The sequence below is a fragment of the Clupea harengus genome, chromosome 3 (genome assembly GCF_900700415.2).
Source record: "Clupea harengus chromosome 3, Ch_v2.0.2, whole genome shotgun sequence".
NCBI classification, from domain to species: domain Eukaryota; kingdom Metazoa; phylum Chordata; class Actinopteri; order Clupeiformes; family Clupeidae; genus Clupea; species Clupea harengus.
In genome coordinates this window covers 22,469,809-22,607,308 of record NC_045154.1, presented here as the reverse complement: position 1 = coordinate 22,607,308, position 137,500 = coordinate 22,469,809, and the positions used below count along the sequence as shown (strand labels likewise).

General features: G+C 44.2%; 3 protein-coding genes and 1 pseudogene across 21 annotated transcripts in view; all 4 read left to right on the top strand.

The window, feature by feature from the left end:
- Window positions 1-23,596, top strand: part of nrcamb (neuronal cell adhesion molecule b) — a 68,484-nt gene extending 44,888 nt beyond the window's left edge. For 2 of the 17 annotated variants that reach the window (XM_031564977.2, XM_031564978.2), the window contains 30 exons: window positions 770-787; window positions 1,288-1,393; window positions 1,868-2,064; window positions 2,206-2,244; window positions 2,562-2,684; window positions 2,979-3,149; window positions 3,821-3,877; window positions 4,880-4,991; window positions 5,345-5,529; window positions 6,073-6,204; window positions 6,642-6,785; window positions 7,156-7,267; window positions 8,022-8,188; window positions 8,430-8,577; window positions 8,986-9,110; window positions 9,603-9,614; window positions 10,353-10,454; window positions 10,582-10,779; window positions 10,953-11,023; window positions 11,195-11,420; window positions 11,621-11,736; window positions 12,009-12,213; window positions 12,602-12,724; window positions 13,341-13,517; window positions 15,068-15,142; window positions 15,708-15,830; window positions 16,407-16,562; window positions 17,253-17,384; window positions 17,652-17,730; window positions 20,671-23,596. In XM_031564977.2, coding sequence (XP_031420837.1) covers window positions 770-787; window positions 1,288-1,393; window positions 1,868-2,064; window positions 2,206-2,244; window positions 2,562-2,684; window positions 2,979-3,149; window positions 3,821-3,877; window positions 4,880-4,991; window positions 5,345-5,529; window positions 6,073-6,204; window positions 6,642-6,785; window positions 7,156-7,267; window positions 8,022-8,188; window positions 8,430-8,577; window positions 8,986-9,110; window positions 9,603-9,614; window positions 10,353-10,454; window positions 10,582-10,779; window positions 10,953-11,023; window positions 11,195-11,420; window positions 11,621-11,736; window positions 12,009-12,213; window positions 12,602-12,724; window positions 13,341-13,517; window positions 15,068-15,142; window positions 15,708-15,830; window positions 16,407-16,562; window positions 17,253-17,384; window positions 17,652-17,730; window positions 20,671-20,905 — 3,866 coding nt within the window. In that variant the 3' untranslated portion in view covers window positions 20,906-23,596. The remainder of the gene's footprint in view (window positions 1-769; window positions 788-1,287; window positions 1,394-1,867; window positions 2,065-2,205; window positions 2,245-2,561; window positions 2,685-2,978; window positions 3,150-3,820; window positions 3,878-4,879; window positions 4,992-5,344; window positions 5,530-6,072; window positions 6,205-6,641; window positions 6,786-7,155; window positions 7,268-8,021; window positions 8,189-8,429; window positions 8,578-8,985; window positions 9,111-9,602; window positions 9,615-10,352; window positions 10,455-10,581; window positions 10,780-10,952; window positions 11,024-11,194; window positions 11,421-11,620; window positions 11,737-12,008; window positions 12,214-12,601; window positions 12,725-13,340; window positions 13,518-15,067; window positions 15,143-15,707; window positions 15,831-16,406; window positions 16,563-17,252; window positions 17,385-17,651; window positions 17,731-20,670) is intronic. The other 15 variants (XM_031564985.2, XM_031564981.2, XM_031564982.2 and 12 more) reach the window with 15 other exon arrangements.
- A 4,110-nt stretch (window positions 23,597-27,706) lies between these two features.
- cntn1a (contactin 1a) lies at window positions 27,707-86,097 on the top strand. Of its 2 annotated transcripts, none has more exons than XM_012842437.3 (24): window positions 27,707-27,812; window positions 55,090-55,221; window positions 56,584-56,622; window positions 61,180-61,306; window positions 62,759-62,940; window positions 63,421-63,516; window positions 64,048-64,254; window positions 66,319-66,418; window positions 66,823-67,004; window positions 68,310-68,434; window positions 69,014-69,131; window positions 69,927-70,077; window positions 70,788-70,915; window positions 71,880-72,049; window positions 73,600-73,723; window positions 77,013-77,174; window positions 77,590-77,739; window positions 78,238-78,308; window positions 79,056-79,290; window positions 80,751-80,854; window positions 80,955-81,141; window positions 81,428-81,546; window positions 81,796-81,964; window positions 83,132-86,097. In XM_012842437.3, exons 2-24 carry the CDS (start codon window positions 55,167-55,169, stop codon window positions 83,206-83,208), a joined length of 3,078 nt encoding a protein of 1,025 aa, XP_012697891.1. In that variant the 5' UTR covers window positions 27,707-27,812; window positions 55,090-55,166; the 3' UTR covers window positions 83,209-86,097. The 2 variants fall into 2 exon arrangements, with proteins under 2 accessions (XP_012697891.1, XP_031420836.1); XM_031564976.2 differs by lacking the exon at window positions 27,707-27,812 and adding an exon at window positions 45,993-46,234.
- Window positions 86,098-88,690: 2,593 nt separating this feature from the next.
- Window positions 88,691-137,500, top strand: part of LOC105913405 (PDZ domain-containing RING finger protein 4-like) — a 98,878-nt gene continuing 50,068 nt past the window's right edge. Inside the window, exons 1-3 of one of the 2 annotated variants that reach the window (XM_031564973.1) lie at window positions 88,691-89,333; window positions 89,545-89,631; window positions 89,923-90,021. In XM_031564973.1, coding sequence (XP_031420833.1) covers window positions 88,992-89,333; window positions 89,545-89,631; window positions 89,923-90,021 — 528 coding nt within the window. In that variant the 5' untranslated portion in view covers window positions 88,691-88,991. Of the gene's footprint in view, window positions 89,334-89,454; window positions 89,632-89,922; window positions 90,022-137,500 lie in introns of those variants that run through there. The other variant, XM_031564974.1, reaches the window with a different exon arrangement.
- LOC116220070 lies at window positions 130,545-130,663 on the top strand (annotated as a pseudogene).

The following is a 137,500-nucleotide window of genomic DNA, read 5'->3' as shown; positions in this document are numbered from 1 at the left end:
GTCAGTGTGTTTTTTCTCACTGGGCTCAAAGGCGGGAGGTCTTCAAAGGCTTTAACGCCGTCATTGGCATCACGTGAAAGAGAACAAGAAGCAGGCTGACTTGTTGTCAAATAGACACAGCGGTGTTCATCCTCCGACTGTAAATGCCATTTCAGAGTATATACCAGATATCTGAAGGCTGGGTCTGATGCCCGTCCCAATGTCATCCAGTTAGTGTTAGTTATCCAGCATAGTGGCACACTGAATGGTGCATTACGCAGACTTTGATGTAAACAGAAACGCTGTCCTGTCATGCATCAAGGGCAGTCTTTACAGTAGCTCACTTCACAGCACAAAAACCTCCCTCTTCCCAGCAGCCTACACATAAGAAATGTCGTCCAGGTACAAAACTAGATGTAGGGAAGTTAGTCTTAAGAAGTCATATTAGATATTATCATATTATTAGTACTGGGGATGTCCCCCCCAGATTCATAGTGACCCCGATCCGTCCCCACCACTCTCCCTACGTAAGGCGACAATCATCAGTTAATAACTCTGCACAGCTGATTAGGCGATGTTAGCGTCCCCCCCCAGTTCAAAAATCCCATCTGCACCGCTGAACCTACCCATACTCAACTCAATGTTAGTGTAAAGAATGTATTTGTATATGTTCAGACTTCTCCTGCCTTTCTCCCCATGATGGGGGATAGTTGTGGAGTTTAGGCACCGTCACTAACATGTGGTTTCCTTTATCGTGTGTATTTATATGCTGATTCTTTGGGGATTAAAGCCAAAGTTCTGGAAGGATGTAAGTCTCACCAATGCCTGCTTTGACTGTGTTTTGCCGATTGTTTGCCGTTTGAGTTTGGTTCCCTACTGTACGTTTGTTTGTTTGTTGATTTATTTATTTGTTTGCTGTTAGGTTGCTGTTGTTTGGATTTGCATGCATCTTCTCCGCTTTTGTTTAGAGTATGTTTGTTTGTTTGTCCTCATTCCTCTCGAACCAGTAAAAAAAAAAAGAAACTATGTATAAATAAGTCAATATAATTTGCTCCATTTATACGAGAGAGACCCAACGAAGTGTAACTGCGATGCATTGCACTTTTGTGTTGCTCTCTTTTTTCTTAAACTCCTGCTGAGTGAGCACAGTTTGTCATCGTCCTGCTTAAGTAGAGTTCCGAGTGCATGTGCAGAATGCTGTGCTCTGGTGTGCTGTGTTTCATAGAGTTAAGTACATCACAATCCTAAACATTGCATTCCCGTTTGAAAACAGATGACTAAAACATTTTTGCTCCGTTGACTATCCAGTACCACAACCGCCCACCATAACCCTGGAGTCACCGAAAGACTACATCGTGGACCCACGGGAGCACATCGTCATCCGCTGCGAAGCCAAAGCAAAACCCCCTCCTAGGTAGGTGATGAGAGATGACTGGGTGACAGCAGAAGCAGTGTTTGGGGAGCTCTGAGCTTAATTGGGTTTGAATTCTCTGGGAAGTCGATGCTTTGTGTAATTAGAGCACAATCATAACGAGAGCATATCGATCAGAGATGGATGAGGTCTCAGTGCAGAATACATCAGGATCTCGGTTTCCTCCGAGCATTATTTGCTTATTTGTTTTCACTGCCGATGTTGTCTCATCAAGCTCATTTAGAGGTTACACAAATAGTCATGCTGTGATATTGCACTAATTCATGATTTGTGGTTTTGTGCTGATGGAGGGAAGCTTTCAGCCCATTTGGACTGGATCGGTCCACAGAAAAATATGGTTTCCTGAACACAGCATCTCTTTATGACTCGAATACTTGATGAAGTGTAGATACTCTACATTTGTGGTTATTGATTAATTCATTTGTGGTCGCATCGCACTGCTGCTTTCACCTGCAGCTTCTCGTGGACAAGGAACGGAACGCATTTTGACATCGACAAGGACCCCAAAGTCAACATGAGGCCCAACTCGGGAACGCTGGTCGTCGACATCAGCGGCAAAGACAAAGCCGAGGCATACGAGGGCGTGTATCAGTGCACGGCCCGTAACGAACATGGGACCGCAGTTTCCAACAACATAGTCATACGCCAGCCCAGTAAGCCACCATGCAGCAGCTCCACTACACTGCCCGACAAGCACGTCTAATTTCATTTTACGCAACTCATTCAGATTGTACACCCCTGGTTGCATTATAACCTCTTAATCTTGTCTTCTCTTCATTTCTTTAAAAAACAAGTAGACTATTTATCCTCCATTAAAGCCTACTTCCTGGAAGGTAAAAGCATCATGTAGTGGAAAAGCATGTTAAACTTTCCCTGATCACTATCCACAATTTTACCTTTTTTACCAGCAGTATGAATGGGCATTAATATTTGCTTTGTTAAGCGGGTTTCGAAATGTCCAACCAAATCCAATTAAATAGCCTTTCCACCCACCAACCCATGCCTCTCTCCATTTCAGTAGGTTCCGTCCTCTGCCTACACCCATACAATTAGTTTATTTCCCTTTGCAATCCTCCTAGACGATAGTGGTAGCTGGTAGACAGTATGTATATTTCCGGTCTCACATATTAACTCTGCACTCCTCCTACAGGGTCCCCCTTGTGGTCAAAAGAGGATAATCCACCAATCATAGTGCAGGAAGGCGCATCCCTAGTGCTCAAGTGCAGACCGCCTGCTGGACTGCCCCCACCCATTGTGTTCTGGATGGATCACAGTGAGTCTTACTTGCACTACAAAAGACATTCAAACAAGCTCATCCACTGGTTACTACTTGAAGTGCAGCAGAAGATATGTTTAACAATTCTGACAGCTGGTTATTGTAGCTTCATGCTGGGCTATCATAGTGTATTAATACACCTCAATATATATACAGAGTTAGGTAATTTGTATTGATACAGTGCAACTCTCCCTTCTCTTATCCTCCCTCCCTCTTCCTCCCTCTCTCTCTCTCTCTCTCTCTCTCTCTCTCTCTCTCTCTCTCTTTCTCTCTCTCTCTAATCCTCCCCAGACTTCCTGAGGCTGCCCCTGAATCGGCGTGTGTCTCAAGGCCTGAACGGCGACCTGTACTTTTCCAACGCGGTGGTGTCGGATTCGCGCACTGACTACATCTGCTACGCCCGCTTCACCCACACGCAGACCATCCAGCAGAAGCAGCCCATCACCGTGCGGGTGGTCAACAGTATGTCCAACCCCTCATGCCCCCTCTCTCCCTAATGCATGCCACAGACTGACCGGTTGAGTGGAGCGCAGATGTTTTCCTCATTGATGATCCCAAAGGGGTCATTGTCACAGGTGTCAGGGAGGGGAGATAAGGGAAAACAAAACCATCTTCATCTACAGAAGCAGAGCCAGCACCCCTGATGAGAAGAAGAGTCAGTCAAATGCGCTAGGGTTCTTTGAAGACCCAGTCTAATGTTGTCATGTTTGTGGATGAGTTAGTGTGGAATATCCAGTGTTATGTTCTATTGTCTGTGGAAGATCCAGTCTAATGTTCTAGTGACTGTGGAAGACCTAGTCTTGCTCCAGTGATTGTGGAATATCCAGTGTTCTGTTCTGTTGTCTGTGCTTGATCCAGTCTAATGTTCTAGTGACTGTGGAAGAGCTAGTCTATTGTTCAAGTGACTGTGGAAGAGCTAGTCTTACGTTCTTTCTGCTTTTCAAAATGTCAACATTTGATCCAGGTGACATCTCTAGGCATGGCTTTTGATCATCTCCATTTTTTCCTGACAACTGATTTATCAAATCATCTTGCTTTGCCATGTTGATTTTGTCATATGATCAGTCATATTTACTTTTCAGTTATGTTCTGCCTTTCACGCTTGACTTTTATGGTATTTTGTTGTGTTACAGTGGATGCATTCAATGAGACATGGCCAGTTTTTTTGAATGAAACTGATTTTTTTGGTGGTGAGTGATGGCGCCCCCTAGTGATTACCCCCTGTTAGAATAACCGACGTAGAAGTCAACCAACTAACCCAAACCTCAGACCTCTCCCACCTTCTCTTTCACTTCAAGTGACTACTAAAGAGACATTTGATCCTTCCTGCCTTTTCCCTCTGCTAAAAAACCTCCAAGTGATGCCTTAACATACCCCAAACTAAAAACTGCCGTAGCATGATGGCATGACCCTTGGTCTCCTTCTTACATAGATACCAGAAACCCTTTCTTGAAAACCTGCATTGAACTTGTACTTGAATGTAGGTTTAAAAATAACTCTAGAAGTACATAGTGATGATATCAGTAGCTCACAAAAGAAATCCAGTAATGTGAATGGATCACCCAAGGCCCATTGTGTCTTATGGATATCTAGGAGGCATTACATGTCTACATGCAAATGCAAATAGTTACCCTGTAATGCACAAAAGCTTAGAGCTTTTAAATTATGATAGGCACAGACTTATGCCAACCTTGGTAGTTGGAGGACATAGATATTTTTAGGTTATGTTCTGTTGTCCCCGTTTTTAGGTTGAGGAGCCAAATAGTGGCCTAAATACTGTGGTTTAATCCCCCCCCCCCCCACACACACACACTACCTGCAGTCACCTCAGTCCATCCCCTTGTTCTATAAAAATCCACATGAAATCTGTTCATTTCTCATTGTTTGTATCATCCCATGGTCCCTCTTCTGTTCTCTCCTCATCATATCATCCTCATATTTCATCATTTGACACATTATTATTGATGTTACCCAGGAAGCACTTTGGCAAGCACAAGACCATATATCTCCTTTTTCCTTCCGTAATTCCTCTTGGGGTCTTCTTGTTCCCTCCTGTGAAGCCTGTGTTTTTAACTCCCTGGTTCTGTCTATTGGGACTAAGCTGACAGGTCTCTTGTAAAGGGGTGAGCTTTTGAGAGACCCCAGCCGAGTCAGTCGAGTCTAACTTGTCCTCCTGTCTTCTCCTGCCCCAGACGGTGCGACTGAGGATCGCCGGCCGTCCTTCCAGGTGCCGTCGGGCCCCACCAGCTCCAAGATGGTCCTGCGGGGCGAGGTGCTGGATATGGAGTGCATCGCTGAAGGCCTGTGAGTGCATTCAGAGCCATAAGCCAGAAGTGCCCATTACCTCTCTGTGCTAGACTGCCTCAATGCCATTAGCTAAACAACTCCCTGCGCTCTTTCTTTTTGCATGACTTTGCTCTCCCTTTCTCTCAATTTCTCTCATTCTCTCTCCATCTTTTGATCTCTATTGCTTTCTTTATCTCTCTATCACATTTTCTCTGTTTGTATCTCTTGTGTATGTCTTTTTCCCCTTTTATCGCTCCCTATCTGGGTTGTATTAAGTTGAGGATATAGGCATATTTGATTTGATTGGTTTTTGATGGGTTCTTAATGAATAAAGGTTTTTGAAAGTCAAGTCTCTCTTTCTCCTTGGACAGGCCCACTCCTGACATCACCTGGGCCAAGGTGAGCGGGGAGTTGCCCACCAAACGGTTCACCTATCACAACTTCCGCAAGAATCTGCGCATCACCGGCGTGACGGAAGCGGACGCCGGCCAGTACCGCTGCACCGCCAAGAACACGCTGGGCTCCATCCACCACGTCATCACCGTCACCGTTAAAGGTCTGTGCTGCTGACGGAGGAGCACAGGTGTCCTTCCGAATGCCTGCCAGTTCCACTCCCCTCCCCCGCTGCGCCACCTGCGCTGTGTTCCCTGCACTCACACCACTTATCGACTGCTTCCAAACAGAGCCATAATGTCCGGTGCACTGTCCAACACAGCTTTATTGATGGAAACAATAAACACCTCTCTCGCTGTCTGTTTTTCTTTTGCTCTTTCTCTCTCCCTTTGTCTTTCACTCTTTTTTATCTCTCCCTACACCTTGCTCTCTGTCTTTCTTTCTTTCCTTCTTTCTTTCTTTCTCCTTCTTTCTACCCTTCTCTCTCTACCTCTCTATCTCTTTCTTCTTTATCTCTCCCTATACCTTGCTCTCTGTCTGTCTGTTGATCTCAATAACTCTCTCTAACTGTCTCTCCCTCACTCTTTACCGTTCTCTCCTTCTTTCTTTTATTTCCTTCTTGCTTTCTTTCTCTCCTTCTTTCTACCCTCCTTTCTCAACCTCTCTATCTCTTTCTCTTCACCCCCCCTCTCTCTCCTATAAACAGCTGCTCCCTACTGGATCATGGCTCCTCAGAACCTGGTGCTGGCACCCAGAGAGAGGGGCCAGCTGATCTGCCGCGCCAGTGGCAACCCCAAGCCCACCATCGGCTGGTTCGTCAACGGCGTGCCCATCCACAGTGAGTGCCAGGAGAGCCGTCCCCCCCCCCCCCCCCGTTTGCCCTTCACTGCCCCCCAAGTGAGCTCTGGGATGACACATTAGCGGGGCTTTCAGCTCGGAGGAGGGAGATGGGGGGATGGAGAGAGAGAACTCATTAAGTGCTGAAGGGATGTGCTCGCCTTCCATCAGGCGTCACTGCACTTAGGAGGGGTGCTACCTGACTTCAAGCCAGTTTGTAAAAGCAAACCTTTTAACTCTTGTCATTAGCTTGTGTTGTGCTCATTGTGTTCCTGGAATCCTTTTCTGGGAGTCAGCACAGCGATGCTCTCATAGTGGAAGTCTCATCCGAAGGCCATGCAGTGATGCTTTTTCCAAGTGTTTTCCTTAGTGTCCTCTGGGAGTTCTGCGAGATGGAACATCCGTTACTGAGCTATACGTGCTTCTTCTGCCCCACAGATGTGCCGGACGACCCCGGCAGGGTAGTTGAGGGTGACACCATAATGTTTGAGGATGTGATGACTGGATCCAGTGCTGTGTACCAGTGCAATGCCTCAAACGAGTACGGCTATCTGCTAGCCAATGCCTTTGTCAATGTGCTGTGTAAGTAAAGACTTGCCAACCGACACGACCTTTAACATTAACACTTCAGTCACTTTATTCTACTCACTTTCTGTTACTTATGCCATCCGAGTCATGTGTATCTATTTATTTTGCAATGTACCTCAGAGGGAGTACTTTTACTTGCTCTTATTTTTTTTAGTTATTGTATTTTTGTGTTGTGATATGTTGTCCCTCGTGGCACCAACAGGAGCAGCGCTCCAAATTTAGTTTCAACTTTCAATTCAATTCAATTCAATTCAATTCATTTCAATTCAATTCAATTCAATTCAATTCAATTCAATTCAACCACACCTGCCAGCTCTTAATGGAGTAGCTCCTGATGTAATCGTTTTGTTCTGTTGTGCCTCAGCCGAGCCGCCCAGAATGCTGACCCCGCGCGACAAAGTCTATCAGGTCATCATGAATAAACCTGCCACTCTGGACTGCTCTTCCTTTGGCTCCCCCATACCCAAAATCACGTGGTGAGCTTGTGTTTGTGTGTGTCTCTTTGTATGTATGTGTGTGTGTATTTGAGTGACTGTGCGTGTGTGTGTGTGTGTCTCTTTGTATGTATATGTGTGTATTTGAGTGACTGTGTGTGTGTGTCTCTTTGTATGTATGTGTGTGTATTTGAGTGGCTGTGTGTGTGTGTGTGTGTTTGTGTGTGTCTTTGTATGTATGTGTGTGTATTTGAGTGACTGTGTGTGTGTGTGTGTGTGTGTTAGTTAGAGAGAATCAATGCGCTGTCTTTTTGTAGCTGTCTTCACTCTAATAGTCTGCAAACTGCTCCCTCATCATGGGCCTAAATCAGATGTCTTAACATAACACACTGAGCTTTCCTTAATGAAGTGCAGATTTAAGCCAAAACGTTGCACCATGTTGAGCTGTCCCTAAGAAAAGACTCTTAATTTGGGTTTAATTGCTTTCCTCTCAGCTCTCCTCTCCTCAAACAGCCCCCCCCCCCCTACTACAGTAATAAACAACCAGACCTAGCCTGGGTGATTGGCAGTTTTATTAGCATTAAGTGCTGCCCAGTTAGGCTTTAGACATCCACAGCATACCTGGCTCCTGCTGAGAGGTTTTTGGCTACCGGTCTAATTATTTAGCTGCAAATGAGGGCATTACTGGGAGGTGCAGCCCACCAGTGTTTTTTAGTGATGGTTGTTAGAGGAGGATTAGTCTTTCATGCTGTCCTCTCCTCTCCTCTCCTCTCCTCTCCTCTTCTCATTCCCACAGGTTTAAGGACAGCCATCCCACTACTCTGGAGGGTGACCCCTACGTGTTCTATGACAATGGCACACTGGTGATCCCAGTGGCTCAGGCCATGAACAGTGGAAAGTACACCTGTGTGGCGTTGAACATGCTGGGCAAATCAGACAATCAGGTCTACCTGGAGGTCAAAGGTGAGAAGAACCACCTTCTCCTTCTAGTTCTATTCACTTGTTGGTTGGTTTCACGGTTGATACACACACACACACACACACAAACGCATACTCGCCCACACATGCACACACATGCAGACACACCGTGTTCAGTCAGTCAATGAGTCAGTAATGATGTTATAAATCTAATACATAAATAAAACATATAAATAAAATTCCATACAGCTTCTGACCTCTCCTGAATGAATGTGTTCTCTGGCAGAGCCTACCCGTATTCTGAAGCAACCGGAGTATCAGAAGGTGCAGAGGAACCGGGACGTGGTGTTTGAGTGCAAGGTGAAACACGACCCCTCCCTCAACCCCACCATGATCTGGCTGAAGGATAATGGAGAGCTGCCCGACGACGAGAGGTAAGGCCAGGGCTTCCTCCACTGCTGATATACGCTGATATACCTCTCTGCCCTTATCCTCCTTTTCCCTAAGTCTATTAGACATTAAGATACAATTCATCTTTATCTCCATTGTCACGTGACCCTGAAAGTAGACAGCAATTCAGGTACAGTTACAGTCTAAAGCAATCAGTTGTTATCTCAGGATCATCGTCAACAGATTATGTTCTTTTAAGACAATATGAAAAGAAATTCTGGCTTGTTCTCCACTAGTCCTCTGTATCTTAGGGTGGTACATCGAGGGCATGTGGTTATAACGGTAACGCAAATAAGAATGAAAATAAATATGTATAAACAAACAAATGTGAATCCATAGTTGTAACAGTCGAGTAGCGAAACACTCTGATGGGTGCCCTGTTTTGCTGTCAGGTTTATTGTCGACTCTGACAGTCTGACCATCACCGAGGTGACAGAGAGTGATGCAGGGACTTACACCTGTATCATGAACACCACCCTGGACCAGGACTCGGCAAGCGCTAACCTCATGGTTGTCGGTATGTCTCTCCAGCCAATTATCTGTCTTTCTGTCTGTCTGTCTGTCTGTCTGTCTGTCTGTCTGTCTGTCTGTCTGTATGCCTCTCCAGCCAGTTATCTGTCTGTCTGTCTGTCTGTCTGTCTGTCTGTCTGTCTGTCTGTCTGTCTGTATATCTGTCTGTCTGTCTGTCTGTCTGTCTGTCTGTCTGTATCAGTCAACCACATGACTCAGCCTTAAGCTATAGTCAAGTCCCTCTGTGGTGTGTTTTGACTCAGCTGCAGTGTGCTCTGTTTCTCTCAGCTGCAGTGGTGTCTTAACTCGTGTTGAATGTGTGCTCTCTGTGCCGGAGAGCGGCTCAAGGCTCACTTTATGAAGAGTTTAAATGATCACAATGATTCAACTCTGTTCTTTCAGAGAGGAAAGCCCAGCTGTGCTATTGCAGTACTGTCACACGTTGCTAAGTCTATTTGCTAATCAACTCTCTTTCTTCTCCTTCTGGCTTCTCCAACAGAGGTTGTCAATGGTAAAATAAAAAAAGTGATGCATTGATATTCATCAACGTGCTTTGCCCTGTGCATTTGTCTTTTTATTTCAGTTATCAAGCATGCTCTGCCTTGACTGTAATGTCATTCGCATGAGAGAGAGAGAGTCTGCACCCTAATGAAAGAGGCTGATATAATTGTATGAGTTGTTATATTGTACATTTTTTGTATGTTTATTTTCAGTTGAAGCCCTTTGAGGAGTAGCTATTTTTTACACAGCAGTGTATTAGAATGGCTGTATTGCTTTGAGTTGTTAGTGCATATTTTATTGAACAGCAGGGGCTTTTCAAGTGCGACTTTCTCATTAAATTAATTTATTTGACATGCATGTTGCTGGCTCAAAGTGAAGGAATGGCTGAGTGTACATGTGAATGTCTTAATGGCTACATATATTTTTCTTTTTAGCCAATTCAGTTCATTTCATTATTGTGTGTGCAAATACGGTCTGAAGAGCTTGCTTCTGGTGCTTGATTTGTGCATGTCAGCCAGTGATCATGCCTGTAAAGAACAATTTTGCAGAAATACTCAGAATCTCAGTGTGCAAAGTATGCTCTGCCGTCTGTAACTTGATGTGATGGTTGATTTTGGCACATTGCACTGCATGACCATTGGAAGTGAACCACTCATCAGTGTTGCCGTGTTAGTGGTGGAGATGTTTTGTGTTTGGGTTTCCATTGCTCATACCTGACTCGTTACCTGCTGATACCTGATCATTTCAGAGCAACCCGACCCACCCATTGACCTGGAACTGACTGACCAGAAGCCGAGGAGTGTGCAGCTCACCTGGACCCCAGGGAATGACCACAACAGTCCCATTAAGAGTGAGCGTGCCAACAGCAGAGGCCTTTCATTTTGCATTTGCAAGTAAATATATGTGTTATATACATATGAACCACATTCATTCTAACTGCTCTCTCTCTCTCTCTCTCTCTCTCTTTTCCTTCCCAGGTTTCCTTATTCAGTATGAGGATTCGCTCCATGACCGTGGTAACTGGCACAACATGACAGAGGTCCCTGGCACAAAGATCACAGCCCACCTCAAGCTGTCTCCCTTTGTCCACTACACATTTAGGGTGCTGGCTCTAAATGAGGTCGGCTATAGCCATCCTAGTCTGCCCTCCCAACAGTACAGAACCAAGGCAGCAGGTAAGGCACATATAAAACACCAGTCAGATGACCTTCCCCATCAAACTAGTGTATTTTCATAAATGGAGCATTTACAACATAAAAGAGAGAAATGTACCAGTCATGATCATGGCTCTGACAGGATGTGTTTTAGAAACCTGTAGAGATGAACACGGTTTCCTGGTTTATTTTAGTACCGGATGAAAACCCCATTGGAGTTCAAGGCATTGGAACTCAACCTGACAACTTGGTTATATACTGGAAGGTATGTAAGGCAACAATTCAGTTTTTAACACTTTGTTTTAACACCTCAGTCCACAAATACTATAGTTTGTGCTGTAGTATGTAAGTATGCACTGTTTTTAAGAGTATTTTAAGTGCAGGGGCTTCACAAAGGCCAATTGACATTTACTGAATTCAACCATCCCTTCCTTAGCCCTTGACAGGCCTGCAGTCCAATGGCCCCGGTCTTCAGTATATAGTCTTCTGGAAGCAGAGGGGCGTGGACGAAAATTGGAAATCTGTGAAAATAGCCAACGTCTCCAACTTTACAGTTGGGGGGACACCAACCTTCGCGCCGTATGACGTGAAAGTGCGGTCTGTGAATGAACACGGTGTTGGGCCCGAGCCCTCAGCTGTCATCGGTTACTCCGGGGAGGACTGTGAGTGATGTGTTTGTTTCATCCAGACATCTGACAAATTATGCATTATATTAAGATTTCTACCATAAGAAATGAACAGGTTGGACCGTCATTGTTACTGAAACCATTAAAAAGAGAAACAGGCTAGGTTAAAAACTCAACTTTTTGTGTGACCCCTGACAATGATGGTGGTAGTGACCTTGACAATGACCTCTCCACAGTGCCAATGGCAGCCCCTGACAACGTCCAGGTCCATGTGATTAACAGCACCTTGGCAAATGTCCACTGGGAGCCTGTGTTCTACCAATCAGTCCGGGGACACCTCAAAGGCTACAAGGTAACACTCACCAACTAGTGAGCAGAGTAGAGACAATGACCTATTCCACAAACGTACTGGGATGTTTGCATCCATAATGACAAATGTATGTAAAAATTTAAAAAAATTATATTCTGTCGAGTCGTTCATGACTTTGGTAAAGGAAATGTATACGGTTGAGCAGTTGTTAAGTCGGTGTTGTGCTGTGTTGCAGGTGTACTACCAACGGAAGGGGAGTCAGTTAATGTGTACAGTTGAGTTGAGTGTTAAGTCGGTGTTGTGCTGTGTTGCAGGTGTACTACTCACGGCAGGGGAGTCTGCACCATCACAATCCACACCACGCAGAGCAGCAGGTCATCACCTTCAACGGCAACAGGACGCACGGCAAGCTGCCAGGCCTGCACCCTTTCAGCCGCTACACCCTCAACGTCAGGGTGTTCAACGGCCGAGGGGAGGGGCCTGCCTGCAGCAACGTGGAGTTTGAGACTCCAGAGGGAGGTAGGCCTTCAGCTGAAAACAGAGCAGCATGCTGCAGTGAAGAAGAACCACTGTGTCGTTTGTTTGCACACTCTTATTGTCGTACGTTTTCGTAATACTTTATTGGTACATGTGCGATTCTCCAATGATAGTCAGAAAGCTGACTCATCAGTTCATATTCACAGAATTTTAGCAGACAATTAAACAGTCAGCTAAGCATAAATCTCATCGATGTGCTGTATCAACTGACAGCTGTGATGTGAGTATTGTATTGCAGACTGTAACTCGACTTTAACTCAATGTAATGATTATTTGTGTTCATGGTGTGTAGACACAATAGCAGTGTGTTGACTGGTAACTATGGCCAATCAAATTGAAATCAGATTTGCTGTTTTCATCTGCCTCTCAGTGCCAGGGAAACCATCGTTCCTGAACGTTGTGAACCTGAGCCTGGACTCCCTCACCTTGGAGTGGGGCCCTCCTCATGACCGCAATGGACGTTTGACCGGTTACACTCTGAAATACCAGCCAGGTGAGAGACCTGTGGCCTATCGTCAGATTATGATCCTCACAATAGGATTAAAATCAGGGATGAGGATTTGACAAAGATTAATGAAAGTCATGGGATTGTCAGTGATGGGTGAACACTTGGTCAAGGTGCTGATGTTTTAACCTTTCAGCGGGTGGTTGTAGTTGAAATGAGTTGTTACTTCGCTGTTTGGTGAGATTATTTGTTAGAATTGGTCTGTGTTGTACATTCTAATACAGCATTGCCCGTGTATAATCTCATATATATGTATATATTTGTCATGAAACATATTTGTCCTGTCTGTGTGTAAACAGTAGATATCTTTGTAGTGACTGTTAAACATCACATCTGGCTTGTGAGATCTCTGAACGATCTTTAGTTGCAGTATATTTACTGTATGTTTTACTAGATGATAATAGTCTTGTTGGGACAATTGAGCAATTTTGAAGGAGCACTTTGCCCTTTTCTTTGTATCTCACCAAAATGTCCCATGCGTTACTGCTTCCACATAGTCTGCACACAGAAGGTCATTTTAAACTGCCAGGTCACTCATATAGGTAACTTGTTATCAAACTCACCCCGACCCCCTCTCCTTACCAATCACGTTCCACCCCTCCAGTCAATAACAGCAATGATCTGGGCCCATTGGAAGAGCTCACGGTGGCAGCCAATGAGACAAGGGTCACACTGCTCAACCTCAAGTACAGCACACGCTACAAGTTTTATTTCAATGCCAAAACTCTAAAGGGATCTGGCCCCACCATTACTGAGGAGGCCTCCACAGTCATCGATGAAGGTAAGTCTAGTATGCTTAATAGTTAATAGTAGTCACTGTTACAATGTTTGAGGTATTTTCACCTATCAATGTAACACGCTGGTTTCTTCTACAATAACTGCGATCACTGTAGTATCCCTATATGTGATTGAGCCTGATTGAGCCTGTCATCCCCCCCCACACACACACACCCCGTGAGGAGTTCTAGAGCCCTTTTGGAATCCCTTTATGACAGAAATTCCCAACCTTTTTTCAGTCCCCACTTATAAGGCAGAAATGAAGATTTTTTCAATTTCCTGTTTCAGGTGCTTGGTATAGTAAGATATGTTAAGCTGTCTGGTGTCACTTTGGTACCACAGAAATGCCATTGATCACTTAAATGTAAAAGCATGTATGGTAGTCTCAAGTCAGCCTTTACGCGGGTGTCATGTTGTACATGTTGCCCAGGGCTCTTAGATATAATGCTGTGTATAAAACACTGCCTGTCTGTATGGTGTTATCAGGACGATATCTGATCAGTGGACATGTTCATAGTGTAGTGGTTCTTCTTGCTACTGTGCCACGGTGGGCCTTCTTCAGATTCTCCCAGGCACTGGCCAAATTAATGATTAGCCCCATACATGAATGTGTACATCAAGTTATCAAGATGTGTACGGTAATAATGAGCTATGTCTACGAAACACACTGTAGAGGCCATGTCTTTTTTGTTAATCACATTCTATTAATTATTTATGTAATATGCCCCGCCATGGTAATACATCTATTCAGGTTTCATAGACAAACGCAAAATGATTTTGACAGCTGTTAGTTTATGCCACCAAACATGGGACTAATTACTCTTGAGTGAAGGGGCCCAGTAGATTTGACTGTTTGAACACGTATCCTTTTCCATTACAAAGTCATGCAGCAGTCGTATTAGGACTGAATTGATTTTATGCACCTCGCTCCACATTTGACACCTTTCTCTACCTGTGCCTCTGCGCTCACACTGTCCAGTCCTATTGACAATCCCTCTCCATGTCCCTCTCCGTCCCTCTGACAGTTGCCCTGAGACAGCCTACAGTAATTGTGGGCGAAGGTAACAGAGAACAATCATATAAGACTGCATGCTGTTCACCTGGCTTTATGCAGCTCCAAAGACTAGTCCCCTCCGTATTGGAGGTTAAGTTCTTTATTGGAAAGGTTTATTAGTCTAAAGAAAAGGTAGCTCAGGTGCATGTATGCGTGTAATTGTCGCTACACAGCTTAAAACTATCGCTTTAAAACCAATTCCCAGAATGCAGTTTTCAAAGGCAAGGCCAGGTGGAATGACCTCTCAGCTTTGCTTTTCTTGCATTTTCCTGAGCACAACCTCATAATGCAATCTCTCTCTTTCCCGTACAATGCTGCCTCTCCTCTCTTTCTGTCTGTCTCCTTGAAGGCCTTTATCCACCCTCTCCCACTCCTGCCTCCCATTCACCGTGCGGCTGGCTTGGCATGCCAAAGACCTTTCCTCCAGGGTCTAGTAGGCTGGAGCTCTTGCTGTGTCTGTCCTGTGTGGTGTCTCTTATGCTTCTCCGTGTTTTTTCCAGGGCACCCAGAACCCCCACCACACCCACACCCACTCTCCCCAACCTCACAGTCTGACCGACACCCCCTCCACAAGGGTACTGCTGCTTTAGAAACCTATCTCACCTCACCTGGCCTCTCTGGGGCCTTTTAACCATGTCTTACCATCCTCTCTTACCTAGTTTGTAGAACTTACTGTAGAGAATGACACAAGGAATCATGACTGGCTATATTTGATGTTGAGTTTATATGATCAACTTTATGCTAATGAAGACATGGTCTCTCTGGTACTGACAAATGATACATGACATCACTTCGACTGTACATTTAAAGGATATACTGCATATATATATATCCTACCTACTGGTATGTTCGGTTTGATCAGTCATATGTTTAAGTAAATGTATAATATTTTCAAGTCATTGATATGGTTTAGTGTCTTTTAACAATATCCAGTATTTTGCAGGCGTGTGTCATATTAATTCATTGCACCCTTAAATCAATGCATTGCACTGTTACTAGGTGAATATGGGTCAGAGGTGTAGCGAATAGACATTTGGCCCTCTGTATTTAGGTACTAATAAGCACAGGGCTCTTGCATTGTCATGTGAGTTTGTGACTGAGCTCTGAGCCTCACTGTTGTCCTCTTTCCTGTGTGCTCAGCGCATCCAATTGTTCCAGCTTTCGAGAACGCTAGCTTTGCCCTGAGAGAGGACGGAGTGCTTGTCAGTTGGGAGTACTTGGGACCTGAAAACAAAGTTTATGTCGAATATATTGTAGAAAACAGTAAGATGTACTTCTGTTGTTTTACAATAAACGTAATATATATAGGTGCCAAGAGACCCTCTGCCAGTATTTGGATTTCAATTTGAAGTACTGCCGATTACTTGGCTTGTATTTCCCTAGTCCTAATAAGGTCCTTGTTATGTAATATTATTTGGACCATTTGGATTCTGCCTATAAGATATCTTTATGGTCTCTGACACCTATATTTGAGAGATAGTATGTTATTAAGTTGCATGTTTTAGTCAAGTTGAATCAAGCATTGAAGTTGATGCCATTTAATCCATTAAACATATTTTTAGGATACCATTGATTCATAATTTAATGGACTGTATCATACTAATTTAAGTTCCATTTTTACCTCATTTTATGTAGTCTAGTCAAATCCCAGTAGGTGAAATTTAGTTGATTTTTTTATAGCATCATATTTAATGATAGCATTAAGCCTTACCATTTTAGATCAGGAGCTTCATAGAATACAGTTAGTTTTGCATGAAACTGGCCTATAATCCATTTAGACTTCATAAGATATCCACCACATCTGGTGTCCTTTGCGATGAACTTCCATTTACCCCTCAGGTAATGAAGAGTGGAAAAAGGAGAAGGTAAATAACTCGCAGTCCCATACGCTAAAGAGGCTAAAGGAGGGCCTGGCGTACAAAGTTCGCGTGGTTGCTAAAGACCACTCTGATCAAATGGTCCACAGTTCGGAGGAGCTTTTCGTAACCGTTCCAGGTGAGGCTGGCGCTCAGCCCAGGCCCTGCGGCCTTGAGAAAAAAACGTCCATTTGTGAATAGTAGCATTAGCATTAGCCTTGCCTGAGTTGTACCTGGCTGTATGTCTGTGTGAGTGAGCGTGTCACTGTTTCCCGCATGGGATTTCACCCTGTCTGGTCAGGACATTTGTGTGGAGACCTGTTGGATGTTTGGTAGTGTCCTAGACCTATGTGTTGCATGATATTTTGATGCCTGCATTGAACAGTTTGATGGCTAGGTAGTAATGCACCGTGGTCAGTCCAACTCATTCCCGTAGAGGAGAACAAAGGTTTTCTTTTTGTCCTACTCCTCATTGCTTTTGTTTGTTTGTGTTTAAGGCTGAATGAGTGTTTGGAAATGTATATAGAATACATGGATGTTGTTGGTTGACAATATATGTACCTCTACTGATTCATTATTTCATGTTTTCCAAAGTGTCATGAATAGATAGGCTACCATTGTCTTGAACAATAGCACCATTATTGTATACATCAAGAATCTACTCTACTGCTATAAAAAGTAATAGTAATAGTAATATTAATAGTAACATTCAATTAATCTTATTACCTGTGATGTAGTATTGTCTAATGCCACAGATGCACTTTAAAGACATGCATTGTACTCAGAGGACTTTGACCTGGCACTAACAGTCTCCCCTTCCCCTCCATAGCCATGACCAGTAGGCAGGTGGACATTGCTACACAGGGCTGGTTCATCGGCCTCATGTGTGCCATTGCCCTCCTCATCCTCGTCCTCCTCATTGTCTGCTTCATCAAGAGAAACAAGGGAGGCAAATACCCAGGTAGGTGACTAATCATCTGTGTTTAGAGTGCCTGAGGGACTTTCCATGTTTTTTTTGGTAGCTGTGTCTAATTCATTAGACTTCCTAAAGGTTCTTGTAGGCTAGGCTATAGGACTTTTTATGTCAAGCATTTTGCTGCATGCTGAACTGTGGTTGTCATTTGGTTCCTCCTTGGCAGTGGCTAATTCATTGATTATGGGAATTTCTGGGTCCGTTTTTTGTTGCCTCATATTGAATTGTGGTTCTCCTTTGGTTCTCGTTTGCCAGTAAAAGAGAAAGAAGATGCACACGCTGACCCAGAAATCCAGCCCATGAAAGATGAGGACTGTACTTTCGGAGAGTACAGGTGAGAGATCTGACTGTTGCCATGGAGCCTACGGGTGCCATTTTGTCCACACACACACACCCCTCCCATATCTCCCCCTTGTCCCCCTCTACCACCAAACTCCCAACTCCCCAGCAGGACTGGAAGGTATGTAGAGCAAACCAACATCATGATCAAGACACAGGACATCATCTGGAGGAAGATCTCCAAGAACAACTGGTGTTCAAGCACAAATGTATTTTTTAATTTTTAATTTTTCTTAATCTGGTGTATAGTTGGGTTGTCATGTATGTGTAATGAATTACATGCTTTGAAATGTATAGCTGTATTTGCTCCATCGTTAGGACATTCATTCTAGATTCAGGATAATGTTTTTCAGGTATTTTGACAGATTTACATAAGAATTAACACACCTTTATAAGGCTGATGAGTTACAGAACTATTATGAGTAACTAAGTTGTACTGTATCATCCATCAGAGCATCAGCTTTGCAAATTTATAAATGCATTATGGCATATTATGTATACAGTGAGAATTCTCCCACATTTATGATATGAAAAGCAACGTTGCTGTGATGCTTGCTATTAATTAAGGCCTGGTTTCTCAGTCGCACGTAAGTAAGACAATATAATTGAGCACTTTATTTTGTAAAGCGTTTTTGAATATTCTTTTTTACTTGCCATTTTTTATTTGAATGATGATTGCATTTTTTTAAGTTGTTTTGTATTTTTATTACTTATATTTTTATTGCTACATAGATTTAATCTATTGACTGTCCTTACAATTCCATGCTGTGGCATATAGAAATATATATATATATAATGTTCTGTACTATGCATGGCTAACATACGTGATATATTACTTGGTATAGGTACGTAAATGTCTGAAATCTGACAACAAAATGTATATGTGACCATGTATGAAAATAATAGTAAACTCACAGGAAGGGTCACTATCAAGTGGCAGTACAGGATTTTAGTGTGTCAACTAATGAGTCTTGGGATAAGGCTCTATATATTATATACACTATGTTGCTTTTGCAATGCAATTTTCATGAAAAAATCTCCATTCACTGTGTAATCTCAAAAAGGTAGGGCAATCCACAGTGTCCTAAGTAAAGACTTAAATGAGCTAATCTGCATCAGCCAGTAGCTAGTTTGTTTAGCTTCATGTAGGGATGTAGGTGGTACAATGATAACAAGTACATATTTTATATTTACAAGGGTTTAAAGGGATTATTTATGGATGATTTGTGACCTTGTCTTTGTGCTGGTTTTCCCTTGAGGAAAATATTGACGCATCACCTCAACAAGTCAAGTGGATGCTAGCTTTGCTGATTTTAATTAATTGGGTTAATATTTCAATGACGATGCTGAGAGGTCTAATATAATCAAAGACATACACAATTACATTAGTGTGAAATGGGGTTCATAGATAAGACTGCTCCTTTGACACACGCTATGGCATGCTTCACTCTCTCTCTTTCTCTCTCTCTTTCACTCACTCACTCTCTCCCTCTCTCATTCTCTCTCTCTCTCTCACCAACTCTCTTTCTTTCTCTCTCTCTCTCTCTCTCTGTCTCTCTCCTTGCCCTCTGCGAAATCCTTGTTTACGGGCCAATGCATTTGTTTCTGTTGAGGTGAGATTAGCTGTTCTGCTCAAATGATTGGATGACAGATACATTTCATCAACTCTGTGCCTCCTAGTCGCCCGCCCCCCCCAGCCATATCCAGCCACAGTCAGCTGAGACTCCAGAACAAGAGATTTTTTGTTTGTTTTTTTACCCCTCCCTTACCCATTTTATTTGTTACCCTTCCTTTCTGCGTGTACAGGGAATGTAGGGAACCCCCCCGAAGGTAAGGAGGGCAATGCAGGACCGGCATGTGTAGGAAGATTTTATGTAGATTGTTGTTGGATGCCACTGGGAGAAAACATTTCTGTGTGTTTGCCATCTTTGGAGTGCACTTTACATAAGCTTCCCATCATGAAACGAGTCACACACTTGAGATGATACCTACTCTGGCTGTTAAAAGGGCTCTGTCAGCACCAGTGACAAATGATATCTCCGCGCTTTCACCGTCTGCTCTTAAATCTTTGCATTCCAACTGTGTTTCGCTGCTGAGATGCTGATATCATTTGCTCAGGTCTAGCAGTGTCATGAATGGCCCTTTGATTTACATACAAGTGTCCTGAACGCTTTATGATGGAAGTGAAATATCAGTATTGAACTCATTGTAGTTATCTGTCACATATTTTTGTTTTGATTTTGACAAACTGCTTTTTGTTACACTTTTTGTATCTGTTTCATTTCTTTGGTTTTGTGTGTTCTGTTTGAGCTCTTTAATCAATGCTTTATGGCACAGATGTTTTTAATCATTGCTTTAGTGATACATGGCATTTGACCGTGACTTTATGCTCTGGTCAATGCAATGTAATAAGGAGAGCACTAACTCTGATAATCATGCATTTTTGGATGTATGTATTTTACATGTAGCCAGACTTAAAAAAAAATCAGAGTGATAATGTGGCAGGAAAATTCATTAGTTATCATAGTTATTAAGATACCAAAACACCCTCAAGCAGTTTTTCGAGTAATTGATTTGGAGCATCAAAATGTGTAGTGTGTATGTGTCGTCTTTAGGCAACACTTGGTATCATCATCTAATTGCATGAAACGCTCATTTTGCCCATGTTTGTGCCTAAAACAAAAGTGAATATACTTCTTATGTTCACTTATATGTTGTCAAACAGCACATCTTTAAATTGAGAGAAACAAGGTGAACGATAAAGACCTTTATTCTGAGTTCGGTCCTATCATGCAACATTCACATTCTTCTCAGCTCTAGCACTTATGCATGCTCTCTGCATCAATGCTCCAGCTGAACAACAAGAGCCTGAACTAAACTCCATGTGACATGTCTTCATTCCACCTGTAACCACCTGCATGTTATTTTCTCCTAGTGACAATGATGACCATAAACCATTAAAAGGGAGCCGCACCCCGTCCAATGGCACGGTAAAGAGAGACGACAGTGACGACAGTTTAGTTGACTACGGGGATGGCGGCGACGGACAGTTCAACGAGGACGGCTCGTTTATTGGGCAGTATAGCGGAAAGAAGGAACGGGACACAGCCGAGTGCATTGAGAGCTCTGAAGCACCGTCCCCTGTTAATGCCATGAATTCTTTTGTGTAACGCGAACCCGAAACGGGGAAGCGTGCCACAACAAATGTTCCGACAAGCTGACTGATCGCGCTGTGGACAGACCCTCTATTGCGTGCACATTCTAATAGACACTCAAGCAGATGGAGGACAGTCAAAGAGACAAGAACATTTGCAAGGACACAGGCGAGGGGTGGGGGTGGGGGTGGGGGGTTGGTGCAGAAAGGAAGGAGGAGAGAGATGGATGTATTGTAGGTTATTAAATGGACAAGCAGACCACAGGCTTTCGAGAGTCTTACATATTGTATAATTAACTTTAATTTTGTTCAGTTTTCAGCTAGTGTTGGCTAACATCTGACCATCTTCTGCTCATCATTTCCACTGAATGTTAGTGGCATTAGCACAATTCAAACATGCAAAATTAAACAGACCAGTGACCTTAAGTGGTTGTTTTGCAGGCCTACTTACAGTGCATCCTCTACAACATGGAATGCCTTCAGGTTCTACATAGATATTACTGTATATGAAAGGCAGAGGTTTAGTAATGTACATTATTGTGAGAAAACTGAAGTTATTATCTCGTCTTTTTTTGTGAGATGGCAGATGTTTATATACAGGTGCCACAAATAGGTATATTATTGGACACTGGGGGTGTAGGAAAGAGTGTACATTTAAGTGCAGTGAACCCTGATAAAAAGACTGAAGAGACCCTTGGGTTAAAAAAAGCCTAATTTTCACCTCCACCTTGGTTATATTTCACTCCTGAGAAGTTCACATTGCTGCTGCACGTTCAGCCAAGGAGGCACTAACCCTTGCATGACCCCACTCTCAGAGCCCCATCTTCATGACCTTGACCTGCATGTGACCTTATGTGGTTCCCATGGCAACAAGAGTGGCCCACAGCAGACAGATGAGGGGGATTGTGGAAGGACCAGTCTCAGTCTGTCGTGACGGTATCCCTTCAGTGTGAGGGACCCAAGGAGTGCAGTGTGGCCTTCAGCATATAGTGCCTTTGTAGAGAGCTCTGCTTCTAGATTCCTTTCCAATAAGCTTCAGCTGCTGGGCTCAGTACCAGTTTCTCATGGACATAGCTTTGGCATTGTATGGTTGATACAGGCTGGCTGTGACTGCATATTCTAATCTGTAATACTAAAGAAATTTAGGTGACGATAAGGTGCCTCTATTGAATACTATGACTATTGGCACATGCATTTTTAATGGTTCTGTCCACCCTTTTTGGTGTCTAAATATCTGGTTTGTGTGTGTGTGTGTGTGTGTGCGCGCGTGTGTGGGGGTGTGTGAATAAGTGTGTAGGTGAGAGCAAGTAAGACAAATGCGGTGAAGGAGAGATATGTCTGTGTTTACATTTGGTTTCATACAATACTTTTTTCAAATGTAGAATTCCTTGTCCATTTCTTACATCAACATCAACGACCTTGCTTGGGGAATGGAATTGACTTTTGTGATTTGGTTTTTCATAACTTGCATCAAGTTTTAAGTTTGAGTTCGGCTGTATGCATTTTATATGTAGATATGTTATTGTTTTGTAAATATTTGGACTTGTTTGGGCTTAAGAAACAGACAGGAAAGCCTAACAAGGCACCAATGAAAGATGCAGATGGTATGACCTGTTGATGGTGTTGTGTTCAATATTATCTTCTTTTTTTCTGAGCATCGTGTATTGCAATACGCATAGTGGGTGGTTTCTCAACACCCTTTCAAAGTGGTTTCCAAGATTTCTCAGCTATGACAGTATTTCTTTTTTTCATACAGCTCCTCTATATGTATGTATGCTAAAATAATAAAATTCTGGTAATTTGCCACAGTCATGTGCGGTATGGGGCTTGGGTTAATAGTTGTACAGGCTCCAAAGCAGACTGCTTCATGGAAACAGGTCTCATGGCAGAGGAACTGTGGATATGTCGGGAGTGAACTTGTTTCCTTTTTCCCAGGGTGAATTGCAAGCATGTAATTGGTGTTAAAGGTGAATGCCAGTGATTTTCTTTTTATTTGACATTTTATTTGCTCATTCAGAAGTAAATAAATACACTAAGAGCATTTCAGAATAAACGGGGCCATTCTAGAGGAGGCCAAGTGTGTAAATGATGGCAGTAGAGTAACAAATGGGTTTATACTCTCTAAACATCACTACAAGCACCATTACATGAGGCTTTTGCAGGAAATGGAACTGCTGATGTGCTAACTATTTCAACAAGTGACAAATGGGACTGAAGCACCTTTTATTTGTTGTTATTGTGTCCCTGCTCTGTAAAGGTAGTCTTTACAGAAAAGCAAGCAATACCAGCGGAAAAACCCGTAGCCTCTAGAATGGTCCAATTTATTCTGAATATTTTTTCTGAAACCTTCTCAAAACATCTGTGTATTTCTTGCTGAGCAACAAATCGTGTAACTTTGACCTATATCAGGCATTTTCCTTTTATGAGTCCCTTTGCAAGGCCGCAGCCCTGACTACCACCATGTTCCACAAAGTGCCAGTGAGGCTTACTGCCATAGCGTTTCTTCCTGGATGCCCTGTGGATTGCTTAATGTGTATTGGATTTTGTATTCACACTGATGACACCATGTTATTTTCTGGAGTTTACTAACAGTTTTATTTTATGTGTTCTTTTTATTTAAGTTCCTCCATATGAGAGTTTGAGAATGAAATTTGAGAAATTCTAAATACTGTATAATATTGAATGAATAAATATAATTATCTGTAAACTCTACTGTATGTGTTGTTTATGTCAAACTTTTACTTCACAATATAGTCAAAGGAATGTATGACCAGATAAAGTGGATGTTTCGACCCTTACAATGACTAAATTATAGGTTTAGTTAACATCACCACAACAGCCCTCAATACTCCAACTCACAAGTAAAACCATGGGTATTACATCGATTTTACACGTCTCATGATTCATGTCTTCCTGGCCTGCAGTAGAAAATCCATCCCATAATATAGCTGCTGTTTGCATTGTGCTGGCTGGCCTTCTCATTGCGGCTGGTGTTGTGTATGACAGTCCAGCACAGTGCTGTGTGTGTCATATGTGTGTTGCCTTCTGCAGTGCTGTGTGTTGGACTGATGAGTGGGAGGTGACCAGCTCTGCCTGCTGCTAGTGGTTATTTTTGTAGGTAAGGGACTCAGGGAGGGTGGGGGGGCGGCGGGGGGGCTGAACGTCACCCAAGGCCAATGCATAGCACGGAGATCCGTCTCCTCACCTCGCCTCTGCATGGTGACTAAAGGTAGGACATATGACGCCGGGTGACACACTTATGACCACAATATGCTAATTATCTCCACACAGCCGCTCTGTGCTGGATGGCAGCACTTTTATTAGGAAATGAACTCATCCGAAATGAAGAGAGATTACAGCTAAGCTCCCACCCATCTCTGTGTCACGTTCATCTCCACCGTGGTTTTGATATTTTCTGTAATTGAGAGAGGGAGACAGCGCCCCGCCATCTGGTCCATGACTGCAGAGCATTTGTGTCAGGAAGCGGAGACGTCTGGTGGGTGTCTCTTGGACTCACTTATCTGCCTGGCACAGGAACTTTGCCTTCTGTTCTCTCTGATTTAGGCATATTTTATAGTGGCAGCCTGTTGTTGTTTTTTTCTGTCACTGTTGCTCGGTCCTTTTTTAGTTACCCTGAATATACAAAATCTCAAGAGGGCAGTACAGGTTTGGCAATGACACAGAATGAATTCAAATCCTATCATTTGATCTGGATGATAAACTAATTTAGTAGTATTCTAAATTATGATTTTTTTAAAGAGCCTTTAGTGCCACCTAGTGACCAGGAAATAAAAGCAAAATCTATGTGAAAATGCTGACAATCAGGATTATGGGATTTGTCCTTTCAGATCTGCTTTGGGGAAAAAAAAGAAGATTAGCATACTAGAGTGTTGATGCTCAATAACAATCAATTCATCTTTTCCATGGCTTCACTATGCAAACACCCTGCTCAAAACATTACTGATACAGACATGCTCATAAATATGAATCCTGATTATTTGGGTGCATAATTCTTATAATTTTAGGTGCTTACAAATATGAGGGATGAATATATTTGTGGAAAGCTATTATATAGACATTAAATCATATGAGATATAATTTGCACATGGAATGCCTGTGGCATTTCTATGTCAATATTTTAATAGTCTTTTACACATAATTACTCCAAGACAAATATTTGGCCAACATGCTGATTATATCTTAGATATATTTGCCCCTTACTTCTGCAAGAATGGCTTCTCCTCACATCTCGATTCTGTGTCTTAGCAACATCAAATCAGAGGTCACCTCCCAGCTTTTACGTGAGCCAATCAGAATGCCCATAGAGACGCTGAACGCTTTGATGGCCCCATATGCTCTTGTTGTTGTTTTTTCCCCCAGCTCTCTCTCTCTGTTCAGTTTCATCTGAGGTTTCTTTTGGGCATGAAAATAGCCGAATCCCATTACCCGTGTGTTGATTGGTGATCATCGCCACCGTGCCAGCATCTGCCCTTTAGTCCTCCCCCCCACCCCACTCCACCCCACCCCCCCTTTCCAAAATACATCCCACCCCCCGTGGCTCCCATCATCCCCCTGCCCCCTCTCCTCATCTCTGGGGAGGCTCCCTGGTGCCGTGGCTCGTCTGCCCTGACGCTCATTTGCCATTTATACCCCAAGCTCTGAGGCTCCACCTGATTTACTGTCAGGTTAATGGCAAACGCTGGCTTCTCGCCTGCCAGAGGATGACCCATGACACGGTGTCTGTCTGTGTGAATTTTCACACATTAAAAGCTCTCATTGAAGCCTGACAGTTAATGCAATGATGTAGCAGTTGGTTTAAATGATTCTATCTGAAGACATTATGATTCATTTTATAGATTAGTAATATGTTTTGAAAAAGGTGATACATAGCATGATGTGTTATGAATGGTTTGTGTATATATATGATTTGAGCTATCTTCTGAGGTACCTTTGCTAGTTAAGGTCTAAGCAACCTTTTTGAAAAGCAGATGCATTTTTTTTCTGTCAGTATGCAAATCTGGAGTTTTGGGGGAACCTGAGAGATGGCTACCGTAATTGTTTATGATTGCAGCGTGGCGCATCCATATGGCAGACAAATGGCACACGCACACACGCACAGCCACATCTGCCCAAAGAGACGTGGAAATGTCTAAATTTGGAATGTGTGCCAGTCTGTCAACAAAACCTGTGCCCTCTCAGGGTTCAATCAGGGCTGTGAAACCCAAGTGCAAGATGAGTGTGAAAGAAAACACCGCACATTGCATCTTTTTTTCCACTGTCTCTCTCCGGGACAGACAGCTTGCTAGACGTGGTAGACATATTTGACTCAAATTGAAATATCTCCCGCCAGAGATTGGGCTTGCTGGGGTCCTTCTCACCAGCAGCCTCTGCTGATGATGTGCTCTGGTTGGTGGATGATAGATAAAGTGAGAGTGCTTTGTTCTATTGATCTGACACTAATACCACCCTTTCAAATCCCAGCCATCTTCTACTCCTTCTCTTCTCCCACCACCACCCCCAACTCCTTAGATGACAGCCTTGGGATTAAGAGCCCCTACGTGGTGCGGGGTGGGTTTTTGGGGTAGGGGGTTGGTGGAGAGAGGAGAGCCCCCCCCCCCCAGCATCACCCCCACCAAGACCAGTGGGGCCAGCCACAGATCCCAAACCCTCCTCTCGACCCCCTCCTCTTCATCCCCTTCCCCCTTCTTCGCTTCATACACGGCCACCGCACATGACCATAACAACAATAATAAAGATACTCCATGGCCAGTGCTGTGTTCATAGCTCTGCATTCACACCATGATGATGATGATGAGGGAACATTTCATCCACTTAACACTTACTGTAATCGGTGGTTTCTGCATTTCCCGAGGTTTTGTGGTTTGACGTGCAAATTCTGGATTGTCCCATTTTTTTCATGTCTCTAAATGATTTGCCAAATTAAAATCATTGCATGCAATTTTGTCTTGTTACGTATAGTTTTCGGTAGTTGTGTGGGTTGCCACATTTAGGAAAGGAACATTCGTAGCATTCTCAAAATGGATAAATAGGAGAATTAAGTCTGGCCGAGTCAACGTGTGAATAAGTTCAAGCCAAAACACATAAAATTACTCACATTCCATGAGTCGTCTTGGGACAGCAGGGAAAGAGCTGGTCATTATGTCAGGGACAGGGAACACCTAAGATCCTGTATAGGGTGCAAAATGTTTATTTTCCATTTGAAATATAACCTCATCAAGCATGGTAGAATATGGAACTACTGTAGTAGCCTATATGACTTGTAAAATGGGGTTTTACATAAATAGGTATACATACATACTTTACATAGTAGGTTTACATGGGGTTTTGTGGGGAGGTTAGGTGGTCTGTATTATTGTGAAGCTATAGGTTTTAATTATTTGTGACCTATGATTTGTTTGTGTGTCTGCACATCCTGATATGTAATGCTGTGACAGTCTGCTTGACAAAAGGCATGTCACCAAGGCCACATTTCCTTAGGGCATGAGAGAACCCATGTATCTTATCCTCTGTCAGTGTGAGCCTTGAGCAAAGAAATTTGCTCGCAGTCATATGTTTACAGAACCGCCCGAACACGTAACGTTACACTGGACTGTGTGTCGCAATGTGTATTGCCATGCGTCTAACATATTCTGATCTAGGGCTTCGCTGGAAACCACAGCGACCACCACAACATACAATCTGTGAAATTTAACAAACATGTACTGCTGGATGGCAGCTCCTTCGCCCAATAGAAGCTACATTAGCGCCCCCTAAAGCATCCGTCATCGTCCGTCATCCAATCGACGAGTGCTTGACATCAACGGCGCTATCCATCCCTTCCTCAAGCTTATTACTTCGGCTATGCGTTGCTGACCCAGGTGTGTGTCGTGAAGGTTATACGGACGGACTGTCCGGTCTTGCAGGTAAAATAACTATCCTAGTACTTATATCTTTACTTGTAAATGCATTCGTTGAAGGCATTCTGCATCTTGCACCATCAGTGCTGGTTGGCGAGACTGAGATGTTGCCACTCATGTGGGCTACCGCAATGCAGACCAGCATATTATTTTGCTAAACGGCATAGGTGTAAAATTGTCTTGCGGGTTTCTTTCCATTCAGTTCACTTACATGGTAAAATATTTGGCGTAGAAGTAGGGTGCCATAGCTGATTCCGACGTGATCTGCTTTCGGCTGTAAGTTATTGACTGTCCACAATTTCGCCAAGCACTACACCCGTTCAGACTGAATATTCGCGTTACTTTCACCTGTAAGCTTCAAGATGTTACTGTGATTTGACAGATTTGATGTTTAGTGGTGTGTTCAACTGAGCTTGTCTTAGAAGACATTTAGCATTAATTTACTTTGAATGTACAACCTACAATTTATTTTGATAATCTAAATAGCTTCCCTATAACCATAATGTTGCCTGGGTATGATCATTCACTGGGTTGGAAACGCTCCTAAATGTTTACACGGACATGCGACTGGATTAGGAAAAGCTTATTCCGAAGTTGAAATATTGTGATCTATGACAGTCTAGATGCTGTTGCTGTCCAGGTACTATGGGCGCGCCCTGGGATATCGCTGTTACATTTTCATCTCGTAAACTGATAGTTGCCGGATGAAACGATGAGCTACAAATCAGCCACCGCTTGTTGCTACTTGTGGTAACTGCAACCTCACGAAATTAATGTAGTGATGGTAAAGTACTGAAATGCTGTTTTACAGAAGAACACCCATAAGTGCTCTGTATGATAAAGAGTGGGCGTGCTAATGGCTTTATTCAATACAAACACTGGCTCTAATAAGACACTGTCCATACCTGCATAGGTTTATCAGTGCACAGTGTTCGCCTCACATCGCTGAGGGAAAACCTCCAATGTCATGCCACATATCAGTTCATGCCTGTGCTTAGGGGTTTGGACGTTTCCCTGTCATGCCATATTGCTTAGACAGCACCTTGAAAATCCATCACTAGCAGGCAATACTGCTTGACCGCATGATAAATCAAGAATCAGCTCATGGAACTTCAGCATTTTTCAGTTAATGACAATTTTTGTTTATTTTTTAGTTTGTAGTCGTAGATTGAAACACGGTTATGTGCTATGACCCACAATTTACCCATCATTTGCATAACCTTAAAGGGGTTGTAGGTGGGCTATTGAATTTCTGGTCACAAATCCTGAGGTCACTCTTTGGCAGAATATTCATTGAATGTTGCCATTGTTGTAGCAGTTCTCTGGAGGGAGCTTAAAGCCCCTCGCCTTGCCTTCCATCTCGTCTGCGCCCTCCACTGCCCCGAGGGTTATCCGAATGGTAAAGACATTTCGGAGAGAGGAGAAATCTCCTCTTCCTCAGCCCCCCTGCTGGGTCCAAGCTTATGTCTGGGCCACTCAGTGTGAGCTGAGGGTCTTACTGTACAGGAGGCGATGGGCTGCCAGTGCCTGCATTAGGGTCAGACCAGGCAGGCAGGCAGGCAGGCAGACAGGCAGGCAGGCTCTGCGAGGAGCACTTTATGTAACACTGTCCTTGCAGACATGACTGTGCCGTAAGTGTGCTGGGTGGATGTATGGGGCCATTGTGCACACCAAATCTGCAGTCGAATCTCAGCCACTGGGGCTTTTGTGTGACGGCACAGCGTCTGTCGATTGCAGTTCTGTGGGTCTGAGGGCTTATTCTTCACTGGATGCTCAGGCCCTGATCTAGTAAGGGGTCTGTATGTGCAATAACACGCACAAATTTGAGATCACCTGCGAAACCAAACAAAAAGAAAAGCCCTAAGCTCATTTTATAATGGGAAGATTATCTTTTTCTGAAGAACAAAGATAACACACCTTTTGAACTATGCTGTTATGATATATGGATTGGATTTGTTTTCAGTCTCACCTGCTAACCTTTCAGATCTCAAGGGCCGACAGATATGGCAAGGTTCGGCGGTAACGTGGCGCTCTTGATATGACATGAAAACAGTTGCATAATAAGATCATCATTATGTTTTTAATCCAACATGCCATCGTTTTCAACCGGTGTCCTGCAGAATAAACACCGTAATTGCCTGTAAAGGTCCATGCCTCGGAAATGTCACAGGCAATTGTTTATGTTACCAGAGGAGTAAATCAAAGTGCACTACGGAGTATTCTGTTTTGCTGTAAGTCAGTGAGACTAGACCGCATCCATTCAGAAGTTTTTATCTCTGGTGAGCGCTCATTCTTTAACAGCTGGAAAACTCATAATGGCTCTGGTGTGAGCCAAAGCCCAATGTATCCAGCATAAACAGAAAGAAAAAAACACATACTTCTCATGCTTCAGCTTATAATTTATTCCATACTGTTTTGGGATCATCACGTTAACAGTATAGCTATGTACTATGTATAGCTATGTATAGTTGTCTATAGCGATGTATAGCTAACACCTAATAGCTATGTACATCTTCAATGTGAGAAACTGCATGAGGGGTATGAAAACAAGAAAGTTCACCTTTTGGCTTTCTGCCATTTGAGTTGAAGGTAATTCCACTGCCTTTGCAGTGATAAGTCCTGTCCCAGGGCTCTCTCTTGAGCTGCAAGCTTCAAGGCCAAATGACAGAGCATCCACTGGATGGAAGAAGATAGCCTGATTGCCTTTTGATAGTGAAGACTCTTACCTTTGATTGACAGCTCTGCCATTTGACAGCCGCGGGGGGTTGATTGTTCGGTGTGCAGCAATGGTAATCACACAGGAAGGAATGCATGGTTTAGAAAGCATCTCTTTTGAGTGGTAATTTATTGCAGATTCATGCACGGCTTGTCAAAAGTCGTATACAAGCACAGCAATTACAGTTGCACTCTTCAGTTGTGAACTTGTGACAGAGGGGAATGACTGAGCAGGAATCAGGGGTTGTCAAAAACGAGAGGAAGTGTTTATTTAAATCTTTGCAGCTTGATGTGTTGGAAATTCATTGTTTTTAAAATCTCGTTGGCTTCAATGTCACATAGGAATCTATGGCGTATCTATGAAATGTACTGAATAAAATGCATTGATGTTAATTAGCTGTAGTCAATGCTTACTGTAGACTTGCAGAACATTGCAGCTGAACTTGGGGAACCTAGTCCCATCACATTAGGCATGTACGGTAAGATGGAACCAGGAACCCTTGGTCCTGTGGTACAGATCACTTGGCTAGACTGATGGAATCAGGAACCCTTGGTCCTGTGGTACAGATCACTTGGCTAGACTGATGGAATCAGGAACCCTTGGTCAGGTGGTACAGATCACTTGGCTAGACTGATAGAACCCAGTACCCTAGGTCCAATGGTACAGAACACTTGGCTAGACTGATGGAATCAGGAACCCTTGGTCCTGTGGTACAGAACACTTGGCTAGACTGATGGAATTGGGTTGCTGATCTCTCTTTCCCTTAGCCCTTGCAGCATGAGATCCAAAGTACTCACACAATCCGTTTCCAATGTTCTGTTTTTTTTTCATTATCTTAATAGGGGATTATCACACACGCTCTCTCAAGTTAATCAACAGGGTGAGGCATCTTGGTTTCTTGAATACATCTGCATGTGCATGGGGATTACTGTGCTGCCCCAGCCCCTATGGGCTCAGTAGATTGCTCAGCAGTTTCTCTCTCTGCGATCAATAGTTTCACTAATGGAAGGGCTGTGAAAGAAATGACTTCCCCACTCTACAGAATCCTCCTGTGTCCGTGTCCTTGTGTTGTAAAAAAGGGGCCATGGTGTGTGTGTGTGTGTGTGTGTTAGTATGTGTGTATAGTGTGTTTGTCTCTGTGTGTGTGTGTGTGTTAGTATGTGTGTACAGTATGTTTGTCTGTGTGTGTTGGTGTGTGTGTGTCTATAGGTGTGCATGTGTGTATATGTGAGCATCTGTCTGTCTGCATCCCCATTAGTAAAGTGTGTGTTAGTGTGTGATCCCCTCTCCCTCTGCCTCAGGCCCAGTGTTATCATCCCTATCCAGTCGGCTCAAACATCTCTTTCATTCACGCCTTTCATTCCAATTCCACCTGGCCTCTGTGAGCACCTGTGTCGAATGGCTTAGATCGACTGTGTGACTCGCTCAGCCTTCCAAATACCTGACACACAAAGGACAAAAATGTGCTGCTGGTCTACCATAGTTTTCAGTGATGTGTGACCTGCTGAGTTGAGCAGTTCAGTCAGCAGAAATATGATGGAGATGTCATTTTGACTGACACCCCTCCATTGATTGGTTTCCCTTTCTCCCTTTTATTTCTATTCTCAGTTTATGTTTTCTAACTTGTCATTGATTGTATATCTCTTGCCAGACTTTTGTCAAAATGCTACAGATCGAAGTGTACAATCATTTTGTGATGTACAGTATGTGTCAAAACGATATATACTATCATCCTTTTTACTGAGCTATATGATTTAACGTCTATACGCCTGTACAAAAAAAATCTTGAATGTTTTAATAACAATGTAAAAGATGGCTATTTAAGTTAAGGTGATGCTTACTTAAAACAGAAGCCCAGTAAATAATGAAACTGGTTATAAAACCTAATTGAGTTGTAATTCAGGAAGCTTGACTATTATGGCCCCTGAAATTCTCTTGGATTCATATCTAGGTGATCATCATTACTGATAAAGGTCTTTGTGTTTTTGCTAAACAACATGTCCTTCCAAGTTGCCGTTCTGCCAGAAAGATGTTACTTGTCAAGATTGTACTACAGACAATACCCCATTAAGATAATGCACATTAGAACAAGGACATTTAGGATACCGGGCCATATCTGGCATCACCTCATTAAACTTTAAAGCTTATTGTAGGATTAGGGGGGATAGCTGTTACTCATGAAGTTTATAGGAAATGAAATGAAGGCTATCCAACTGTTTTCATCATACACGGTTTACACCGTACAGCGGCTGGTGAACTGTTAATATAAAAATGTTTTGTAAACTTTAAGCGGGGGATGTTTACTACTTACTTACTGTAATTTTAGCTAACTTATATTGAGCTGTTTCATATCAATAAATGCATGAGCCTGAACTCATGTATTTTACATGATGAGTGTTGTGAACCAAGACGTTCAGATGTTTGAGATGTTTATTTTAAAATGCTGCATACATGGTCTGATAGACTGATATGAAAGTTATGTTAATGTGCCTAAGGAACGCTTTGATGTTGTCACACAGTATAACTTAAACAGTTGTTTGAGATAGCATGTTCATTTCCCAGTAGTCCATTACAGCGTGTACAGTATAGTAGTCTTCCATATTAATGAATTGGCTGCTGTCCTGCTGCTGCCAAATTGTACAGTCATACACAAAATGAGCTTTGGGGATGATAGCCTGTTAGAACCAGTAAAGTCTAAAGTTTATTTGGTGATGCAAACCCACCTGTATCCCACCATTATCACACACCCATTTGGTCAAGAAAAACACATTTTGGCAGAATTTTTTTGTTTCAAAAATGAATTCTCTCTGAGTCAGGTGCTGTGTCAACTCAACCCACTTAATCATCTTGTTTTTACCCCTGACGTCTATGCCTATTGCAGCATTTCTATTCAGCCTCTTCACCTTTTTTCCATTTTAATTTTTGGACACAGAAAACCACTTTGTTTCACCGGGACACATTAAATGCGCCATGATTGTTTCTGAAAAGAAATGTCTCTGAGCTTTCGTATGTTTTCATGGCTTTCAAGCCCTCATGTCTAATGATGTAAAAGCGGAGGAACAGAGCCAAGCTCATCCAATTAAAGGAGAATACACACTTGTCTCAGAGCCAGTGCTCAAGCGTCCATGGTTTCCCTCCCTGTTTCCATAGCACCGGTAGTGCATCAGGAAGACGCAGGGACGACTGAGTCAAAGCAAAACCACATCCGCCAACACCCAGACCCCCGTCCCTTTCCCTCTTTCTCCACAGCAAGGGTCATTTTGTTGTTGTGTTTCGACTTCCACTCGATTAAACGACCATTTTTAAAATGGACGTGATGAAGCATGCTGTGCAGTTTACCACTTGTTCTAAATTGCTATGGGTAAGTGATGGTTGGGGGTTAGTTTTAGTGGATATGACCCTTGAATGCAGGATGCATATGCATGGCTGGCAACTCACTGTTAGTGGGTGCACCGGAGGCACAGACCACAGTGATGTGGTCGTGGGGAAAAGGTGCTCTAGAGCGAACTGAAAGAGTGGATGTGGGTGCTTCTTGTTGGAAAAGCTCTCCTGTACAGTTAGGCTTTCCCGCTCTCCGACGTGGCTAAGTTGTTTTGGGGATCGATGGAGTCGCTTTCAATGGTTCTACTGATGAGCGAAGTGCATTTAAGCTAGAAAATCCCATTACTGCTGAAAGGGATTGGAAACATTGCGCTAACACAGCTCTCCAGGATATATGGTCTATTCCCACGTGATACCTGCCACTCAATACCCAGTGCTCGCTGAAAACAACAAACAAATAACAATTCCTTTGGAGGTGGCGGGTATAAAGCTTTGTTTTGATGCGGGTTGTGGATGACATTGTTATGTAACTCTGTCTTTGCCTTGACACTGGCAGACTGTCTTGAACCTCAAGGTGTAATCTGTTTGCCTCCTCTTGAGTCAATGCTAATAAAGCAAGAAGACATATTTCTCGCAAGTCAAACATAACACTCAATCACCGAGCGTGCTCAGGGGCCAACTGGGGCATTGTTTATTTGTGCCGTTTCTAACGGCGACATTGATGATTGCGCTCCACGCTTCTATTGATTGAGCTTTTATTTAGGGGCGAGAGCACTTCTGAAACGTGCCCTCATAGCTCTCCAGCCCTTGGCTGTGCATAAAGGCACCAAGACACAAACTAGGCAGAATAATCAGCGGGGGTGAAGCAGAAAAAATGCATTGGGGTCGGGGTGACAAAGCAACAAAGCAAGGACCGTAAACAAAAGCTGTCCTTTTGCGTCACCAGGCAAGGCCATAATGGTGTGTGTGTGTGTGTGTGTGTGTGTGTGTGTGTGTGTGTGTGTGTGTGTGTGTGTGTGTGGTGGGGGTGGGGGGCGCTGAGTGGGTGTATGTGTGTGTGGCTTGTACGTGCAGGTGCATGCTTGTGTTTGAGAAAGTGCTCTACGACATTGTGGTCCTCATCTGGCGTGTCACTGTGTTCCTGCCATTGGCTGGAGTTCCTGACAGAGTACCCCTCTGAGCACACATTAGCATTCTGTGGTGGCATGGCCAACAAACAGGTCGCTTTGCCGTTTCACGCTAACCAGGCCTCCGCAGTATGGCCTCAAAGGGCCCGACGCGCTCGCCCTTACTGCATACACGATGAGGGGGGATGAAAGAAGCTAAAGAAACCTTGTGTATGGAAAACCTTGGTGTACAGCTCAAAGAACCACAGCGCAAACTAGCTCTGTTAGTTCTCCTGCTGCCAACCAGGTCGGAATACCAACCAACGTTTCGGACGAACTGCTAAAAATGTGGAGAGGCTGTAGCTGTCTACATCTGGATGAGGAGAGACAGTAACGCAGGATCGTGACATGAGTGAACGAGACAAATAATGTTCAAGTGAAGCTCTGTTCACTCAGGCTTATTGTGGGTGTCACATCACGCCATAATGGTCTAACTACTGCACTGTGATGTCTTACCCACTCCAGCCTCCCATCAAGATGCTCGTTATTTACAGCTCAGGGTCACACTGTGTTAAAAATGCGCCTGCCTCAGAGAGGAACTAGCACAAACATCGTACTGTCTCCCGGTGGAATGATGAGAGCTTCGTTCCTCTACGTTGTGTAAACAACCTTGCTCCAAATTAATTGTGTGTTTATTCAGCATGCCTACAGCCTACAAGCCTATTGCACTAATGTCATTATGTCAACTTTGTATAATTTATCATGATCTTGAATACCATGCTGATTGACCTCAGTTACAGTTATGTTTTCTTATCCTGGTGTCTGTTCATGTATCTCACCAACTAGTGTTACATTCCCCAAGTCATGATCTTTAAAGAGTTTTTTATGATGTAAAATGCCAGAGAAGTTGAGGCGTGTCTTTATCAAAGCCACAAAAATACTTACAGCTCCCCGAAATCAAAGCCTGATATCCTACAACGCTAAACCCCCCTCCAGAGCCCAAATGGGAACCAGGCGGTACATATTGATGAATATATTCTCTTCGTGTCTTCCTCTTTGAAAGTGAGATGGCACGGCTTTTTTTTGGGTGCCACCCAGACTTAGTGCCGGCAGAAGCGGGGTGGCAGAGAGGGAGGAGAGGCCTATTTCACGCTTTGGGTTATTTATGAGGAGCAGTGTGTGATGGCTGGAAGTGTAGGGGTTGGCGGGAGGTAATGGAGACAGCAGGAGCCGAACACAGAGCGGGTTATCTGCTGCACGCAGCCACGGCCGTGGAGCACTGGGGGATATGTGTGTGGGTCACAGTGGATGGAGAAGTGTATGTCATGCAGGGCAGTAGGACAGACAGACCGAACACTGAAAATGAGAAAGAGGGAGAGAGAGAGAGAGAGAGAGAGAGAGAGAGAGAGAGCTCAAGTGAGAAAGAGCTCAAGTGAGAGAGATTTGCCACAAGGACAGACAGACTGAACACTGAAAATGAGAAAGAGGGAGAGAGAGAGGGAGAGAGAGAGAGAGAGAGAGCGAGAGAGAGCTCAAGTGAGAAAGATTTGTCACAACAAGATGGAACAATAAGAAGTTCTATCTCCAGTTGAACTTCTCTGGAAGTCTCCTGCTGCCTCTCCATGTCTCTTGGTCCTGGCTTTTGGAACTGTTAAGAGTTCAGTGCCAGTATTATTGCGAAACTATTACGAGAAATGTTTTACATCATTCCAGATGTAAAGGAGGGCTCTGCATTGATAGCTTGCACCTGGGCTCTAAACACAGGTTCCAACAGTTAATTGCCAAGACACAATGAGAGAGACATAAACTAAGACAAAGTCAAAACAAAATCAACTTCTTATTTCCCTCACAGCGCCATTAGACTCCACCACCACTACCGATCATTGATGAAGGACATGAAGAAGTAGGGAAATGTGTCTCTGGGGCAACTTCTGTCTGATGATACTAATTCAGATTACCACATCACAGCATGCCGCACAAGAGATTAACCGACGCAAGAACCTGCTTCCCTGACACTCATCCAGATGTCTGGTTTTTTTTTCTCCCCTGCTCAAAGTACACTCTTTGCAAAGACAGCTAACCTACTTTCAATCTGTTCTGGCTGCCATTGTGATTTAAAGAGAACTGTCATGTGTGTGATGAACTAGTGTGGGTTGAGCTTGGATACTTTTACTCCTGGTTTGTGCTATATAAAATATGTCACAATGTGGGCATCTTCCTACAGTGGCATCTGTTTATATTCGTCAGCATTTGGCAATTAAAGCCTAATAGTTATTCACAGCCATACATTAGAGATAGGGTTTCTCAACCTTTTGCCTACTGAAACCCAACTTTTTGTATTCCAGTCATCCACGACCCTCTAAGGGGGAGGGGGGGGGGGGAGATAAATAACTGAAATAACTCTTTAGACCTAGCGTCTGTGTGTCTGTGTGACACTTGAGACTTTTGCCTTTTTTTATTTGACGTTGCAGTCACTGTCGAACATCCGGACTGGCAAAGATAGGTGGTGCTGAATGGCGGGAGAAGCTTTGTTGCATGATATGCAAGTTCTAGGTATTCTTTTTGACTTGAATCAAGAAGGAGCTAAGGTCTGTCTTGCGAAAAGCAAGCTGCAAGGCTGCCATCAGATGCAAGTTCTGCTAGCTGTGTTCGCAAATGAATGGGGGAGTACAACATCCACATCACTTGGGTCTACTGAAAAAGGAATCCATGTGTTCACAGCTCTTTGGTCGTTGAGAGAATTTCTGTATTAATCTGGTCAGGTGGTTTCGGACTGTTCTCTGTTTGTCTGCGCTGATGTGAGGGAATTCCTGCAGAACATCAGTGAGGTTAGGTAGGGTGACCATATTTGAGTTTGTGAAAAAGAGGATACTTTGTCGCGGGGGAGGGGCGTGGTAGTGTATAGCATACAAATGACCCTGCCCCTTCCCCCCGCAACGAAGTTTTGGCATCTTTTTCACATTCAGATGACCCTGCCCTCTCCCCCGCAACGAAATTTTGACATCTTTTCCACATGCAGGTGTCATGTGCTGTTGTAAACAATGCAACTAGTGGAAGCGGCAAGGTGCTCAGTGTTGCCAGATTGGAAATGGCGAAGTATAGTACCAAATGCTCAAAATTATCGTCTTTGGAGAATAATTATCGTGCATCTGGCAACACTGAGAGGGCGGTCGACCAATGACAGTTTTCTCTACAGTCAGAGCTCTTGCAAGAAGGTGGAACGTAAGGGAGATACCCTTTCCAAAACTTGTAAGGGCGTGAAAACTAGTTTGTGAAGGACCCAGGGAAACACAAATATCCGGCGAGGCAAAATCCCGGACGATTTTGGAATCCCTGCCGGACGCATTTTTTAGGTCTCGAAAAGAGGACATGTCTGGGTAAAAGAGGACGTCTGGTCACCCTAGGTTAGGAAACATGTCAAAAATGTTTTCCTGCACTCTCCTCTCCCACAAATGCTTCAGTTGTGTCAGCCATCAAGACAACATAGCTGTTTCTCCGCTGAAAGGACAAGTTTAGCTGCTCAAAGACACATGTGTGCCAGTTTCCAAAGCAATTCAGCCTCCTCATAGAGCTTTGCCAAGGAAGACCTTTCTCCTCCAGAAATGTGTGCAGCTGCTCACGCATTTTGAAAAGATGATGAAGATCTTTTCCTTGTGACAGCCACCTTATTTCACTATGATATAACAGCTGACGGTGGTCTGATTCCAGCTGGTCACACACACTTGGGAGTGAGAATCGAGAGCCCTGTTCTTCACTAGATTAATTGTTTTGACAGCGATGTCCATCACCTCATTTAAGAGCGCTGACATTTCTTTGGCTGCAAGGCTTTGGCTGCGGTGTAAAAAGCAATGAACCCATGTCCCCTCAGGTACTCCATCCAAAATCTTCCTCACAACCCCACCATGTTTACTAGTCATTGAGGCAGTGCCATCCGTGCAAATGCCTACGCAATTCTTCCAATCCAGCCCATTCTGTGTGCCATTGAGGCAACAGAAACAGTCATCTGCTGTCGTCCATGTTGGGAGCTCATTGCACATCAGTAGATCCTCATGTGTTGCATCTTCCCAGTTGTATTGTACAAATAGAAGCACTAACGCCTTAGGAATGTCTGTTGATTCATCTAATTGAATGGCAAACGAGGGGCTTAATCACACTCGATCCAAAAGTTGCTTTTCAATATCCACGCTCATGTCTATAATCTATCTAGACAAAATGTCTTTGGAAAGTGGGATTTCTTATATTTTGCTAGCAGCACTTCCCCCTTGTACCTAATGGCACACTCTTCACCTGCTTTGTAAATGACACAATACTACTTTGCCGTCTTTTACGTAGATCTTGTTTCTGTACAAAGTAATCCACGAGTTTACCCACACAAGTTGGATGTTTAGTGTGTAAGTGACATTCAAGTTTAGATGGCTTCATAAACTTCGCTAAGACCTTACCACACTCAACATACTGTGGTTCTTCGTCTGATGTAGTATTTATTAAATACATTTAATACAGTCTGGGTTGTACTTGCGTTATTTACAATGTTCTGCCTTTCGCAGAGGAAGGAGTTTTACATTCTGCTTTTTAAAAATCTTTTTAAAAACGGATGCATTTTCTCAAACTAACAGGCTGTGGCTATGAACAATAGGATAGGCCTGGCATAGCGTCAGGGCTAGCGTGCTAGTGTGCTGTCAGGGCTAGCGTGCTAGTGTGCAGTCAGGGCTAGTGTGCTAGTGTGCAGTCAGGGCTAGCGTGCTAGTGTGCAGTCAGGTCTAGTGTGCTAGTGTGCAGTCAGGGCTAGCGTGCTAGTGTGCAGTCCGGGTTTAGTGTGCTGGTGTGCAACATTACGCAAAGAGAGCAGGGCCTTGTCCAATAACAGCTGTTGTGGCAACGATTTATTATTTTGATAGGACAGCTAAAAATGGCATTAGAATGTTGCTGCAATAATTATTCGACACATGACGTTCAAAAATACGATTCGACAATAAAGGTCATGTCATGCATTAACCATGGGCCATAATGAAGAAATCAGTGTTTTGAATTTTCCTGTTAATTATTCATTGACTGATATTAAGGGAGGATTTATAGAAGCCTTTGAGAAGATTTTGAGAGGAGCAGTTATTAGTTTGAATTTCTGATGTGCGTGCTTTTGTGGCCTGCCAGAAAGCCTTGTGTGAAATTCAAAATATGAATCAGTACCGTGTTATGATAGAACAGACAAGAAAGACAAAATTAAGGATATTCAAACATTCAAACAACATTTTCATCAGTCTTTTTAATACAATTATCTCATTCCTTAATTAGGGGTTTATTTAGCATTTTGGTGTCATGAGGGAGTATCATGAAGCAAGGGAATCATCCAAAAAGGATATAATGTAATTAATTGTTAAAAATGTCAGCGAGGGGTCTTGGTGTGTGTAAACAACTCAGCAGGGCACTGCCGGTCAGGCTGGCTTCGGGGATGCCCAGAAGAGTCTGTATCACTGGCAGCATATGGTCCAGCTGCACACAGCCTTGTTCCATCGCCGTCTGAACCTCGGATGTGAACAGTGGCTGACACCCCCCTCCATTTGTTTGGGCATTTGGTTTGCTTTTGTCCATTTATTTATTTTGTTGTCCTTGTTGTCTCCCGCGATAAACCAATATCCTTGTATCGCATCCAATGCGAAGAGAAATGTGTTTTTTTTTTCAGATGTTATTTCCCTTTCCTACTGCTTACAATGCAGCTGACCTCAGCTATCAAGGACGCATACGTCTCTGTGAGAACGAGCCCCTGGCCATTGTGACCAAGTGCTGTGCTAATGGCCGCTATACCGAGACCAAATTGAATTATTCTCAACACTTCAGCGATTCCCGTCCATGCGTTCACTCTGCTCTTTTCTTACCCTAACCCCCACCCTTAAATTCCCAGCGTCTCTTTGGATGGCCTGCGTCCATGTTACTCTATCCTCCCAGCAGCAGGATGGCACCGGGAGGACTGGTAGCTCATCTGCTGGGCCTCCTGGGACCACCTGGCAGACAGCGGACCTTCAACGGCAGAGGCTGCGGTGTCATTACCCCTAACAGACAGATTCCCATGTAAGACGGGAGGGAGGGACACATCCCCAGTGTTTGAGTAACCAGAGTGTCTTTTGTCAGATGTGTGGTGAATGCTGCTCGCGTCCCTTTATGAGAGGTTTTCATGTTATGTCATGTTATGAATTTACAGATGGTCCTGTTCAGACAGAGGAGGCTCCTCATACATTCAGCCACATTAGTTAACATAATTAATTGACTGATTGGATGCGGTGTAGTTTGCTAGCTGTGTTGGAGACAGCCTAGAGGGTCTATGCGCGCTGATAATTATCAATGTACTGATGGCCATAACTCAGCTGAGCGACAAAGCCTGCTTTGTGTTAGTATTCGAGAGGACAGTGCCTGTCGCAGTGTGGCATAGCACTCTATTATGAAGCCCCCATTATTCCGCTCCTTGCTTTTCCTGGTCCATTTTATTGTTCCATTCGTCATGATCGTTGGAGTGCTCCACGAGAACACCCACTTCATAGAGCAGGGAGATAGAGAAGGTGTCTGCTGCTGCCCAGCACGCGGTGCACTCTCTGGCCCAGTGCAAGAAACAAAGGCCCCTTCAGGAGGGCTCTGGGGTCCACTGTTAAGAGACTAAGAGATGGACGCAGGTCTGCTGAAGTGGTACTGATATGTGGCAGGCCGTTTAAAAGATCCTGTGTATCTGTAGCTGAAAGCAACAGCAGTAAAATAAATATCTTACTGGATATGTTTCACCTTGTAATCTGGTAGTATACTGGACCTGTTTCACCTGTAATTTGGTAGTATACTGGATCTGTTTCACCTGCAATCTGGTAGTATACTGGATATGTTTCACCTTGTAATCTGGTAGTATATTGTATATGTTTCACTTTGTAATCTGGTAGTATACTGGATATATTTCACCTTGTAATCTGGTAGTATTCTGGATATGTTTCACCTGTAATCTGCAGCTAATACAGGAAGCCTTGAGGAGGCTGGCTTCATATTCAGATCTTTGCTTGACCTTCTTCAGGAAATAGAAAGGCGCCCACAGCCATAAATTATGAGGATGCTGATATTTGTTTGGGACTCATCCATATCCTTATAATGTGGCCGTCCTGAATATGTTCCTTTGCTATGTGGGCCACTATGACTCACCATAGAAACAGAAGACCTGGGTTCAGTGCTTGACCTTGTTTGCTAATGAAGTGTCAGACCTATTTTTTCCACTTGAGAAAAGGCTTGATTTTGAGCGCCTAGCAGGCCTTTAAACACGAGTTTATTAATTCCCTTTCCTGCCCATTTCTCAGTTTTCTGTGTCTGTGTATGCATTTAGTGTGTGTGTGTGTCTCTGTGTGTGTCTCTGTGTGTGTGTGTGTGTGTGTGTGTGTGTGTGTGTGTGTGTGTGTGTGTGTGTGTGTGTGTGTGTGTGTGTGTGTGCTACTATACGTGAGTGTTTCAACACACTCTGTTGATACAGATGAAAAAAATGAGTCATCCGTTGTCACAGCATGCTTGTTATACCATCAGCAACCCCATCATTATTTTTCTCTTTGGAGTGACATGATCCTGTGGAAACATGAAACTTGGTGGTTCACAGCCCCCAGACATCCAACACATCCACTATATGAGGTCTTAACCTCACGCTGTTTTTAATATGCTGTTCTTCTTTGGACTGCACTGTGTAGTGCAGCACATACTGAATACGATGTGTTTTGTCCACGAAGCATGAAAATTGCCCTATATAAGGATTCCTTACTCTCTGTGCTCCTGAAGACTCTGAAGTGAACCATAATAAGTGTAGAGTGGGAGTTGTTTGCCTCCATGCAAGTGTAGGCTATCGTTAATTAAGAAAGTGCTTTGGTTGGAATCTCATCTGGAGCCGCCGTCAATGTTTTCAACATTTTTGAAATACTTGGGAGGCATTATTCCTGTTGTCTGTACCAGATTTGGCTTCTTTTTGGCTTCTTCCCCCAAAAAAATGTTGAGTTAATTGAGCTTCCGACATATTTCTGAAACTATTATGGGACCATTTAGCAACATGGCTAACTGTCATTTTCTCAGAAGTTTCTCTCGTCGAGATGTAACTTGGAACTGTCCTCGGGCTATTTCCAAACACATTATACAGTATGGTTAACATGATTTGACTGGCAAACACATTTCTGTAGAAATTCTGTAACAGACCTCTATTCCTGGAGGTTCCGTCGCCAAAGTAGAACATCTGAGTTTGGCACACATCAGTCAGTCTAATTCAAACGGTGACCCAAATCTGCGTTACTCGGTCAAAGGGGAAATAAGCAGTGAGGCAGTGAAAAGGCTGGAGCACATGGCCAAAACCTGCTCTAATAGATTGATGTAAGGAAATGTAGGGCATGTCAGAGATGCCCTGATGTGACACTCAGAAGTAATGGGGCTGCCTTTTCCAGGTTTGTGCTGAAGTACACAGAGGATGAGTCATCCGGGCATGTGATCTTTTTGTTAACGTGAAATGCAGCAGCCGGTGCACATTCAATCACACCCATTGACAGCCGCATGAAAAGTGCCCATATGCACAACCCTGCCCGTTTCCATGTTAAGAGACACACACACACATGCACACACACATTCACTTCATTGAGTCGTCTTACTTGCTGGCTCGCTGGTTCTACTCACTTGTGTACTCATTTGCTTACTCACTCACTCTCTTATTGATTCACTCCTTTCCTTTCCTTCCTTTCCTTCCTTTCCTTCCTTCCTTCCTTCCTCTTCCTTCCTCTTCCTTCCTTCTCCTCCCCCCCTTTGGAGTGTTATGTCTCAATGCATGAACAGCCATGTCTGCTTGTCACATAAGGGATGGATTTACGAGCAGAACATTCTGTGTTGCTCTGAACCAATTACCCCCCCTACCGTGATTGCTCCTGTAACGGCGTAATCAATGGGCAGGGGACTGGCTCAGCCGGCCAGCCAGCCAGCCAGCACACACACACACACACACGCACACACACACACACACACACACACACACACACACATGCACACGTGCGTGCACAGGAAGGGGGCGGATATCTCCGCTGCATTAATTATGCACGTGAGGCTGGTCACAGTGCGTGAAAGCATGCTGTAGCAGCATCCAGGACGCTGTTGCCAGGGCGCTGACAGTCTTCGCTTAGGGTAGACGATGCTCATGTCTGGCCGTTAGAGGCACCTCTCCCTGGAGCTTACGAGCAGCTGAGGGTGGCGGACGGCAGACAACAGAGTGGCCAGCGAAGAGCAGCCGTTTCCTGAGCACTCCACCTTGGTACGTCTTGGTCGCTCGTTGAGGTCAGAGCGGGAAGCTCCTGTGATTTGATGGTGCCGGCGAGTGAGGGGTTGGCTGGGGTGGATGCTGCTGTGGTCCCCTGATGGGGGGTGGGGGTGGTGGTGCTGAGGTTGGGGGGGCTGATGGTTGGTCCTACAGACGGGAGCGGTATCTGCTATGTTGCGTCCGAGAGGTTGGGCGGACGGACGGACGGCTGTCCGACTATTCAGTGCATGCGTTGAAGGGGACTGGAAATGAGGAGAGATGAGCTGCACATCCCCCCTCTCGCTCTCTCTCTCTTTCCTTCCGTCTCCCGATCCCTCCGTCCTCTTCGCTCCTCTCCCCATAGCGGATGCAGTGCAGCCCAAGGCTCTCTCCCGCCTGCAAAATCGACGGCTCGCTCAGCTGCAAGGGAGGGAGCTGCCCACAGCACTGTCCACACGGCTGGCCAGACGATCTGTCTGTGGATGTTTGGTGGGCAGGCTGTGTTGTTGCAGTCTGGGTATGTTTTAGGCCACGTGTGGATGTGGCTTGTATGTTTCTGTCTGTTTAGGATGGTGTGTTTTTTCAGGTTAGTCACATCCTTTGCATATCTCTGTGCTCTCACCCACAGTCTAATCGTGCACTAATATGTATGTCACTGCAATGTAGGGCTTCGGTGCATATGTCTGTCGACATGTGGTACAAACCCAAAGAAATCACTGCTCAAAACATGCTTTAAAAAAAAGAAGACACACACACACAAAAAAAAATACTTTTTTATGTGTCATGGAAGCAGAGACAAACACACATGAGGAGGATTTTAAATGTCAGACGTGGTAAACATTTTCCCACCTCGGGTACGGAAAGGCCATGGAGGCTGTGCGAGGCGCGTGCAAGTGACCTTCTGCTAATGAGTTTGCACGCATGAATAAAACGTTTTTTATGTCATTAGCCATGTATGGGCTGCCGTTTGAAATGTGCCTCTCCTGGGCTGAGGGCCTGTGCTCATCCTTGCGGTACGGTAAAGAAAAAACCCTCATGTGTAGCCGTACACCTGCTCTTACACGCTGAGTAAGGGCTACGCCAATTTATATTATACAAAGTCAAGGCATTTTCTTGGTTCTCTATAGGCATCTTTGTTTGCTATTTTTATATTTGGGAATTTTGAAAATACACGCAGATAAAAGCAATTGTAGATGTGGCAGAGACCACAGCTCAAGGGAATCATAGTGGATGTAGTTTTAGTGTTTTTGGTTGTCACACTGTTGTATGATGTATAGTAATTGGTTTTGGCTGACCAGTTAGGCTTTCTTACTTTGAAGTGATTCTTGTATTTTCCTTGTATAAGCTGTTTATTTCATTGTCACACATTTTTGTGCCATTGTGTCTTTTATGAAATCCGATAATCCGATTACACAGAAAACTTCTGCCTGAAGCAGTTTGTTTAGTAATACATTGATAAGGAGTCCAAGGGCAACAAGCAAACAATGAGCAATGAGCAAAGTGCATCGCGTGAACTAAAGCTAATGTTTGCTGTGTGGGAGCATTGCGCTGACCCACCCATGTTTGCACTTAGGATCTTGCTCATGGTATTAAATTAGCAAAATAATTTTTTCTAAGTTATTAAATTAGCTTTAGTTCATGCGTGGCGGATGTTGCTCTTTGCTTTGCTCATTGCCAGTTGGCCATCAATGAGTATTTCCGGTTCTTAACATTTGGACATGGTCTCTGCTCAGTCCCATGTATCAGTGCACATAACCCAAAATAATCCTTAATATTGATTTGTGCCTCAGAACTTTCAGAAGCATCCTTTAGTCATGCTACATGCTAGCCATGCTACAATGAATATAGCTACCTGGTATTTGGAAGTACATGGTATTCCTGAATGTATTTCACAAAATCAGAATGCTGAAATCGTATGATCACATATGAATGGGAATGGCTCCGTGGACATGGAAAGCCTGAGAGCACACCTCAACTGTCAGAATGCGGATGTTAACCAGCAGACAACTGTGTGAGTTTTTGTCTTGAGTAGTGGTCTTATTGTGACAATACAATACTTTAAGTACTTGTAGATTACAGTCTCATACAATCACATACATTACAGTTTATGTTTTCATCTCATGCCACTTCTGTATATCTAACATACTCACTGCACATCATCTATTTCAGTGTCATGGAACTCCAGTTCATAGTATGTAGGTCAACTTGTTCTCTCAGCTTTAATTCGTTGTATGCAGGTCGTTGGCTTAGGCTGTTCTTTGACCTGTTAAGACGTAGCGATTTACACAGATTTAGCGATTTACACTTTAACGTCAAATATATAGTACTTTTGCCAATCCCTTATGACTCTTTAAGGCACACAGAGTTAATGGAAATCGCCACAAAATGTGTCACATTAGCACAGTCTAGTTGGATTCAGTCCACCTCTGGATGTTCGGTGCATTTAGTGGGAAAAAAGATGTCATGTTAAAAGCCATTCTCCTTTTGCTCATGCAGAAAGAAAGTGGGTTCCCTATCGCAGTGGACTGCGATCTAACACATGGGACATGACATAGGCCTATGTCGTATCCCATGTGTTAAGTCGTATCCCAGGCGTTTTTAACGGTTGTGTTCAACCAACTTGTCGACCCTTGAACGGCCATTGGGTTCAGCTATGGTTTTATCTCCATTCCAGAGTTGTTCATGGCTGAATTGAACACACCATCTCTGCTTTGCATTATGGCACGTCTGAAAACATGCTTTGGATTAAGCATAAATAATATCCTGGACGCTTAGATTTATTACCCTATCAGTCAATGTTTCTGAATCATCAACAGAAAGCTTCAAGATAGACTTCTATAAATACACATGTATACTCACACTGTTTTGATGAATCCTTTTGGACTGGTTAGGAAAGCCAACAGGTTTCGTCTTTATGCAACATTCGGCTCATTACAAGAAGTATGGTATAGAGTTTGTCAGAGATGAGCAGCTATATATACGGCGTATAGACACCTCAAAATAAATTGTGGCATATGCTTTGAATATCCTGGCGCTAACCTCATCATGTCGAAACTGAGGCAAATTTAGGACAAATTTTGAAACTGTTGTGTGAGAACCTTATGAGAAATAGAGGTACCATAGGGACATCGAGAATTGAGGACATCCTTTCTTTAGTTTGTGCTTATTCCAAGTGGCATTTTAACAACACCCTGGGGGTAGCGGCAAGTGTGGGATTAGCTTCATACGTCTCTGCACTTGATAGCTGTGTAGGCAGCCAAAACAGGCAGGCCTGTTTGGACTTCTCAAAGCGTCCTCATTAGTTTGTAAACAGTTGGGGGGAAAAACTGATAGATTTATCACAATTAAGAACTGCCTCTGCTACCGTCATTGCGAATTCCTCTCACGGTCTGTCAGGGCTGCTCAGTCCTCAGACAGATGTGGATTTTTGGAGATCTTCTCCTTCATGCATGCAAGTCTTTGAGAATGTCTCCTTCATGCAAGGCTTGACGTGTATCGATTCCGACTCTTACCCTCTGAGAACCCCACCCATGCCAATGGGGCACAGGAGCAGACCGCAACACTAAGATAGATAGTAATGGTGACACAGAGGCAGCAACACGGTGCCAGGCCTCTAGGGAATTGTGCATGATTACCCCGCATGAAATCCAATAACCGTAATCAATTCCAGGCGCTGTTTTGTTTCTCTCCTAGTTTCATCTACGAGGACCAGGCAAGCTCCTTTTTTGTAGTGATTGCACTATTCATCATCGTGCCATTGTAATCTTGTGAAGTCGCACCTCTGAAAGGACTGAAATAAACTGCACAGGTACAGAAATAGCAATGAAGCAGAAAGGTGCATATCTCCAAACATAATCATTGTGTCTAAAATAGACCAGAGGCTAACAGGAAGGTTCATGTGTGTGCTCTTTGCGAGGACTCGTGTAATACGTGGTAATTCATTTTGTCTCTGGCTTTCCTGTGACTTCTGTCAAGTTTTTGTTTTGTAAAAGTACAAATCTAAGAGGACTATTTCCAGCTAAAATGTCAGGGGCGAAGGGTCTGATCTATCACCTCTGATACTGCACACAGTTCATTAATCACATTAGCCCCACATTTGAATAAACTGTGGTTCAAGGGACCCACCGTACATTTACAATGACACAGATAAGATGCAGCACGGGCAACTGTTGTAGTTTTCAAGAGCTGTGGGACATTATACTTGCATAATGTTGCAGAGGTTTTTTTTGTCTCCCTGATTCATAATTCAGAAAATGGCACAGTACTCACAATGTCACCTTCAGGCTGAGCTCCTCTGAGACTCAAAACAGTAACAGATGAGGGAATCTTAAGAAATAATATTAGTGGGTAATGGAACGAGCCAGGGTTTTGTCTTCATGGCAACCATCCAGGAAGTCATCCATATTAATTAACCATCGCTTAATATTCCATGTCCCTCTTGTTTTGGTACTGTGCATGCACTCACACATCCAGCTGTGACTTCTCCTCAAACGGCTGAAGTATTTAATCACTTTCAGGTCCCATCTCCTCAGTTTTATTCCCAAACCCCTCGCCAAAGCATTGCATTTGAAAAGCCATTGGACGTAAATTGAAAGTGCCTGTGTCCTCCACGGTAATAATGCTACCATTGATGATTTTGCAAGTTCTTGCCCACCCCTCCTCCAGGTGCACCCATCTCAAGGTCTGGCCTGCAGCCAGGCGAGTGATGGTCGTGAGGGGGGCTTAAGAGATTAGACCCTCCCCTCTTCGCTCTGAGGGGGTTGGTGGGGGTGTGGGGTAGCGGGGTGACCTCGTACCGGAGCACACTCAGCAGGGAGGCTCCTTCAGTGCCATCAACATTAGCATGGCAGTCCTCCTGTCCAGGGAGTTAATCTTCTCACTCCCTACTTTTAGAGAGCGCTTCCATCCTGTATGGTTCATTTGCGTGGTAAACAATGGCTTGAAGGATTTAGGGCGGTTGGCGGCACATGTACATATAAGGGCCCTGGGATGAGGTCGCTAAGTAGGTCCCCCATACAGAGTAAGCGCCTGTGAAGATGTGGCCTTACTCCCTAATAATGTCACAGTCATAATAAAGTGTTGTCACATTATTGGAACTTGTGCCCTTGCACCCCTGAAAGGAGCACTTTGACATGCCTACTTTTGAGGTGCAGTGGGACGACTGTCGACAGCACTCCTAAATTTGCTTTCATTTTGTGTTGCTTCCTTAAACTCTCATCCCCCTGCTGTGCAGAGTCTACAGCATCTTAAAAGTGTGCACTTGAAGGTATAAGGGTGCAAGTAATGGGACCCATTTGTTATAGGATCCCAGTGGTGTCTGCAGCATTGTCCCTCTCCCCCTTCTCCCACTGCATTAGTATGGCCATAACTATAAGCTGTTTATGTGTCTATGCAGTCTGCAACAAAATACCACACTGTGCAACACATCCACACAAGTGTTCTGGTTTAAATTAATCGGTGCCCTAATGTCGGATTAGATATCAAATATTTTGGCAATGTCGAAGCGTGAATTGGTTTAGTATTATTTCTGTGTATCTGCGTGGCTTGGCTTTCATTATGTAACAAAAGTAAAGCAGGGCAATGTTTAATCATAAAAAACTCCACAGCCTTAGGATGGGAAAGGAACATGGCCACTCTTGGGACCAAAAGTAGTAAGATGTGAAACAGCTGAATTTGAGCCAAAATGTTCTAGTGGGGCTAATGCTAATGCTAATGCTGAGATTTTCCCATCCTCAACAACACATGTGCTATGGCTCATATGATCATTGGTTATCTTAACTGTGCAGGGAACACTGGTGGTTTATATGGGAGGTATCTGACCCCCAGCTATCACCATTACTCTCAAGTCCTTATTGAATAAGAGATTCACAGTGTCTTTAATGCAGAGCCTCACTATCAGTATCTCACAGCTGGAGAGTTTTGGACAGAAAGGTCAACTTGTCCGGTATATAGGTCACTCTGGGCTATGAATCTTGTCAGTTGAATGCTGTTCTGTTATCTCTCCATTGTTTATTCACAGATGAAATGAAAACAACATGGCTTCATTTGTAAGTGGTGATAGTGAGAAGTGTGCAGCTAAATGATTGGCAGAAAGGAGGGAGGGTAGGTCTTTTCCTGTGGGTCAAAAGGTTGAATGTTCTAGAACATTGTATGATGTTTCTAAAGAACATGGCCAGCGTTATTTATGGCAATGAGCATATGATTACGATGTTTGTGTTAGTCCTTGAGATTTACACAGATGTCCAAACTAGCAGATCTGGTCATGTTATTGCTGATGCCAGTGTCCCACTGTGAAACTGAAAGAACAGAGATCCTTATTCAGACTCGACTGCAAATGTAACTTTTACAACCCATAGCGATGGTTATAAGCCACTCACAACAATCCTGGCAGGTAATTAAGTTGTGATTGAATATAGCCATGTACTCTATGAGGCATGTACCTGCATACAATATGAAGGGGTCAGACGGTGGTAAATACATGTGGAATGGATCCAGGTCATGACCCCTTTGACCTCCTCTACATTGTGTTGGCTGAAGGGTCAGTGTGAACCCATTACATGAGGTTGAGGAGCAGCACTGGTTGTTACAGAGGTTGGAGCGTGACTCGTCTGTCTGGCTAGAGAATGACATCATGGACATGCCAGGCTCTGTGTCTTATTCTTCCCAGTACAGTTAGTGATGCGATCCGGCCAAAGCCAAGTCTGTCACAATGGGGGCTTGTTGGCGCACGCTGTCCGTGACGTTACATCTGGGGAGCCTTCGGGTTTATCTTTATACAGTGTTTATTTTTGGAATCACTCAAGTTATATAAACAAGAATCGCATTTTGTACGTTTTTATCTGTTTTGGTGTCATTGAAATATTTCAAGAGTGCATTAGGTGATGAATTTTTGAGAATTATCTTGTTGAGACATCCATATGTATGTATATTTTGGATAGAGGTTAGGCTAATATTTTGTATATTTTATTTATTAATAAAAAAAAAATCATCTAATTTTCAGTTCATACATCATCCACCAGACAGTTTGTTGTGTCTCTGCACAGCTTAATAGGCTTTATTGAGCTCAATATCTGAGGTCTGATGCTTCAGTCTAATGGATTCAGTTTGTTGGTCTACTGACATGAGAATGACCAATTATATATGAGAAAACACAAGAATGCATGGTGTCTTTAGTTTGCTAAAATAAACTTCTAAAAACAACCTATAGCTAGATTGTTATTGTCTTGCATGGATATGTGAATCCTACATAGCAAAGCTTCACCGGCAAGACTGGTGGTCACACAGAATAAAATCATGTGATATAAAATGTAAAGTATTACATTGTGTATGAAGAGCACTGAAGCATTTAAAAGTACCTTACCTTACTCTGAGCACAGCTGAGGCTAACAAAAATATAAACAATAAAAGGTCATGTACTGGAGCCAGAGGGCAGAGCACCAACTCTTTAATAATTTCGTATCTTTATGCTAATACCAACTGGAAATTTGTCGTTTCACTCTACATTTATTTACACTATATAATCCTGTGCGGACATATTTGCCCACATGTTTGTTTTGTCAGTCACCAGCCCTGTTGACATTTTGACGCTGCTCATGCTGATGTCTTTTGGCTCATGTTCCCGAGGCCAGAAGGCACGCCTGGGCCTCTGTTCATCGAAAATTAAACTTCCACTGAAGACATGATTCACTTGCTCGTCATTTACAGGATTACTGTTAACAGCACAGTGTTTTTTTTTTCTTCTTCTTTTTTTCTCTTCCAGTTCCTGGCAACCTCCCACAAACTGAGGCACACACTGAGTTACTCAATTCTTGCAGTTCTTCCCCGAATCGGGCCGATCGAAAGTAACCCCCTTTCCTGGCTGCTCCCCCAGAATTATTTTGACTCACTCTTAGATAAGCAGTGCTGGGGGAGGGGCAGGGGTGGATTGGGTCTCATGCACAAGGTCCACCCCCACTCTTCATCTGTGGATACCCCCCATATTTGTCAGTGAATGTTGATGTGAGATGACAAGCTCATAAAAATACAGCCCTATTATGTGGGGCTAAGGCCTGAAGGGGGGTGGCAGGGGGTGTGTTACAAAGGAGAAAGTGTGTGTGTGTGTGTCTGTGTGTGCGTGTGTGCGTGTGTGTGTGTGTGTGTGTGTGTGTTTGTGTAGGGTGCAGAGGGTGCATGGAGGCGTTTTGGGGGGTGGTGGTGTACCATAAAGGGGGAAAAGGGGTCAGTTAAACTTGATGAGTAGTCAAAGGATTAAATAGAGAGGTAGCTGACCATGAAATTCGTAGAAGCTGTTATAAGTTTAAAGAAGGGTATTTGTGTTATGACCATTCAGGGCTAGTACTTCCTCTCTGAAGAGATGTTTAGAATGATAAAGGATCTTTCATCCTAGACAGTGTTAGACAGGAGCGGTTTTCTGTATGCCATTCACGTAATGCCAGCGCACAAATACACACCAAAGCAGGGTAGGAAAGTAAATATTGCATTATTACACAGGCTTTGGGTCTGTTTGCAGTCTGCTTGTTCCGGCCCCACCATTATCAGAATATAATAGCCATTTTATACCCTACTTCGCCATGCATATCCCAAATCCTCCCTAAGAAGCTCTGAATGAATGTGCTTTTCAAGGCTCATCCTAAAGCCATTTCGGGAAATTTCACAATGTTCCACTCAAGTCTATTTTTAGGCTGGCAAAGCGTCCAGCCATATGCACGTCTACCAGTGAACACACTGCACTCCTACAGTTCCAATAAATGGGAGTTCTTTTACGAATACTGATGGAATTGTTAGTCGGATGACCACAGCTCCCTCTTGTCCATGGTATCCCTCAACAATGCCGTTCTAGACAGAAAATTGTATCTATTTAGTTTTTTTTTTCTTCTCCACAGTCACAAAAGGGCTTGACAAAACACAACTGCTTCTTTTGAAAAGTGTTGCTAGGATACCATCAGCGTGTGGATGAAAACCCTCTGTGTTTCTTGTTTCACTCCAGCAGACATTACGCCGGGCTGTGTGCTTCATGCTGGGCAAATCTTTTTTAGAAGTTTTTTTTTTATTCTATTATTTATATTTGTGTGTGCGCGCATGTCTCTGTGTGTGGCTGGGTGTGGGTGTCTGTGTTTGCATCCATGTTTTCTGCGTGTCCGTGCCTGTGTGATTCGTACATCTGTGTGTGTGGCTGGGTGTGTGGCTGGGTGTAAGTGTGTGTGTTTGTGTGTGTGTGTGTGTGTGTCTGTGTCTGTGTCTGTGTGTGCAGACGTACATCCATGTTTATGTGTGTCCGTGCCTGTATGATTCGTACATCTGTGTGTGTGGCTGGGTGTGAGTGTGTGTGTGTGTGTGTGTGTGTGTGTGTGTATCTGTGTCTGTGTCTGTGTGTGCAGACGTACATCCATGTTTATATGTGTCCGTGCCTGTATGATTCGTACATCTGTGTGTGTGGCTGGGTGTGTGGCTGGGTGTGAGTGTGTGTGTGTGTGTGTGTGTGTCTGTGTCTGTGTGTGCAGACGTACACCCATGTTTATGTGTGTCCGTGCCTGTATGATTCGAACAGCTGTGTCTATGTCTCTGTGTGTGGCTGGGTGTGTGTGTGTGTGTGTCTGTGTCTGTGTCTGTGTGTGTGTGTGCAGGCGTGCATCCATGTTTATGCGCGTCTGTGTCTGTGTGTGTCAGTCCAATCAACAGCTGTGAGGAAATGCATGTACGTAGGGTGCGTATGAATGGTTGTGCCCATATGGTCTTGCAACATCAAGCATTAAATCGACTTGACAGGAGTTCAAATGTTGTGTTACAACACGTGATATGGTAGCTTTTTGAGTGTGTTGTGCACATCTGTACCCTGAGTGGTATCTCCCCTCCTCTTAAAGATGAGGGAGCGTAACATTTGTAGTGTCATAAATGAATAAAGACTTTTATTAGTATAATTAGTATAATAAGACTTTTATCATTTTACTTTTAACAGTAACTATGTGGTTATAGTACACTGGCCTGTGGATTATCATAGTCAGCTAATTCAAGCCCTGTAGTCTGTCCACCCTACTCTCTGTGCACATATAGCCTGTAGTCTGTCCACCCTAGTCTCTGTGCACATATAGCCTGTTGTCTGTCCACCCTAGTCTCTGTGCACATATAGCCTGTCTCTCTTGTGCCAGTGTCTGCCTCTGTCTGTCTGAATGGGACCAGTCATTTGTGGTCACAGCAGGTGGCTGCTGCATTGTCCCCAGTGTGGACTAGAGCTACATCCAAGTCTCTTATGAGACAGCTGTTGCTTGTCACATCGGGGTTCATCTTACACCAGCCTGGTGATGCGCCTCTCAGTCCGTGGTCCTCCTGGGCCATTCATTCGTTTCGTTTGCATCTCACCCTGCTGAAATGATTGCTTGTCAGTCACTTCCTGCCAGCGTGGTAGATTTCCCTTGCCACGCTGGTGCCTGTTGGGCTTGACGTACGTATGACATATCAGACTGACACCAATGCGGAACACTCTGGCAATCTTCCTCCCTCTACCTCTCTCTTTCATTAACATAACATTTTATTTTACTTCTATTACATATCTTGTGTGGGCATATTCAAGGTTTACTAAAAGCATAACAGATAGTCTAAGCAACAGATTAGTCTGAACGGAAGGGGAAGTTGTCAAAAGAGAATCATTTCTACTATCAGGGTGCAATTAATAGCTAAGCTAAGGCATTAAAGAGGGCACAAGTTCAGTCTCAAAGGCAGATGGAAAGTAGACTTCCTGTTTTCTGGTGGTCTCTGGCACGATGAACTCTGTTGAGGCACGTCTCTATAAACTGAGTTACTCTCTGGTATTAGGCGTCATTAGGTTACTTACACCATTTCTCTCCGTTTTTTATTCCTTTTTCTGCACAGGGAAACCAGCCATACCTGCTAATGTCACTCTGACTCCCGTTCTGAGCACTTCTCCTGGAAGTTCATGACAGACCAGCATGCAGCCCCTCGCTCTGCTCCTGCCTGCTCTCTCCCTGACGCTCGCCTCGTCTTGTGAGTATAACTCAGCCTCCTCTTCTCCCCTCCTATCGCAGCGGTGGGCGCGGGTGTCGGAGTCAGAGTTAATTGCATCAAGATTGGAATAACTCTGCCTCTGTGTGCGCGGTACTCTATTAAGAAGCCAATCTGCCTGATTATCAAAGCCAATTTCATATCCTTTCCCGGAGAGCATCCACATCGCTGGAAAGTAGCCAGAGGACGACGACCAAATCAACGAGAGGGAGATAAAGGACATCTCTGAAACGGATCTGTCCGAGCTGATATAAGTGCAGGAGTATTACCGCTATCTTTGTGAGATTAAAGCGTCCTTGCCCATTCAGTGGAAAGCTCTGTGCGAGACACAATGTCTGTTCAGATCTTTGAACTGATGACTGCCATTTAGAGGGCGTAACCTTAAAAGCTTGATTTGTAGATAGAAGGGAAAGCTGTTTGGACAGTAATGTACGTGTAAGTCAATCTGAAAGTGTAGAGGTCTTGATTGACCACCAACACTAAGAGTACAGACACTGATAAGTGTCTTTGTGTGTATATATGTATATACAGTATATATACAGTATATATATATATATGTATGTTTACTCTGGCATCTGTGTTGATGGGAAAAAAGCAGAAGTTTCAGAACAGCAAGACACTGTGGAAGACATGACATTCAGCAGATTGTTTACTTTGTTATATTTTTGCACACATTTACATTTTCTGTATAGCTGTTATAGTTTAGGCAGGTCTCCTCAAGTCCATTCTGTGAGAAAGTTACATGCGATATGTATAAAAATGTCACCGATATGAATGTATTGAAATGTCAGGCTATGCTTTGAGAAATACCCTACATAGGACGGTGTATTACCAGGGACCGGCACAGGAATTTTGAAGGGAAGTTGCTCTGCCCTGGAAAAAAGGGCCGTTAAAAATCACGTTCATTTTTGTCACGGCCCCGCCACGCCCCCGTCCTCTGGACGCATATTTTGCCTATATCACTTGAAACTCTCACTAACCGCCGCCGCCACTCCCCCGTCCCCTGGACGCATTCCGCGATTATTTTACCTAGGCCTACATTAAGTTCTGCAGCCGTAATACTATTTAAAAAATATATATATTTCCTTCCGAGGGGCAACTTCAATCGAGGAAGGCAAACGGGCAGTTGCCCAAGCAACCTTAGCCCCCTCCTGTGCACGTCCCGTATGTATTGTATGTATTACCATAACAACAGTATGGTTGTATCAGTTCTGTCACACCCCATTTTGATATTATTTGTTGAAAGAAATTTTTATTAACATACCAACTAGTACACATCAATTTAATTCATGTTTGATTCATTTACATAAAATGTGATCAATTAAATCTCTGCTTTCTTTGCAGTTTCATCTCTATATAGTGAGGTGCCAGACATCTTTAGTGGTAAGTACTTAATGATTTTACTCGTATAGATAATGTCAGTAGATACTGTTTACAAGCTGCAGTCATTTAGGCTTTAGGGGTTCCTACTCCGACCTGATTCAGTGCAGTACATCTACATGCACCCACTAATATTTATTACACTTCACACAGAATCCTAAATGGTCAACCGCTCCAAGGTTACGCATGCAAAATGCATCGCTGTTAATTGTTAACATCTACTGTATGTGTTATGGGCTCTTTAAATGTTAATGTTCATCACTCAGAGAAGAAAGTGCAGTCAGACAAACCATTTTAATGGGGGGTCAGGACTGTCTCTGAGTACCTGCATGGCAAGACTCCATATTCATAGCTGGCCTCAGGCACATGAGAGTCATTCATGATTAATGCCAGCTCCAAGGACATGACAATCTAGCAGGGCCGAGGGTGTAGCGGTGTGCTTGTAGCGGTGCGCTAGTAAATTGTGGATGAATGATTGGCCAAACAAACAGAGATTCATCTGTGGCAAGCGATCTAGTCCTCTCACGCCAAGGACCTTGGTGAAGTTGTAAAAAAAGGAGCTTGTGAGAAGGTTGCCCGCCCGTATCTTATATTCAGCTCTGGTTCGGCGCATTTCATTTCATCTGAGGATTGGCTAGACAGATGGGTTCAGAAGTCTGGTTCCCCCCCCCCCACACACACACACACACAGCCTTCATTTAACATCAAAGGCACCACAAGGGGCATATTTACATTCAAACACGAGCCTCTCGACAGCCTTTGATCAGCGCGATCTTGAATGTGCACTTGACCATTCATTATGGACCTCAGATCGTGGCACTTCACTTGTTTTGTACACCCCCCACCCCCCAACCCCCGAGCACATAGCTATCCAGAGTGATTAGTCTTATTCAGTTTAGCAGTCTCTTGCACAACTCTTCATCTCGGCCTTGTTAAGTAAGTATAGCTCCTCCACCCTTGTCAGCAGTGAGCGTAAACAATGGAAGTATGTCAGCGCCCATAGCGCAGGGGAGCGAGCGCTGCTGGCCCCTCTGAGAGGCTCCAGGGCTCCATAAACTCAGCACTATCTGCCTGTCAGAGCGGGTTAGGCCTCTCCCTCTGACTGCACGCGCGCGGATCATGTGTTTTAAAGGACACATGGGATGAGCTTTTGTCTGGGGGGTGGAAGAGGGGGGGGGTGCGGGGTGCGTGTGTGTGTGTTTGGGGGTGGGGGGTGTGGTCTGTCTCAGCTCTCCCAGCATTGCAAGTTGTGTAAATGAACTGCTGGGGGTATCCATGTCTAAAGCAATATGTCATATGTTGGTGCTCATTTTGAACTGCCTACGTCATATAAATCACAGTGACCTTTTTAAGATGGGTCGTAATATTGAAATGGTTGGCCTTCCTGAGTTGTGCACTTAAGGATGGTTATTAGCCATAGCACCACTGTAGGGGGGGCTGCTGTCATGCAGACACATGACTGATGGACAGCCTTGCATTGTGATTACACACTTGCTACCCATTGCTTTAATTGTCTCTGTCCTTGAAAATGAGCTCTCCAAGGTTAAAACACGAAGCACTGCTGCCCGTGATTACTGGGGAACGTTTCCTGGCTGAGAGCCAATTGTGTGTGTTCATATTTGTTGTCTGCCCCTGACAACTCTGAGATCATCTTCATCATTAATTAGCCTCTAAACAGTCGCACTATCGGCACATTGATATTCTAATCAGGCGGCTGCAACTGGAAGTCACTGTTTCGGTGGCTGGTCTCTGTTGGAGGAGCCATCTCTAATTAGCCCTGACATGCGCACTGCTGAACGGAGGTCGCGCTCCTAGCAGCTGATTTATTCCCTTGCCACTTGTGAGCATCAGATCATATGCCTCCCTCGTCTGTGTACGGTGCCCAGTGACGATCCGAGTGGAGCGCAGGAGACGAGGCCCCACTTGAGAAAATGTTCAAAGATGGCTTTGACCGAGTGCATTTTTAAAATGTGTGTGTACTGCATGCGGCTCTATTTCATATAATCTTGTTGACAGCAGATATTCTACTGACTGTTACCGGACACCTGTGTGTGTGCACGCACGTGTTTGTTTGTGTGTGTGACAGGCCGGTGTGTGTGTGTGTGTGTGGTACATTGGGTGTGTGCCTCTGAAGAGCGTCCAAATTCACTTCCCAAAGCAGATTGTGCGTGGTAACGCACAGCGGAGGCAACACACACGAGCCCACAGCTCACAGATGGCTCATGGCTCCCCCTCAGCTACCCCATCACCGTGACCCAGCAATCACATCCACAGCAGATATGCAGAGTCACTCACATCCACAGCATATATGCAGAGTCACTCACATCCACAGCATATATGCAGAGTCACTCACATCCACAGCATATATGCAGAGTCACTCACATCCACAGCATATATGCAGTCACTCACATCCACAGCATATATGCAGAGTCATGGTCTAGAAGGCCAAGGAAGTAATGGGTCTATAGATGTGGATATTTAAGCTTCATACTGTTAAAGGTTCAGTCACATATTCGAAAAGACAATAGCCCATTATGTCCTGGCCTTAGTTTTATGGCCCTATACTGAAACCCATTTTAAGATTAAGTGAACAGATGAAATTGGACAGCCATACGTTGGGATCAAGTAGGAGTAGCAGTAGACTATTACATTTGAAAGGTTAACCTTGTGTTGAATTAGAACTCTGATTATCAAATCAAATCACCAGTTTTTGATCAGTATATCTGCGAAGACTGTTGTTGTGCTTTTGTGTTGTTGTGTTGCCGTGGCGTTTTCTGTGGTTAAGAAGGTAAACTTCTGTTTTGTATCTGAGTGAGTTGTGTGTCTGTGCCTGAGAGGACATCATACAAGATTCACACTCCTGTGAATGGTTAATGGGTAGGGACATAACACACACTGCCTCCCCTCCTGGTGTGGTACCTCTAAAAAATCCCACCTTATGAATAATTGATGTGTTATCAGAGGGGCCTGAGCCAGCGAAGAAATAGTCAGAGCTGATCCCTGCAATATGAGCTTTTGCCATTTAAAATTCAGATGAGTTTTGTTCTTTTTCCGTCCATATATTAATGCCGGACAGGGATCCTGTGCTGTCTCTTTCCCAGCAGAGCCGGTCAGGAGGTGGGGTTCTCTCTCTCCCCACGCATGGCACAGAAACCACGGGGTCGTGCTTGTTCATTTGATTAACTGATCAACCACCGGGAGCAAGATCACTCACTTGAATCGCCGTACGCCCGTTTACAAGCCACAGAGAAAGAGCAGCCAGAACATGTCACTAATACATGAACACATGAACGCATACATTCACACACAGATATGTGGACACACACACACACACACACGACTAGAGAGGGCAGAGAAGGGACAGACAGAGATAGAGAGAGGGAAAGAGGGAGAAAGAGAGAATTACCCAGGGTGGTGAAAGAGAGAGTGAGACAGACAGTGAGTGAGAGAGGGGGAGATGAGAGGGAGATGAGAGAGAGGGAGAGGAGTAGCGAGAGCGAGCGCTATCTCCAGGCAATGGGCCTGTGCCCAGTGGAACAGCATACCCTCTGCCATCTGTCACTTTCAATGCTGCATCTCTGGAATAATAGAAATAATAATTACTTCACTGTCAGAGGCTAGATTGCTGCACAGTCGCATGGCCTCAGCTGCCGTTCCCTTCTCTCTCCCAATTAAAATGTATCTCGGAATCACTGATGGCGGTTAAATAAATGACATAAAACAAGCCGCGTTTTAATCTGACGCATCATCGCACACTTTTTAAAGTGATATTCTCTTTGTTTTCCCGGGGAAAAGGCTGCAATGGTACTTTGTCACTGGGTTTCGTCATCTGCTTTAGTCCCAGGATATCAGGACCGTTGGAGTGCGTTCCACTCTAGTTTCTAAAGGCTGCGGAAGTTGTCAAAGTGACGAGTAAAGAAGTGCGCAAGAGCAAGTGCACTCGCAACATTCCGCCAGTTTAAGCCTCATCTCGCCTCATTGGGTATTCATTGACTTGCACTGTGTTTGTGTCTTATTCATGGAGGGCTCACGTTTGACGTCAGCTTCTGGTGGCACTGTGGCAGAGTGAAGTAAATTAGCGAGTAACAATATTCAGAGTGGTTGAATGAAGCCTGCAATTTAGACAGCAATTCAGTACATTCACTCTCTCTCTCTCTCTCTCTCTCTCTCTCTCTTTCTCCTTGCATTCATTTGACAGTATTTTGGATGAGTGGAATGTGGAGATAACACAGTTTTTTTTTTTTCAGCAGACATTCAGATAAGCTAACCACCAAATCCCACTAAGCACATTTCTTGTTCAAGTCACTGCAGTCCCCTGTGTTCACAGTCAAAAAATGACAGGGCATTCAGTGTTATTTTGTGTGACACGTCCTGCTTATTGCCTCACCCTCTGCCTGGGAGCGAGATACGGCAGCAAATGAAGGCATCTACTGATGGGAGTCCTGTTGCGCAGTTTGTGAAGGACGTACCGCCAGTGTTATCATTCTGTTGTCGTCTTCTCTCCCTATCTCTCTCTCTCTCTCTCTCTCTCTCTCTCTCTCTCTCTCTCGTCTGCACCAGATGACTCTGCGGGTTATGGGCCCGTGTTTGAGGAGCTGCCCATGGACACCATCTACCCCGAGGAGTCGCCTGAGGCGAAGATCACCCTGAGCTGCCGAGCGCGGGCCAACCCACCTGCCACATACAGGTAACATATGTTCCTCTGGCCCCCGCTTTCTGCACTGTCAGAGCAGCCTTGGCCACACAGTGCCACAGAGACACCACCCCTTTCCCAACACACACATACAGGCACAAACATGTACACGCACAAACACACACAAACACACACACACACACACACACACACACATGGGTTGCATGCTGTTGCAGGAATGATTAGGATGCTGAAAATAGGCACGTTCCTCCTGGGCGGGTGGGATAGGGTGGGGTGCTGGTGGTGGGGGTGGGGGTTTTCTGAGTTGTTATCCTCAAGCCGGAGGCCAGGAACTGTCCGTTTGAGTGAATTTCATGTTTGTCACTTGCATCATCACTTGCCCGCAGTGGCGAAAAACCTCCAGCTTTTGTGCAGAACTTGTGTGCGTTAAGTCAGTTCACCTCACCAGAACCCAGACACCCCCTCCATCCTCAGCTCACACTCCTCACATTACCCGTAAGCGCAGTATTACCGCATGCATAACCTGCTGCTTTCCCCTCCGTGTCATGGCTCTTAGCCAGTTAGCCTTTCTCATTGAGGAGATTTTCCATCTCTGAAAATCCTGTTTGTCCTGTAAGTCCCTCAAAGTGCATATCGTCTGTGTCAAAAGGGACATGCATGTAGTTGTTTTTTTTCTGTATCATACCCATACACTTTCTCTGGGTCTTGACCCACAGTCACTGCTACATCAGGTGGCTCCACTCCTTAATGCTGAGCTCAGAGAGCCCCCGTCTTAGTCCCGTCTCCGTCTCAATCACGCTCAGTGTTGACCCTCTCTCTGCCCGCCATCCATCTCACGCGCGGTGACCTTTCCCACCCCCCCAAAATCCCCGGGGGGTTTGCCCTCCCTCTCTGTCTGATTTATCCGCCTCGCCCCTCTACTCCTCCGCACGCCCATGTAACACGTTCGGTTCCTCCTGCTCGGAGCTGCGGCTCCAGCAGGTCAGGGGTCGTTCATGCTGGGTGACCCGACCATTTGCTGCACCTCTGTAATTTACCGGTTCTTTCTCAAGGTCACCCCAAAGGGTCATGGCATTATAGAGTCAATAAGCAGCAGAATCATAACCAGCCCCCCCACCCCCTTTTCAGATGTGAGTGCATAAATATGTCAGTGCTTGTGTCTATCTGTGTGCATTGAAATCAGAGGCTTAGAATTGAAGTCTGAAACCATGACCAGGAAACCCCATGTCTACAGTTATTAGACCCACCAGTGGTCTAAGCCTAAGGTACAGGACAGGTTATGGATGCTGGATCCAGCGCTGCTAAGCCGGGCTTAAGCCACATTTGTTTAAGTAGTGGATGGCAGCTAATGTGCCGATAAGTTAATGGGATAACCTCTTTACGAGAAGCAATCATAAATCACTAATGAGATTTTATCGCTCTTTGGGGATTTTAATTCCATGTCTCAGTCACCAAGGGATTCGAAATGTAATCTCTTGTTTCCAGGTGGAGGCTTGAGAAAGTAGAAATCGACTTGGACAAGACAGCCGACGACCACTACAGGCTTGAGGGTGGCAACCTGGTCATCAGTAAACCAGACAAGAGCAAACACGTTGGGAACTACACCTGCGAAGCCACCAACAGCTACGGAACAGTGATCAGCAGGAAAGCCACGGTCCAGTTTGGATGTAAGTGACCGTGACAGGACCTGGACTGTGCGTTATATAACAGATCGTGGTCACAGCTCTTTGTGTGTCTGTGCTGTGACGCATTCTCCTTCCTGGCCGGCGTTACGCAAACACTTATCTGGAGCTTGAATGCCCTAGCCCGTGCCTCTTAATGGAAATTCATTTTTAAATGTCAAGCGTCCTATAAGGGATGTTGGTTTTGCTGAACTAAGCTTTCTTTGAGATTGATGATGCTGCAGCTTCTCAGTCAGTGAGCTATATGACTGAAGCCATTATTTCTATCCAAGGACATGCAGTGTGTGTGTCGCCTAGAGTAAAATATAAAAGGGCCTGAAGGTAGATTGGTTGAGTTTGTTAATTGGAGCAATCTTCTCTCCTTCTCCCTGTCTCACTCTTTTCATCCCTGTCCCTCCCTTCCTCCTCCCCACTCCCCGTCTCCCTCTTTCTGTCTCTCTTCTCTGTCTCTCATCCACCCTGTAGTCTTGGATGCGTTCGCCACGGAGGAGCGAGAGGCCGTCTTTGTGAAGGAGGGTCAGGGAGCAGTGCTGCTCTGTGCTCCCCCTCCTCACTACCCAGGTAAGATGGACGCTCCCTTCACAAGACTGACCCCAAATCAGCATCATCGTTTCACCGTCTCAAAGCAGACTTACCAAGCCTGACCCCAAATCAGCATCATCGTTTCACCGTCTCAAAGCAGACTTACCAAGCCTGACCCCAAATCAGCATCATCGTTTCACTGTCTTCAAAGCAGACTTACCAAGCCACACAGTGATAGCAAGTAGTGGTTTTATGTCCTTGAAGTGATGGAGGGAGCAAACCAGAGAAAAGACTAGCAGAGGAGAGGGATGCTTTAGGCAGATGTAGAGGGCAAACACAATACTAAAGCAAATCACACAGTCTCTCAGTAATGAGGTTTCTATAAATACCCCATATCATCTCCGCGGAGCTCTGGATACTGTATGGTTCATTATCTGTGTTATTACATTTCCAAGACTCACAGACTGAATCATCATGGTAAAAAGGGCTAGTACTGAGCAATTTAAAACACATCTCAGGTTATTTTCCAACGCATTTGTAAAGCCTGCTCGCCATCTCTTTCCCTTTCAGATGATCTGTCCTTCCGCTGGATGCTCAACGAATTTCCTGTCTTCATTCTACCTTCCGAGCGTCAGTTTGTCTCGCAGACCAACGGGAATCTGTACATCTCCAAAGTGGTGGCGTCCGACAGCGGCAACTACTCCTGCTTCATGTCCAGCCGCTCGATCGCCAAGAGCGTTTTCAGCAAGTTCATACCTCTGGTGCCACTGTCTGACCGTTAGTACTCTTTTCTCTACTGAGATATGTTTTCCCTAGTCTGCAATGTTTACATTTACAGAATGGTCACCGAGGAAACAGGAGGACAGCATTGGGAGAAGCTGGAGAATAGAACGTCTTGAGAGAGTAAGAGTAGTTCTCATGAAGTGAGCCACAAACAAGATTGTAACGAATTCCCTTTCATGGAACCTGCTTAGTGTATTCTAAGAGAAGTCATACTTGGTGAAAACCAGAGTGAATAATGGAAGGCAATTTAATGAGACTGCTTTTGCTAAGTTAATTTTTTTATGTGTCCCCTATTGAGTGTTAAGACATTTTCTCTGTTGAGGAGATTGAAGCAGTTGCGACTGCATACTAGAAAGAAATGGATCAAAACAACAAGTAGGGGCATGAATACTGGGTCTATTTGTCAACTTCCAGAGCAGAGTCTTTAGAAAAGTATTTTGTTAAGTTATTTATTTATTTGTTTCAGAGTTTGTGGCGGGCTGGAAACACTTGAAGGCAGCTGGGGGCTTCAGAAAGTCCATCAATGATTCCTTGTTTGTGTTCTGGTCCTTGTCCTCTGTATTTATACACACACATCCTATTTAACAATAGCCTGGGATACTCAGACCCAGATTCACTTTGTGAATAGGATATGGCCTCACTCCATTTGGAATTGTTTAGAGTCATTGCATCATAATGGGTGTAGACTTCAGGCTAATTTTGAGACCATTGGACCACCCATTAACCAATCGGCATTGACCAGTATGGGATTGCTATACCTCCTACTTCGCCATCAATGACACTTTGCATTAGCATTGCAACCTCTGTTTGTATGGCTTTGTCTAGCTCTAACACTGTTGTAACTACTGCTATGTAACACTCTAACATTGTTGTAACTACGTTTTAAAAACAACGCTTCATTTCAACGTCATTGCACTTAGCCCCCCCCCCCCCCACTGGTCACTGATTGGTGGGCCCCTCAGAATGGCCGACCGATTCATCTTGCAAACAGCAGTTCCAGACTATAATCTCAGCAAAAACTGAGCAGGAAGCAGTAGGCGGGCGGAGCCAGGCATGTTTCACAGTGCTGCCTTGGAGGACACAGGTTTCCAGAACATTCTCAATTCTCCATGTAGTGCTTGTGCAACTAATACACAGGCAAAAAAATGCATGAGAACAGAAACGCAGAACAAAAATAGAAGTGCGCCTGTGTATTCGTAGACATAAACCCACGTTCCTATGTACGCTTTCACACTATATGCAAGGCAGGGTCTGAAGTCAAGCATGGGGCATCAGCGCAGTACAGCCCTTTAGGTTGCAGACTTGGCGGTCAGTTTGTTTACAGTAAGTTAGCCGCATACAATAGCGTGTGCTAGCAGCTGCAGTCTATGCTGGGGGCGTTTGGAGACATATGTGTTTGGACTTCGTTTTTTCTTTAGCTTGTGAGATGTTCAAACGGGTCTTAAGGTATAGCAGCCATCATAGCAGTCCTCAGTCCTGAGGGGCCTCTGGTGCTCTCTGAAGCATGGGCTTTATTATGACTGCATTACTAGAGAACGGAGCAAGCTCCCGGCATTAGCTTGGCCCATATTTACAGCTTTCCTTATTCAATCTGAAGGCTGGATTACAGGGCTGTGCCATGCAGTAAATACTGTTCGTGGTATGTGTATGTCTCTCTCTCTCTCTCTCTGTGTGTGTGTGTCTGTGTGTCTGTGTGTCTTTGTGTCTTTGTGTCTTTGTGTCTGTGTGGTTGTGGGTGTTGGTGTGTTTATTTGCTTGTTTGTTTGTATTTGTGTGTGTATACATTTGTGTTTGTGTGTCTGTCTGTGTGTGTGTGTCTGTGTCGATGTGTATGAGTCTATGTGCATGTTTATTATGTTACCTTTGCTGTCATACCTCCATGTAATTGTTTATAATGAACCCCCCCCCCCCGAGCCTGTTGTGACATTTGGCTGCACTCGTAGCAGGAGCATGTCACCATGAGCTTCAATTGGCCATGTCTAATGTGGAGCCAAAAGGAGGATTTGTCAAATAGGTGACTCACTTTTTCTCAGCCTCCCAAATTCTGCCTCCCACCAGGTCATCCACGGAAGTACCCAGCCGACATCAAAGTCAAGTTCCCAGAGACGAATGCCTTGGTTGGCCAGAACATCACATTGGAATGCTTCGCCCTGGGAAAGTGAGTTCTGACATACTGGTTTGGAGAAGTAAAAAATTCCAAATATTGCTGTCTGATCCTGCCCTGATCACAATGATGTTTCTTTTGTTTCTGATATATTCATGTACATTTAGGTAAAATAGTCAATTTTGCCTTTTGTCAACTCTAATCTGCTGGAATTATAGCAGGCCAATGTTTGAGCATCAATTAGGGCACTGTCCAGTCAGTCTGTTAAACAGAAACAAAACATCCAGTAATCAGAAAGATGTATCCGAAGTAGTTGTAAAAATGGGTTGGGTCTTCTCTATAAGGTTCTGTGTGTGTGTGTGTGTGTGTGTGTGTGTGTGTGTGTGTGTGTGTGTGTGTGTGTGTGTGTTTGTGTGTGTGTGTGTGTGTGTGTGTGTGTGTGTGTGTCTCCTCCACAGTCCCATCCCAAAGATGCAGTGGAAGAAGATGGACGGGGATCTGCCAGCCACACACGAGATCGTCATGGCCGGGGGTCAGCTGCGTCTGATGAACGTGCAGTACGAGGACGAGGGGACCTACGAGTGTGAGGCCATCAACGCCAAAGGGAAGGACTGGCACAGAGCGAAGGTCAATGTGGAGGGTAAGGCTCTCTCGCAGTCACGCCACACACAGTCGCAACTCTGTTAGAAGAAAACCTACATAGCCACTGACTGCGGGATGGATGAGGTTGTGATTAGGGATGGAGATGACAAGGATATGGAGATGGTGCTAAAGTCAGCTCCTGTCCTCAATTGGATATGTTTGGTATGGTATGTTTGATGGCAGGTGTACATTTTGGTTGTGGCTCCAAAACAAAACAAAAATGTTGCACTGTTACAGAGGTTCAAAGATGGCTGTTGACACGCTCTTGCGGCCAAAGATAGCCTGGTACAATGTCAGAAATTTAGGATGACCATCTCACAATGTGACTGCTGCTATGACCTATGTCTATTAACCAACCAAATAGAATGCAGCACAAAATGGCGCACTGATCACCGTGACACTGGCACCAAACCCACGATTCAGTAGGTGTTATCATCGTATAGTCTACATACATCAACTTTGATGTCGTACCTAAGTTCATTAGATCCATGTCACACAGTGTGGCTTGCAATAAACTTGTAAGATTGCTGAAATCACACAGTCTGCAGGCACCATAAAGGACCTGCTGGTAGACAGTGCCATTCAATGGTTCAATACAAGACAGCAAAATAATCCTGAAAAACAGTTGTCAGTTTTACACACAGAAATGTAAACATCCTTTCCGCCTTTGTGAAAAAGGATGCTTTGAACTGGAGCCTGCCAGCTTGCTTAGGGTGATAGTAGACTTTAAAACTCTGAGGGGAAAAGGCTGAGGGGAAAAGTAAACAGAGCTTAATTCAAAAGGGACAGCCCACTTGCCTCTGGCACGTATGAGTGATTAGATCGTCAAAAGTGTGAAGATCAGAGTAGACGCTCCCACAAAGCAATGGCTTGTGCTTCATTGTTTTCTATGACTTGTTTTTTTTTCTTGACTTGTTTTTTTTTCTTTTCTTGTTGTCATTATTTTTGTTTGACTCTTCAGTGTACCCGTAGTGAGTATAGTGAGTGGGAGAGTGGTGGGTTTTTCTAAGAGTACACTTGTCACTGTCACCCTGCTTTTGGCTTTAATAACAGATGGCTTAATATTCTCCTCTGTAAAGATCTATCACCGAGGGCTACATGGTATACCTCAACATAAAATAATAACTGTAAAATAATAACAGTACTCCACTGCTGAGTTATGTGATTTGAGTGAATGGCAGCCATGTTGAATATCACTGAATCAATGCTGGAAGCCTCTATGCCTTTCTGTGAAGGTCTCACCTGTGACCTCTCGTCCTCCTTCCCCCATCCCCCTCTCTCTCCTCCCTCCTCCCTCTCCCAGCGGCCCCCGAGTGGGTGGAACACATCATCAGCGGCGAGCAGGACATCGGCAGCTCCTACACCATGCCCTGCGAGGCCAGCGGGAAGCCCAAGCCACACATCCGCTGGCTGAAGAACGGCCACCCGGTAAGGAGCACCCTCATCCGACCCCCACCCGCCCCACACCCGCGCACCCTGTCAACCCCTGCAGGGTGCCCAAAAACGCTTACGAAAAACAACCAAGACAACAAGCGGTTATGCAAACCCCCTGCTGAAGCCTCATCCCTGACAGCTCGCTGGCACACATCTCGCTGAAGCGGGGCAGGGTGTCAGGGAACGCTATGTCTTGATTCTGAGTAGGTGCCAACTGCGGGGTTACGTAATGGGCCTGGCAACTGGCACACTTTAAAAAAAGAGGACCTGGAGCGTACGGCGCTCGCATGCATAAGGAGCCGGGAACAGAGCGTGGCTATATCGCAGTCTTACAAAAGAGGTGAAAGGGAGACCTCCAAAGGGAGACCTCCAAAGGGAACCTCCCCGCTGTTTCCCCTTAGATTCCCATTGAGAATCCATTCAGCTTCCGATACATTAGCATGCGATAGCAACGCATGTTCTCTGTGATGAGAGTTTTTTTTTCTTTTCTCCAATTATTCAACAAAGAAAAAACTGAAATGAATCATTTTTAGCGGGTCTATTTTTAACGCTCTGTCCGTTTGTGTCCCACAGTATGGCAAACACGAGGTGAAGTTCGACGAGCTTGTCTTCGAGGATTCGGGGATGTATCAGTGCATTGCGGAGAACCGCCACAGCACCATCTTTGCCAACGCCGAGCTACGCGTGTTCGGTGAGTATGTCCTCTCAGTAGGTGTGATGTGGCTTATTAGGGGATGGCGCGGGTCACTGAGGAATTCCCACTGTTCGGCGTGCCTCCACAGTGGCGGCACTGAACTGCAATTGACCCACGGATCACATCAGCGGAGCTTCGCTCGGAATTCTAATCACCTTGCCTTTGTTTTTAGCCCTGGAGAAGCATAATTGAAGTTTGGATTCACTTCAATGGAAGCAATTACTGTAAAAGGGTGCCGACAATAGCCTATTGACATCAACCAACAGCATTGATTTTGAGGCTGCAGCTTTCTTTGTTTGCAGTGATTAGGTTGTAGGGATATGCATAATGTGCAGTGTTAATTATTAATCTCAAATGCTCTTCATTGTTTAATTGTCATGTTTTATTTTGTTACATATTACTAGTCTTGTTGTATAGACCTCTGTGATGGCGAGTATGTTTGCATCTTTAGCTCTGTAATTCAATTAATTAAATGACCTTAATCAAATATAGTACAGATTTCAAAGTCTTGTGTATTTACGCGTAAGTGGTACGGAAACCATACAAGCAGGCTGCTTCATGCCACCACACTAAGGGGAATTCAGTGCAAAGTTAATCATCTTTTAATAGGCTTGAGGTCTTCCTGAGATTAGAGTTAACCCTTTTGGCGTGCAAATGCTGACATCTGATAGTGTATGACGTGACACAGCACGCAAAAGCGTTTTCAAACTCTAAGTGGACATGTGTCACTTTTTGGTGTTATGTGTAGTGGATGGTTTTGACGGATAAGCGGCTGTTGTTTTGTGTCGTCAGCGGGTGGCCCTACTTTTGAGCTCAACCCAGTGAAGAGGAAGAACCTGGGGGCAAAGAACGGCCGGATGGTGATCGAGTGCAAGCCCAGGGCGGCCCCCAAGCCTCTGTTCTCCTGGAGCAAAGAGACAGAGATGCTGTCCAATTCTTCCAGGTCAGAGGTCACTGGACTATAAACACGTTAGCGTTAGTCCCTGAACTTATGTCAGTATTTGTCGTCCTAGTCCTAGTAGTTCCACTTTATTTCCTGCATTCTGTTGTAACGAGTTACAACAAATGTTGTGTATCTTCACACATACTTGAACTCTAAACACATTATTTTCAAAGTAAATGTAACAAACCACTTAATTTCATTCCAAGGTCAATAAGGTCATATGTGTCGGTAACAGCTTAGTTGTATGGCTTCACCTCCCGGTACACGGCAAAGGTCAGGTTAGTTTTAGTGACTACGGCATCAAGACAGGGACAATGTTAAGAGATGGACAGCTCTCTTCCTCACCTCAGTCAGTGACTTTAAGCTCCATCTTAAGCTCCTCCAACAAATCAGGCTCTCGTGTGTGTGTGTGTGTGTGTGTGTGTGTGTGTGTGTGTATCTCAGAGACAACACAATGCTAATCTTGTGTTACAAAGGCCATTGCATTCTGTCAGGGAACATATGGACGCTGGCCCAACTCAAGCTCTCTGTACTACACGCCAATGCATGGAAGTGGCACTCCTATAACGTGTTTGGACACAAGCCAACTTAGGGAGACATTTGTAAACAAATGTTTTATTTATCTTAAAAGTCCATAGGCCCGGATATAACAGAGTGCATTTGTAGTGAGTAGACATTTAGCATTAACAGTTGGGTAATGTTGTTTTCAGGATATTGATTTGGGAAGATGGAAGCCTGGAAATTCTCAACCTTACCAAAGGAGATGATGGGAGGTATACATGCTTTGCTGAGAATGAAAGAGGGAGGGCCAACAGCACCGGCTCCCTCTCCATCAAAGGCAAGTCTCCACCAGCATCCACCTTCAGTGTGGCATTTAACATCACTTTTCAAAGCCACCCTTTCGTGAGATATTACAGTCTATTGCTGGTTTGTATCATCAAGCCCCGGTGTGTGATGCTATTAGTCTAAACCACTCTGAATCAACGAGGCCTGTAACCCAAACTACTTTACAGTCACCATTCGCTTTGTGTCTCTGATGAAATATGGTATGGTAACTAGCGAAGTAAGAATGTCAACAGCTGTTTATGCCTCAGTAATAGGGGCGAAAAGCAAACTGCTTGAAATAGATGGAGTGATTACATCTCGAGAGGCTTGTATCTGCCGTAATTTAATTGTACTGGTCAAGTATGCTTATTACATTTAATATGCGAAGAGCCATCACTCGAGCTGGTCCAGAATCAGATTGTGTCTGATTTCTTTTTGGTCTGCGGGGGATGTTTTCTTGCAATATGTGATAATAACAAATGGCAAAGCATTGTGCTACCAGCTATATAAAAACCATACATGCAAGAAGCAGTGCAGTACAAGGAAAGTAATATTCTAGCACATTTTGCATCATGTTGTGGGGTGTTTGTTTGTGCGTATTATTGCTGTTGTATTTGTGTGTATAAACAAGCTCTCACAGGCTTGTCTGGCCCTGTTTAGTTATCCACCAGACTCCCCATGGCCTACACAATATTTTCTGTCCTCAATTTTTAAATTGAGATATCCTGCTGTGCTCAATAACCTGCCCCCTAATGCCCTCTAGTGGTGAAATTAACATGGTGCCGTTAGTCCATTCTGAGGCCTGCTCAGTAACATGGTGTTATACTCTATCTGGAATTTCACTGTTTTTGATTTGTGTGTGTGTGTGTGCATGTGTGTGTTACTGTGATACAGGGATTTTGCAGCCTTTTAATAATAAAAAGAAGAATACCAGTACACAATATTTACAAAAGCTGAATATATATGAACTTTTGCAGATGCGACCATGATCACCCTGGCGCCCTCCAGTGCAGACGTCCCGGTTGGTGAGGACGTCCGAATGCAGTGCGCTGCGTCACATGACTCCGCGCTGGACATCACCTTCATCTGGTCCTTGGACGGCCGGGCCATTGACTTTGACAGAGAGCGCGAGCATTATGAACGCGTGGTAAGGGATGACCTTCCGTGGATGCAGTACATGAATACAGAATGAATATTGTCATGCAGGCAGCTGCTTCATATGTATGTACTTGCATTTCAGCAAATAGCTATTTAACATAAGTAGAAGGTAAATACATTTTACACAGGTTAATGGCCACTAATCTTTAGGCCACTCTCATGCCACTGCAACCTGGATTTAAATGCACACAGGCAGCATCTGCTAGAGCATGGTGAGAGGTGATGGAAGACATAGATTATTGTGAATTACTGCAGAAACGTGGGTATCTTTTGAAGGCAGCAGAACACAATGTAATGTAGGATTTTAGTTGTACATGTTTACTTTGACCACCATGGGGCAGTCATTTTTCATGTTCTTACCTGTTCTTGCTCTGGCGTGGTTGTTTTTTGTTTTTTCGTTTTTTGTTGTTGTTGCCAGGACAATTTATGCGTGTAGAATTCTTCCGCTCAGTTCTCACGCAGCGATTTTCACATTTGACCATCAGCAGTCCATTAAAGCATAGACACCGCGGGGCGTGATTAATGACGGATGCTGCCGATGTGCTCCCGTTGAGCAGTGATTTCCCCGTCTGATGCACTCTCCGTAAATCAGTCAGGCCGAGGCGAACGCTCGCTCCCGCTCCTCACTTCCGTCTGTCTTCCCCGCCAGTCGGCTCTAATTCACTTTCGCGAATCGATGATTGATGACTCCCCCTTAGCAGGCTCCATTCATGTCGAACTGGAGTCAGAGGGCTGTTTCCCTTTCACCACAAGGACTTTACGTGCCACTTAATATTAGTTGTGTGGCATCAGAGCGGCATGAATTACAGCACGTCTAAAAATAGCACTTCCTTTCAACAGTATGCCTTTTTTCCCCCATTCCTCTAGACATAAATAATCAGGGAGCCAGGGATGTAAACCAGAGATGGCCACGTGTGGTGCGTTTCTGAAATTATAGCACTGTATCACTCATCAAGTATTAGTTAGCTTGCCAGAGAGGAGAGGGTGGAAGTAGCTGTCTGTGGGCCAGAACTCACAGCAGGCCCTCTAATGGGAAACCAAATGGCCTCTGGGAAAAGGGGGGAAAGTTTCTCCATAGGGTCAGTAAGGGTCGACCTACCTCTCTGCCAAGTACCAAAAGACTGCTCTCATATCCTCTGCACAAATCAAAGTGGGTAGTGTAAATGTTTGATGAATCAGCACTAAATGTTGCCCAAAGGTTACGTTAAGAGCTTGTGGGAAACGCTGTGAGATTAGATGATATGCCTGCTCTGAAATCAATGCCTGAGTTGTTCGATGCTTTCTTTCCACTTAGGATCCTGCACATCAATGAACATTATCAGGGATCATTATTTGATCAGCCTGTGTGTAGACTGACCCTTGACCCTGTTACCATAGGGTTTCTAGTACCTTGTTCCACTGGTTAAGCTACAGATAAAGAAAATATAAGATCAGTGATTAATAAATAAACTGGCACGTTAATAACCATACCACTGTGAATGACGTTTTAGTGTTTAGTGTTTTGTATATTCATCAACCTTTCTTGCATTGCCTGCTCAGGAGGGAGACTCCAGCGGAGAGATGCAGATCAAGAGCACCCAGCTGAAGCACGCCGGCCACTACACCTGCACAGCCCAGACCCCAGTGGACAACGTCACAGCATCCGCAGAACTGGTTGTCCGAGGTGAGTCATTATCACTCAAAATACACAGACCTGTGGAAGTCAAAGTAATTACAATGTGCTTTAAAGATGATAATTAGCATACATGACTGATTTACGTTAAATACCAAGGAGTGTATTCTTCTTGGATTGTGTGCTTCCAACAGGCAGGCCAACAGGCGGCAGACACTTTAATTCGGTCTCATTATTATCAATAACAAATCCAGCGGCTTTGACAGAAATAGGCAGTAGCACTGACACGATTGGCATTGTTAAGTGTGGCTGTCATTCTCCCCCTCATAAATTCAGCAGCAGGAATTATTCTAAGTCGTATGACTGGTAGTGGTCGCTGCATTGCAAGGACTGCTTGCCTGATGAAACAGAGCCGGTGACATGAGACATTTTTATATGGGAGCTCATGGCGGTGCCAGTGAGCGTCTGACGGGGTGGGCCGCCGGCTAAGAGGCCGAGGTGATGAGGTGGCGGTCTGGCCAGCGTCAGCAGAGGCGGGCTGCTCTTGGTGCTCTGACTAAATCTGTCATCCATGCCACGGCTCCATCTCAGGCCTCGGCAAGCGTATCGCACTGGGAGGGGAAATGCCTCCACCCACCTCACCCCGACTGGCTCTCGGCCAGCCGCCTCTCTGGTGTGACCTTACCAGAGGTCAGCGTTCGACCGTAGGAGATGAAACCCGAAACGGTATACAGCCCTTGTAAAGTGGCACGCCAGCATGTCTAATCTTCGCGAATAGCCATTGCGGTTTGCTTGCGATAAGCCACACTGGTGAAAAAAAAAAGTTTAAATCGGACTCACGCGGGCTTAGTCATAGTCTGGGTGTTACCTGCGACACTTCCTGTGTAAGCGGCCGTGGGCCTGTGGCCACTCTTCCCGGTGAAGGGTTATTGTTGGCCCACGCATGCGCGGCCACATTTCGCCTGGTCCAGGTGGGATTTTTTCTCTGTGACGCACAAGCCGCTCCGGATTCCAAATGGGACACGGTGCGCTGCAGCGCCAGTGCCCACACTGAGCCACTCTGTAAAAGCAACACCATTAAATTCAGTTACCGTCTGCTCTTTTGGAGACGCCAACCCTCTCTCTGCAATCACACATCAGTCTTTATGAGGAAAGAGATGGTTTTTCTTACACTGGACTTTGCCGCATAGCCCAGACAGAGTCTTGCCATAAGCCATGAGCTAGACATAGTATAATAGCTGTATTCACTTTTCCAGCATTTGAGGTTAATAAGCAGCGAAAGCGTACTGAGTGGTCCAAAATTCATCGTTTTCCACCTGTGCTCTGTGTCATGTCTGAACGGGAGTGGGCATGGCTCTTACGTGGACAGCGCTGTATCCTTCACAGTTTTTTTGTGGGCGTTCGTAGAGCCAAATCCTGCTGTAATTTTCTTCCTTGGCAGCCTCTTGTCACTGATGTCCAGGTAATGATGACGAATGGGAGGGTGGCCCTCAGTGTGCCAGGTAGCTCGCTCGTTAGGATGGCTAAGTGGATCTGATCGGAAATAAATGGCAGTTCCCAAAACACTCTGAATGTCCTGAACACTTCATCATGGAGGCGCTTAGCACATGTGTTCAGACACCGCCTTGGCGGAGCCCGCTTCTGAAGAGCTGCATGTGTGTGACACACGCATACACACACACACACACACACACAGACACACACACACATGACACACATGCACACACACACACACACACACACACACACACTCACACGCACACACACACACACGCATACACACACACACACACACACACACACAAACACACACACACACACACACACACACACACACACACACACACACACACACACGGACACACATACACACACACGTACAGACATACACACACACACACACACAAACACACACACACACACACACACACACACACACACACACACACACACACACACACATATGCACACACACATAAGGACATGCAAAGACTGCTCTCAGGTGGTGGCAGGCACAGATGAAAGGCGCTGGTTTGTCAGAGATCTGCGGGGTGTGGGTCTCCTGAGGTGAGCTACACATGTGTCTCCCAGCTTCGACTGAAGGAGAGGAAATCACATTACCACACCGCTGCGCATCACTCACGCTTACCCACCCCACCATTTGAATTGCTTTTAAATTAGTGATGTGAGAAAAAACACATCTAAAGATGAAATAATAGACTGTATATATTCCAATCTAACCAACCCTTTCTTTCAAGGTGCTTCAAAGGGAAACAGTTTGTGCACAGTCCTGGCTCTGTAAATGACAAACAAATTGGCTCGGACCGAGCCATGCAATACTCCAGCCAGTCAACATGTTACTTCAGGAGCATGAAAGGCAGGGGTGTAATTGGATTGGCAGTTGAGCTCAAATATCAAAAACCTTTTGCCAGAATCAGGAACTGCACCTTTAAACAAATGGTTACCATAACACAATAACAAAAAAGACGCAAACACATTTGAAATGGACATTGCCACTCTAATTTGACACAGTGAAATTAAACTGCCTGGAATGAATAGAAAGCGCTGGAAGGTCGCCCTCTCTGGAGCTTCTAAGCCTCTCAGTGCACTGAAAGGGCTCTGTGCTGACATGAAAGATGAGCTGCTTAGTTTCTGATGCTGGCTGAAAGTGCAGCTTTCAAAGCTAACGCTAACAGTCTGGATTTGCTATTAGTTTTTTCTTTCTTTCTTTCTTTCTTTCTTTCTTTCTTTCTTTCTTTCCCCTTCTCTCTATCCTCAGGAAAGAACAGGGTAGCCCGATCCAAAGAAAATAAGAGAGGATTAATGGAATCTAAAGCTTTCCACTTAGCTATGGTTAACGGGCAGCGGGCTGTATTAATGACACCAAAGTCCTCACCCAAAACCCAAGCTTAATGTGTTTTAAATAGAGCAGCTGCCAACATGTGTAATTTAATGTGTTGTGTGATGAACATGAAAGCTATCACTGAATATTGTTAAATATCCTCGGGGATACTATGGAACTCTAAAGGAACGGAACTGGGGGGGGGGGGGGGGGGGGGGGGGGTTCTAACTCAAGGGCTAGTTCAGGGGAAAATCTTTCATTCTTTTTTACATTTTGATGGTCTGGTTTTGTAAGCTGTCCCATGGAAACATTTCTGCTAATTGTGGAGAGCAGAAAGTATGTCCTTGCATGAAGATAAACTCATTGACCCAGTACTTAAAAAAAAAAAAAAAAATAGGAGTAACCACAATCTCTTTGTTTTCTTTACTTGGTTGGTCTGTTTGGAAATGTATCACCGAGCGCTGCCTTGACTAACCCCTGTGCTGTCCTTCCTGCCAGGCCCTCCTGGAGCCCCTGGTGGAGTGCGTTTGGAGGAAGTCCGAGAGAAGGCTGTGCGTCTGATCTGGAGTCAGGGCAAAGACAACCACAGTCCGATCTCCAAGTATACCATCCAGTACCGAGACCTGCGCTCAGCTGGAGAATGGAGAGAGGCTGTGACCTGTAAGAAATCTCTCTCTCTCTCTCTCTTTATCTCTCTTATCTCTCTCTCTCTCTGATTCTTTCTTTCTCTCTCTCTTATCTCTCCTATCGCTCTCTCTTATTCTTTCTTTCTCTCTCTCTCTCTCTCTCTCTCTCTATCTTTCTCTATCTCTGACATAGCTCCATAACCATTTAGCTCCACACTGATTCTGAGATTGCTGCCTTCATGCGGAGAATGCTCAGCATGAGCAAAATGGCAGACATTGTAGATTAGGAGGCAAACACCCTTTTAGTGCCCTCAGGTCCCCTATCTGACAGAGTGTGTGTGGTCTATCAGGAGGGCAGAGAGTGTGTGCACACTCCTGTCTAGCCCCCTTCTGAATCACTCCCAAAATGCAAACACACCTTGAGCCCCAAGCATTCTGTCTCTTCCCAGCCCCTCCAATTGTGGAAGGCAACGCAGAAACCGCCACGGTGGACGGCTTGATTCCGTACTCAGAGTACGAGTTCCGGGTCATAGCGACCAACACATTGGGCACCGGCGATCCAAGCGACCCATCCCGTAAGGTCACCACCCTGGAGGCAGGTGAGTGCAAACACTGAACTAATTCTTTGTCTGTATAAAGTCTTGACATTTCTCCCAGGGACCTAATGGTCAGACATTGTCTGCCTATACACATAAACGTTTGAGAGTGCAGTCATTGTCTGTGTGTGTGTGTGTGTGTGTGTGTGTGTGTGTGTGTGTGCGTGTGCGTGTGCGTGTGTGTGTGTGTGTGTGAAATAGAGCGAGAGAGAGAGAGAGAGAGAGAGCATGTGGAGCAACAATGTGTGGCCCTTGTAGTGTAGGTCTTCCATAATTTCCCTTCTCTCTTCCTTATATTTCTCTTTTCTGTGGCAGGCATCCCATAGTAACAGCCAGGTTTTGGCAATACCCTTGACACTGACACTGTGTATTTATCAAGGCCGTAGTGTTTTAACAAGACTGCCTGAAGTGAAGTATAGTATAGGTTTGGCCGTTTTGTTCTGAGAGCCTGACAGGGGTCCCTGTGCAAACTCAAAGTCCAGCATTCCACTCTTATTTTAGTTCCTGTGGTGGCACCTTCAGACGTTGGTGGAGGAGGAGGAACCAAAGGGGAGCTGATTATCACATGGACGGTGAGTTCTGTTATTTCTCTCTCCCCCCTCTCTCTCTCTCCCTTCCTCTCTCTCTCTCTCTCGCTCCCTCTCTCTCTCTCTCTCCCTCTCTCTCCCCCCTCTCCCCCCCCTCTCTCCCTTCCTCTCTCCCTTCCCCTCTCTCTCTCTCTCTCTCTCTCTCCCTCTCTCTCTGCACTGCCAGAGAAAACATTTGAACACAGTTTAAATGCAGAGCTTTTGACACGTGACCATATGCATGCTTTCTCAAACACACACACACACACCCACACATTTAGATGTTTTCTGTGTTTCGCTGTTCGCTACCTATTGATATAGTAGTCATACCACTGTTACTAGACTGTACATTTCTCTCTCAGATATGCAATGATACAGAAAGGAAATCAGGTATGAGGCAGCTTCCCTGCATACCCCAGACCCTGTTAGAAGTGAGGGGAAATTGCTATTGAGCTAAAAGTGCTCACAGGCCTGTAGTTAATCTTCTGATTCAAGGCTGATTACTAAATCTCCCTTCAGCATCTGTGATAAATCACAAACATTAGGCTCTACTTAACGCTGTCGCCACTTGATAAATTCAATGGGCCGTTTCGAAAATTGCCGTTTCAGTGGATGTCTCGGCACATTAGATCGAAGTGAAACGACAGTTGTGTTTTGAGTTTAACCAAGCTAGAGGTTTTTTGGGATCCGATGTCCTTCACATGCGCTCTGAGGTGATTATTGTGTGTTTTGTTCTTTTGGACCGGTCTACAGCCTATGCAGCCAGAGTACTTCTATGGCAAGAACTTTGGCTACATCGTGGCCTTCAAGCCCCTGGACGGCAGTGAGTGGAGGAAGGTGACGGTAGCAGACCCTCAGGCCAGACGCTACGTGCACAAGGACTCCTCCACCCCCCCCTTCACCGAGTTTGAGGTCAAAGTCAAGGCTTTCAACGACCAAGGAGGGGGTCCCTACAGCCTCACAGCAATCGTAAACTCAGCACAGGATGGTAGGACAGACCTCAGCACAACTAACTACCTTAGGAGACGGGCTAAACAATAGGCTTTAAAACAGTAAACAAGTGAAAAGCTTTTGATAAACAATATGTAACACCTTTCAGTATTATTATATTTTTTGCTATTGTTACCTGCATTATTATTATGGAAGAGATAAGGGATAATGCATAGCCTACTGCATGTCGGGGCCCTGTTCGTCCAGTCGGGATTTATTTTCCTATACTGACCGGCGGACTATACATTATCCCACTGATTACTTGCCAAAACGATAAAATATATTCCTCCAAAATACCTCTTTTTAATGATTTTGTTGCAGTTTCGTGACTTCCGCTAAGAAAAAATTGTTATTCACGCAAATAGAACTTTAAAGTCTTAGGTGTTGCATAGCAACCTATTACTTGCTGACTTGAAGTTACAATGAATTTCTTTTACATCAAATGAACTTGCGGAATGATATGAAAAATGTGAATTAGAAGCACAAAATCTGTTGCCAATGGCAGCGGTATAAATGGAACTTTTTGCAACATTCTGAGGAGCCGTATAATAATATGAACATGAATCATTTTATTTTATCACTGCCATTTTGATGCCTGTTATTTAATGCTGCACTGTAAGCCAGCATATCAGCTCAGTTGCACACAGGATTCTTTTTTCTCCGCAGCTGAAATATATAACTCCATGTCTCTCCCAGACCCAGACTCACTCAAGCCCATCGCTCCTGAATCTGAAGAATTTTAAGTCCTTCTGAATGGGAGCCTCACGCTTCTCCATCTCTCACTGCTAGGATTACTGTGATCTGTGTAGCGCAGAACAATAAGCTGCTAATTCGGCTAAGGATGTGAGGCATTTAACTGGGTTATTAACAGCTACTGAAAGACAATCAGTGCAGCCGTCAGCCCCGGGGTCTCCTCATTTATCTCCGTGCCGAGTTGCCTCAGCAACCCGCGCTTGCACGTGGCGGCTTAGCTGGAGAAAAAATGTTGTGGGCACATCTGGATGATCGCCCCGGCGCATACTTGGTGCCGTGCCCACTCTGAAGTCTTCGGGAGCTGAGGAGACAGACAGGGGCTTGGCCACGGGCCGTAACTCACGGTGACTGTGGGAAGAGCAGAGCACGTAGAGACTTCACTTGGGCCTCGGGTGAAGGCTATCATTAATGCACCTCAGGGCCTGTCTTTAAAAGGAAGCACCAGTTTCCATTTGTGTTTCACAGACTGAGCTGTAAAATATGATTTTTTTCAAGCCAATCCTGCAACTGAATGCCTATTACTGTATTGGAATGTAACTCCTAAAATTATTATTAACTATTTAATTTACATCATTTTGCAAACAAAAATATCGTATTTTCAGAAAAACATCGGACACGAAATCTTACCTTTCACTCCCTGCTGCTGTTGGTACATTAATAGTGTGGACTGTCAGATACGACATAACTCTATATCTGTCCCTGCAGTTCCATCAGAGGCTCCCAGTGTTGTAGATGGCAGGGCCCTATCAGCCACGGAGGCTATGCTATTCTGGAGTCCTGTTATGCCTCAGTCTATAAAGGGCTATCAGGTAAGCAAGAACATGTACACAGCATCCAGCTCACAGCACACACAGACCCTGTATTGCGTATAAGGTAGTATGATGCAACCGGTGTCTGTGTGAATTTCAGCTGAAGTACTGGAGGAAGCAGGTGGAGAATAATTCAACCAATCCACCTATCATGGTGTCCAACTGGGACAACCAGACTCGTTTGGAGAAGCTGAAGCCCAACTCACACTACGTCATGGAGGTGCGGGCATTTAACTCGGCTGGACTGGGACCCGCCAAACGTGTTGAGGTTTCCACCAAGAAAGCCCGTAAGAGCATCTCTATCCACATATAGTAGAGCTCCGTCTACATAGACATTCAATGTAGCTCTTTAATGTAATAAACTGTATATCCATATCCATAAATCTTCCCCATAAACATCATCCACATATAGATCATGTCAATATGTAACGCAGGTAGATATAATCTCCATCAACATTGTCATCGACCATCTCTGTCCACATGTACTAAGGCACAATATCCTGTATAACATTATTACATTATTCGCTACCATAACATCTCCGTCAATCAACATTCTATCTCTTTGCCTCTCAGCACCAAGTCGACCTCCTAAAATAGTCAGCACGAAGCTGAACCCCGGTGGCGCCTCAGTCAACATCATGTGGGAGCACGTGCAGCCTCTGGCCAACGAGTCCAAGGTCGACGGCTACAAGGTGGGTCTCCTCCTGAGCCGCGCAGGAGCTCACAACCTCAGAGAGTGTCCCAAGTTACTTTCAAACGGCATGACACTGCTTAATAGCTGAAAAGGCTGAATAATTTGTCAGTAAGACCATATACAAATATATTTGGTATGTGGTGATTCATTTGTTCATTAAACCATAGCCGAAAACAGTATTCTGTCCATCTATTGAACATTGTTTTTTCAGCCATATAAAAATACCTGTTTTGTCTCGTTTGGCTAGATCCTCTACAGACATGATCTCCATGGACCAGGGCAGTTATATCAAACACCCAAGCAGCATATAGACTTGCCAATACACAAGGATGGGAACTCTCTAATAGAGGTCCGTGCACACACTGAAGGTGGGGACGGGGCAGTGGCACAAGTGCGGATCCCAGGTGGCCAAACAGGCAAGCCCCTTTTTTTGTCTTCCAATCCACGTTCATTTTAGTCAGTCTGGGTGTGTTTTGTTATGGTGGTGAGCTATGCTAATTTCTGTTGAAATGTCAGATATGCCTAATGTCTGATGCAAGTACATTGGGCCTCATGCAAGAATTGGCAAATGTCCTCTTATTTTTGTTCGTATCCACGATTTGTTCTTATTTTGTTAGTACCCATTGATTTCTGGGATTCACCGATGTTTTCTTAATTTTGCTGATTGTTATGTTTTAGACTAATTATAATATTGGATTCATACATTTGTGGGCTAAAGAAATACAGCTGGTCCATTGATCCCAATTGAGACAATTAAGACTAAAAATCCTCGGATGATATTGCGTGTGTTCAGCCTCTGAATGGCCTACATACTGTTCTTAGATGGTTTGGCCATCAAGGCCTTACGTACGAACGTAGGGGGGGTCTTCTATGCTAATTACAAACAACACGTGCCTCAAATTTATGATCAAGTGGGATTCATCATTCAGCACACCAGGGTAAGAGCAGATGTGGATGGTTAAAGTTTGATGTTGGAGTTGAGAACCAGAAAAATAAGAGAAATTGAAGAGAATGTTGCTGAATGCGTCCCAATTGTCTTTCCCAATGCGTCCCAGACGAATCACCTTCCAGCCACGGACAGCATTTTTATTTATTCATGGAGGTAGCTGGGAAAACGCTTTTATTCAGCCTGTGGTCGTACATAATCCTGCATCTGTGACTAACCTCTCTGCCCCTCATGGGGGGGGTTGACAGTAGCTCACACTCCACAGATCCCAGGGAGCCGGGCAGCTGGCTTATCTCTGTGGGAGGGATGTCTGTGCCGTCATTTGTAACCCTAGGGCCAGAAACAGGTGCTGACGTTATCCCATTTCATTCAGCATTAATAAGAAATGGGGGCTCAGACTCCATGACTAAATATAGTGACCCTCCCCCTATATATATGTCTGTCTGAGTTGGCCACCTTAATCTTCTTGCCATCGTGGCGAATCTGCCTTAATTCCGCATAAGGAATTTTAATGTTAGCATCCCCCCAGCACAGTCCATCTGCTGGACTTCGTGATCGATTGTCTGCACTCTTCTGTTAAGTTTCTTGTCTAACTTTCTTCTCTCTCTCTCTCTCTCTTCTGTGCTGTTTCACGCAGGTGGAGCCAGGATGGACGTCCAGTCCCTCAGCCTGGCCGCGCTGCTCTTGGTGGCGCTCTGGTGTGTGGGACTCTGAATGTAGCGCCATTCTTACCTGTCTTCACCCCAACCTTGGTGAAGAGGACTCTGTAAGGATGTTGCCTGTGAGGACTTAGACACTTTCCACAGCCCTTTTGGTTTCGACCTCGCAACCAAAATGCCATATTTCCCACCCTGGAAAGAAAAAGACAGAATGCGGGGGGGAAAAAAAGTTTTCAGAAAGTACAAAGATATCCAGGATATCCCTTATTTAGTATCTTCATAATATCTTTGGATGAGCAACGAAGGAGATCTCTCAACTTGTTCAATATGCCTTATATAAATATCTTCATTTATCTTTCACAGATGAAGTACTTGCTCTAATTGATATGGGTTGGAAATTATTTTCTTTTGTGGTTTTATTTGTTGATATGTAATGCAGATCCACCCATATGCATGGGGGACATTAAATACTGTTGCCTTCAGGCATGATATGAGATTTTGTGTTGTCTTCAACAATATGCTCCATATCTACTGCAAGTAATTCACAATGAAAGATAGGTGTAAGGATGTCAGAAATTGTCTTACGTGTAGTTTGCAAATAAGTGGCTTTTCCCTTTTTTTATTGTTTCAATAATAAAGCACACCTTCCCTTAACAGATCAAATCAAATGACCCAACAATTCAGGCATATATATGTACAATATTAAACATAATCTTCAATATAGAAGCTCGTATTATGCTAATATTATATATGCAATAATTTATAAGCTATTGATTTCTTCATGATCAAACATTACTTTTTTATCATATCAACTCACCCTTATTAAAATATAATTTTATTCAGAATTATTCAGAAATTGTGATTTCGTTGCCCTAACAAGTGGTTCGGTACAAGTAATATACTTTTGTGCATGTAGACATGTTACCTGAATGGGGAATACAAATGCTAAACTGTTAATAATGTCCAATCGACCGCAGAAACGCAGCAAAGAGTGTTAAACATGCTCATGTGAAGCACATGTATTTGTGTTTGTAAAACTAAGTTGAATGTACAGTGTACGTCTGTAGTGAAGAGGTGAAGCTACACTTAGCTACCCATGCAACTTACGATTTCAAACACAAACAGAACGCCACACGTGCTAAGGACATGGCTACATTGAGATTGTGTCGTGTCATCATGTCGAGATCACGGCTGTCATTGCTTTGCTTTAACATTCCACCAATATTGTGTTGTATGTTGCGTGCCCAACCATAGACACATACATTACAATATGGGACATCATTTCCCCAAAGGACAGGTACCGAGCACAATAAAGGCCTTTGTTTTGATCATATCCACAGAACCTCAGTCTCACAGTGCTCTGTGAAGAATGTCAGCATTTCCATTTACTATTTACTATCATTGAACTGAATTGTTTTAGAACTGCTATTATTATTGTCCTCATGGTCCAAGTAGCAGTGACATGTGTACAATAGTCTTCACACAGTTATAAGTACGGTTATGGTACAATGTCTAATGCATAGCAGCCTGCTATGCACCGTTTGTTTTGTTGTTTAAAAAATGACAACTTGCCTAGCTCTGTAATATGTCTTCTCCATCTTGATCTCGTGTCATCTTTTATCAGCTGTTGAAAAAAGCAGAAGACAACAACCATTCCACCCTTAACTATGTGAAAAACATCCCTTGACTGCATTTAATCTGTTTCTACTGTTTGTCTGTCTTTTTAAAAACTGATGTCTTTTTCTTTGTCTTTATAACACATACAGTGCAAGTGTTCAAAGATATGTCAAGTCAAATAATGTACTTCTGTTTGTTGGTAAATTACATTATGACCTGCGGTTTATTTGATAATAGAGGTATATTGTGTTTCCATATGCTGCATTTCCATAGTTCCGCCAGAGCACCCAATGGAGATCCTCCATGAAATCGAAGTTTTGTGTGTTGACTCTCAGCAGAAAAGGGGATTCTAGCTTAGCAATATGAGATGATGGGGCTTTAATGGCCACAACAGTGAGTCCAATATCTCACAGAACTGATGCAAGAGTCATCAGAATTTGGAGGTTGGGGATAACATATTTAATTTGGATTCATCTGCTTGAGGGCCTCTTTACGTGTGACTGGTCTTAGCCGTTGCTTATCCCATTTTGTGAGTATATCAAGAACCACCACAAAGTGCTTTTCCCTGTCTCCTTCATGCAGCGAATCATCAGTGAAAGCATTGCCAAATGCATGAAACGCCTTTAACTTTTTGCAATCTGTGATATTCTGATGAAAATGGTATGTCCTCAGATGCATGACTGAAAGAAATGGTACATTCTGTTTGCCGAGGAGCTCCATATATAACAACTGATTGACATTTACAATACGTGCATCTCAACTTATTCTGATCTATTTGTTTTTTTTTGTGGAGACAAGATTATTCATCCTGGATGATCCCATCACAAGCCTAATGTCAGAATCCTCTGCTTTTCTTTCAGACAGTTCCCTTGATTAATGGTAGAGACAGAACCAAACACGACTGACCAAGTGTACATTTCACTCATTCATGTACTTGCAGGACTATAGGCTCTGTAAGTGAGCATTCTGTACCTCATGTTATGCAGTCGGTTTTAATGTCATCACTGTTGTTTGGCTTTCGGACAAAGGTTTGTGTGTATGTGTGTTCACTAGTGGGTGTTGTATGAAGTCAATTCAGTTCAGAGGATCAAACTGATCCGTGTCCCTTACCTGCCAATGTTCATAGTTACCCCCACCCTTAGAACTGCCTTCACTTCATAAAACACTAACTGTGGTGTTTTCTTTGCCACTGGGTAAGTTAATGTGTGTGAGGCTTACTTCGATGTTCACTGCACAAACTTTTGGGGGTAAAACCTGGCTCTCTCATTGGCTGGATATGAAATGAATTATGAATTACAATAAAGTAGTTAACTATGAGTTTGCAAAACCTGTCTGTCTCATTTCCACTTTGATTATATTGTCGGCATGAACTCTGTTCTTGATTTCTTTTTTCACTTATAATTCAAAGCAGCAGTAAGGAGTTTGGGTTGGAAACAATTGGACAATCTACTTCCAACTTGGAACAATCTACTGAAAAGGCATGCAAAAAAAAACATACAAACACCAACAACAACACAGTTAACACTGGCAATAGCCTGCTAGCATTCTAACTTGTGTCTTTTGGTGATATAGTTGGCGATGTCATGCTTTTTTAAATGTTTGTGTGGCGGTCCAACCCGGCCGCATAGGCGTCTGGTCGGAATGACAGGTGTGTTTATAGTATGTCCTTCACATGACGAAATCATTGACAATTAATTTGAAGATGATACCCATACTACTTGCCTGAAAAATCGTATTTCAAAAAGTGGCAAATTGTTGCATATTGTCTCTTTTAAGGATCATCTTCTGAGTTGACTGGTGAGCTTTATTTCCGCATGAGGACCCACCGAAGAACAGTACCACAATGTAAAATGCAGACAAAAATCCATTCAACTGAGTGCAGTACTCTTGAGTTTAGGTTCCTAGACCGCACTCAGAAAGAGCAGCAGGGGGGAAAGGGAGGGAAAGTAATTAAATTGTATATGATCTCCTGAAGGAGTTTTAAACACCGGAGCTTGAGCTTGAGAGCTTTGTGTGATTGTTGATGTGGTGGCTTTGCACCTGGGCTGCACAGAAGGCTTTATTCATGTCTGAAAGTCCCGGCAGAGCGGTACCGCACACGTTGCCACACTTCCTGCAAAATGGACCAGGTCTTTTGGCTTGTCTCATGCTTGCCTTGTCAACAAAAAGTCATGATGAATCACATAATAGATTTCCCTATGGTGAGATTTCCATACAAACCCCCTTTTCCCCCACCCCTCTTTACTGATTTCCTTTCAACCTCAGTTGAAATTCTAAGATCGGTCACTGTGCGTGTGTACTGTATATGCTTAACAGTATGATTTATTACTGTTAAGAGCTGATCCCATGTGTTCCAACTGTAATATTTATATGAACATGTTACTGTTGTAGCATATTATGGTTGTGGCAGAGGTCATTATCTGAATTACCTATGTCAGAAGTTCTCAGCATTGCATAAAGAAATCTTAGGGGCTTTCCAATGAGATGAATTGCATGATCATTTTGAAGTGGTCTAATGTTTTGTGAAAGATCAAAGGATAATTCACAAAGTACCTTAACACTCTGGTTGAATGTCAACAAATAAGGGATTTAAGTCATTAAAAGATTGCATGCATCTCTTCTCTTTGCTAGAAAAAGGAGTGAGGTTTTTGAAAGCATAATGTTTGACATAAACAAAACATTTTGCCATCTTCAGAGAATTGCTGAAAAATCTGTCGCGATTGGCTAAACACTGATTAAATTCCTAGCCTCAGATCTATTTCAAAGAGGACACAAGAACTCATGTTTCAGCCTTTGGTCCATGGAAATATGTCAGAGTTGAAGTCAGTTGTTCTTTGTAGGGTTTTAAGATTTTACATCCAGCTCTACAGATGAACTCTGTAACACATGCTGTGAATTAAATGGGATTCATTATTTGGAGTATCAGTGAGATAATTGATAGCTAGTCCTCCTGACAAGACTTCCTCACTGGTAGTGCTATCAGGAGTATAAATCATATAATTTCATTAGTATAATCCTATGTAGCCTCAGTTAGGTGCTGCAAGCATACTTGACTGAATGGTATGTTTAAACCTATGTAGAATGCCATTACAGAAAGCATTTTATGGAACAAAAGAAGCATGGAAGTGACCCTTACAAATGTTTTTAATAATAACGCAACAATTCCCAAGTTTTGATTGAAGTTAACTTAGTTATTTTAGAATCTGGATGCAAACATTGTTTATCTTCTGTCGGATCTCATTAAACCACACAAAACGAAATGAAAGAAAATTCAAAACATTGCAGACTGGCCCTCAGGTAGAGGGAACCTGAATTCCTGAGTCCTCTGTACCACGTCATGCTGCAGGACAGGAACACCCCCGTATCAGATGTGCATTTTGAAATCACATCGTTTATGCACCAACTTGGGCAAAAGGCTTCCTTACACAATACTTGTGCTGATTATTCAGGGTCTCACTCATTGATACCTGGGGCTCGCTTGACAAGGTTTTCTTATAGTATTTCTTATCGTCAAATCCAATGCATAGATATATATATGAATACATTGGCATATAGGAATTCATATAATAATATATAAACACATTGGCATGGTAGTTTACAGTGGTAACTCTAACTTCACCCTCAAATGTTATTTGTTGCTAAACCTCCACATCTCGTTTTTGTTAGTTCACTAAAGCCCCTTTGTTTCTCACCACAGTTTGAAGCAGCAGGTGCACATAATTTGTCAATCAACAAATGACGTTGGATCTGAAATGTGTCTTGTAGCCCACAAGAGCGATTTATTGCACTCTGGTGGCGAGTTATAACAATTACACATTACTCTGCTTCTGTGATTTAACCTATCCATAGAATAAAAAAAAAGTTTAGTTTATAATAATTGATATACCCAAAACATGCCAGTGGAAAATGTCGTTCTTCGACTGAAACTACTGCTTAGCCTGGGTGAGAAGAAAACGTTCTCTGAGTTCAAAAGGTACAACTACCACTGATTGTGTACTACACGTTACGTAGAAGTTTTGAATGAGCGGGAGGTCACTCTGTTGATATGTAGGATAATATGGCTTCATGTTTCCTCGAGCAAGAGGTGACAGTCAGACTGTGGTCCGACTTGAAAACCCCTAGCCTACCGTTGAAAAAACGTCAAGTTGAACTATTTGGACCACCTACTTTAGAAATGAGTGAGTGAACTCCAACTCCAGGTCTACATATAGCCTAATTAACATGGAGTTTTCAGCGATAAAGAACTGTGATGATATATTTTCGGGTTTTTGTCAAAAGGGATGCGGACTACTCCACCACAAAAATGCAGTGAATGAGGTGGACCATTGCTGTATGACAGCACTACGGGATCGAAACGAAGTTTTGCAGGCGTGGAATGACAAAATTGCGTCCGAAGTCAGAAAACTCTGTATTACCTGGGGAAAACGGGAGCAATTTCTGCTATCCCAATTAACAGCTCTACAGAACGAAGCACAGGTCAGCGCCGTGAAATACCAGCAGAGGCTAAAGCAGTATATGCTTTCCATCAGTAGCATATTGGATCAGATCAGTGGCTCATATGAGGTAAGAGAAAATCCACGCTTAAGTCAGCATTTGTAATTTACAAGCCCAAATCTCCATCTTTATAAAATCCGTAACGGTCATTGTTTTATTTGGAGTAAAACCTTGACATATGTTATTAGAACTAATCATACTGTGAAAATGTGGACCAAGTTATTAAAACCGTAATAGTAGCCTATAATGTTCACAAACGACTGCATATTGATTTTATCAGAGTGGACAGCTTCAACGTTTGACCATCACCTTGCTAAGAACAGAGGGAATTTTGGGATTCCGAATTATGGGGGGAGAACTTGATCAGGTAAATTACCTGTTCATAGTGTTTTTACTTTTGAAATGTTTAGCCCTGCCTTTGCACGAGAAAAAAAACATTGCAATTTAACAATAATGATACTTTTCAGAATCACAAATATGCAGAAGTTCTTTCAGCGTACCTTCAGTATCAGCGCTAGGATTTCCTTGTATGTGAAATTATGAACTATGAGCTTGCCTTTAATATCAGCTGTTTTTCTTCTTAACATGTAAATGTACGAACTATCTAATTATTACACACTGTGAGCCATTGCTGTTCGCTTGGTTTTCTGCTGTACAGACTGACTCAGAAGGATCTGGGATCTTTGTGTCCCACGTGTCTGTGGAGGGTCCTGCTGGCAGAGCAGACGGTCTGCAGGTGCATGACCGGGTACTGGAGGTGAGTCACATCCACACAGGCACCAGGGGCAGCCTTTGATGAGGGGATTTAAAAGGCAGGCCAAAGCATCCTCTGTTCTCTACTCCCAGGGTCCTCCAATAACCTCTCAAATGGATTTGTCTTCTCTCAATTATCTGTGTTGCTACTGCTGGGAAACGTGTGGGAGATGCAGTGAACAGCCAGCCGTTAGCCTACAACAGGCTTGCTTTCTGTGGATTTGGGAAACCAGATAGGTTTGCTATATTTTCTGGCATTCCCAAATTGTTCTCTGGTGAAGGAGCCATTATCTTGCATAAACATTTCCACAGTTTTCTTTGGATTCCACTCACTGTGAACTGACAATGGATTGGTTTGGTACCAGATTTCATATGACTTAAAAGGTCATTTGTTCTCCTGCTTTTCCCTGCTTTACTGTATGTAGTGAAAAGAAAACTTAGAGGGAAAGTGAAACATACACTTTGTGGAAATCTCTGTCAGAAACTATCAACGCTGGCCTAATCAGCTCTCCTGTATGAGTTGGAATCCAGCACAGTGCCATTACCTCAATCTCAAATGGTGAGAACGAGGAGCTGTTGAAAGAAGGAGTGTTCTGGTTCTGACACAATGACCTTTGACACTCTAAGTCTAGGCTGTGCCCGAAACTTGTTTCACATTGTGCCGACCCCGTTTCCACACAGGGTCTGTTCTGTCTGACTATTGTTAAGCCGTGGAGCAAAAAAAAAGGAAGGGCACGACCTCAGCCCGAGGTCAGGTGTCACCTCTAGCCACTGTTCTCACCCTCCGCAGTGACCAGTCATGGGTCTGACGCTCCGCTGAAGGAACCTGTACTTGGTTTCACGCCCACGCTTACCACTCTGTCTTTCTGGAGCGAAGGCCAGGGCAAGCCAGCCTCTGACACAGCCGTAACTGTTTATCCAATAACTAAATGAATCACAGAGAGGGAAGGGGCTCTCTTCCCTGCAGTCTAGGTGAAGCTTATTGAGCTTTCAACCTGCACATGGATCGATGTAGCCAACTATCATCTACATTGACCGTTTGTTTCCTAGAAATCCCATTTAAGGTGACAAGGGCCTGACCGTTGCAACCCAGTGAGAGAAAGAGAGAGAGAGAGGAAAAGAAAGAGAGAGAAAGAGCTTGGCACTAGATTGTGTTCTTTGGAGAAAGATTTTTCAATGCCTCCAGCATGCACAGACTTTGTTTTGATTAATGGAAGTTGTGTACTCTGCGTAGCAAATGGCAGGAAACAGCAAGGATTGCTATTTTCAGATAGCCCCAGGTTAGAATAGCCCTTCTAAATTGTCTCTGATTGCTTTTTTGTCCTTCTGTGTTGTTTCCTGAATGTTTTTCTGCTAGTGTTTCAGCAATTTTGTGTTTTTTGTTTGTTTGGACAAAATACAAATAGGGTTGTTTCTCTAAAAAACATTTTCAGAAGCATCCCCTGTGTAACACTGATTATCTAAAACATTTTCACCATCTCATTTTACCATTTCATTCCTAAGGCTTTTCATTCCTAAGGCTGTTTATGCTTGCCATGTTGGTGACGTGGGTTTGCATTTTCCCTGTTTGTCAGCACTCATCTTGTTTGAAGTGAAAGATGAAAGTACTGACATGGTAACATGGTAGAGATGCTATAAAAACAGTGATAATCCTCGTGAGTCATTGTAACTGTGTGTGTGTGTGTTTTGATTTGTGATATAATGCCTTGAAGTGCTCATGACAGCACTGTATGGGAGTAAGACATGAAAGGAGGGGTAGAAACAAACCAGAATAATCAAACAGAATATATATTCTGGAAATACTAGTGTTATACATACAAATACACTTTGTCAAACTATAATTGCACTTTGCTACTCTGTGCTTGCTGTAACGCTAACTGTAATCCTATACCACAACCACAAATTGTAACCACAGTCCTAATTCTTTGTAATTACAGTGTGCTATTACTCAAGTTGTCACTCAATATACTACCCTGCACCAAGGGCTGTGCAATATGAAGTGTCGCAAGGCATACTTTAATAGGTAGTCATGCCATTCATTATTTAATCAGTCATAAACTTGCAAAAGCTGTTTTATTGAGACCTTATACTACAGTGTGTCTTTCTGTTCAACCTGCATCTTTGCCCATCCATTCAATTTTGATTTTTTTTTATGGAAGGCTTCGATACTTAATTGTGCCAAGATATAATGTTCCGTCATGTGATTGTGTTTACTTACGCTTAATGGCCTTGACCTATTGAATATGGCACATATTAGTGAACAATTGTCAGGTTCAAGTTACAATTATATGCACAATAACTGTTGGAGACAAAGCTTGATGTGATTGAAAGTATCTCACATTTTTCCCTCACTTTCAAAAAAACATGAGTGAGCCATGCCAGGTCTCTTTGTTGTAGTTTTATCAGAGACTCTAACATCATTGTTTCTCATGACTTCATACTTTTCTCGTGTACTGCATTGCGCTGGAGCTGGATGCCATAACCGGGAGACACTAAAAGGATCAGAATGCATTTGTTGTAGGAACAGTGTGTGCTGGAGAGGGGGCTTTAAGAACACAGTGAAACCAAAAAATATTAAATTGTCTTTTTTTTCCCACCTGAGAGTGGCTGCAAAACAATGGCTTCTCCTTGCATAGATCCCTCAGCCTGGAGGGAGGGAGTGGAGCAGTGGGGAACATGGGCACAATAATGTCACACAATCTGATACAATCTACAGACACAGGGGCACTCACTGGCTGGCTTGTTTGAGCTCAGAAAACAAAAGATGACAGGAATAGATTACACCATGACAAGAGAAAAGAGAGATTTATGAGCGTTGCTTGTTGGCTGATACGTTTTTTTTTTTTTTTTTGGTTGTTGCTTTTTTCCTGGGAAAAGCTATCAAAACAAAAGATGATTGTGGATAAATCAGACGACTAGTTTGTTTTCAGTCAAATCTTGTCAGCAGTGAAATGAGTGTCCTTTAAACTGAATCACACGAAGCAGAGAAACACAAAACCTTGCTGCTGGGTTCCTGATCAGACTGTAGCATAAACACACCGATTTCATGTGACTACATGATGCCATAGATATAACAACTCAAGGGATCTGTGGCATATTTAACAAAACAATGCAAGTCCTTGATCTGTGGTTGTAGTTTTTATTTGGGGTGTGAAGTCGCATCTGTGCCACAAAATTGTGATTTTGAAGCATTTGTCATGTGCTGGCTGTTTTGCAACACAATTGTTATTTTTTCCTACTATTTGTTGATTCCAATAATAGTCATCTCTAAGGAAAGACAACATCATCATACATCTCAGTGCCATATTGTGGACCAGCCGGCACTATTATTCATGTGTATACACAGCATAGCATAGGAGCGCAGGAGAAACATTCATATTGAAATTCAACCCCTGCGGTTACGTTTTTACCTCCGAATGACAAACATTTTCTTCTCAATGGACCTTGCGCTGCATCAGCTAAATAGCCCTGAATAGCGTTATTGTCTGTGAGTTGTCTGCTGCGCACACACACGCAACCACACCTCCATAGAGCCAAAAATAGAAAGCTTGAAGGGGTGCATGTACTGTACATAGGGTGCGGATGGGCGGTTTCAGCGGTGATCTGCACCGTAGCAAAAATCAGTCCCCAATTTGTTTGCAAGCGGGCCCACCCTGTGTCGTTTCCTCTCCCTGTTGTTCTTGCCGTAACACACACTCCATAGAAACGGGCTGGATTACACCTCTTTAAGAAAGCATGCGCGCTGTACGTCACTGATAGGACACCAAGGGATCTATTTTCATATTGTCATGCTGCATTTGTTTCCATATCTGATTGATATCTACTGTTTGTGCTGTTTCATACAAAATAATGCTTATCTTTACTCTCTCTCTTTAGCAGAGCTGTGTTTTCATCTCTCTAAGCAGATTCTTGCTATTATTTCATTGCGCGAGGCGTGTGGGCCTGGACCTCACAAACCTACTTTGACATTATTTCAACATTAATTGAGGCATGATTTTAATGCCCCGGACCACATAGTAACTCTTATTACCGTCAATGGCATAAACAGCATATTTCTGTACGAAGTCAGCCCCAGGAGTGCTTGGCTTGGCAACCACAGTACAAGTTCAGTGTTTTCTGTTCCTTTGAGTGTATGAATGCTTGGGTCTGTTATTGTAGGATGGAGGTGGAAGGCAGAGCGTTGTTTCAGGGGGCCACCGCAGTCGTAAAAGAGTTGGAGTGAGAAGAGATATGATTTTAACCTTTGTAAGAGGCTCTTACGAGTGGCAGGGGGCTGGTGGTTGGTAGATGACAAGAGTGTGCACATTGTTATTTGTGGCTTTAACTCTGTGCACATAGTTGCAGTAACCTAACTGCAGTAACTCTTAACTGTCAGGACTAAGTGGACGTTCAGGGGAAAATGCTACTTGTGCTTAAAAAGTAATTTCATTGCCATGATGTCAAGGATGCATGAAGTTCTCTCCAGTGAATACTTTGATCCCGGAGAAGCTTCATTTCACTATGCTGTTCCAGCCAACGTTTGAGTTACGTACTCTGGATATTCTCTGGATATCTGGACACATTGTGCTGTCAGTACAGTAGCTCTGGCTAAGGCTCATTAGCGCACCCTGGAAGTGTCTGAGTGATGCAGCAAATATGCCCTGACTCCCTGGTTCTCACAAGGCGGGTGGGGGTGGATGGGGGTGGGGGGTTCACCACCCTGGGCTCTCATGTGCAGTGAGACAGAGCAGCCTGGCCAAGCCCATTCATCATATCACACCATCCAAACAAATCTGGGAGGACTTCACACCCCAGTCTACAGCTTCACTCTGACAGTTACCAGCACACAGCCACACCGTTTTTACCCCCCCCCCCCCCCCCCCCCCCCCCCCCCCGCTGTGGCAGAGCATTAAGAGTCTTCTAAGGAGGTATCTGCAAATCATTTATACTTACCAACAGTAAACAGTCCAAACACACTTTGCTCTGGACCTCCCAGGTTATATTTAGGACGTAAAATGGCTGAGGAGGAAGTTGGTTTATGTTGTTGTCTGTATCAGATGGTGTACCTGCTCACCGCTGTGCCTGTGGTCTCTCACAGCTGTCCTGTTAGTCATCAGCCTCCCTGCTGGAAACTCACACAGCTAATGGGAGAACAGTGGGCTTGGGGAAGGGGCCTGGACAGTGAAGCATGCTAAATGATTTGCCGTCAACACAACTGTGGAGTCATCCCAGTCATGGCTGGAGTCCTGAGTGACACTCACCCCCCCTGTCCACACACACACACACACACACGCACGCTGTGCCGGAGCCTTTCATCACCTCTTTCTTCTCCCAGATGAAAATAGTCCTCTTTAATTAGACGAAGATGGGGACCGGGCCAGGCTCCCTGGTCATATTCAGCCCTCGGGCCTGTGTCACTCTAATGGAATGCTTACTGAAGCTGTTTGTGCGCTGTGGTGTGGGGACGGGACGGCAGCACGCGTGCATCAGGAGATCGGCATGTGTGGTTCCACCCGAGGCACCGGTGGACTGGTGCCACCGCCCGGGGCAGTTCTTTGATGACTCCATGGTTCTGAATTGAGATGTTCTCTTTGCGTTGGCATACACCGCAAATGCTAATGACTTACACCGCGGCAATAGCCGAAAGAATGGCTTGAATCAAGTGCATCGTTTCAGGACAGAGAATCCGACATAACCAAACACACGTGGTGGATTCTTGTTCTGAGGGTCTTCAGTTCTTGTTCTTTAGAGAGTTCTTCAGAGATCCTTCTCTCAGACCCTTCGGCACAGCGTGCATACAGCCAGTGTACTGTGTAGTAGAGTCCTCACTTGAACTTAGCTGTCCACACTGTGTAGTCACACATATCTCTGGTGTAGTTACCTCACATACCCTTGCAAATCCCACTCTGATGCCAAACTGCTCACACAGGGCCCTTTGCTGAAGCCACCGCAGGATTAGACCCTAATTGTGTAAAGGCTGAGTGAGTCGGCAGACTACAGTAACAGCAACATGCATGTTTACAGTAGGTGATAAAAAGACACGAATAAGCTCTCCTGATGCCAGCAGCTTTGTAAAGGGTATTAGAGAAAACTGGTTTCTGCACTGTAGGCTTGCCAAGACCAGGGAATCAGAAACGATAGATCCTTGAAATTGTCTTAACTTCTATCCATCTCATGGTGAGGTTTAAGCTTTTCATTCAGAAATGTGGAGAACAATAGTGTGTCTCACAGAGGTATTTGATCTGCAGACACGCACCCTCCACAGCCACTGACAGTCATTTTGGATGATTAATGACAGCCTTTTTTCGCATTGCCAATGTTTCAGAGGGGTCTGAATTTGGTTCTGGAATCCTTGTCTTACACACATTGTATTGATGACCGCTGGATTTCCCCCTCTCAATCTTCCTGAAACCTGAGAAGTTTTTAAAATGTAGTCTTTTAAAGTCTTTTAAAAACTAGCTTTAACTTTTGAATCAACAAACATTTAAAATGATTGCATACACGGTATTATAATTGTATATCAGTTACCTTTGTAGTTCCAGTTTTTTTTTTTTTTTAGAGTGAAGAAATATGCAGAAACAAACCTCTTTAAGCAACTTATTATGTAGATCCAAGCTGCCATAATCAGGGCTGAATGAATATGCATGGCCTCATTGTTTTCTGTCCAGAGAAAAGACTAATCTCATAAGCGGAGGACAATGACAGGAACACTCCTGGCTGTGAGATGCGTCTGAAGTCACCGTTGTCACCAAGTGGCATATCCTCTGCGGTAACAAACTGTAGCTGACAGCCAAGCACTAAACACTGACATAAAAAAAAATTACAAAAAATTAAAGTTAATTTAATTTCTCCTCTCTTCTATTATTTCCTTTCTCCTGTGATTGAAAGGCAGCTTAGTGAAATCCTTGTTTAATTTCGGGCCTGTGCCTCTGACATGAGTGCGTATTACAGAGGGAAGCTTGGGGACTATAATGGAGAAAACGGCTCTAGAAGTGAAATTCATGAACGGATGACCGATTCTAACTTACAATGATCTTGTCCTCTACCATAGTCAGAGGAACGCAATGTCTTTGCCTTAGTGTGAGTAAGCAGATGAAAGCATGCATTGCCCGTGTTTTGTTAGTGGGTGGTACGTGTCAGCTCTTTTGCGCTTCGATTCTTTCTAATTGGCATCAGCTGCGCAGACTGCAGATGGAGTTAGATGGATATCTGATTGTTGGTCTACATGTAAGTATGTGCTCTGTTATTAGTAAGGGCTCTACTGCCATGTGCCAAGAACCCTCTACCCACTGGTCTGCTGACCACAGTTGGCCACCTGCTACTCTGATCATATCTGACCATACCAGGTTGGATTTGTATCAACATGTTTAATATTCTGTGTCAGTCTCCGTGAAGAGATCGCAGCGTGAAAGAGGAAGAGAGAGGGAGGAGAGAAATTTCAACGTAGGTCTCATAACCGTGGTTCCATGCTTGATAGAACAGCTATTGGTCACTCTTTCCACAGGAGGTCTATTCATTTATACATACCCTGGCATCAAAACATCCTTAAGGATCTTGAGTTAGTCCCATTGTAGCTTATTAACTTCATAGTGGCTCTGCTACTGTCTGCCCTGCATCTCCACACCTCTGCAAACCTTGATAAAAACTGCCAATCACATCAAAAACAAGCCCTACTCTTTATCTCTCTGTTTTTCACGCTCTGTGAAGCCATAAAACTCGATTTTTTACGCACACAAATGTATTTTTTCATGCATTTAATGCAATTCATCCGAGTGACTGCTTACATGTGAATAGCACTTATAAAAAACTCTCCCATTGAGCTGCTGTCATAATCCTGTGTATCCATGTGTGACCTGTGAGGGAATGATTTTTTACTGTTGTACTTTCTCAGCCTCACCAGCAGATGGAGCAGTAAACCTGCAGTCTGAAATCCTACTTCTTACATTAGTCACCAGCCATGCTGTAGCATGTTCTATTATAACACTGAGATAAAAAAAGATTTCAGGAAAGGTTACCGTATCCACTTAATGCACAGTTGCAGATGTCTATAATGGAGGGTCAAGCCCCCTCAAGTGAACAGTTCGTTTACATATAGTAGGTGTGGTGTATAGTTAGGTCCAACGGTTTTCATTGGGGGTATCAGTATCATATGTTTCATATGCTTTCAAATAAATGTTTTTTTTTCAATCATATGCTGTTTTTAGTTGAGTTTTTTTTTTACTGGTCTACACACACACACACACACACACAATACGCACACCATTTTTACTGTATGCAAACAGGGACAACTGCGGTCAACTATGATGGGGGAACAATAGAACCGCTTTAGAGTATGAATCATACAGTCTGGTGCGCTCTACCCAGTGGGATGTGCACAAGGCCAGTGTAGCCCCCCCACCCCCCTTCGGCTAATTCTTCTTCCAGCGCGTGCTCAGGACTGAGGGTAGTCAGTGAGCAGCTCATTATTAATGAGCAGGTATGGTCAACGCAAATTACGCGTGCACAGAGAAGCTCATATGGCTGGCAAAGGGCAAGCCAAGGTGAATGACCTTAATTAATGTACCTTAGCCTGATAATTTTGTCCTTTTTGTCCAATATGGTTCATTACAGCACCGCCATGTTGGTCGGGGCTGCTAATTTGTGGTATCATGGGAATGGATCGCACTCTCTGTAATTAGGCCTTAACATTTCCACACAACAGCTGCCTTCACTCCAGTGCAGCTGGCCCAATTGTGGTGCTTTTATCAGTTGTGTACATTCTTTGTATCAGTTAAACAGTTTCTAATTAACCTACTGCATAGAAGTGAATCTCCTTTTGTGTTTTTTTTTTTTTTATTCTTCTCCGGATGCTAAAGGGTTACTCTGGTTGCCAGGTGCGCTAATGTGGCATTGAATGTGCATCCCGCTGCTCTCTGCATGGGGCCGCCTAGTTGGCATGCAGCAAGTTGAGCATATACTGCTTCAAAGATGCGCCGTTTGTTGCTAGCGGTCTTCTCTATTTGTGCTTCCGCTGCCGGTTCTCCCAGCTGACACCGGCCCACACCAGCTCCCGCCTGTTCAGAGAGACGGAACTCACTGCACATGAGCGCTGCTCTTCCACAGTGCATCATAGGACACGAGTACACACTCGTCTTGATGGGTCACTGACGTTTTCCCATAGGCAGTGTGCTGACTCACCCGACGGTTTGTCTCAGATGTTTGTGCAGTAGGGTTTGAATTGCATGTCACCTTTCATTTAGCTGAAGTGGGAACTGAATCATAGTCCCCCTCAGTGTGCCGTCATAATGATTTGGAATCAGTGATCATCGACACTTTGCCTTTCCAGATGATGATACATTTGTTTTTCTGGTATCACGCGCATATACTACTCAGTGAAGTTTAAAGTAGTTGCTAGTTTTTGTTTTAGAAGTTTACTAAAAATTACATGAAAACATTTTCGTGAAACTTATTTTTGATTTATTTTTTCAATTGTCGATTCACAGTTGCTATTTGTTTATCAGTGAGAAGAGTAGATAATTGCTGCAAACAAAAACTCAAATGTGATTGTCCTCTAAATCTCTACTGATGACTTTTGAGCACTGTTCTGTGATGGAATTGATTAAGCTGAGGCTGTGGCATTGGGACGTTCCCAGATTACTGATGACATTGTTGATTTGTCTTTTTTTTTTCAAGAGCCTGTTTGTTTGTTAGTTTGTAGTGTGTTTATTTGTCTATGCATGTGCGTGCATGTGGAACTGCTCTGATTGAGACTAATCACACCAAACTGGTTGCAGTTTCTCCAGTTCCCTCTCACTCTACTTTGTTTGGCTCAAGTCACGCACACTCAAAGCAAATTGAATATTGTTTCGTATTTCAGGACAAAGAAAGATTCACCTCCTGGTTCTTCTTGATCAGTTTTTTCAGCTGAGTACATTGCACAGGGAAATCTTCAGCAGAACAACCTGAGGGTTATCAACATTGAGCGTTTCTTCCTGTGGCTGCATCGTGGCATCCTCTAGGTTTGCCTTTACTGAAGGGGGTGAGTTACTGTGCTCCGACTAGAAGGATCAATGGCTGATCAATAGAGGTGAGACATTTAGCTCAAGGTGGTGATACAGAATATCCCGTAAGAGCCTGAGGATGTGGAGCTGTGATTGAGAGGCTTGTCATCCATATGAATGCCTGCCCTGTCCACTTCTCTCAATATTGTCCTTCAGCAATGGGCAAATCAAAGCCTTCTGTCTTCTGCCAGACATGCAACTGAATAACAGCACCACGCCAATAGGACTGACGAGTCTGCTTTCGTTTATTTCTCTAGAATAATGAATCTCTCTCTCTCTCTCTGTTGGTCCCCCCCTCTCTCTCTTTCTCTCTCCCTCTCTTTGTCTATCTCCCTATTCATTTCACACTTTTGATTGTCATTATCTTTGTTTTGGATAGTCAATATTTACCTACACAGCCAACATGATATCCATCCCCCCCTATTGATACAAGTGTTTGCCTCCCTTGAAGCAATATCAAATGTCCCCCCCCCCCCCCCATGTGCAATCCCCATTATTTAGTGTTGGTGCCAAATAGGTGATCTCATGAATAATACAGCAATCTCAGCATCTCATGTCGATGTCAGCAATAAAGACATCTTCTCTCCAAGCTCATGACGAGACACGGAGAGCCGGGTGCATTAGTTCTGATGGTTGACAATAAATCGCATCTGTGCGTGCGTGCGTGTGTGTTTGTTTGTGAGTGGAGCAGTGTGTTTGTGCGTTTGTGTGTGTGTGTGTGTGAGTGTGTGTGTGTGTGTGAGTGGTGTGTGTGTGTGTGTGTGTGTGTGTGTGTGTGTGTGTGTGTGTGTGTGTGTATGCGTGTCTGTGAGCGGAGTAGGAGCTTGGCTCCCCTAGGGTTTGGGGCGTAGCAGGGCACCATACAGGAGAGAGGGCCCCCAAGTGTGCCCCCCACATTGCCACCCGTTTGGGGCTGCTTCTAAGTGTCACAAATAGGCCCACAAAGCAAGTGGTGCTTCATCACTGCCAGAGCGGGGCACAAGGGCCTCCTGTTGTTTTACGGCGGGGAGATGTCGGATTGGGGCATAATTGGTGGATCTGAAGGGTTTTTTACGATCTTGTTTACTCCGTGGAGAATGGTGGCCTGAAACACTGTCACATGTGTTCGGCACAGTCTGGCTTTGGATGCCTTAGGGTGTGTCCATCCATACCACTGAAGTGTGTCTGAAGTGTTATCCTTGACTTAACCCATTCATGCAGAGGTAAGGGACATTAGAGGAGATTTATCTCTGCCGCTGAAGTGATGGATGGCTTCCAGATGATTTCTGCCCTCTTCCCAGTGCATGTAAAGTATGTCATGCTTTGTTTGCATGTACTGATGTTGTACAGAATGGAACGTCTTGTAAAGCTGTAGAGGGAGGTCACACTGTTATCTGTGTATATAAGGAGAACCATTCTCAGTGTCTCCAAACATCATGTCAGTGTTACACATCTACTTCAGAGTTGACTCTTGAGCCTCTTATTCCGCTTCATGAAGATCATTTAAATGAGTTTACACATCCTTAGGTAGCAATTTTGAATGTGTTATTTTTGCTGTTTCTACAGGAGTTTGACCCACTTAATGTCCTTGTATTATGCAAGTGAAAAGAATCATTATCTCTCATCTCTTTAAACCTCCTCTGTCTATATGAGTTTCCTCTCCAGGCGATAATTGGGAGAGCAGCTAATCGTTTTACCGTTCACGGTCTGAATGCTCCTCATCGCTTATTGGAGGAGACGTACCATAGATTGTCTAGTATCTTAGCCCTGATGCCACTCTGACTAGGGCTGAAGTTCTTCCGCTTTCCGTTCTCTCTTTTTCTTTCATTTATTTTTCCTTTCATTCATCCTTTCTTTCTTTCCTTCATTATCTCTCTTAATTTTTTTTCCTTTAATCTTTCCTCTTATCTTTCTATCTATCTATCTTACCTTCTTTCTGTACTTTTTTTCTTTTCTTCTCTTTTATAGTTCTGTCTGCCTTTGTCTGTCTGTCTGTCTGTCTGTCTGTCAGTGTGTCTGCCTCTCTCTCCCCTGGAGGCTGCCAGTTTAAGCACAGTGTTTTAGAGCAGTGCAGCGCTCTGCCCTGGGAGCAACCAGCAGACTGAATAATTCATGCCGCACGGAGAGTTCCCCCCTTCTCACCAGGGCCCTGGCCCAGAGAAAAGGGAAACAGGCTTTTACACAGTGGGGCGACGGGGAGGTGACGACAGTGGGGCCCGGCCCATCAGAGCCCCCCCCACCCCCAACCCCCCCAGATCTGAGAGCTGCCGCATGTCACAGGAGGCGCAGCAGGTAATGGAGAGATGGGGGCATGCGCCACAGGTAGCTGTCTAGCACATGTGAGTGTGTGTGTGTGTTTGTGTGTGTTTGTGTGTGTGTGTGTGTGTGTGTGTGTGTGTGTGTTCATGACTCTCCCCTACACGTCACATTAAATAACTATACCTCCCCCACACACCACAGAGCAAGAGTGTGTTTTGCTTCTTCTACACGTGTGACAATCACACCTGCATTTGCACCCCTTTCAATTTCAGGGTGTTAGACAAACCGTGTGTTTACACAAACATGTGCCGCCGCTCATCTGTGTCACCAAATTCTCCCATGTGAGCAGACCTGGTGCCGTGGTAAGACCTGGGGCAGTGCTGCACCTGTACCATGCAGTGTAGTATTACATGCTGTCAGTGCTGGGATGGCCAGACAAACAGAGTCATCAGAGTAGCCCTAATGGCTCTTGTGAACAAAGACTGTTTGACTTTGAGGGTAAGCACAGGGTGAATAATTAACTCGACATGATTTGGTGAGAAACATCAGTACCTGTGAGAATGTATCGGTTACATCACTGTCTGCCCCCTGCACTTGTCAAACAGTCCTGTTTTTAAAACAACAGCACTGCCGAATGGGACGTTCTGAGATGCTCTATACTATACTGTTTACTATACTTAGTAGCCATGTTTTGTTTCAAATTTAGTTTGTCAAGATTTTAATCTACCAAATATGTCCAAGTCAGAGGTATTGATTTTTATTGATTTAATTAATGGCGACAGATAGCAACATTCCCGCAATAGACTGTGGGAATTGCAAATGTATTCACTTCACTCAGATACAGGCAGGGCAATGGGAGTCCTACAACAAATATGTTTGGTTGCATTTTATGTTCCATTACAGTGCAGTGTAAAATATGGAGTGCTATTACACATCAATGATTAGTTTGTTGCACTGTACTTAAGAAATGTTGTCACATTGTAATAGGGCTTTATGAATATAAATCGTTATTATAATGTAGCGCTGGTGGGTTCATCAAAGCAGAAGGCAATTGTGAGCGTTGTGTCGTTTGGCTGTAAGCCTTTTACTTTTGAAAGCATAGAGGCAGGAAACACTGATACAGACTGGGGAAAGCGAGAGACGGGTCTAACTTTGAAATAATGAAGACGTAGACAGTGACAGATAATGCTAACACAGGCATCAAACAGCAATAAACACAGACGATTGAACACAAATGAACGAAGTCACACACACACAATAGACAATAGACACAAAAAGGAGACTACAGTCTAATTTACACAGAATGAACAGACTCAGTTCAACATGCATAGCATGCCGGGACCTCCCCACACTCTTTCACTTGCGTACTGCAGAAGCTTTGCTTTTCTTTGCTTTGCTTGCCCCCTGCACGTTACAGTACATATCCGTCCCCTACGCCGTGAGTGTCCCTGTGATGGGAAGAAGAGGACACGACCCTGACTGTGTCTTTACACTTTATTCTCAGCAGCAGAGCAGACGTGCTGCCCTGAAGACACCTGTGATCACAACTCAACACCTTTCCTCAGCTTTGAACTCCATCCCCTGATCCGAAGACGACTTGTTATTTTATTATTCTCCTCTCGGCCTTGGCCTTGCTAGCAGCGTCTTATAAATGGACATACAGCAGAACTGCAGTGTCTTTTTAAAGTGTATTCTCTCTCACGGAAGACACGTCGGTATGAAATCCAGTGGGTTTTGATGTCTCTGAAGCACCTCTTTATGACGGCTGCGTCGTAAAAAGAAAGCCTCCTATGCCAATGCTCTCATCAGGAGCTATAAACAAAGGCACAGTCAGCAAACTTTGGTCATTAACGCACATTTAAAGCTAATTATTTATTGATAGGCTCTCAAGATTTACTCTTGCGTCCACACTCATCCGAAATTTTATTTCTTATGCCTGCACCGTGAGATTGGAGGCGGTGGGTTAACAGTCGTTTAAAGACCACCGCATTCGAGAGACTAGCATAAATTAGCATCTGCTCCCTGAAGTGTGTGCGTGTGTGAGAGGGGGAAGGGGCTCATATGGTAGTGAGAACTGCCACCATTATCTCAGTATTAAGGACCATTTTTAAACAGACCTTCTTTTGTTTAACCCATGGCCGTATTTTCTTGCTTGCATGTTTTTTTTTCTATGTGTCTCTGTGTGTGAGTGTGTATGTGTGTGTAGTGTGTAGTGACTTCTGACCTGCTTTCCAACATATTGCCTAATTAATTATTAAAATAAATACATTAAAGTTCCCCCTAAATACCCAATAAATCAATAGGCAATAATGTAAGCTAATGTTAATTCACTTTGCCATCCACATTGAATGGCTTGATTTTGCCTTGCCTCCATACAGAGGCACAGCACGCTGATCCATCATTTACCATCGGAGGCCACCTCATTATTTAATTTAAAGCTCGGTAATTAGGCTTGCACTGGAGAAAATAAACCCGTGTTTATCAGCTTGATTGCACGTGTGATTAGGACATGATTTCATGGGCAAGAGAACATTTCATCAAGCATTTTACACATGCGCGTTACGAGCCTCCGGCACAGTTTAGTACGTTGACATTTGCTGTGGCCGCGAGGGTAAAACTAGCGAGGTGCTTCTTAAGAACAACACTGCAGTTAACCAAGTGGACAGAGTATATAGCGCGCAGGGTTTGCCATTATCTTGGGTAGCTTCAAAAGAGAAGGAATGGCTGTCACTGTTGAGTTTATGTTGTACTCATGTAGTACTCTGTGACTTGTTTTCGGTCTTTCTTATGATTGCATGTGTACTGCTCATATCTAACAGCAGCCTACAATCTGTTAGTGTACTTCCCATTTGATAAACGCAGCCTGGAAAGTAACAAGTATCCAGAGCATAATAAAGACGGTGATTACAGTAAATATGGGCTTCGTTTTCTGCCGAATTCCATATTTAGACCCGACTCACTGGACTTATACCTTGTTTGCCTTTTTTGCTGAACCAGTGTGCCATCTAATTGGAAAGCCAAACAGGTCTGCTATACTGAGCAGGATGGGTGCCGTTAATATAAAACAGATCACCACCATATCTATTTGGTCTTTGTGCAGGCTGTCTCTGATGTATTATACCTTTGATAGCAGGAGACACAGTGGAGCTTCTAGAGAAGCCAAACTCAGATATTATTGTGTCTGCCCAAAAAGAGATGAAACAGGCTCCCCTGATAATATCTAATGTTCTTAACACGGTGTCAGTCGTCACCCATAAAGCTCATGATTCCTATGTGTATGTGTGTGAGTGTACGGCAGAGTAAGGGGAGAGGGGAGGTGGGTGTGGGTGTGTGTGTGTGTGTGTGTGTGTGTGTTTCAGTTCCTTACCTGACAATTCTCAGTCCCTCAGCTATCACAGGGCTCTTTCTGCTTCCCAAAAGAGACAAACAGGTGTTACCTCTCCTCCAGAAAAGGATCCATGTCTGTATAATGCTGCCTAAGTGTTTTCTCAGGAGTCAGACCAAGAAAAATACTAAAGAATAAAGAATGTTTTCACAAACTGGCAAGCTTCAAACAAACCATTTGGGGAAATGTGTTCAGCTCTCGGTAGGAAAGCCCCTTTAAAGAAAAAAGGAATTTATGGAAACAATGTGTGTTAAATCCTGAGAAACATGCATAACCCAAATAGGAGTATCATTATTATGAGATTGTAAAAGGCATTTTTGAAAAATATTGTATTAAGGATAGGGGGTAAATTATATTGTTTAGTATGTTTCCGGGTGGGTGATTTGTTCCGAAGGAGCTCCTGCTGGTGAGAGGTTTGGGGCGTGAGCGTCAGAAGAGACTGGAACACCTGCAGCTCTGCAGGCTAGATCAGAGGAAATGAGAGGGTTCCTCTTCTCTTCTCTCCAGTCCCCACACACTGAGTGCACTGATGTCATTGTTTAAGCTGCACCCCCATGTCTCTTGGATGCTGCCTACTACATGCATGAAAGCCTCGTCTAGCCCGAGTAGCTATTCAGATGTCTCATCAGCAGGACTGTGCTCACTTGTCGTGCTATTGCTGTTTATGTTCAAACAATAGAAGCCATCTTAAAACCGGAGAGAATGAAACACACAATGCACAGAATCCATCCAAAAACTTCATATCCATAAATGATGTTCAGTTGAGCAGATTCATTTGAAGTCTCATTTTTTTCTTTACAGCCTTCGCCCCCCCCCCCCCCCCCCTGAACACTTCACGGCTGAAAAATCACAGAGAATCACTGAAAGTCTGTTGTTTTTCACTCCAAGGGAGTACACTTTTCCTATCAAGGTTAAATGAGCAATCAAATAAATCAAAAAGCTATCTGTAAACCCCAGGAAAAACCTCCAGTTTGCTGGCCTGTCATCTTTTTTTATTCCTTTCATTGTCTACACCATGACACACAGTCATCTCACCACCAAGACAATTTCATATCTGACATAATAGATATATACAGTGTACATGCCAATATGGCTGCCATGAATCTATGAGTCTGCAGCTGATTACTGCTAGCGCGGTTTTGATTGCCCTGCCTCAGCCGATAAAAAAAGGGGGCCGGGACGTTAAAATACACACCATCAATCAAAGCCAGGGATGTGCACGTCAGCCTCTCTCTATTTCTGACGGCGCTCTGGCATGAGGGATGGCTCTGTCATTGATGGGGAGATGTGAAGGGTGGGGGGTGTGGGGTGGGTTGTCACGGTGAACGCTCCCAGCGCCATCAAATGGAGTACAGTAGCCGATCAAAATCAATGGCCACAGGGTCAGCTGGTAGGCAGGGAGGCATAAAACCCTCCTGCCTTGATGTATGGCACCTTCGCTGAGGAACCTGAGAAGTTTTATTTTGGGGTGAACAGTCCCACCACCCCTGACTAAATAAAATAAAAAATCCCATTTGTGAAGCTGGATGGTTAGTGCTGACTCTGTAGCACTGGTGACGGAGGGTCTGGCTACAACCCAAAATCCTGACCCAGAGGACCGTCAGGGCACTAATGAGCGTTTGAGAAACGTACAGTTTCTCTGTGCACTACCTACTTACACGACCTAGATCAGAAAGCAAACGGCACATTATTTAGTATCGCACCAGTTCATTTTCTTGATCGCCGCCACTAATCCAAGTCTAGATAACTGTGCCAGAATTCAGGTAGAACTCATTGACGGGTCATTGTCGGTCCGAAAAGCAGAGAGTATGTTCGATCACCCTACTCCTTCAAATAGTGGCATCTATGGCAGCGACCACATTAACCATATGCAACCTCAAAAGGAATAGATGTTTTTCTTACGGTGCCAGGAATTTCTTCCACCAAGTGTGGATACAGGGGATGGATGCTGTGGAATACCTCACTTGGGATGTTGTTAATGCATGGCCTAATTGAGACGGATTCATTTTTAATGGGTTACATCGGATTGCCTCAGCACTAAATGCTTGGCGATAATGTATGCACAACGACTGAGGAATAAAAAGCACTAATAAGGTTGCTAGAGCCGAAGGCCTATTTAAAAACCGAGTGCTCTTCCTCGGTTTATTTCCTTTGACTTCTTTTAACAATCTCCCACTGCCCTGTGTTAATGGATGTTTCTATTGTTTGGGATGGGTTTGTAATAGAGGCTTTCTCTCTCTTTGAATCACACTGTACGGGGAGCTATGAGAGGGCCTGAAGGAGATGGAGGTGCTCTAACAAGCATGAAACAGGGTAATGTTGCAGGATAGTGCTTATCAAAACACTTGGGTTCAGCCAGGTCCATCTCGCTTCATTTTACCCGCTGTTTGGAAAACATAAGAGGCCATTTTGGGAAACATCAGACAGCAACAAACATCAAAAGCACCACCTGAGAGAGGCTGTGAAAAAAAATGAATGATGGAAACAAAAGACTCTGTAGTGCCTCTTAGTAAATGCTCCCAAGCTTTTACTTTCAGCCACAGTAACAAGCTGCTCTGATAATTGTACTTCCTCTCCTCACAAAACAACTGCGAGGAAGAGTGTGGATTGAAAATCTGATCTAGTCCGACAGACCTCAGGGCACCAGATGGACACGTGAAGGAGAAAGTGCCGTCCTGGTGCCTGTCTGCGTTCAGATGAATGACTCTGAGCCCCGCGCGTGTCACTCGGTCCCGCAACGGGAGAGATATGGGAGGGGGGTGTCAAGGCTGCGGATCGTTAAGGCACGCCGGTCCAGAGAACAGCCTTCAGTCAAACATTTATCTCCGGCCCTGGTGCTGCCGGTGAAAAGCCTTTGTTCGCCTCTCAGTGCCACTGATGGAGCCCATTCCTTTTCCCGTCGCCAGGAATCGATGGGAGACGCGGCGCAGGCCCTCTTACCATCCGCCATTCCATGCTTTCCCACACTCCCGCTGACTTTCTTCCTCCTTCGCAGGGCTGCACAACCTCAGATGGAGAGAGGCCCCCGTGCAGAAAATGCCGTTTTGTTTTTATAGCAGCCTTTTGAAATAGAGGGGAGTAGTCAAATTATCCTTAAATATCCTTTAGTTGCTTGACCTAAGACCTGCAAAGCCGGATTTGCCCATCATTACACCGTCCATGGCTGCGGTACCTCCAGCCAGTTAGCGTAATTGACACTTGCTAAGGCAAGCTTCTCAGACCTCCATTGTTATGATGTTTGTCCTTGGGGAAATAACACTCCCTCCAAATGGAAATGTCATTGCCGTGCTCTTATGTTTATGGATGCGGGCTCTAATATAAAGGTAGCCTGGCATGGATGCTGTCTCGTTGGATTTATTATATAAGTGAAGATTTCCTCCAACACATAATATGTCAATTCTTGCTCATTTGCAGTACTTTCATGGGAAAAAGGTAGAAACAAAATGATGGACATTCTCTCACCTTCCCTGTGATACTGTGTTCTAACTGAATGAAAGAACAGAATGGTATGTTTGGACGTTCCTAGGGTTCACGCAATGTACTTATAAGGTAATGCTTTTGCCAAACGGGTCTGTAGGCTTACATCTCCGTACATCAGTTAGAAAATTATTTTATGTCAGTGAGTTACCACAAAACCAACCCTCCTAAGTCTAAGTGCTAACTAACCTCAAGTTTGGATATCCACATCTATTATATGTACAACTATCTAGGTTGTACTATTTTGGAAAAAAAAAAACGACTTGAATCAAAATTTGAAAAATACGTATGTAAGACATTAACGTCAAGGATGCTTCCTTGGTAAGTCGGGTCCTTTAGAGGCTAGGCAAGACTCCTTCCTAGCATTCGGAGAACAAACATTGGAACAGTCTAGCTTGTTTGCAGGTGTGCATCATTGAAAAGGTCCCTCCTTCAAAATCCTTGCTACTTTTTTTTTCAAAGGCTCTGGCATGTGTGCATAGGATTATGGGATACTCCAACTGCATTCTTGAAAATTCTTTGAACAAAGGACCTTCCTTACACACAAAAATACATTTGGCTTCCTGTGACTGTGGTTTTAAACTTGTAGAAACATGTAAGGGCTCTGAATTAGGAACTTGATTTTCATTTTTCAGATGCTTTTATGCTTAAAGGAAAGCAATTCAACTTTATTTATTCAAAGCTAATGACACTTCAAAGTTGAAAGTTCAAATCAGTATTGTGCATTCACTCACTGTCACCTCAGTTTTATTGGCACTTTATCCCCTCCAACCCTGATACTTTGACCTTTACAGAAACCCTGAATCGGGTCATGACCCTAGTCAACCCCAGGGGTCATTTCAGTTCATTAGGACTGTGGCTTGAAGGACAAACCATAAGTATGTTACAGGCTGTGAGTTGACACCCAACCTATAATCTAGTAATGAGAAGAACTATAGGGCAGTGACCATCTGTTTGACAAAAAAAAATTAGGTGAAAATATAACCTTTGGCCAGAGAAGTCACATGATTCCTGCTGTGAGTAAATAGAGTCCTGAAATGCAAAGATATCAATTCATAATTCACCAAGTCTTTAAAGTTTGAATTCTGTGACATACAATTTCATGTATCTATTGAGATGGTTGTTCAGTAAAAACTCACATGACTGTTGAGGGCTGTGCTTGGGCTCTTTTCTTACATAGCTACTGATAGCAAGCTTGCTCATTTGGCAACCTTTGACCTTTGAATAAGATCTTTACAGAGACTCAGGTCATTTCCAGTTTTGAAGTATGGTGCTACCCATGCCTCTGTACATTACAGGAGGGCTATGCATTTGCTTGCACTTCAAATACCAGATTCCTCAGGAGACCCCATAAGAGTAATTGCAAAGGGGAAGAACTCATTTTTTTCAGTGCTATGATTTGCAGTGGAAAATGATTGTCAGGATCTTGCGAGGGTGTGTTTTGATTGTTGCGGCGAGTGAATGAATTTGCTCAAAAATTGCGGTTAAAGTGATTTTGATCATTTACATTTTGATAATAAAAGCAATCGTAAATAATGTAGAAATTCCATTACTTTTTTGTGGAAATATTGCAGTAACAAGAGAAAATTACAACTCGCATCTGCAATTGTGGGAAATCCTTGAATCCTTGAGATCGCAAAATCCTGGAGGGACTGGTTTACATTGGTATATTCTTTGTATATCTCGAAACCAGAACTCTACTTTACATGGGTGGTTTTACAACAAACTAACTAACTAACTAACCCTGGCATTCCTGCTTTTGCTCGAACACATGTGTGTGGGATAGGTGAGTGACAGGGTTATCATGAGATATAAAAAGGATTGTGCCGGGTTTACCATGGCTTAGCCTCGCCCCCCTGCAAGATGCTGACTGACACTTAGGTTAGTGATCATGGTGTGAGTGGGTACAGAGCTGGATGGAGGTTATTAAGAATGAGTTTAATTGCTTTTGGTTGTCATGGTGGAGACTCCTCCGCTGTGCTGCAGACAGTGTGGGCGGAAGGGTTGGCAGTCGGTGGTTGGGAGTCATGGGTTGCCATGGGTTGCCATGGGTTGCCATGGTTGGATGTTCTGCGCTCCGGTACATGCTGACAGTGAGGCAGGAGGTACTACATGGAAAGATCTGGAGGAGTGGGTGGCTCATTTGAAATGGCGGGTTGCCAGGTTAAAAGCTTGCTTGGTTGCTCACTCAGGAAGTCTAAAGCAACAGTATTCTAATGTACTTTTTTCACCAACAATGTTGTGATACAGATTATAGCATTTCTGGTAAGAACCTGAAAGGCTCGGAAGAGCAAATGTGACACCATCTCATTTTCAAGTGAGTTATCCAGCTCAAGAGGAATTACAGTCTATCTGGCAATCCAGCGCTCCACTCGTTCCACCCCCATGCACCATAGAACAGAGACATCCTCCTCAGCGGCTCCGCATTAAAGTGCAGCGAGGGTGGAAGCATTCGTGTGGATGTTCCTGATGATGGCTCCTGCTAGTGCTGCCCTGTCGCGCCACCCTGTTTGATTGGTCGTTCCTCCCACTTGATGACTTTGTGCTGATTGCCCCACTGCTTGCTCCAGCGTGGCGCCAAGGGGACAACGTGTCATCAGCACTGGCATGCATGCACACCGACTACCCTCCCCCGCCATCCCCCGCTTCTACCCAGGGGGGGGTGGGGGGTGAACCCCTGCCACATCCCAGCCACCCCCTCCCTCCGTATGCCGCCACTTTACCCCTCCCGAGAGTAGCAGAGAAACCCAGGGTGTCATTGTGCGCAAACAAACACCATTCATCTAGCGGTACTCTCGGTAATGACGAGAAAAGAACAGAACAGAACAGAATGGAAGACGGATAGATTAGGCGAGAGCGAGGAGGAAGATTGAATGCGAAGAGGAGAAAGGATCAGGCTGTCTGAGCTGCCTCTACGCCATGTTTGAGAAACAATTTAACATCACAAGGGCCCACTGGAGAATGCATGTGTTTGTTTTTTTTTTTTTTTCTGGAGCCTTCTGTTCTCCGGCTCCTGTGTAATGAAGTAATAGCGGGGACATATATATTACTGATGGCATCAGATGCCGAGCCTTTATTTTTCAGCCGCTGAAGACAGAAGCAGAAACATCGCAGCCCATTTGAGGCCAGGTCTCCTGGCTGACTGACAGACAATGTTATCGCCGGGAGAGATAACGCTACGCATTAGCAAGCGGTGACGAAGAGCCATTTGCATGAAGGACGCGCGCTGCTGCTGCATTAATTGAAGTTAATCAGAGGCGCTGTTTCAGCAGGACAGCCTCATGGAGAGAGTGGAGTGGGCTTGGTCCAGGCTAATTTTACTCCTTCTGATTAGCTGCAGTCCCATGCTGTATCCAGTGTTTGTCAAAAGTGGATGGACCAATCGTTTCTAATTGTTTCTAAGAATGTTTAGCTTAGGACCATGGATATTAACTGTGTAGATATGACCTTTGTGTTCTGTGTTTTACTGGATGTGAACACAAACCACTACAGAAGTAGTTCATCTTCACCAGAAACAACATCAGAAGTTGTATACACGTCGCCGAGAGCTACATTTGGGTCATTGCTCAGCCGGCTTGTCAGCCTAAAAAACTTTGCTGATTTACACTCGTTGACAGGCACCATATGCACCATGTGCTTGAGGTAGTTGTTTATGGGTGCTGAGATATAGATGAAGTAAATCAGGTGCTTATATAGTCAGGGCCATTACCGTGTGCTTTGTGGAGAGGTGAGTTATTCCCCCATAAGACCCTGGTCTGCTCCGGGTATGCCCTCTTTTCTGCTTACATTCACTCACAGATATCAGTGTCGACCTTGCTGACGTGCAAGCCCCAGGTGGAAGCCATAGATACTCGCCCCACGGAAGACCTTTATTTAAAGCCAAAGAAAAGCCGTATTGATTCATTTACCAATAAATTCTGAGACAAGTGGCTTTGCCTGGCCTTTTCCACAAGCCTACTGCTGGAGAGAGAGAGAGAAAGAGAGAAAAGCTCCACAGAGAAGTCAATTTTCTTATCTGCCGATCAATTCTGTGCCAGGCATGGCTGGAGAAACAATGCAGGTCAGACGCGCTGTGTGACTGGGAGAGTGGTGCAAGGGCCTTATCGCTGCATTAACCTCAGAGGCTGCCAATCAGGCCCCTCTCGGGTCGCCCGTGTGACTGATGGCCACAGCCTTGAGCCCCAGAGATAACCCACTGCTCCAACCCCACCACCTCCACCACCACCACAAAATGGATTACAAATCGATCATAACAATCCTGGAATTGACTTAGAAATTTTTTACTCATGTTGTTATTGCAGGCAGATGGAAATCCAGTGGGTGCAAGTTGTCAGTGAGTTCTATGGCAGCCAACACCTAAACTGCTGTACGCTACTGCTTTACCATTTTATAATACTACTTTATAGTCCAGTTCAGAGACTGAAGGCTTATAATTAAATGTTGCCATGATTTACCCCAGAGATGGTTTTCAGGAATCCAAAATGTTGGGCGCTCCTTTTTGAGATAAAGGCTGGAAGGGAAAGGAAAGGGAGAAACTGGAAGGTTTTGACATACTTCATTGTTCATGGCATCTTATCTGTGTTCTCCATCCGCGCTGCACAGAGTGCATTAATCTAGTGAGCATGATTTAGAACACCTGGTGCCCTACTGGCCTAAATAAGATGGCAGTGGGGAAACAGGAAAAAAAGACATGGCAGAGGGAGAGAGAGTGGAATAGATGAGGATGGGTGGGAGAGAGAGAGAGAGGAGAGTTTGCGCTCTTAATCAACTGTTAGGCCACACATTTAACAGGATTTCTGGCATGAGATCTGTCGTTCTCGACACAATTATCTAGATAGCCCACCCGTCCGTGCAGGTGTCTGCCCAGAAGCTGCAGGGTGTTCTTATTTAAGGTGTCTCGCCGAGATGGCCGAGACCTCTAATAGGTTGTTACCAGGTGATGCACATATTGATTTCTTGTATCACGATCTCGCATCATAATGGAATAAGCAAGCATCAGGTTGAACATGAGCAGAGGTCAATCCAGTGACCCTGGCAACACTAATGGGACCTGCATTCCTCATTCTGATGTGTTTGCCCTCGCTGTCTCTCTCTCTCTCTCTCTCTCGCTCTCTCTCTCTATCTATCTATCTATCTCTCTCTCTCACTCTCCCTCGCCATGCTAAAACATTGGCCTTCATTTGCGAGGACGACCCTCTGTCATAAATGGCCCCGCTCACCATAACCTCCAGTCCCCGCTGTGGTAAATGGTTGCTGAGGCGTGTGGGTGAAATACGGGGCGCGAGCCCGCCCTTCCCAACTTATTCTGTGAGGCGGATGAGTTGAGCGTTTGTCACACAACCTTGTTCCGGTCCTCCCACTCCCCAGGTCTGATGCAATCCTAATGGAACTCAATATTTCAAAGGTTGCCTATTGATTTCGGCACTCTATGTTTAATGTTACCTGAATTATTTTCAGTGAATACCTTGGGTGGACTTTGCAGTCAGGAAATGAAACATTTTGTGAGACAATGTGGGGATAATATGTATGTGAGCATGTCGTCAGCTGCATTTGCTTCAGCACTGGAAATATAGTGGAAGAAATGTGCAATGAGCTGTTTTACCAGCAGTGGCTGATGGGTCTTCTGTGGCTCTACCTATTTTAGTGTTCGACACATGCAGTGTCTGCTGCTTTAAGCTTTAATAAGGACAACAAATCTGTGACATTCTGTGCTGCGGGTAATGAAATTGTGGCTTAAGTCTGCTAACCAAGGACCAACAGGAAGCACACCAAATCACATTTCGAGTGTGAAGAAATAAGATGCATGCATCTATTCAATTACATTTCATCACAAAGGGATCACTAATCCCCAACAACACCCAAATCTGCTAATGAATTTCTGTACCCTTTAAATCTCGCATGGTGTGACCTTCTTTCATAAGCACAAATACAGCAAATTCTTTATAGCGTTCAGCTTAGCCCCTCTCCTTCCCCCACATTTCTAAGGAGATAACCAGTGCCATAAAAAGGTTTTTGCTGTCTGGTCTCAACATTGCGCTTGCAGCACACACACACACACACACACACACACACTGCTAATGAAGCCCAGATGTGTATCCAACATGGCTGGATCTTGCATATTCCCATTAGGTCTGAGCAGACAGTTAGGCCCCTGATGGATGGTGTATTAATGCTAGTTGTGTGAATCCCTTTCCTTTTGTCACCATGCATTACACAAATTAGGTTGAACAAATGTCCCTGCACTCCCTTTCTTGCTAGTTTGCATAAATGTGACTCCGCCTGGTTAATACAACTAATAGCCTCCCTTTGAACGCTCTGTGTGTGTGTGTGTGTGTGTGTGTGTGTGTGTGGGTTGGTTTGTCTAGGTGTGTGTGTGTGTGTGTGTGTGTGTGTGTGTGTGTGTGTGTGTGTGTGTGTGTGTGTGTGTGTGTGTGTGTGTGTGTGTGTGGGTGGGTGGGTGGGTGGGTGGGTGGGGTGGGGTGGGCCTGTCTCATGTGAGGAGAAGCGGAGGCCATGCAGGCATTGAGAGTGGGCTGACGGTGGTGATACATCATGGCAAGCGGAGCAGGCTGCCCGCATCTCGCCGGCCCCGGCCATGACGAATGGCTTTTTTAACACCCTCTTCTTTTGAATAAGCATCGGCGCCTCCCATCCTCTTTTGTCTCCCCTCCTCTCCCCCTTGTTTGGTCAGACTTTCACGTCCCCCGCATTCATCTTGAATGATCTCCCAGTCTATTGCTGTCAGGCCCCGTTTGGAGCCGCCAGCGGACCCACAGTGGGACGGGGCTCAGAGGTTCGAGACGCGTGGGCGAGGGGTTTGGGGACAGGGTGGGGCAATGGTGGGGAGTTGTCCTCTACCCCCCGCCCCTGCCCTCCCAAGAGCCCCCCTGCTGTGGCTCGTCGGGGTGACACGGTCACTATCATTAGACTCTCTGCGGCATCTGCTCGGGGGCTGACGTGTGACGTGATCCCTCACCTTCGACATGACAGCCCCGCATTTATGGGCAAATTTATGCCGCCCATGCCCTTTATCAGCGCACGGCGTGCAGGGGAGGCTTCCGAGCAGACGTGGCACATTCGCCACTTTCACTTGTTTTATGACCAGGCCATGTCTGAGGCAGCCGCGTAATAATACACCGAGCTTTAGAGATGATAATGAGTTGGGGAAGTAAGTTAACTAATGTATTTATGCAGACAAAAACGCTGGATTTTCAACTATTGATTTAAAGGCAGACAAGGAAAAAAAACTAAATTTACAGCTTTTGTTCATATAAAACTAGCTAAAAATCAGTTTTGAATTAATGCCAATGATTGATGTGAATGATTTATGATTAGATTAGCCTACATTTGGCTGAGAAAAGCTTGTTAGCAGATTTGCCTTTGGATGTGACGACCGTATACCATGAGGACAGATTGAAGGGAACTTTCTCCCCCCCCCTGGGGATGCAGAACTGCAGGTCAGAGAGTTCATGGTGAGGCCAACAAGGGTCAGAAGTGTTTGATCCGTCAACAGTGATGAACAAGGCTGATGTGATGGGCATCAGCAAGCCTCAGATGAGATCCTGGGTTTTAGCAAAGCTAGCCTGTATTTCAGCTTTAAGAAATGATTATACTCTTTTACGTTGCTTACATTTTTGTTTAATAGGCGGGAGGCCATTTTCGCCAAGCTGAACACCTGCATTAAACTTTGAGTTCACTACAGTTTGACCTTGTATGCAATGCAATTCAACACAAAGGTCTTTATTGGAGTGCAGAGAGCAATAGAGCTGGGAAATGGCACAGATGCCTCAATTTAAGTCGATTCTGATTCAGAAGCTAGCGATTTGATTCAGATTCAGAAGCTAACGATTTGATTCAATTCGATTCTGATTCAGAAGCTAACGATTTGATTCAATTCTGATTCAGAAGCTAGCGATTTGATTCAATTCTGATTCAGAAGCTAGCAATTTGATTCAATTCGATTCTGATTCAGAAGCTAACGATTTGATTCAATTCTGATTCAGAAGCTAGCGATTTGATTCAATTCAATTCGATTCCGATTTTTATCGATAGGAATGAGATATGAAATACTATATAGCAGCTTAAAAAGATCTAAAGTATAGGGTGACCAGATTCCCCCTCAAATGAAATTGATGCAATATATTTCTGGTAGGTGTACGACACTGCGTGGTACTTATGTCTTCTCGATCATTTGTAAATTATCTTTCCGTGAGTAAAATGTGTTCCCCTAACATTTACCATAACTCTTGTCTTATTGCTCTTTACCCCATCACTAAAGTTTAAGGAAAGTGTAAATACCTTGACTTTTTATCAAAATAGGTTGATAAAAAGGTGCTGAAACACAGGACTGTCCGGGGATACAATGGGACATCTGGTCATTGAGAACAAATTGTGAAAACCAAATTCTTTTAATTTGAGGCACACATGGGTATAATTGCAGTGAAGAAATGGACGGATGTGTTAGCACTTAGCAGTTAGCTCAAGTTGAGCGAGAGAACGTCATCTAATAGAGCGGACTGGTAAACATGTTTAACCATTGAGAAAATTAACCTGCAAAACCAGAAAAAATGCATAGTAGCCGGGCACATTTTTTAATCGATAAAACAATATGTTTGCACTCCCCTAGAAAACAAGTATGTTTTAATGCCATTTTCTGATGGCTCCTGGATCATTTAATCCATAGTATATAGAGACATGTATAACATACAGTCATTTATCTGTCCTCCTGGTGTTTATAGGAGCAAATGGCGATTAGATAGTTAACCAAGCTTTATGCCCTCCATGCTGTCAGCTGACCCCCTGACCCTCAGAGGCATGGGGACCATTACACTGTGTGCAACATTGGGAGAGGGATGCTTTCCAGTGCAGTAGCACCTGGATGTCCAAATGTTGGCACGTTGTCCACAGCCTGCCCACATCAGATGTATGTAGGTATTTGGAGAAATCAGAAGAGAGCCTCTTTTCATCACCTGATTATCACCTGCCATCACCACAAATAAAGACACATCACTCGCTCCCAGGGAATACTGAGATGGGCTATATCAACTGTGTAGCCTGTGACTGTAATGTGTGTGTGTGTGTGTGTGAGTGAGTGGGGTATTGCGGATGGGGTATTTGGAGAGTGGACTAAGTGGGCTGGGTTAATAAAAGTTGAATGCATGGCTGGCCCTCAGGCAGACCCCTGCTGGTTTGTCTCAGTGGGCGCAGGGGGGCTCAGGCTGCCTATGATGGTGATTCCAGCCCCTCACCTGCCATTACTCGACACCCTGATAAATGAAGCCATTTGCAGGTCTTCTCATGGCCAGCTGTGAGGGGTGGAGTATGCATTATACATGTGGCTATATGCTGTCAACAGCAGTCACTATGCACTCACACACACACACACACTTGCTCTCACACACCCATACAGAGAGATTCTAAAATGTGTGTTCATCCCCTTCATGGCAAACCTGTATTTCAATGTCGGTACTGAAATCCATCATATCACAGATCATTGTGCTATACAGGATCTTTATTTTTTAACAAATTTAATCTAATTTTGGATAACAAGTAAATAAAACACATTTTGCATTCTAACAAAGAATTGCACTCAAAGCAAGCTGTAGGTGCTTTTTATGTGGCAGCATTTTCATATTTCTCTTTGATAATTTCACTGTTGAGAGGGGCAATTATATTTGAAAAAAATAATAATTCAGGTGGCAAACCCTGCGTTGAAAACGTGTTAAAAATTCACACGTTTGGCCCTCCAGATCTCCACCGCTTCGAGTGCCTCCTGCTGAGGGCTCTCAACCTTCACAGGCATTACCCCAGCTCTGTGCACAACATTAGAATTAGAATGTATTACAGAGGCCTCCAATCCAACCCCTCATAAATGCAACGGAGAGAAAAAAAAGTGGGCTCTTGTGTGAATGGTGAATTAATGGAACATCGAACTCTAAGCTTACTAACTATTCGACAAACGAAGAGGCTTGATTATGATGGGGTAATGATCTATAACACAGGCTGAAGTTGATCAGACAGTCTGCCTGACATTGTGACATCTACTGAGCGATGGAGTTGGAAATGAACAAAAATAGTGTCCAATCTAGAGCTATCAGAGATTGAATAGTGCGCTGACGTCAAGATATTGTAATGTGTTAAACATTCTTGTCTGGAATGGGTGTTTTATGACAAGCAACTAAATCGTCTTAATCACAATCTTTGTACTGTAATGTGTAAAAAATACTTGACAGACATTCAAGTGTTTAATTGATTAAAGAATTACACTGAATACTTTTTGGTAAAAGGGTCTGGACAGCCTGTCCTCCCTGCCCTTTGCGACACCAACCCCCATAGTGTTTTCTGTAACATGTAGGTAAACGGACCCTGAACAAGTCCATTGACAAGCAATAAAGTCCTGAAAGGGGACGTAGCTGAAGATTGATGCCAATCCAATCGTACACTTCAATTTAAAAAACAAAAAGTACTTTAAAAGCCTGTACATCAGCCTGTCAATATTTAACGGCCACCCACATATCTTGTGGGAAGAAAAATAAATGACCCTCGCAACTTTCAACCGACCCATTGTGTTTCTAAAAAGGAGTATCAGATCCGATTGACGTGTATGCAGATGAAACGAGAAAAGAAAGAGGACATAATTCGTGACCATGGTATCATCTAAAGGTTTGGTCTGTGTATTAATATTTCATAGTGCTACGTGAGGGTTTAGCACCTCAGTGGCACATGGAGCCAGGTGGCAGCGGGGGTCACACTCCACAGGGTGCACTGGAGGCAGAACCCCTCCAGTCTGGCGGCGTGTTCCACAGCCCCCCCCCCCCCCCCCCCCTCTTTCTCTCCATGTTAATTAGCCATAATTAACAGTCCACCGAACCGGTCAACGAGAGGTGGAGCCACGCTCTGGGCTGATACAGTTCTCTCTCTCCCTGCTCTCTCTCTCCCTGCTCTCTCTCTCTCCCTGCTCTCTCTCTCCCTTTGTTGGAGTCAGTCCCGTGTGTGTGACCTGAAAACAGAGAAGTGTTCATCTTCAGTTCTACTGCTCCTGGTGGTTCACTGAAAGGATGTTATTGAACAACATTGTTTACATTGTGAAATGTGTGGCTGTGGTTTTTATTATTATTATTATTATTATTTATTAAGCCAGTGTAATAGTACTGCAAAGCGGTCAAATGTCAAAGGAATACTTTTGTTATGTAACGGCAACAGGACATAATCCCATATGGGACTGAAAGCTACACATAATTATTGAGTCTACAAAAAAAGCAACTGCTCGCGCTTATCGATCGATACCAGCATCACATAGGTCCCCACCCCAACCCCCCCTTACATGGCCTCTCTGGACTCAATCAACATAAAGGTGAGCAGGTGGAGGGTTGAAAATTGCCCCAAAATGTCCAGAGCCCCCAATCATCTATATTAATCCCATCTTCCTGTGGCCAGTAAGAGGGAAAAACATATCTGTCCGGGGTGAGTTATTGATTTCATAAGAGCGGGTGTGTGTGTGCAGAGGCGGAGTCAGGGCTCGGCGTAACGAATGGGCTCCATGACCACACACTGCATCAAGAGCCATGGCAGAAAGCCTGCCGACGATTCTCAACCCCCCACCTCCTCCACTAATGCACTGGGGAAATCCAATTTCACATGGCCGTAATTGAAATTTATTTTGTCACCACAATGGCAAGTTAGAATCATTTATCCAGCTCCCTTTTATGCTCGAGGATATGCCTCCTCGCTGTAGCAAGCCTAAATTGTGTTAATAAAAAGATAAATCGGACAACATATCACGACACGGTATGAAACCACCTCTGGGTTGCTTAAATTACAATGTGTATGTTAATTGTGTCAAAACGTGTGATTGCTACTGGAACTACTGGAACTACTGTGAATCAGTCACAGTGGTAGATGGAGAAAAATGCTGTCAATTACCAAGAAATATTTTCGTATTACCTTAATATTACCATATTTTGAAATCTTAGTAAATCCAAGTAAATTAAGGCTGCCATCCTCCAAGTCAGGTAAAAAAAAAATGCTATCCACAGCCTGCTACCTCTCATCATTCTCTCCCTTTGTGGAAATGTGAGGTGCTAATTATGGTCTATCCAGCGATTTACCTTACCCTGAATACATCTCATCTCAGGTGAGTAACAGTGAAACACTTTGCAGTGCAAACATTGCTCACATTTAAGCGAAGTACAGTACTATTCAGGAATGGTTCTCCATCTCGGCTGAGATCCAGGATACTCCAGCCTTTAACACCCAGCTGGTTTCATGAAGCTGTTATTAGGTGATATTAAGTCATACCCTGGGTGTCTGTCTGGGTGTGTGTGTGTTTGTGTCTGTGTGTGTGTGTCTGTGTGTGTGTGTGTGTGTTTGGGTGTGTGTGTCTGTGTGTATGTGTGTGTGTGTGTGTGTGTGTGTGTGTGTGTCTGTGTGTGTGTGTGTGTGTGTGTGTTTGTGCATAGTACCAAGTGAGCTGCATAATCACAGCAGCCCATTAAGGGTTGCATTTCCTCCATCCCTGTGATTATAGTTTAATTTCCCTTATCAAGCGTCAATCTGTGATGGGCTCACAGCAGTCCCTAGTTCTCCCTACTGTCCCTAACTAATTGGCTGAGGAGCCTTTGGCATATCATATCATCATTATTAAACGAAAGGGATGGGAGCAGTCTGATGAATTGGTGTCCGCTTCTATGTTTTTTAATAGTAGATAAGAGAAGGTCTTTCCTAAATTACTCAATAAGCTTATGGAAATCATACCCATACCCAGGGCAGTGCTGTGTCTAGGAGATCCCTATGCTGTTGTTCTGAAGGAGGGGTCATGTCCTGTTTACTTGGATGTGTTTTCAGGCCAGAGGTTTTTCTCCTGTGCGTTAACAGTATATGTAGTGTATTACAGTTGTGAAATCCTGCCATGATAATGGTTATACTAGCTGACTCTCCATCAGGTATTGTTATCATCAACCTTTTTTCATTTGAAGTTCATGTTCCTGTGCCATAAAACCAGCGGGGTGTGTGTGTGTGTGAGCGTGCGTGCGTGCGTGTATGTGTGTGTGTGTGCGTGCGCGCGTGTGTGTGTGCGCGTGCGTATGTGTGTGCGTGTGTGTGGCGTAGCTGAACATCTGGCACTGGTGTGATTGGTCTGGTGTGCCCGCAGGCCTGTTTCATGGGTGATAAATGGTGGTGCTCAGAACATGTCATCAGGGGCAAAATGAACTCGCCAGAAGCAACCTGTTATTCTCCCCTCCAAATGTCTTATGATGGTGGAAAGTCTCAGACAGTATCGCCCATCCAGCCTCTTATGTAGGCTGGCCACTAGCCATCGCTCTTGTGTAGCCACTCTTATGGCTAAATCACTCTTATGTAGCCACTAGCTATTGCTGTTTGTCCTTTGAAGCAATTTGCTGTCGCACATTTAGTTTGGGCCCAGGCCCAGCAGTGTTACTGAAACTGATGCCATGCTCTGGGGCGCTCTGCCCCCTTTAGAGTCCTAACTCCACTGTTTGAATGAGAAACCTCCATCAAAGGCAGGTGAAGGTGACACACCGATTGTTTCGGGTCCATTCTAATCGCACGGCCCCCTCCAAAGGCATCTAAATGAAAGGTATCCAGGGTCCATTACCAGGCAGGGCATGGTTGAGGAGTCGGGACTTGCCTGAGGAAATCCTTTCTCCTGTTTCAGTCAAAACCAGAGCACGTTGGGCCTTTGTCTCAGGTTGGAAATCGCAGCAGGTCTGGTTGTGGGACACACACTCAAGTCAAGCCCAAGTCTTACATTTTTAATGGATTAACCCAGTCGCTGGGATGGGGCTTGACAAAGTGCTGCTTGGAGATGTAGTAGGCTTTCCCAGCGCCTGATAATAATTGATGGATGAGTGTGGTGTGAGGCAATGACAGGCTGGTTGTCTGGCCTTTACCCTCTGCTAGTTCAAGCCTTATATGTGTGAAATAGCCAATTACGGCAAGGTCTATCATGAGGAATAGGCCAATGCGCAAATGGCTCGGTCGGGACATCACGGTGGCAGTAGATGGAAGAGGACCGAGATAAAGTTCTGCTCGGAACAGCTGCTCCCTCCCCGGCCTTTTGGATGAGGAGAGGAGAAGGACAAGAGACTCAGGTAGAGCTACATCTATCCACAACGTCCCGACCCTCTACTAACTTGAGGTTTACGACCCTTGATATAAGCGTGTTATACACAGCCTAATTTACGGATATAAATTTTCCTTTTAGTGGCTGTTAAAAGGCTAATGGATACAGCAGTGGTTTTTCTGGCAAACCTTACGTGTGTGTGTGTGTGTGTGTGTGTGTGTATATATAATTTGTTTTTCTCCTCCACCAAGCTTGGAGCAGTCATTGATAGGACTGTGTGGTAACACAGCCATTGGCTATTGACAGAACAATCTATCTTTATAAAAGACAGTGAGGAATTCCAATAGACTCTCCAGAATCCCATTATCAGAGATAATATATGACTGCATCTAAATATAAACTGGGGATGCAATACAGTGACTCCACCGTAGGTTTTTTTCCTATACCTCTCTCTCACTCTCCTGGATATATGGCGTGCCATTGGACAGGCGGGGCAATGAGCAGAGCCGGCTCTCCCTTACTGTAATTGGGCGGGTTATTTTTACATGACGGCTTCGCCTCTTGCCGCTCCGTGGGCTGTGAAACAATATCTCTCACCCGTTTGCTCATGTTCGATCTCTCTCAGCCTTCCTCACTCACTCACATTCCTCACTCAGTCCTTCAGCTCTTTTTTCTGTACCACAGACATTCCTCTCTTGACGATGGAAAGCTGACAAGCGAAATTGAGAGACGAACCGATGAGAAATATGTGTGCTGATATTTTTGGAGGGAAAAAAAGCTGTGGAGATGAAAGGCATATCTATCTCTAAAGGGTCTTCTGTTTAAGGGTAAATTATTAATACAGAAGCACATTTTGTAAGCACTGTTGAGTACACTGTAGTTGAAGTATTTTTTAATTGAGGTTGGTGAGCTTATTCCAAATTCATTGAGCGCTAACTCTCTGAAGACCGGTCCATTTATGGTGACCCATCATACAAGTCTTTTTAAAGTAATTTCCAGTCAGAGATTATTTCCATTTAATATAAAACTTTTATTTTTGTGTGTCATTTGGCTGAAATCGGGGCATGTAAATGCTGTGAATTAATAAGGGGAAAAAAAAGCTGTCTTAGCGTTTTGGCTCAGCCGGCTATTCAAGTGACACAATCCATCATGCAAGGAAGAGCAATTGGCTCTTTCTGAGAAGCCCTTTTTTTCTATGCCAGTATTGATTCAGCTGCTGTTCTGCAAGGCGAAAACAGTGCCACTTTCATTTGGTGTGCAAATCCTTTACAAGAGCATGGGGAGTAATGAATCAGCCCACTATCTTCCAGTAATTCATTTCCATCAGAGGCCCAATGCATGGTACAACCCCTGATTGCAGTTCAGTTGGGCTGAGGTCATATTTGATGGCATCATTGTTTCCTCTTTGCTAAACCATTGCAAACATCATGTTGTTAAGGAGAAAGTATTTGATGGGCCATGGGAACACTGGAGTGATCCCTGTTGATATTTAGCGATGCGGTTTTTATGATGATACATTCACTGTCAGATCGGAGGGGCTCAGTGCTAAAGAGCCTGGTCATCTCTAGTCAACAGATTCATGTATTTTCTGCCATTGAGTCCCCTGCTAAGGTGTTAGGTACATGTAGAGCTGCTTACTGTATTGGTGGTGGTGGTGGGGGGGGGGGGGGAGTAATAAATGCCTACCAAGGCAGAGCAGTAGGCGTTCAGTCATCTGTGGGCGATGGATCCATGTAGAGTGTCCATTACAGCGCTGTGATTGGCGTGGGCAATGGTGCCTGGGATTGGACAGGGTGAGTGCTGGGCGGCCCAGAGAGTTCTGGCCCATTTGTCAGACAGTGACTGAGAAATGACCCCTTCGACCCCTGAGTGACCCCTCAAACACAATTACATGGAAAGGGATGGCTTGGCTTATTGATGCCCATGGCTAACAGTGCGCTAACGTGCCGTTAGTATTTCACCATCCGTTACTATGGCTTTAATTTGAACATGCTATGCTTCAGTTGATGATGTGTGGCAAAACAGGAGGCACTGTAGCAAAGAGATGTCATCCATTTTAACTCACATGCACCAGGGTTTGAAAGCCCCCATGCTTGGAAATGTAACTATAAGGATTATTGTGCAGTTTGGGATGCCAAGGATTCTTGAAAGTGGTTCCTTTTTGTAATGGTCTCACTTCATGCTTTCCTCTGAGCGCATTTTCAGTAAAACACACAATTAGGCAAAACATTCCACATTCAATTTAATTTCTGTCAGAAACTGATGATGTGTTCCAGGTTAGTATGATTTTCTAGGTGTGATGGACAGCTGTGATCAGCACTGAAACATTTCAAAAGATGTGGAACATTGGAGAAGGAGACTGACTACACTCTATTTAAAAAAAAAAAAACAGTAGTAGTTACAGTCCCTGCCATTTTCCTCATGTGTTAGGGAAATATTGAAAACCCTGAAGACAATCCAAATGGCAAAATGCACTGTAATTGGTGTGTACACCTGCTATGGTAATTTCTCAAAAAACAGCTATCAGATGCCAGAGATGCCTCTTCCTCTCTGGGTTAGTGTTGTGCCTCTTCCTCTTCCTCTCTGGGTTAGTGTTGTGCCTCTTCCTCTTCCTCTCTGTTTTAGTGTTGTGCCTCTTCCTCTCTGTTTTAGTGTTTTGCCTCTTCCTCTTCCTCTCTGGGTTAGTGTTGTGCCTCTCATCCATTTCCGCCTTGCTGCCTCCCCGCACACGCCGCTGTATTTGTGCGATGGTGTGTTGACTCGTCACCCTGCTGCTCCTCTGCAGTCCGTGTGCGTGTGTGTGTCTTGTGTGTGTGTGTCTTGTGTGTGTGTGTCTCTCTGTGTGTGTGTGTGTGTGTCTCTCTCTCTCTCTCTCTCTCTCTCTGTGTGTGTGTGTGTGTGTGTGTGTGTGTGTGTGTGTGTGTGTGTGTGTGTGTGTGATGTAAGAACCAGCGACTGGCTTCTGCTGTGGGAGAAACCTACTGCTTCTTCCTCTTTTTTTTTCCTCTCAGGGAATTGGCAATAAGCCCAAGTTCAGCCCATCGATTTTTCCTCCTCTCTCCTTGTAAAAGAAAACCTGAAATAGTTCTCCCCGCTGCCTTTTACAGGTTACTGCTTTTGGTGTTTTCAGTAAAGTTTATAGCCAGTGATTTATGTAACTCTTCGCTCCCGTACCTCCAGTGTTGGAGGCAGCCTTTACTCATTTGGAGATCATATCATTCTGCTTGCTGTACTGTATGTGTTCACATTAGTTATCTGTCTTTCCATTTATCTATCTAGTCTGTTTGCCTGTGTGTCTGTATGTCTGTCTGTATGAGTCTTTCTGTGCGTGTGTCCGCTGGCCTGCTGTCTGGCCGGATGTATCTCCTCTCCAAGGGCCACACAAGCGTGTAGCTATGTGCTTTTCAGCCAACATGTATTCTCTCCTTGACCTAAGTGTATGACTTGTGGGCCATGATGACGTGCTTTGGGCAGAGCAATCGCAAAATCTGTGCATTTCTTTTATAAACACCATTTACACGTAGTCTGCCCTTGACTTAGATGCTTTTCAGCTACGCACCTCTAAGGGGTTGTAGTCAAGATCAAACAATGTAAAATAATTGTGGGTCAAATTTTGGTTTTCATCTACTGAAATAATAATAATAATTACATTATTTATCTTAAAAATGTAAAACCATATTAGGCCTACATTATATTATGGTAATATTTTACAGGAAAAAAAGTCTGTCAACAAGCCTGGTAAATAAATAGTTCAACTACAATAAAACTCAGCAATATCAATTAAAGGCGGTAAAGACCTCACTCAGTGCAAGGCAGACAACCGCGAGTATTCTAACCTCGTTGGGATATACTGAAACTTACCGATGGGCAGTGCATCTAGTGATTTCGACTTGACCATGAAGCCATCATCCACTACACACAGTCACAGGGCCGAACAACTGTGATGTATAACAGTTAATAGTAAATAGTGCCCTGACTGTTCTTGCATCTGGGTCATTTCAAAAGCAGGCTCATCGGTGCAAGGTGTTTGATTACCTTACTATTTAGTGTTTAATAATTGGCTATGCAACACGATCTTAAGCTAAGACATTTTCCTCTTCCTCAATTTCAACACCTCCAACACGTCTTAATGAGGAGACCTAGAAAATGTGGGATTTGGTTAATTTACTTGATTGTTGGGTTTACTAACGTAAGCTAACTTACTAATGTTAGCTAACATGCTAATGTTTAGATAGATGGCTCACAACAACCTAGGCTACGGCATAGGCTCTGCAGGCATGCAAAAAAGGCCTTACATGTAAATGGGAGAATATGGCCTTAAATAAGCATCATTGTGTGGATAGCGCCACCATACATAATAGGCAAATGTGTATGCTTTCCTGTCATTAGCCTGATACAGTTGACCATTGCAGTTCAGTGTTTTGTGCCCCTGAATCCAAGTTAACCTCAGAAATTCCTCTTTGCCAGAACCCACCTAACGAACAGGGACTGGCTTAACGAGGCATTGTTCCTGCTCAGCAGTGTGGGCCATATGGCCATGGGAAAGTGCCCCACACGATTACTAAATTGGGCCTAATTAGATAGATGACGAGGTCACAGGCAATGATAAAGTCAAGGGAGGCACTGAATGATGACCATGTCTGCCAGTCGCCGAAACGTGCTCTGGAGCCCAGAGTGGTGCATTTCACTGGGCTTAAATAGAAAGCCATTAAGGCCAATTATGGCAGTGCCTATAGGAAAGGCAACTTTGTCTGTCACCCTCCAACCCTTCGCTTTGTTCAGAGAGCCTCATACATGAATGAGCTGGAGTGGCCTCGTTCCTCACAGCCTCACAGCAGCTGAGGGTCAAGAGGCATCCAGCTGTACTTCACACTGATGATGATGAAGACAAGGGGAATACTGGAGAAATGGTTTTGCATTCGGCCATATACAAACCGCTGATCAAAGACCCAAGGAATTGCGTAACATGCTGTCAGTGTGTCATTTTAAATGTGCAGTTTTCAGATTAATATTATAATACAAGGAGCCTTCTAAAATGTTTCCGGAATGAAATGTTTAAGATTTAAAAACGGAAAGCTAACAAAAAAGTGCTTTAAGAGCTGAACATTGAACAAACTAAGACAAAATAATATCAAATTGAAGTGAATACAAAAACACCAAAAAAGAGTATCCTCGTTGAAGAGTGTTGCACCAGATGTGGCAGGATGTGGTCTGTTGTTTGGTCCTAGCCTCTACGACACGTTAACACGGAGTCACTTTCTCCACTCCCAGTGCTTTCAAGGCAGCTCTGCTCGCATATATTTCAACGTTGACAGGCCTCAGCCTGTATGAACCATTTGCTATATTTAGTGGACACCCCCTGTTACGTCCGTCCCCGCGTGTGGTTGACCTCCCTGAACCCGCGCTCTTCAATTAGCTGGTGAAATGAACAGCACTAAATCTTCAGCAGGACAGGGGATGGCAGGGCAGCCATGAGGTGAGCCCCACAATGAGGGATTAAAGACACTGTATTACCTCAGGCATTACAATGCCATGACCATAGACAGCGTGTGGGGTGTGGGGTGTGGGGTGTGGGTGTTATGTTATTGGGTTAGTCATTGTCTTTAGAAGCATATCACACATCTTTGAATACAATTTTAAATGACCCAATTTGAAAAATCAGACCACCTTTTCAGTTCTTATATCATAAGTTAAGCCTTAAATCTTCATTTTAGGCTTAAATTGGCTTAGAAACAGCCCATGGCGTTACACCTGATTAAATAAAAATACTAGTTTGAAACGACACAATAAAATACATATAAACTGTGTTTAATTTCTACACGTACTCATAAAACGTAATAGTTCCGCATACGTGTTAAAACAAATGAGCCTATAGTTGCATTGACTGCCTTTTGAGCTGCTCCATGCTACTGCTGCCATAGACTGGGGGGGGGATTGCACTTCCATTTACGCCAGTGAGAGTGTTGCAACTCTTTTTCCATGCAGCTCTGACATAGCTCTTTGTAGCATGCATGCAAATATGTCCCTTCAAATAATTATTATCTATATTAACTATAGGTTGAGTTCATGGTGAACGTGTGCCTTTGCTGAATGGATGGTTGCTGTGTATCTTGTGACACAACTGTAAGCACAAGCCTCCTGCAGGCATTTTTAATACAAAGCGAACATGATGCCGTCTGCCCACGCCTTATCCAACAGGGGGTATAGTGTCAAACCATTCTTGTGCAGGTTGAAGTGTTCACGTCCACACATAGAGTAAGACAAATCGTAGTCCTCTGATGCAGTGATGCAATTACGTTTCACAGTTTCCAGTGAAAATGCATCTGTAGTTTCCTCTTATAATGCCTACTATTAGCAGTGGCAAAACAGTATTGTCAGCTCATTCCTTTGGTAGAACTACAAGAAAATGAATGCTTGTTTGGTGAGGAGACAATCCAATTTCCCCCGGTTGAGTATCAGTTGTGGTAAACAATAAACAAAGGACCGTATAATCAAAAACAATCAAAAACAATCCCTACATTTTTTCAATGTCACCCTGCATTACGAATTAAATTATGTGTTTTGGGTGCCTTTTAAGACACTTTCATACCGGTATCATAAGAACTCAAATGTGTGTGTAAAAATAAGATGAACACTCAACATGTAATTTCTACTTTGCCTCCATTAAATTTATTCAAAGTGTTCTGTGGAGGTCTAGGTCTCCACCACGCAACAGTTCTGTTGACGCTGGTCTTCACAAGTAACACCAGCTCACCATCAAGGAGACAGATCCTCTATGGCAGTTCGGAACATTTTATATGGCAGCCTCTTTTCTGAACTGCAAATCTCTCTGAAGCTTAATGATTTTCTAAGGTTGGAGGTAGAGCGATTGTCTGGTGGTTAAAAGAAGTGGAAGGTTTGCCTCAAGTGTAAGTGTCCTTGACCAGGACATCGTACCCCTTAAGCTACCGACAAACTGGCCGGCGCCCCGCGTGGCTCTGCTCACGGTAACTCTGTGTGAGCGTGTATGTGTGAATGACAGAATGCGAGGCATGTCTTTGAAATGCTTTGAGAGTTCACTGGTAGAGGAGCGCAATAGAGATGCATTTCACTGGCCATTTCACCCCTAAGAGGAGATCGAGGTTTGGATTCCATCAACGAGGAAGAGAATGGCCACATCAATAGAGTCTGGTGAGTGTATCGAGGAAGAAAATGGCCACATCAATAGAGTCCAGTGAGTGTATTGAGGAAGAGAATGGCCCAAAAAGGACAGTCAGCGTTGAAGAGCTCAATGGACCTTTGGGTTGCAGTGTTGAGTTGGCATCTTTTGCTCTCGCTACATCATGTCTGACAGCCATACCGCACTGAGCACGCCCGATCTCGTACGATCTCAGAAGCTAAGCAGTGCTGGGCCTGGTTAGTACTTGGATGGGTGACCAACTTGGAATACCAGGTGCTGTAATCTGAAGCTGGGTGGGCCAACCCTTCGCTCAGTGGATTTACTTGATTACTGAAACATCGAGAACAAGTAGATACCAAATCGGTGGAAACTTGTTATCGATGGCCTATGCTCCACGATGGAGTGAGAAGGCGAACAACAACAACCTGATGTCTGAAGCCTCTTTTGGCTTAGAGAAGAATGAGACACAGGAGGAGGCAGGGGAAGTGGAGGAGGGATGAGGGAACATCATGTCTGTTGTTTGTGTAATAAAGTATCCGAATGAGAGTTGGAACCTGCTTTATTCACGACCACAGTTTAACAGATAGAATCTATGTGTGTCGAGTTCCCGCTAACAACATAACCAAATACGTGAAGTTAATCCCGCGAGACCCACTCATAGAACGGTAACACTTTAGGATCAAACCGTTAAACAGTACAGCTATCTACAATGTCCTTTTCAGAGAACCATTTGAACAGATTCATTTTGAGAATGGGTAGACAAACAAAGCCATCTGTTTTTATTACGACAGTGTTTAAATTTTATGTCTTCTCTTTGAATAATTTCAGTTCATTTGCCTGGATGATAATCAAGATTGTGATCACTGTTTATAGCTGTTTAACAAAATGGTTTGATCTATGACAATGGGAAGCGAGCTATCTTGGTGGTAAGCACGAGATTAGTTTAAAAAAAAGGAGTTTTAAAAGTTTGCAGATAAGATTATGCTTCCTTGTGTTTGCTCTAGCTTTGCATCTGTCCTTAGCTGTCTGACTGTTTGGACAAATACTGTAAAAGCCATTCTGGGTGAATGACATCTTACACCGATATTTCCTGCCTTGAATATTTCACTGGTGATGTCGGCCCATTTCTCACATGGCGCGAGTGTCTTTTGCAGCTGTGCATTTGAAAGACGTTGGGACAGGGCCCAGGCGACGGTGACATGGCCTCGAGGCGAGCCATTTTGAAGTATGTGTTTACAGTATGCGTAGACGTGCTAGTCGGCTCTCAGCAGAAGCCTTTCGCACCTCCCCATGCTGTTATGGATGAATGCCTCAAAAAGCATCTCGCCAGCCGCTGTGATGTCAAACCCCCCCCCCCCCCCCCCCCCCCCCCGGCAAGCCACACTGGACCAGGCTGAGTAATGCCGCTGCTCCTTCGCTCATAACCATTGGCTGATTTGTGAATATTGCTCCCCTTTGGTTTCATCTTTTCTGTGTGCTATGAGCTGGAAACCATTCCCGGAAGGCCACTCCCAGGGCCCTTAATTTATCTCCTGTGGATTAACGTTGTGTTGCCACGGAGATCGCCGGACCGTGCCCGTCGGTGGGACCGAAAGGCAAACGGCAAGGATGTAGCGACCTGCAGTGACCCTGGTGGAGGGGAGAGAACCGGAGCGATTGGATATTACCAGTGCCGGCGCTGGACGTTATATTCTTCACCCCAGACAGAAGGACATATGGAGCGCATTGGTTTGTCCTTGGCTGATGCAGGGTTCTGATAGATTCTCTGCAGGCGCTTCTTTCCTTTAGACCCCTCGCACTGACACCTGATTAACAATACGCTTATTGATGCCTTTCAACCACATGGCTGGACAAAAGATATTTTACCTCATAGCAGCTGAAGATGACCTGCTCTGGTCTCAAGGCTGAGGGTCACTGAAATGAGAGGAAGGACAATCATGTGACCTATAGCAAGCCAATCCTCTAGACCAAAACATGCCAATAGAGTATTCTGTATTTGGTGTTCTTGGTGTAATTGGTGCTTTGATCAATATATTGGATCAATATATTTCTCATGAACAAGCATTCAACCGATATGTATCAGTAATTCTGTTTATTGTGACATTTACCTCAGTTGTGTCTTGGGATGAAGCCATGAAGAATGGATTCACGTGTGGTTTCTCTGTGTTGCAATGTGCATATCAATATTGATCTCTTGCTTGCTCTGTTATTGTGAGGGGGCTTGAAGGTGCCTCAACGCTGTTGCAGTCAAGACCCCTTAAAAGATGTATCAGTCCAGGGCTTTATCAAACCACTGGGTCGCTCTGCTGTAACATCACCCCAAAAATAAACTCCCAGCACTCCATCAACTGACATCCAATAATTCCGTGTTCCTAATAACTGGAAAAGCAGTGGTTGTCCCCGGAGACCGTTTGTGAAAGAGAAGGTGGTGCCGGTGAGCTGCAGCGGTTTATTTGTTTTCATGTCTTCAGTTGAAAGTTGCAAATCAAGAGAGCCTGCCTCCAGGGCATTGCATAGACTGATGGGAAATCTGGATTTGGGCATGGTCCAGTCCTCTGAAGAGCACTTGGATGCATTTCCACCACGTCAACCTTGCTGAAGTGTGTAATATGAAATGACCGTGTGAATGGGAACGTGTGACGTGAATATGAATGAGAGTCTCCTTCAGGAGTATTGGCATTCTTTTTGAACATTTGAACACCGTTTGAAACAGATTCAAACTAAAGTCAGAATATTTTGTTCTCTTTTGAACTGAATTTTTAAAAGACTGACCTGAAATATTTTCCTCTGTTTTCGGATATAGCCTATTTATAGTTTCTAGTGTCTACTTTTCCTTGTTGGATCAATACCGGCTGGTGCATTCTACAAAAGCAAGCTATTGAAGAGGCAGAATGGTGAAAATGGTCTGTATTGTTTTTACTGACACACTTATGCACAATTAACATATAAAAGAGGAGAGTCATTTGACCTCTGCTGCTGTCTGACCTCAGTGTTAAACAGCACTGTGTTTAGCAGTCTTTTTCCATTCCTTTGAAGCAGATAACGGCCCGGTAACTATTTGTCTTTAACATTTCTCAGTTTATTTTTTATATAATGTAGATAATATCCCAAATGTTAAGTGTAATTTGATTAACTTTATATGATAAATTGCTTCTTTTATCACATTTATGGTTATCATTCCAGTGATTTGAAACTGAAACAATTGCCCTTTCTATCCTAATGTTTTCAGCAAGAGCGTGGAGAAGCCAGCATGCAGCAGATTGCAGAGTCATAACCCAGTATCAGTTACACTTTGGTATTACTTCCTTATCAGGGTAGCTGAAAATAAGGTTTTCCTAATCCTTGACTAACCTGTGTGCACAAAATCGAGTCTGATCCGTGGGTGGCCTTATTAGCGTGAACCTAGCCGCACTCCTGTTTGGCAGTGTTTTGTAGAGTTAAAGATTTTAAGCTTATCCCGTGGCTAGGAGATGAATTTTCTCACAGCTAGTAATGCAGAGAGAGCCAAATGAGACCACATTTTTGGGAGTGTGTGAGTGAATGTGTCTGTGTGTGTGTGTGTGAGAAAGAGAGAGAAAGAGAGTGTCTTGGTGTGTGTGTGTTGTGTTTGTGTGTGTGCATCTTCATCTGCGTGTGTGTGTGAGAGAGAGAGAGAAAGAGAGAGAGAGAGAGTGTTTGGTGTGTTTGTGTGTGTGCATCTTCATCTCTGTGTGAGAGAGAGAGAGTGTTTGGTGTGTGTGTTTGTGTGTGTGCATCATCGTGTGTGTGTGTGTGTGTGTGTGTGTGTGTGTGTGTGTGTGTGTGTGTGTGTGTGTGTGTGTTTGTGCACAAGTCTGTGTGCAGCTCAGGGCTGCATGATGAAGGGAACACAAATTATAGAACACAAAAAGACCTGGAGGCGAGTCCTTTTCTACACGGCTGGAGATGAGCACAAATTGCTTCCGCCAGAATCGTATCATGCCACCTCATTTTGGGTTTTAAGCTTAGTCTCAAAAAAATCGCATTTGAAGGAGATGAGAAAATACCACGGATCTTGAATTGCATCATACAGGGAACACGAAACAATAGCCACGGCTATATATATATTTATCCCAGATGCTAATGCAGCCATGCATTTTCTGACTGTCTGGGTCCAACTATAAGTGCATAGTTACAGAAACAAATGTATGTGTCAAACTTTTATAGAATCACTTCCATGACCATATAACTTTTATGAGTCAATTCTGCCTCGCAAGCTGCAGAACAGGCTTGGAAAATTGTTTCGCCCCGAAGGTCAGGAGAAATTCACCTGCTGTTGAAATCAATCTGAGAAGCCATCGGAATGACAGGCATCTCAGATTTTTATTATTCCTCACTGTTCCTGGCTTCGGAAAATGAATACAAACTGACTCGTAGTGCATCTAATCTCGCCAGCCTGTTAGTACTAGCCGGATCCCGAGCAGCTGCAACCATTGCAAAGCATGCATGTTGTAATAACCCCCCCCCCCCATACACACACACACACACACACACACACACACACACACACACACACACACACACACACACAGACACACAGCCCCTCCTTGATCTGTTAAGGCTTGCAATCACTACATGGAGGCTTTGCCATTCATTTTGTGCTAGGTTGTCTCCTGCCGTGGAAGACCTTGTGGCGTTTGCAGTTTTTACAAGCGCCTGGCGGGCCGAGGCCACGCTGTTCTCATCGATAGCAATAATGGCGTTGCGACAGGCGGAGAATAGGATAGGCCCCATTGTTTAAGCACGACGCACTCCGTCTCCCCCCGCTCCAAATGACATTGTCTAAAAGGCCTTACACAGGACATGGATAGTTCATGAGCCTATCACTGCGTTGCTGATATCAGCATAACTCTCGATGCGGGTGCTTGGCTGGCTAGGGGTTCTCAGGAGCCCTCTCTGCCCTCTGCACAGATTGTCATATAGATCTGTTTTCACTCCTCGCCAGAAACAAAAACTCTCTTTTACAATCTGGACTTTATTGAGCGTATTGACAGGGCGCGAGCAGCCAGCGCTAGGCACGGTGCGTGAAATCAATCGTACGCGCCTAGTTCAGTGCTGTGTTTCGTTTGTCCATCCCTCGTTGTCAGTGGGGCACATCCATGTCCCTCTTACGGGTCTCAAGGCACCTCTCGGAACCTCTCACAACGGCTGCCGGGAACAGCAGCGCATTCGCACGTTTGCACAAAACATGGATGCTTCACAGTGAGAGGTAAAGGGGACAGAAGCTCTAAGTGAGAAGATCCAGGCGGAAGTTTATTAGTGAAAGATTTGATTGAAGCTGACCGAACAATCGCTTTAAACTGAATGTGTCAGACGAGATTTCAATGTAAGTTCTAAACAATTCAAATCATTGACACATCATGTCAGACATGTTTTGAAATGCTTTAATTTTGTTTACGACAACCCGCTGGAATGAGTTTCTACTGCTAGGGCCCAGTAACTGATTTGCCTAAATCATGTGGTAGTAATCCGTTTCTAATCAAAGTATGCAAAAGATGTTTCATAAGCTGAAGTAGAGGTAAAGGGCAAAACTTAATCAGTTTTTTTGTGTCATAAATGAAAAGGAAATTATAAGAAATAGGAACAAAGAGTATGAGAGGACAGCAATTTATGCAAAGCACCTACTGGGCATCGAGTAATTGCCTTTGTGTTCATTTGCTGAAGTCATCAAAGGGTGACAAGAGTCGCCCCGAGGGTGTGACACCTCTCTCTGCGAGGGTGACACTCCTCATCGCAGTGTGTCCCCGCTGTGGCGGCGAGGACGGTGCACCACGGTGAGACGTCGGAGGTGAAACCGCGTCCCCCTACACCTTGAGGACGTGAGCGGTCATATGTGGGTCCAAACATTCCATTTGACCCCCCGGCTTTGAGGTGTGACACAGAAGACCTCACCACCCAGCTCTCTCCCACTCAATCCTCTCTGTAACGCACCGCCATCTTAGTGCAGCCACCGCCTGACCCCCCCCACGTGAGTCAGATACAAATGACATTTGCTAAGCTCTTCCAGTGTCATTGAGATGAAATTGGAACAGTGCATTTGACATCTGGAGTGAAGTCATGTCTGTGTACACGCCTCAGGGATGCGGACAGTTACACAGCTGTCACACTTGACCTCCACCTCTGCGGCGTGACAAATAAGCCCCTTTCGCCCAGCGTGCTCCCTCTCCATCTACTGTCTGATGGGTGACACATACACACATACAGCACCCTCCACACATGTACGGCACACACAAATAACATTCGCTCCGGTCTTCCCGGCGTCAACGCGATCGAATGGGAACTGCATGTTAATACCAAACCCAGTTAAGCCCCACAAGGGGTATGCTTTGACCTGTGGTACCTTTCATCCAGCTCTCTCCTCCTGCGATTCATCTGGGCTGTTTTCTCACCCAGAGGTTGCCGGGCGAAAGCACCTTCCAAATAAACCATTCACGTCCCTCCGCTGCCGGAGTGTCGTCCTTTCATGCACCTCTATCAGAGAGCGCAGCCGGGGGCGATGCTCCAACCGTCGGCCACGTGCAGAATGGTAATGGCAGCTGGGGCTTTGTGGGCAGACATGCTATGACAGTGTGCTCTGGAGATGAGGGGCCATGTGGCAGCCTCTCAAATAAGGGAAGCTTCAGAGCTCACCTGTGGCCACACCAGTGGTTTGCTATAGCCGTTATGCGCAGTGCATTGACAACTGATGTTTAGCTAGTTGAAGTGAAACCCAAAGCTGTAGCAGCACTATCAGCTATTCCTTTTAGGTTATACCATCTACAGCACGCGTGAAGTGATCAAGGATGTTCACGCTTTCAGTAATGCTCATATAGCAAGTTTTTTGTCATGGGCTGGGAGAAATATCGCTCCAAATATTCCACTCTCCCCAGAGTTTGCAGCCTTCCTCGCTTCATTAATTCCACAGGGTTTTGGGTGTGTAAATAATACATGATCAGATTAATATGGATTACACGATGAGCAGAATAGAGGAGGAAGCTACATTTCGGGAGGAGCTCAGAACTGTTAAAAGTTTCCGTCTCTGCATTGAAGTTTTGTCAAGTTAACTTGCTGTCCTTAACTAACTCTACACTGCTACAAGGCTTGGTGCGCGCCTAGAGCGAAACC

What these genes read in the sequence shown, in the direction of transcription:
- cntn1a (XM_012842437.3), top strand. Translation starts at nt 55,167, where the DNA reads ATGCAGCCCCTCGCTCTGCTCCTGCCTGCTCTCTCCCTGACGCTCGCC. An exon ending in CCTGACGCTCGCCTCGTCTT is followed by an intron (nt 55,222 to 56,583) that starts GTGAGTATAACT and finishes CTTTCTTTGCAG; the next exon opens with TTTCATCTCTATATAGTGAG. An exon ending in GGTTTCCACCAAGAAAGCCC is followed by an intron (nt 81,142 to 81,427) that starts GTAAGAGCATCT and finishes TTTGCCTCTCAG; the next exon opens with CACCAAGTCGACCTCCTAAA.